General features: G+C 41.0%; 1 protein-coding gene across 3 annotated transcripts; it reads right to left on the bottom strand.

The window, feature by feature from the left end:
- Positions 1–22,773: 22,773 nt before the first annotated feature.
- Positions 22,774–133,181, bottom strand: LOC143156618 (cadherin-6). Of its 3 annotated transcripts, none has more exons than XM_076330391.1 (12): positions 133,038–133,181; positions 77,424–77,779; positions 52,912–53,206; positions 51,299–51,418; positions 49,086–49,253; positions 47,363–47,550; positions 45,650–45,903; positions 39,540–39,676; positions 34,835–34,956; positions 33,900–34,017; positions 33,561–33,812; positions 22,774–29,947 (listed from the first exon to the last, which is right to left on the bottom strand). In XM_076330391.1, exons 2-12 carry the CDS (start codon positions 77,649–77,651, stop codon positions 29,457–29,459), a joined length of 2,373 nt encoding a protein of 790 aa, XP_076186506.1. In that variant the 5' UTR covers positions 77,652–77,779; positions 133,038–133,181; the 3' UTR covers positions 22,774–29,456. The 3 variants fall into 3 exon arrangements, with proteins under 3 accessions (XP_076186506.1, XP_076186507.1, XP_076186509.1); XM_076330392.1 differs by lacking the exon at positions 133,038–133,181 and adding an exon at positions 105,414–105,438; XM_076330394.1 differs by lacking the exon at positions 22,774–29,947 and having other exon boundaries at positions 33,553–33,812.
- Between the last annotated feature and the right edge of the window lie 572 nt (positions 133,182–133,753).

Genomic DNA, 133,753 nt, shown 5'->3' with positions numbered 1-133,753 from the left:
GGTAGGTTCGTTGAAAACTGGTTGTATGCAAAGGAGGGTGGAATTTGTCCCCAAGGTGTAGTTCAAAGGTGGCGTACAGTTTTAAGTCACCCAGTTTCCTTGATTCTTGGTGTCTTGTGGCTTGTATTAGACAGACAGATGTTTCTTCTATAAAGGCTCTGAATGGTACCAGAAGTGGAACATCCATTGTGTCTGTTGGTGGTTTTACCCCACTGACTACCAGCTTCATTGTAGATGTTGGTGTGTTGTTCGTACTTTTAATTTGCTCGCTTCAAGCCATTCATTTTCGTTATGCTGATTTCTGAGTTAAAACAGTCCCTTAGTACATATTGTGTAGTCATTTCTCTATCTTTCTTTTCTGATAAGTGAAACAGATACAACTCTTATTTTCCTTAACTGCGCATTTTCTTCCTGCTTCAGATCCTTTTTGTGAGTTATTTATGCATCTTTTCTGATGCAAGTAACACAGATGTATGTGATAAGATACTAGCCAGCTTCGTGAGTGTGGATGCACGAGTCTGGCCCAAAGAATTCATAGAGATTCCTGAAAGAAAACTTTTGCCCTGTGGCCACACTACGCTGAGCAATTAATTCAGCGGTTGTCTGAAGCACCTTTCTGTAGGTGTGTGATGGGTATCCATGAAAGCACTTTATTGCAGGTGCCAAAGTAGACACAAGTGTAGCTGAAAAGTTCAGACTACCCAAATGCCTTCCCGAAGTTTCACTTCTGAGCTAATCAATATGTGTATTTTCATAAGCACATTTTTGTGCACGTGCAATGCGAGATGCACTTAAATGTCTTTTTTGTAAAACTTGACCCCACAGCACTACCTCACTTCTTCTAGCTTCTATGATTGCCTTTTCTTAATGGATTGATGCTTTAAATCCATTCCAGAGGATGAGAGAGAAGAAAACAACAAACACATTCTGTAATTTAGAGAGTGATAATAAACCATTAAAAAATAAAGGCGGGGATAAAAACAACAAGGCAAAGGCAAGGAGCTGCTCTCTGCTGGATGCTGCTGTTCTTTGACTTTTGAGAAGTGATTGTAACTCCTTATGGCTTCAGCCTGTAAATGAAAAGCTGAAATGCCTCTGAACAGCAGCAGGCTTGAAAAACAAGCAGGAACAACTCCCCTGCCCTCAAGTCTTTTGTATTTCAAATTCTTTTGTAGAATTGCCCATCTGCTTCTAGCAGTGAGTTGAAATGGTGCATTGGTAGAAGGTTAAGGGTAATTGTGTACACCATTATTTTATCTTTCCCTCTTAACTGTGACCACATTAATGTGTTTAACAAGTAGAAGGTGCAGTGGCTTCATTTTCAGTTGTATGGTTGCTTTGCAAATTTCTCTCATCGTATCTGATATCACCAGGGTACCCCGGTGGAATTGTTAGCTCATATACATCATATACAATTGTTAGCTCCTATACATCATTTCACTTTTCAGCTGTAAGAAGACTGTGAGCTTATTCATAAACATTTGCATAAAAATAGATTGAATTTATCAGATATACTGTTTGGGGGGAGGAACCCAGAACTGTTCTCTTTCCTTCTTTGACCCAGAAATTGCTTGAAAACAAACAAACTTTTAAAACGATTTCTGCATTCCATTACTACAGTAGATGATAACCATTTTTTCATGAGTGGGCTATTTTCCCTTTTTTCACTGTATAAGCACGGGCTAGGAAGATTGCCTGAAGAATTGTGTTTTTCTTGTCTTGAGGGCAGAAAACAAAAGGTAAAGAAATTCCCGTTTCCTTTCTCTATGTCAGAACCACAGTGTCTTTCTGTATACACACTGTCTAAAAACAGTGGCTGTGAATGTTTCTGATAATTTAAGGAGATGCACAGAATGTGTAATGTGGGCACAGTCCTTTATAACACACACTAAGGAGAGAAAGTTGTTTAAGTTGCCTTAAATTTGGGAAAAATTATTATTGAGCTCATGTTAATCAGTGGGACAGCTGTATACTATAACTAGGCAACTTTGGCTGCTTTTTTGGAAATGTGGAGGTGTCTCTTACTTATTGATAAAGTAAGGTCCTTTTTTTGATTGCTCCAGAGCCTGATCTGTTCTGATCTAGAGGTTCTCATGCAAGATCTGTTGACTTGATTTGGGTACAAGTAGATGAACAAAGAAGACAACAGATCTGTGTGGATCCAGCAGATCCTGTGAAAGCACATCTATCTTTCTTTCTTTTTTCTTTTTTTTTTTTTTTTTTTAATGTGCATCTGTACAGAGCATTGAATAGAATTGTAGCTCATTTGATTAGGAATTTTAATTGAATTTACATAAAATTCACCATTGTTATTTGCAGAGCCTAAGTTTGCTTTGTAAGATTCCAGTTTCTGTAAGATTATTTAACAGTGATACTGAGAGAACCTTGGTCTCTACGACTGTTGTAAACATTGTTACTAATAAAATTTTCCAGAAAAGACTTCAGGCATAGTTGTTACTTGCTAGAACAATTTGGAAAGATCAAAAGGTTAATCCTGATCATCTCTCTCTCTACTTCAAAGACTGTGATTATACAGGCTACGTGTTTAAATGAAGTAAGCGGTTCACTTTTAAAACGTTTGTGTTTGGTAGAAGCTTGTGATGCCCTATAAGAGTTTAGGGAGTTGATCATCTACATTGTACCATTGTGCATTGTCTCTGGTGGGGATGGTATTGTGATAGAAATTTCTGTGACCCATACATCCCACTCTGCTTCTCCCCTCTCCTCCCCCCCCCCCCCCCCCCCCCCCCCCCCGGTTATGTATTTGTCATTGAGCATTTGAAATAGTTTTGCCTGAACAGGGAAGAATAACCAGGAAGTGGTTCCTGTTTTGTTCCTTGAAGCGTAGTGAAAACTTGCAGTTGAAGAGTGCTCTGCTGTCTTCTGTTCCCTGCAGGTCTAAATGTTTATCTCTTGGAATAACTGGCATCTGACTGTGAACAGGCTCAGAAAGAGATGTGACATGTCCCATCGTTGGTTACTGGTAATTATTCTTCGCCAGTAAGCCGTGGTGTCCAGGGACAGATGTTCTGGATTCTGCTGTCTGTTCTTTCATTCATAGTTAAGCAAATATGGAGAATAACCTGGAAAGCAGCTGCAAAATAAACTGGTGGCTGCATAATGAACTTACGTTTACTTATTAAACTAACAAAAAAAATTTGCCATAACAATATGGTAGGTGGAGCAGGGAATCACATCTCTCATCTGTCATGGACACATCTCAATACCATTTATTCTTATTGCAGAGCTGCTCATTGGACCATCTACCACTGAAAAATAGGTTAACTCCTTGTATTTTGAGGACATAATTTATCTTTGTATGAAGACACTGATTAAAATGGATTGCAGATCTGGAGGTGTACTGGTCACTTCAAATTATAGGCAAGGTGGAGATTTTTATTTTGGTGAGAATGGCCTTTTAAAAATATTTCATTACTTTCTTTCCTCATATTCTGATGTATTTTGTGCTCCCAGCTTGAGTTACAGATGGTGTGTTTCTTAGCAAGTTGTTCATGTTTATGGACATACTATGTCTACCTAGCAATGAAATGCTAGGTAAGACCATCCATCGCATCTCCTTAGTGTTTCTCTGGATTCCTCTTTTAAAGCAATTCTCTGTAGAAGGAAATAAGGGTCAATGACTTTGCACTGGTCTTGTTTTGTTTTCTTTACTTTCTTCTCTTCATGGTAGCCTTCGTTGCTGTTGCAGTGAGTTGCTTGGCTAGAGCGAATCTCTGAAGCTCGCAGAAGAGAAGACCATCTTAGGCTCTTTTGTCTGTGCTTTCTGCTCGTAGGCACGTTCTTGACCTGGAAGGTAATGAGCTGAGGGAAAGGAGCATTGCTGACTGGAGTGCATTGGCTGGTATCAGCATGCTGGAAGATCTGCCAGGGAGTCACGAAAGCAGTGCAGTCAGAGAGGCTGACCCCACAGCTGCAGCCGAGTGCATTGGCCAGAACAGGTAGGCTGAGTCTGTGAAGAAAAATTAAAGGAAATATCTCCCTTCTTTTTAAAAAGTCAAAAGACAAGGGCTGCTCAAAGGCAAGAAAGAAAAGAGTGACTGTCTTCTCCAACTCTCCTGGATTTTTTGTTTCCATGCCTGTTTTTTCAGGTACCCTCAAATTTCACATATTCTTTCTGGGGTCCTAAGATGAGATAGGTTATGTGCTCCAGCCACTCAGATTTCCCTATCCATCAGGGAGCAGGTTTACCTCAGAGGCCCTTTTCTTCACCTGCTTGCTACAGATAACAAAAGGAGCACCAAATTACACTCAAAACCTTGCTAACTAGGTATATTTCCCTTTGTCTAAATCCTCACTGCATTCCTCAAAAAGATTTTGGAATCTTTCATGAATAGGGGTATAAATATATACCTGTGACTTACAATACAATCACACCTGCATGCCTCAAGCATGTGATTCTGCTGCTCTTCGCAGCACCTGTGTGGAGGGAATAAGGGACTATTTATTCTGTTGCTGAGACATCAAAACAAGGATGAAATTGTCACTTGGGTCCAGGACTCGGGAGGTTTGTGGTAGGGCAAAGACGCCTCATCCAGTGGATGACTCAGTCTGTGAATTAGGTATCTTCTTTTCTTTGAAAGCCTGCTACATTTCTCTTCCCATGCCTGAGAGTGTCTTTGAGGGAGAAAAAGGAAATTGGCTGTGCAGGCTGAGCACTGTCACTCTCATCCCTTTTTCCTGTGGAGTCTTGGGAAACAGTCTCTAGGTCTCAAGGTCTCTAAAATTGGGGACTCCAGTACAAGAAGCCAGAGCCCAAAGAGTGTGTTGCTTGTACACATTTTTAGAAAAAGTAAATAAATAAATAAAAACTTCCACTTACAGCAGACATTTCAAAAGTAATGCATTAGCAAAGGACAGACTCTTGAACTGACAAATCATTAACTTCTACTGGTGGCAGCAGCAGCTCATACATTGGTGGTGCAGAAGTGATGCAGCAGCGATGGGTGAGTGTTTGGCACTGGAGGTAGCTTGTTACTTTATTTAAAGATGGGGATGCTGGTCATGGGAACCCATGGGGCCCCACTGATGCAAGCTGAGCCAACATTTCTTAAAAAAAAAAAAAAAAAAATTACTTCCCTGCAGATTTCCTCCTGTCATTACTTCAGCCATTTAGTGTGTCAACAGTTCTGACATGGTGACCAGTTTTTGCTGCCAACTAGAATTACAATCCAAATGTTGCAGCTCTGTTTCCAGAGGGATACTTGAACTGGCAAACAAAAAGCAGCCATCTCCCAATCCAGCAGCACTTGAAAATGCTAATGTTTTTCAATATCCAATTATAAAGTCCTTTAAAAAAAAAAAAAATTAAAAATCTCTAAGATAAGAATTTTTAATGACCTCATTGGACAAGTCATCCAAAATTGCTGCTCTTACCTTCTGTTCTTGTGATGATAAACATTGTCAAATATATGAGAATCTTTTAGCTTTGTCATCATTAAGAGAAAATGAATATGCCATCCAAAGGAAAAAATAAGAAGAAAAAGTTTTAATCTTTGACGTTTAAAATTTGTCATTCAATACTGTTATCTACTTCCTTCTTCCAAAAACCAAGCCAAATACTTTAAATACATTTTCCACCCGTCAGAATGTGTCAGATTTTACAATCAATATCCTGGCTCAGTAGGTGTCTGTACACTAACAATTGAAAGCAATCTATGTGTTATTGCTTACTGTTTTTTGGATTGGGGCTTGATAAGACATCCAAAATGGTGGGACACTGCCAACTTTATAAGCTCTCAAAACTTTCAGAGACCTCAGTGGCTTTACCCAGCAACTGGTTTTCAAGACTTCACATTCCTTTTGCTCCCATTGCTACCAATGGGGTTTTTTCATTTTTCAATGTTTTCATTATTTGTTTACTTGGTTTTTAATGTGGTCCATAGCACTACTGTCTCCTGTTTCAAAGTTCCCTGATCCTTACTTTTGGTTAGCAGATTCAGCATCAATTCTTGCCCACTGTGAGAAAAGAAAATAAATGACCTTGAACTCTTCGCCCTTACAAGTCGTACCTCAACATCTATATCAGAAATTAAGTGCCAACAGCAAGAACAAAAGCCTCACTGCGCACCCACATGCAAATAAAATACTGAGTCTTTCCAGTATAATTTTGGGGGATTCTGTCGGACACTTTAAGAGAGATTGTGAAGTCTTCAGGCGTGTAGTGATGTACTTTTTGCAGCTTATGTTGCAAATTTATGCAATTGGATTGTTTGGCATCTATTTCAGCTGGCAGCTTATAAATGGACATTTATACATGTAAGCAAGGAGAGGTAAGAAAAGGCAGAACTGTTACCTGAAACACTAGAAAAAGGCCTATTTCAGCACTGACTGCTGAGGAGCAGATTGATTTGGATAGAAAAATATATTAACTACTTTCAAATATGTACTGAAAAATACGGGGTTTCATTTTAATGTAAGTACAATTCTGTGCCATGTGCTTGAGATAATGATGGCTTTAAAAAAAATGTAGAGTTGAGTTTTATGCAAAGCCAGAGTATAAATCTTAAAGATAAGATATAGCAAATCAATACTTTATTAGAAGTGGAAGTGAGGTGATAAAACTTCAATGTCTTAAGATACAGAGGTGGGAAATAATCTAGAAAAGCTGTAATAGTTATCTGGAGTTTAATTAGGAACATATTTGAATAAATGTGTTTGGGGTAAATGCAGAGATATACGTATATATTTATTTATTTATTAAACATCTGAAGTTTTCACTCATTGCAACATGATGTTTTTTTACCAAGGGGAAAAAAGTCTCCTCTGTGTTCATTGTTTGTTTAACAAGTACTTAAATATTTGTTTGTATTGTAGTAGTATCCAGAGATCTTCGCTAGCCACTATATGAACAGAACATGACAGGCAGTCCCTGACCCAGAAAGAAATGGAAAGAAAGCAATGACTTACTCAAAGTCACCAAACAGGTCAAGGGTAGAAATGAGAACAAAACCTGAATCTGTCAAGTCCCAGCTGAGATTCGTCCTCTCTTCATACTGTATAGCTACTTATTTACAGCATTTAGCTTTAGATACAGTAGTTGTTTTGTTTCTGCATTAGTGTGGGCATTTTAAATTTCATGCACAGCAGACTAGAATGCAGTTTTACGTAATCTCTTTCATACTGAAAGCTTGTAAAAGTAATTTGAAAAAGTGAAAGAAAATTCAAGTGGCTGGTGCTGTGTGGTAGGAGTCTCTCTCCCCAGCCAGTGCGTTCACGTTTACCTGCCTTTGCTGTTGAGCTCCTGCTGTGGCAGCTCAGGCTCGTGGCTCCAAGGTCCACCGCTCAGCATGTCGTGATGGTGTGTGTGACAAGTGTCACTCAGGTAGTAACAAGCAGTGTCATTGTGCTGCGGCGGAGCTGGCGTTGGCTCCATTATGCACACACAGGACAAGGCAGGTCTCTGCTCTGGATTCACGGCCAGGCGTTATGGCTGTTGTTTTTTTAAGTCTTGATCGTATCCTCACCAAACCCATTAGAGGTTAGTATGGCTCTAAGCACATATAATATACTTCCAGCAGGGCTACAAAAGAAAATAAGCATGCAAACGGCTGTGTTCTCATTTATGTAAAGTACTTGATTTCAAAGTGCCTAAGCAATTTCCTTGGTTCCTTGAAAAGAAATTGTTTGAGAACTGTTTGCCTTCTAGTAACATCCATAGATAGGTAGAGGGGGCCATGGGTTAACGTCGCTAAAAGAGAAGAGCGTCCCTTTTTCTTAGTCTTGTGCTGCCATGTGTATTTGCTCCTGCAGGAGGATTAGCAGCTGCCAACCCCCACGGCAGTGATGGGAGGTGGAGCAAGAGCACTCGCTGCATGCTTGAGCACGGTCCCTGGGCTGGGAGTGTTGGGCGCCGAGGCGGGCTAGTGGGAACGCATCCAGTGCATTTTCAGCTGGTAAGAAGGCAGGCAGAGGAATAAGCATGGGTTTTAGCCCAGCCTTGACTGGCAGAAATTGGTGAGATGGGAGTGAAAGCTGAAGGTAGAAGCAGGACCTCTCTCTTTACAAGCTGTGGTTAATCTCTAACCGAAATAGTATTTCCTGCGAGGCGGTGAGGAGGAAGACTAGAGGTCCAGAGGACAGTACATGTGCAGAAGAGCTTAGTTTGATCAGCTGTTGCTTCCATACTGTTTGGTAATGGCTTATCTCGCAGCTTCCCACATTTTGAGGGGATTTTTGCCTGGTCCCACATGCACACGCATTGTACAGCCATATGTATGCATACGTGTGCATGGAGTTAAACAGACGAGAGAGTGTGTGTGTATATATAAAGAAGTTTGAGACTGTGCAAGTGTGGGAGTGAAGGTGGCCCAGAGAGACAGCTGCATGACTCCTTCACCTCCTAGGCAGATCTGTCATTTCTGGCTATAGGATTGGTTTGTTTATTCTGTTTAATGATACTGACCTTTGTGTTGAATAGGTTGGCCTGTTGCAAAGCTAGGATTTGTGGCCTTTTGGGACTTCAGTTGTTTGGAAGACTGAGGATATTTTTTACTACATCGGGTCCAAAGAGAACGACTTCTGATGACCCAGCTGCCCTTATAACTCATTTGCCCTTTACCTTTTGACAGACAAAGTGACTTCAGATTTAGTCATATGTTAGAGACTGTCTAAACTTGAAGAACATTCTGGTAATAAATGATGTCTCATGGCAAAGGGAAATTGAAAGTGGTTTTGAAAATTCCTATTTTTATTATGTATTGCATGCACTTTCTTGGGGAAACTAATCCTGAATTTTTAGTGTGAGTTTTAGAAAGGATTTATCTTGAAAAGTAGAAAAAAAAAAAAAAATTTGATACATTGGAGGGAGTATTGCCTCAAACTGTATTGTCTTCCACAAGAGATTTTATGCCAATGTTTCTTCATCTGTCTCTGAAAGAGCAACCAGTTTCTCTCTTACAATGTAAAAAATTGTCCCCAAATCTTATTTGATTTTGGGACTCTCAATCTGATTCCACAATCTATTTTAGCTAAGCGAATCCCTCAGGATTGGCACAGAAGGGTTCACACCTGAGATGTTTTGCAGCAAAAAGCAAAACAAATAGCCTTGTTTGGTTTTTTAGTCCCTGGACTTGTAGTGGCCCTGATCCTGCAACGCTTATGCCTAAGATTAATTTTAAGCGCGTGACTGTCTCTGTTGAGTTGAGCACGTCAGCTAGGATTGGGAACTCACATTGTTTTGACTTGCATGTCATCAGTGGCAACAGCTTTGCAAGCTCGGCTTGTGCGTACAGCCCTCCGCTGTCTGCAGCGGGAGTGTAACAGTGGCCCTGCAGTTCAGTTAACAGTCCCATAAATACACGAGCCAAAAATCCTGTCCTGTTCGCTTCCTCTCAGCTGTATTGGTTCTGCCAGGTGGAAAGCAGGGAAGGGGGGGAAAAAAAGATTTTAGTACTTTTTATGGTAAGTTAAGCAGCCCTCTTTCTGACTTCACACAGGAAAGGGATCTGCTGAGTAAGAAAGTGCTAATTTCACATCGTTGTCTTTCGCAATAGCGCTACGCTGTAAGTACCAAGCCCGAGAGGAACGAGAGCATAGTCAAATTAATGAAAAATAGGTTATGATGATAAATTATTCAAGTGGATAAAATTACTTTGGATTCAGAAGACACTGAAACTTAAGGGCCAGATCCTTTTCTGGCATAAAAAGATTCAGCTTCATCACTTTCAGGGAAACAGCGGGAACTTGTATCATTCAGTTGAGAACCTGACTATGATTGGCAGCATAAGCAATCATTTAAAACTGAGTGGCACATATTTCATCTACTTTGGGTGACAGCCATAAGGTGAATGTTTTAAATTCTGACATGGCATAGCCTTTCTTTTGAGATCTGTGGTGTGATTTTAAAGGAGATGAGATAAAAGCTGTGCCTCTCCAAAGGCACCTTTTCTCTGATGTTAAAGGAAACAATGAAAAATATGCCCACTAAATAAATCATCAGGGACTTTCAGAATAGTTCACATCCTTCTGTCTTAAAACTTGTAATACAACTCAAGATGTTCACCTTAAGTCAGTTTCTTTTGTTCAGCAATTTTTCCGTACAAGGAGGCATATGTAAAGAAGGCAAGTCTGGAGGAGACACCCCATCAGAAGAGGTTCCAGTGAACAGAGATAAGAAGCTCCTCTTTTTACTTCTGGCATGGCACTTTCAGAAGTTTAATCCTCATTGATCCCTCTCACATTTCCAAGGAGGGGATAGTGGAGAAAAGACTGAGGGCTGTTATTTTGCTGAAGGTGAATACCAGAGACCTGTGAACATACCTGGCTCTACAGATAGCCTCTGTTAGGCACCTTAGCCAACATAGTGGAGGAAGTGTGCTGATTTGGCTTCTGCTGCTCTAGGATGAATTTTCAGTAATATTTGTCTTCAGCTTGCATGCACATAAGCACACAGAGCGGTGGAGGGAAGCATAGGCTGGCACAACAGGCTTTTAAGGACCATGTTTGAAGTTAGAACTTGCAACAAGTTGCATCTATAGAAAAAGAAAATGCCCCAAACTCAAGAACTCCTGGCAAGTTCATCTACTGTACTAAACTCTAAGGTTGAAATGCATTCTACCAAATAGTAGACATTGAAGTCATAGCTATGGCCCCTAGGCCCCTGCTGTGATAAGTGGAGAGAGAAAGCAACACCTCCAGAGACTAGTTCATGGCTTAGCCAGGATGATCACCCACTCTTGTCTGAGAACCAAAGGGTGACAGCTCTTTTGTCTTTCTGATTAGTCCAATGCCAATAGTTAGATGAGTTGAATCTAGGCTTTAAACGTTTGTGGCATGTAGCTGTAATAAGACACAAGTGCTCAAATTGAGCCAGCATGGCATAGCCTCCTTGACACTCTGCATAGCCATTGCTGTGAGGAGAACGCTTCTTTATCCCCAAATGACTCCTTCAACCATCCCCTTATGTGCAGATGTGAGGAGGAGTGACAGTTTCTCCAAAGTGAGAGTATTTTCAAATGTCAAGAAGCTTTATTTTTTAATGTGTTAAACCATATAAAATCCCCAGATAATATACCTCATAAATGAAATTAGACTAATTAGTAGGAAGGTAATGAGAGAGCATTTACAGAGGTTACATCCCAAGGTCCGGTCACTGCTATGGAAAACGCGGGAGAGGGGTAAAAACTGCAGTCTGCTTTGTTCCTCTAGCACTGGCATGCATACTTGTTAATTAACCCCAGCAAGGGCAACTTTAGAATGGCAAAATGAGGAGAAAAATGTCAAGGGACTGTGAACTTTGTCATTCCTTTCTCTCCCCTTTGCCTCCCGTCAGTGTCCCTGGGCTGGCATGAGCTCCTTACTGCCACACCAACCTGCCCTTGCATCCATAGCGGTGCTGGGGCTCCATCCAGCTTTCCCTGTGTTACGGCCACATGCTGGGGAACTCGGGTTCAAGTGCCTTTTCCAGGAAAAGCTGAAGGACTACTGGGACACCACAGAAGTCCTTTTGGCATAGGTCATCGAGGTTATGTAGGTGCCCAACTCTTTTTTAACTGTCAGTTGCCCATCTGCAAAAGCAGAAAATAGCACTTCTTGACCTTATAGTATTGGAAGTGTAAGTCTGTTATGGGGTTTTTGAGCACTTGCATACAAAGGTGTGGAGAGTTGTGTGAGGACTTAAAACAGACCGTTGAATTAGAATGCCATCTGTGATAGCAGAAGTAGAAGCTTTTGTACTGACTCCACGGTAAAGGACCCAAATGGCAAATTTATGTTCTGGGTTACTTAAGCTTGAATAGAAGTATAAGGTCTCATTCTAAACTCATCTGAATTGATAGGATCCTCCCCTTGACTTTAATAACCTTCTATATTGAGCTGAAAGTTGAGCCTTGAAATGAAACCTTGGCATGCAAGTAACAGACTTTAAAAGCATGAATTTACAGTTTGTCAAAATATCAAGGAGATACTGCTGATGAAACAACATCTATGCTGTGTACTAAATCATAATGTACTTAGCGAAACACAGACGTCTCTTGAAAGAAAAGATCTATTGAAAACCAGCTCCATGCTGAACAAGGGTCATCCATTTGCACAGCTTTTAACAGTCGCCACTTACACCTGAACAGCTACAGGCTCTCTTGGAACATAACAGAATTCAAAATGCTTGAGGCAAATGCAACTGAAGGAGCACAGAGTCAAATCAGTGCTCACTGCAAAAGAAGCATCTGTGTCTATATACTGATTGAAGGAGCTGGATGGAGAGGGAACAAAATGATGAGCTGAGGAGATGCAGTGACTGAAGTATAACTGATGAGAAGTCAAATAAGATAAAAAAAAAAGAAAAGAATAGCACTGATGTCAGCTGTCACAAAAGAAAAAAAAATTACGAACAAGCAGGTGTAATGAGAAAATAGGTATGTTGCAAGTAACAGAATTTGAACACTGTGCCAATCTGAAGTTGATCAGACCATTGTGGAGAAAAATCATAGACAGGGTGCCAAGGAAGATTTTCTTCTTTGTTTCTTCTCAAAACTTAAATTTTACAGATCTGCTCTCTTCATCACTTTATTCTTGGACCAGTGTTCTTAAGTATGTGCATTAATTGCACCTCAGCTACCTTTGAATTTTTCACTAGCCTAATTACTCTTAGTTTTTTGCTCATGTTTAACCTAAACTTTTCCTTCCTTTGCTTACGGCCATTACTTCTTTTTCTGTTTTCTTCTGAGACTTAGCGTAATTTCCTTCCTTCATTTACATTGTTACCTTGAAGATATTTACAGGCTATGTTCATTTTCCTCCTGAGGTTTCTCTTTTCCCCTGTGTTGCTCTTTTCAGTTCCTTTCTTTTTTCTTTCCCTAATTTGTATGCTCCCCATCTTTTTTTATCACCAGTACAGCTAAGTGTTTTGACTAATTTTACATGTGAACTTTTTCTCATATGTTTAAGACTAATAGTTAAGTAGCAGAACTGACCTTAAAATCCACGAAAATACTGCATAATATTCTCTCTTTTATCACACTGTTTTGTGCTTTTAATGTCCATCAGCAGCAAACTTGTATTGCTAAGCCAGCTGCCACATTTACACAAAAAAAGAAAAAGCCTTCATTTTTTTCAAGTAGGACTTTATATTCCCATTGCTTTAATTTCTCACTGGTGCATATCTTATTTGCAAGCTGCCCGGACTTGCATAGGTTCTGCATAACTTGTGGTACATACATGAATCTGGTGCATGCATCTGAACAAGCAGGCAGAGTCTGTCCTCCGCAATTAAAACACAAGAATGGCATTCAGTATGCATGTCCTGCTTTGGATGCTTTTCCATTTAAGAAAGGCCAGGCCAGGTTTACAGCTATATTTAAGCACATTGACCTACATGTAGATGTCTAACAGGATTTTCAGAAGTGACTAGGCAGGCTGAGTTCCTAATCCCTAATTTCCTGATTTTACCGGTTTACACCTGAATTCCTTTGGACATCTGCTACCTGTTCTTGGTAAGTTTGCTGGGGTGGGAACTGCAATTTTCTCCGTGCAGTGCTGAGAACAGGAGAGCCCTGCCCGTACCAGTTGCTCAGCAGTACCAACCTGAAAATGCCTAACAGCAGCAAAGCAAAACCAGAGCGATGCCAAGGGGCCGTGCAGTGGGAATTAATATGAAGTAGAAGGAGACAGGCAAAAAGGCACCATGCAATCAGTTCATCTGATGACGAGAGAGTGAAGAACTGACGATCAGAAACATCTTGCTTAGCGATTCAAGATAAGGCATTGTCTTTCCATTCTTTGCAAATAGACTCATTAAAAATAGACCCAAAAAAAGAAATAGGTTGGATGTATAAAAAGTGCAAGAATATACTTTTCCTTGCAGTCTCTGGCCTCAGGTGTGTTTATAAAGATTATCTAATAGAGGGACAGCTGCAATCTGAGAACGTGCCTGCGCTGGCAATACAGTGTCAGGGGAGGGGAATCTCGAGTCTGTCAGAAAAAGAAATGTGTATAGCAACCCACGAGCTCGAGAAGATACAGCCCCTTCGCCCTGAACCCCCTGTTGTCACTGGCTGCTGTCAACCAGAGAGTTTGGTTTCAATGCTGTGAGAAACCTTAGGCAATCTCACACGATGCAAGTGAGAAAATGACAGCCCTCTGATGATGCAGCCAGTTTTCCTGATCAGCATGATTGTATGAGCGCGCTGTGCTTAGTTATATTGATTTGTCTCTGAGAGCTCTTTCTGCCACATAAATCTCATCGAAAATCTTTAAAGATCTTGCCCCAGAAGGCCACTATGTTTTCTTTCTCAGTAAAAAGAAGCAGAGCCAGGAATTCATTTCTCAAAGTTTCAACTAGAATGGCCCATTTATGAGGCAGGTCTGAATGCATCTCTATTTTACATTTTGAAACATTTAAAACCAGCACTGCACTTTATGATTAACCTTCACATCTAAGCAGTACTACAAAGAGCTGCATCTATCTCCTCTCCCTTTCTTTCTTAGTTTGAGGGACTTGAATAAAGAAAATCACCTTTCTTTTAGATGGGGGATTTTGAAGGAGCATTGTGCTTATTGTAGCTCAAGCCTTAAGTGCAATAGGCACCACGTTATAAAGATACTATTTGCGCCACTCTAGTTAAACAGACTGATGGTGCTTCCCTGATGAAATTTTTCTTTTAGAGTAACTAAAATGATTTTAAAAATGAATAAATATTTTAAATTAAGAATCAAGTCTTTCAACTCAGCCAGAGCTAAGGAAGCACAAAATACAAATTCATACTAATTCTCCATAGAATTATCAACAAGTTTGAGTCATAAACTGTGTCTTTTTGCCTGGCAGACTCATTTCTTCTGGCATATATAGAAGTAAATACGAGAAAACACAAGTTTGACCTTTTTTTTTTCCCTGACAAAAATACTTTTTTGAAAAAAGTAATTAGCGAGTCTGAATTTTCTGTAACACAGGAAGAACCTCTTTGTGTAAACACACACGTGTGAGAGTTTTAGGCTGTTCAGGTACAGAATAGCTTGCATGATGGGGCTATAATGTTTCAGTAACACTAAATGTTTGGTAACATTATTATTTTTTCCTCTTTAATAGCCTGGTAAATTATTCCTTGGCTTACTCTGTCGCTCTGCACAGATGCAGTGGTCAGTCCACACACTGTAATAGGAGACTGGGGACTTCATTTCCTTCTCCTATTTTTTTTTTTTTTTTTCCTTCTGAACAAACTAACTCCAAGACCTTTTACAACCAATATATGCCAAAGTGTCATTTATTCATTTAAACTGTGCAGCCCAGTGCAACTTAAATATAATTACCACACAGCAAAACAAAGCTAACTTCATAAAATCAGGACATGACAAGCAACATCTGATTAGACAAGCATCCTCCTACAGGTGCAGAACCATTGGCAACAAAGGAGGGTATTGCGTTGATCCAGGATGTAATAAGAAATTAAACAGGCCAGCATTTTGTCATTTATTGCAGAGGGATACGCCAGTACATTTGTACAGAGCCAATTTCAAAGAAGTGAGCGCTGTAGCAGTCCCCCCAAATGGAGGAAGTTTGTGGATATGGCATTAATTGTGTTAATGAATCCTGGCCTAGAGTATATTCACGTGTTTGTGAGTTCTCTCCAAAGCTTCTTTGTCTAAGTATTCTTATTCTGACTTCATGGTAAATGACTTAAAGTTGCTACAGCAAATGGATGAGAAATCTAATGCAGTAAAGCAGCAGGGTTTTTGAGGACTGGAACCAACAGTGCCTAATGGTACATGTGATGATGTTGTCATGTGTATAAAAGTCTCATACCTGCAGCATATCAGCATGTCTTCACAAGTATGGAAGTGTTTTTTCAAATAACAGTCCAGACTGATTAGAGTTTGAATCCTTGTCCCAGAGTGGAAGAAAATAAGACACCAATCTTGCCCAGATTTATGCATATTTTTCATTTTATGCACCAGGACTAGTGCCTTTAGTTTCAGTGAACTGACAGACTGAATAATCATAAAATATAAAAAAATTCAAAGTCAGTTTCTGAGCCCCCATCAGCTTCTAGAGACCAACTCCATGGTTTTTGGAGCACTCTTTGGATTTCTGAGTGCCCCTTGATCAGCTCTTGTGTGCCTGCGATATTAATGGTTCAGGTTTATGGGAGAGATGTATATATGTCCTCTAACCCTTTATGACAGTCCAAGTTATATTTCTGTCAGGAACAGCATTTCTCCAGCCAACCCTCAGCACTCCTTTACATTTCCTGCCCTGTCAACCCCTTTTTGTCCTTAGGTGAGACGAACACAGACTCTTGTCTCCCGTTTCCATGGCTGGTAATAAGGGGATGGAGGGGGAGGAAGAGAGCACTAGCTGGCCACTATTTTCATAGGAAAAAGGGCTTCCTAAAGCTACTTTCTAAGCCTTCCTTTCAGTGTTGGAGGAATGACATTTGTGTCTCCCTTTCCTGTACTCAACACCCCTCACACGAAATAAAAAATGTGCCTTATTTGCTAAGGAGACTAGAAAGAGTTCCGGTGGCCTCTAACTCATTGCTGTCCCAAAGAGATTGGGCAGTGGGAAGGCAGTCTAAGTGGAAAGTGTTTTCCCTTGAGTAATCAAAATATCTTCTGGAGTTTGCACTTTCTCACTTCATCACAATACTAGCTCCAGTAATGACAGGAATAGCTCGTTTGCTGGCAGTACTGCGCATGCGGAAAAGGTCTTTTGGACTTTACCAATGATTAAAAGGTATCTAGGGAGTGCCCAGAACTGTGTGCATCAGTGAAATGTGAATAGTCCGTTCACACTTGTAGGGGTAAACCAGAGGGTGGGCTAAGTACCCGGCAGGGTTTCAAAAGACAAGATGGAGTAAGTTGGTAAGACTGAGTAATCATTTGTATAGCAGCTTTATATGTATAGAGTTAGTATGTAGTGTAAATGTTTATTAATGTGTGTAGGCTATCCAGAGGATAAAAGAAAGGTGATGCAAGAACAAGAGCTGAATGAAATAAAAGTTTGCAGTTCAGCTTTGGTCCAGTTGGTATGGGTATGCAGGAGGGGTGGCCAGAGCTGGCACAAAGCAGGCACTGCCTGCAGCAGGGACATGACCTTCCAGTGGAGAGGAATTGAGAGGGAGAAGGGAGACAGCTGACAGGATTTGATGATGTCTCAGCTGACATACGCTGAGGGGTTTTTTTTGTTTTGCAAGGTAATTGTTAACGGGCAATAAAATGAAATGCTGAAGTCTTGGCACAATGTTTTATATACGCTCCTGCCAGAGATCTTTGTTCACACGTGATTCTTTTATTTCATAGTCCTCAGGAGCAACATCTATAATCTCAGTCCCTTTGTCCTCTGCTGCACTTCATGCTGGTCAGCAAACAGTTAACCTGTATTGTCTTTCAGGAGTCCCATTTCACTCCTGCCAGAATAAATGATAAAATTCTGACTGCGCAAGTGAGTGAGCCCATGGGCCAGATGGATATTTGGTATCAAAACATTTGAAAGACTCTTTCTGCAATAAAGAGCTATATGAAGTATTTGCTCTAAAGAAAAGTACCAATCTCTTGTCTCCAGGGCATTTGTAATCAATATTATATTACGGGTTGATTAAATACCAAGATATTAGAACAGTGAATCTCAAAGTGTAGTTTTGACTTTTCTTTGTTACTCAAAAACAACTGTAAAAATTGTTTAGAGAAATGTTGACAGTACCAGAAAACAAAATCAGAATAGCATCATAGTTACTATTTCTGAACATGTGAACATGGCAAGAGGGAAACACTCATCATTGGATCAGTACCTGGCAGATGTTGTAGGTGGGCAGAATATTATAACCCTGTGGGCTAAATATTTTGCCCGTTTATCCTGTGCTCTGGGCAAGTAGATAGTAGAATGTGTGGAATAATTCCTATGCATAGCTTCTTAGACTAGTATCCAGCGTGTGCATAAAAGGTGGGTGCCTCTCAAAAAGCTGGTGCCATCCACGGGAAGCCAAATAGAAAGGCTGAAATCTCTTGTCTTCACAGATATGTAATAAGGGGTGTGTCTGGTACAGGAAACTCTAGATTTGATGCATTTGACACTGTGACAAAAAAATGGGTAAGCAAGAGAATGAAGGCCATGTGAAGAGGCATGGCTAACCCAGGCATAATTTAAAGGAGTAACAGGTGGCTTGGCCTTCTCATCACTGGATTCCTTTTATCCCTTTAGGCTTTCTGTCTTTGGCAATAGGCATTAAGTTCATGTCCATCTGAGCACGAGTGATAAAAGTCTGGGACCGGTGTGAGAAGGAAGAGGCAGAGAGAACCTGGCTCCGTACCCTAACTATAAAAAAATTGGGCCATCAAAATGCCCAACAGTGGCAAAACAAAGGTGCACCTAGCTCTGTTTTTTGGTTCTGACAGGGACACCTTGGTACGTGGGGGAGAAAAGTACATGAAACGAGTAACAGGGTGAAGAGTACACCCTCTGCAAGCCAACAGTAAGCAGACTTATAGGAATGCTGTGTCAGAGACTGAGCTAGTTGGAGCCCCACTTTCTCCTTCTGTCCCTACACTGGCTTCCTCACTCTTTCACTTACCAGAGCTCTTTTATTCAGTCCTTTTTTCAATGTCGTGTTACTAAAGTTTAGGTTTGTTCTTTGGGGGTGTTTTTGGTTTTGTTTTATTTTATTTTATTACAGGAGGTTTGAGAGTTTGTTTGTTCTAGTAAGCTGGAGCTGTAATTGGGAAATGGGTTAAGCTTGCTTCCAATTAAGATAATTGACATGAAATACCCAATCACATCCTGAGAGAGAGGGAGAAATAAGTTCTCTAGCTGAGCTGTAGAGGAGAACAGCTTTGTCTAACAATGTAGGTAGAAGCAGATGTTTAGAAAAACATGTAAAAGCAATCAGGAGGGGATTTATTCATTTGTTTATTAATTAAGGTGCATGCATGAGCAGACAGCCAGCAAAGTTCCAAGTTAAGAAAGGCAAAGTTCCAGCAGGGGGTACAAGGAAAGCTGTATACAGGTGATTCTTGGTTTTTGGGTTGGGTTTTTTTTGTTTTGTTTTTTGTTTTTGTTATATAAAGGAGGAACCACCCCAAAGCTTTTTGGAAGATTCAGGTCAGGATGTCCCCTTGCATACAGTCTTCCTGACTCTGTTCCCCTGATCTTAGTAAGTTTTTTCTCTTTTGCTTAAATAAAGTAAGATACATGATAAGGTCCTATCAGGCCATGAGTATCTCCACAGCTAGTAAAAATATACATGGTCTTGTGCGTTCTGTTGTTTGCTAAGGTTAAAACAATGCATAATGAGTACTAGAGTGATTCTGAAATAGTGAGTGACTGAGGACTTCTGATAATGCTCGTGTTTGTTTTCTAATTTGTGGGGAGTAAGGAAAGTGGAATCAGCTTTTCTGATTGGAGGGACAGAGATGCTTGGGGATCTGATGTGGGGACAGACAGCTGCTGAGAACCCGTTAGTTGGTGTGGTCAGTTTGGAGAAAAGAAAATGTAGAGGGTGGGTATTTGCTAGACAGCTGGCTCTGCTGAAAACAGGGAAAGATTCTTACTAGTAAGAAAGAGGAAAGGCTTCAAAGGCTTTGGATAAGAATATGAACTTTTTTTTAATGTCTGTACCTTATCCACCAAACTTGGATTTCATTTTCAACATCAAAAGTAACATTATCTGAGATTAAAATTGGAAGAACCAACACTGAATTCACTTGGCTGCTCATGTAAGTGATCGTTCCTGCAATTTTTATGCAAGTATTAAATCATCAGTTAAATGTATTGCTCTTTTCTTTGGTTTCCTTGTTTGAGCTGTCCTTGAAATTCAACAAGGACTGGTAAACTTTTTTAAAGTAAGAGACTGTAGGCTTTAATGGCTTGTCTAGCTAGCTTGTCTAGCTAACTTGTCTCTGTGATGACTTTGGTAGTCTTAGTGAAAGATGAATATTGGGGGGTTTGTGGTTTGTGTGTTGCTTGTTGAGGGGGGAGTTATTTTACATAGATAAACCTGGTAAATTAATGTCTAAGAATCAAATATGTTTTCTGGCTGAAATGCTATCCTTTAGTTGGCTTTTCTTTGTGATAAAATAAGAAGATAAGAAATATGGCAGATTCCTCTTTCATGTAAATAAAAGTGGTGGGGTCCTTCTGTTCTGCTTCTGGCACTCAGAGCCTCAGTACACATGGAAAGTTGCAGAGCCTGGGCCACCTCTCAGCAGGTGGACAACCAGGATTCCTGCTGCTGCTACTGTCTTAGTTTAGAAGATGAAAAGCTCAAGCTGATATTTTGTGAAAAGTTGTAGGGCTGCTCTAATGTAAAAAGTAACAGAGCCAAGAGGTGGGGTAACTGCAGCCTCTCTATGCTTGCACCTGCAAGTGTGTGTCCTTACTGGAGGATGTGGAGGGGAAGTAGATACATCCTCCATGCACAGTGCAGTACTTAGTTTCTGTGATTTGGTGTTCAGATAATAAGATAGTTAAAAATATAATTACTATGTCGACCTATGTATTTATAGCCTTATGATCTACTATTGAGTGTCTAAAAAAGCTGGTTTCTTGGGCTATTCATACAGAAGTTTTCTCCTGGAGGTCCACCAAAGATTGCAGGTGGATGTTTAGGCTAATTCCTCTCATAGGTTACAAAAGTTACTCAGTTCTTTCATAAACCACATATGGTTTCAGTGTTAAACTGGTTGCTTTTTGTGGTTCGTTCTAATGCTTTTAATGAAGTACTGCTTTGCTGTGACCCTTCCCACTCTCTTCTTTGTCCTTGTATTTAGGAAGAAATTGAAACATGATGGAATTTCTGGAGATGTAGACAGATCTTATATTAAGGAAATGTTAAAATGAATAATTTTCTCTGGAGGTTGTTCTCCTTATGTAAAAAGATATTGCAAATGACATTTGCACTCTCCATGTACTTGGAACAGATCCTCCTGGAAGCTATGCTAAGGCACATGGAGGACAGGGAGGTGATTCGAGACAGCCAGCATGACTTCACCAAGGACAAGTCCTGCCTGACTAACCTAGTGGCCTTCTATGATGAAGGGACTATATCAGCGGACAGAGGAAGAGCTACGGATGTCATCTATCTGGACTTCTGTAAGGCCTTTGACAACATCCTTCTTTCTAAATTGGAGAGATACGAATTTGATGGGTGGACTGTCACTGTGGGTGAGGAATTGGTTAGATCGTCACATCCAGAGGGTAATGGTCAACAGCTCAATGTCCAGATGGAAATCAGTGATGAGTGGTGTCCCACAAGGGTCCGTATTGGGACCAGTACTGTTTAATATCTTCATCAATGACATAGACAGTGGGATCGAGTGCACCCTCAGCAAATTTGCAGATGACACCAAGCTGAGTCGTGTGGTCAACGTGCTCAACATGAGTGGTCCCTCAACATGAGGGACGGGATACCATCCAGAGGGACCTGGACAAGCTTGAGAAGTGGGCCAGTGTGAACCTCATGAGGTTTAACACGGCCAAGTGCAAGGTCCTGCACCTGGGTCGGGGCAACCCCCCGTATCAATTCAGGCTGGGGGATGAAGGGATTGAGAGCAGCCCTGCTGAGAAGGACTTGGGGGTACTGGTGGATGAAAAGCTGGACGTGAGCCAGCAATGTGCGCTCGCAGCCCAGAAGGCCAGTCGTGTCCTGGGCTGCATCCAAAGAAGTGTGGCCAGCAGGTCGAGGGAGGTGATTCTGCCCCTCTACTCTGCTCTGGGGAGACCCCACCTGCAGTACTGCGTCCAGCTCCGGAGCCCTCAGCATAGGAAAGACACAGACCTGTTGGAGTGGGTCCAGTGGAGGGTCACGAAAATGATGAGGGGGATGGAACACCTCTCCTATGACGAAAGGTTGAGAGAGTTGGGGTTGTTCAGCCTAGAGAAGAGAAGGCTTCGGGGAGACCTTCTTGCAGCCTATCAGTACTTCAAGGGGGCTCTTATAAAAAAAGATGGTGGCAAACTTTTTAGCAGGGCCTGTTGCGACAGGACAAGGGGGAATGGCTTTAAGCTAAAGGGGTAGATTTAGACTAGATATAAGGCAGAAATTTTTTACGCTGAGGGTGGTGAAACACTGGCACAGGTTGCCCAGAGAGGTGGTGGATGCCCCATCCCTGGAAACATTCCAGGTCAGTTTGGCCGGGGCTCTGAGCAACCTGATCTAGTTGAAGATGTCCCTGCCCACGGCAGGGGGGTTGGACTAGATGACCTTTAAAGGTCTCTTCCAACCCAAACTATTCTGTAAGTGAACCGAGTCTTTTTTGGACCTCATACAATGAAAGGTAAATAACTGAACAGTGCTACTATAAATTCTATGATGTTTATATGTTTCAAGGAAGGTATTCCACATGCTTTACTTGGGCAAAGTTCCTGCTGACTTCCTGGGAAACCTTGGCTAGTCAATATTTGGTATGTGATCATAGACTAATATCCTCCTCATGGTAAGCATCACTAAATGTTGCCTTCTGAAATTATATCACTCTTTTGGGAGGCCTCACTGATCCCAGAATAGTGATCCTACTGCTCTTACAGCATGTTGCAGGCCAAACACTTAGAAATGGCATTTGAAAAACTGATCCAATTTACCCCTGTGTCTTAAAGTGATTGCAGAGTCTTTTCAAAGGCTTATCTTTATGATAGCTTTGTAAATACAAACCACAGATTGAGAGAATTAGGAAAAAAAAAAAAACAAGTTAGAAAAAACAATTTATTAAGTAGTAGCATATAAATAACTTGTTACAAAAATCAATTTGCAAAAAGGCAAATTCACTCTGTCTGTGAGAAATTGTTGTTTAAATTGGTTTCTCATTAAATCCTTAAATTTCATTTCCCCCTGCCCCCACCCCCCCAAAAAGAAGCCAGTACAGTGAACAGGAAATATAAGGGAGAGAGTGCACACTTGCCATCTGACCATAACAAATTGCCCATCCACGCTGCAGAAGAGATAATCATTCCAGCATGGGTCCCTTTGCAACACAGGAAAGTTTCTAGGTGTAAATCTCTTGGGTGACAAAAATCTTATCACCCGCAAATGTCCCTCTGTGCTGAGCAGTGACCAGATCCATCTGATGCTGAGGGTCCCTTGGCACAACCGGGGGATGACTTCGTGAGAGACTGTGTGGCTGGAGCATGCCAGCAAGTAAATCTTCCCAGGTGGTGGCATCAGTTTCAATTTATGCTTGGAAGTATTTTTAATTAAAAAAAAAAATCAATACCGAAAAGCATTTATTTTGAGGGTTTAAAAAATCACAAATCGCAATAGGAGTTTGCCAGATTGATTTCGCTCAGTAACACAGTTAAGATGCACATAGCATTTATTATAAGGCCTTTCTTTTAAGTTTAATTTTTCAAAGCAATGAAAGTAATCACAGAGTTAAAACAGTACAGTGATTCTGAAGTTTTTTATGTTTCAAAATCCAGAACAATTTTGTGTTTGCAGTGTTGTTTCTTTGTTATGTTCACCTGAATGCTTAATAATTCTATACATTTGTTTCTTTAATAAACACTAAAGTAATAGATCGTAGAAAACTAAAAGCTTATAGAAAGAGTCTCCAGGTATATTTACATAAATAGTGCAGTCACATAGGAAAGGTCAAAAGCCCATGGGAGTGGAAAGGATTTCTCTATATGCTGGACTTAGGCCTTGTTTGTCAAATCAACTTTGTGGAAGGAGAAATTTGAAGTTAGCAGCTCCTTTTTTTTTTTTTTTTTTTAATTCTTTTTTTGGTAAAGAAAGAAAAAGACACATGCAGAAAAAAAAGTAAGAGAAGGTTCTGTAAAAGCTCCTTTGAAATCCAGTAACTCTATGCATAATATGACAGCTTTGTGACTTTTAAGTGCCATGGACCTGCCTTGCATATGACTGATTACCTCCCCCAGTCCCCTATGCAGTTCACTCTCTGTTCTTCTTCCTGAAACTCCCAGTTCTCTGACTCTTGTCCTCCCTGTAACCCCAGTTATGGCTTTTGGACACCTACTGCTGAATTTTATGAACTGTTCAGGAAAGTATTTAGTGTATGACAAAGGCAGGTCTGGTCTGAAAAGTGTAATATTGCAAAATGATGGTCAGGATCAAGATTGTCTCAGCTGTGCCTAAGTAAACTACTGAGGGGAGAGACTGCCATTAAAACATTGCGTTGGCTGCTGTGTTTTTTCCCCTCCTTCTGGAGCAATGTATGAGGCTGTAGACATAAAATATGCTTTTGTTCCTCTTCTTTCCTAAGTACAGAAACAATCTCTAAGAAAACAAGCCTTTCTGAAGACTAAACTGAAAATGAAACAGTTGTGGCTTTGACATTTATTGGAAGAGGCTGCTGTTTCACAGGTCTAGAGGGGCTGGAAAAAAACCTGCCTTTCAGAACTTACGGCATAGTTCATACACATTGGAAGTAGCATAATGACTGTTAATTTGTCAGCTCTCATTTGATAAGGGGCCTCAGACTGCAGTGTTAATTGAAACACAAATGGGCAGCGGATGGCAGCATCCAGTTGGGACAGTGGTCCTCTGAAACACTTTAATACTACCTATAGCCGAAGGAAACACGGAGAGATTTAAAACAGATGGTGGCAGGAAGAGCGAACACGGTGGTGTCTGCAGTGAGTTACCTGCTCAGAATCACTGTCCGTAATTCACCCTGCAGAAGGCCATCAAGATAGATCTGCTGCAGAAATTTAACGTTTTCATAATAATCATGACAAAGGGACTTTCTTTCCTAGATATTTGCATGGAAATGGCCTGGATTTAATTTGCTTGGTCTGAAAAAGGTGATGTCTTTCTTCCTATCCATGCAAATGTCACTCTGGCTGCTGTAGGAAACCTGGGAGTGTTAGAAGTGACTATGCACTGTTGCCCCTGCTTAACGTGGATAAGTCTGGTTTTGAAACACGACTAGCTTCCAGTGGTCATTATTTCCCTTCTTTTTATTCATACTGTACATGTGCAGACATGCATTCCCAGAGCCATTTCTCCCTGCTCTACTTCTTTATGACTGTTCTGCTTTTTATGGTACTACAGATATTCAGTTAGTTGGTTTTTGTGGGATTTTTTTGTTTGTTTTGTGACAGAGAAATGGAAATGTTGTGCCTTGTAATGTAGCCTGCTACTTCCAAAACTGGATTATTTGAAGGTCGCCTCTCCCATTCACATTTCACAGCTAGGAAATACCTGTCCCTAGAATGAAGTAAGACCTGACAACTAATGAAATAAAAAAATATCAGTAAAATATATCTGTTTCTTAGGACAAATTTATAAAATATTGGTGTTGGTAAAGGTGGAGTGTTCTACTCGTAATCTTTCCCAGCAATTTTTTTACCAGCAGTAACTGAAACACACAGACAACTTGTTTTTCTCATGGTTAGACAGTGTGTCTGTCCACATCAGGTTTGGGAACACATCCCAGTCCTGTCGTACTGTCAGTAGAGCCCTGTGGAAACCCCCGAATTCCCTTGTTCAGAGCTTGCTGCAAGTTTCTGCCTCAGCTCGCTTCCAAATGCTTGTCTACACAGAGAGATGTCCTGGTACAACTGCGTTGGAGGCCTGTGCTGGTGCATCTCCCCTGCTGCATCTCCCCATACTGGTGCTGCTGTGGGGTAGAATAATTTTTAACCTGAAATAACCATTCTTCTGGAGTAAAAAATCATTTTTCTGGGATAAAGTGGCTGTTTTGGGAGCTGGGATGGAGTAGCTGTACTAGAAACCCTATTCCATTTCAAATGTAGAGTTGTTAATTGTTCTGCGGTAGCAAGGCTGGAAACGTCTCCCAAGTAAACATGCCCCTGTTCATAAGTCCACTGAATTCCTTGGTATCTTTTAATAGGTCCCCTGTCATTAGATCAGATGCTTTTCCAAATTGAAAGCCAACTGCATTGCTCATCTCTCTACCTGGTCTAGCTAAACTTCCTAATAATATTTCTTTTTCTCAAATAGGTGTGGTTGTAAGAAGAGCAGGCTTAAAACAGCCTTGAAACCCACTTCATAGCCCATAGTCAAACACTTGTTTATCTATAAATGACAATCCTAGTATTGTGTGAAAGCATTGTTAAATACTCATTTCTATCATCTAGCACACCGGCATGCAACAAGGTGCAAAGAAATACTACTGCAAAGTTTTGTATTCACTGCAATATGGCACTTTCAATATTTAATATGCAGTACTGATTTTATAAATTGCACTTTGTGGTACTGCCAAGCAAGAAGAAAAGACAGAATTGAGCTCTTCTTGCTGTGTGAGAGATGCTAAATCTGTGTAATTTGCAGGAAAAAATAGATCTCAAAACCTAGATGCTCAAATAATAATTTGGATGCAAGTTTGCCTTGAATTTTCTTAGAAGAATCCATTTGCTATTCAGGCACCATATTTGTGGTGACATAACATAATTTTTATATATAATATATTTACACAACAGGCACAAGTAGCCACTCTCTATTATTTACTGTGTCACTCAATGGACAAGATAAAACCAGCTTTCAATTCAAAGGAAAAAAAAAACAAACCCAAAACAAAAAACTTGAGCTTGGACTGCTAGTAACAATCACTAAATCAGACAAAATCACTGTACAAACATAGGAAAGTAGTTACAAGGAGATCAGTGATCCTCCTGTCTTGTTATTCCACCTCAAGGAGTGACTAATGCAAGCTGACCCGCGCGGTGGCCGAGCCCTTTCAGGGTGCAAGGTCTGTCTTCAGTCAAGTGATGGCGACTCCCTCTTCCCTGTGAGCTGGGGATGGCTCGCAGGGCTAAATATGTGTGCAGTTTCACATCCACCTCTGCCATTCCCTCCACACACAAAACTGTTTCCTCGGGGCCTGAGGAGGGGAAGGGACAGTTCGCTGGCTCGTTTTGGGCATCCAACTGGACTCTAAGCTTGAGGTGATTTGCCTGAGGCAACCCCACGCCATGAAGGGTGAGACAGAGGTGTGTGTTAGGGAGCCATTTGGAAGAGTCCCCTGAAGGGTACGCTGCCTCCACTGACCGTGTGAGGAGAGCAGCCCGAAGTGAGGGACCTGTGGCAGGTGGTGCTGAGCATCTGCTGCTCCTCCATGTATCTGAAATCCAGATGGTCCCTCCTGTGTGCTATAGCCAGGTTTCAGACAGGTTGCCTCCTGGATGCTCCGATTTCAAGGAAGCCATGAAGGGCTAGACTTTCAAAGGCTTTTATCATCTTAAATTACTGAGGGACCCTCAGGAGGACATAATAAGGGCCTAGTCATGCCATTTTCATTGTCACGGGTGTGGCAGGCTCAGCCCCCCTAAGCAATGGATTTGGGCACCTCGCTTTGCTGGACTGAAGCACCATGAGAGGTCTCCATCAGCAAGACCGGGGGCTCAGGACCCTTTGAAACTCTGGGTTCGTCCACTCTGAAAACCCATCTAATTTATCATGCTGGGCATCTGCAAGCCATTAGCTGCCTTAGCAGCATAGCTGGCTCATCCTCTTTGCTGCGAGTCAGTTCGCAAAACCTGAAATTATGTCGTCGTGCTTGTAAAAGTCTAATATTAGGGAATCTTACTGCTCTCTTTATTTAACTCTCTAGGAGTAATGAATTCCAGGGATTAATTTTTAATCCCTTTTAATTTTCTGTTTATTAACTTTTTTCTCTTCTCTCTTTATTTTTACAGTAAATTGGAGCTGTTGTTTAGTTTTCAAACCGATCCACTTAAGATTTGGGGGAGGGGGAAAATAGATCCATGCCTGTAATTCTGGTATTAAATACTGTTTCAAAATGAAATAAATGAGATTAGTTATGTATGAGGTATAGTAAAAAAAAAAAAATCCTTCTTTCCTTGGCACAGTGCCATGGGCTGGGTCCCTGCTTTGGGACACAAGGTGGCTTTTAGTTCCTGGAATTGGATATGTCCCATGGCAGCCCCTTAGGGTTTTCTCCAGATAGCCTCTCCTAGATGGCTGGATTTGAAAAGCAGCAACTGCATGTGTTTGACAAACCGACAGAAATACTGAGTGGTGCACAAGAAAAAGAAAATTGTTTTGGCCTGAGACTATGGCACCTTCCCCCACCCCACCCCTGGACAAAAATTACTTAGCTTGGCAAAGCAGATAAACACACACAGAGACTTGTGATTAAAATTTTACCTTTTGGTGAAGTCTTTAACAACCCTGGCTGAGTAGTTTATTTAAAAAAATGAGTTCTAGTTATAAACTCTACTTTTCAGGCCACTGGAATGACAATTGATTCTTGCTTACTTGTGCATTCAGGGCTTGAATCTGGAGTAAAAAAAAAAAAAGAAAACAACCACCCAAAAGCATGAGAAATTAATTCCTCTGGCAGAATACCAGCATTTTCCATCTCTAAAGCGTTTTCCAAATGACTTATATAATTCTTGCAACATCCTGATGAGGTAGGCATTATTTCCCCACTTTACAGATAGCAAAACTGGGCAGCGAGTCAGTCGGGAAGCCACCCTGGGCATCCAGGCAGGGAAGGTCAGGACAGAAAAAAGCACTCTTTCCTCCTTTGCAGTCGCTCCTTTTGCCCCAACAGGCGGCAGTCACCTTGAGGCTACTGCTCCCCTCTTGCACATGAGAACAGGCAGAAGTAGATGGATGTGTAAAGCCTGACTCCCACCTCCCCAGCGCAGTGGCCACCACTGAACTGATGTGCAGGTGGAGGCCAACCAAAGAAGTACGAGGAAAAGCACAGTTAGGATCTGCTCCTTCCTCCAAGTCATGATCTCATCTGGAGTTGGATTAGATGACTTTCCCCATATCAGAAGGCAAGTCTGGGTTAGAACTGGGAAACCATCTAAGAATTAGATATTGGGGCTACTGACCGCACACACATGCACGCACACACATCTCTCCAGCAATGCTAGGTCAGAAGAATATATACATAGCAGTCAATGAACTATATATATGTGTGTGTTAGTATGATTCAGTGCATTGGGGGCAATGGCGAGTTCTAGAAAAACACTTAGGTTTAAACGACCATTAGGCCTTTCTACCCTCCTCATGAGTAAAATGCATGTTTGATGTTTTTTCTCAGCTTACTCTACTTGTATAATAAACCTTCATTCCATCACCACTACTTTTGACTATAATACATAGGGTGAACTAGGGTACCTCATTACATTGGGATGTGCAATACACAATTGACAGAGCAGTCGTCTGAGCTGAATAGTCTGAATACAGGTAAAAAGAGCAAGTGATCTTAAACAGTAATATAGTCCAATTTACAATATAAGCAGAACAAGTGAAAATATTGCTCCCCATCTGATCCTTTTTTTCCCCTCCACTACTGCCGTGCCTGTAAGATTGGCTTGGTAAACTGGATGCAATAAAAAATAAGAATTTTGCCTCTTGGAAGCTCATAAAATGATACTAGAAAAAGTTTTCTGATGGCAGATCCACACAGACTGCAGTCATTAGACAATTTGAACGGGTAGAACAGAGAACCCTTTCACACAGCTGTGGAGAAATAGAAAGAAATAGCCAATTCACATATCTCAATGCTGTTTCTGAAAATGAGGAAGGGAAAAAAAAAAGAAAAAAAAAGGCAACATATTAAGAGTCTTTGTCACTGTCCATTGCGCCATACATATCTGCCAGCTTTTTAAACCGAGGTCCCCAGTCACTGAGGTAATCGTAGTCCTGATCTCCGTCTGTAGTCACCGACTCCAAGGAGCTGAGGGACTCGGCCACAGAACCATTACCTTCATACGCGTAGGTTGCTAACGAGTCATACGGGGGTGCTGTTGGATCTGTATCATTTTCCTTTAACCTTTGGTTAATGAAATCTCTGACATCCGTGTTATCTCGCGCTGTTGCAGTCCGCCGTGGCATAAAAAGTGTTTCTGGCACAATGTCTCTGCGTAACTTATTATCGTCTATGGCTTCAGGATTCCTCAGCGTGCCAATATCAAATGCCTGGGTGTCTTCCTCTCCACCACCTTCATCGTTATAACTGACAATGTTGTCTCTGATGTCTTCTTTGGAAATAATCAAAGGCTCTTTCTTCCGCTGCCGTCTCAGTGCTGCAAACAGCACCACTGTAACTGGAAGCAAAAATAACAGGGGAAGAGAAAGGGAAAGGTTAATCCCTAACTCCATTACAACCCAGAAGAAATGCTGTGCCTCTGCTCGAATTCAAAGTTTTAAAAGATGTTTTGCAAAACTGCAGATGCGCACGTCAGGTTTTCAAACTGTGCTTGCTCTGCCTGTGAGTACCTTGGGAGATGAAATGGCATGGATATGCACTAGAAGAAAGGAGATGTCAAGCTTGTAAGAAGCCAAGTGGAGTATCTTTTTGCCAGTAGGCACATTTTTACCCAGAGTCATATAGCAATTTTGTTGCCTTGAGAACAGAACTAGTTTTATGAGAGTTGGGAAGGGAGCAAAATAAGTAACGTCAAGTGTTACTCACCTTGACCCCCTGAGACGAGATGCAACTTGTGCTATGGACAAAGCTAGTACGTACTGGGCTATGACAATAGGTTAGCAAAGCTGCATTTCAAGATAAGTAAATCTACCCTCCTCTGGAAAAAAGCTTGGAATACGGAGTGGATTTTCAGCCAGCACAAAGTCCAAGTTTTATTAACTTCCCTGGCATGTTTTTACAATGTACATCACCTTAAAAAAGTGCATGGTTTAAATCTTAGACTGATGAGATATGGTAATGGTATTATTTAATCTGCCAAAGGCATGAGATTTCTCAAACAGATAATTTTTTGTGTGTGTGTATTTCATTTATTTGGAGGGCAGGAACCCTTTCCAAGGCCCTGATCAAAATCTAAATATTTTTACTCAGTAGTGATCGCCGGTACTGTTGGAGAAGTGGGCACAGAGGGTGGGAGGGGATATGTTCAACACGTTATTTCCTTTAGAAGCTAATTTCAGATTTCTTAGCTGGATTCTACCTTAAGATGGTAAATGGCTGAATATTTACAAATGAACAGCAGCAAGGAGCCGGGATGTATTACTACTGTCACTGTTGTTTTCGTAGTCTGAGGACCACAATGCCCAATATTTCAGCTCTGCTGCACGAACTCGGAAAAGACACATCTTGCTGGCTTTGTAGTTCTTTCACAATAAAGCAAAGCAAATCAGAAAATGCCTAAACTCATTGATATGAGATGATAAGGTGGTTCAAAATTATTTTTTATGTCAGCCGTGTTTCTAAAATGGTGTGTGAGTCAAAGCACGGTAACTGTTAAAAAGCTTTTTTTTTCTTTTTGCAGTCTCTTCCTCATTTGTAACCCTGTTAAGGGCAATGCCAAGGACTAAGGACATCCCCAAAACAAAATTTTAGCCCATTGAAACTTGTCTTTCTTAGCTTCCTTCAACAGACAAAAAGCTGATTTTTTTTTTTTTTCGAATGATGGGCTCCCCTGCAGGATTGCTTAGAGCAAGACGCTATCTGTAGATGTGCTCAAGCATGTTGTGGAATAGTCTCATACTCTTTCTCTCCATCGACTATAAAGGGATCCCAAGAAGATAGGATAAAGTAGGAAAATGCTCTAATTCCTGCTGTGTCTTTACCATAGGAATAGTGTGAGTAAGGGAGAACATCTGTTAATATGAGTTGAAAGGAAATAAGTGACGTGGTGAAACTGAAGGAATTAGGAGGGCTGGTTCAGATGGTGAAAGCTTCAGGCTCTCACCCTGATGATGAGGATTTACTTATGGTGTCACGTAAGGGTCCTAATCTGAGTGATGCTTCTTTGTGCTGCTGTGCAAAAATGCAGTAAGAGAGAATTCTCTTCCTTAAGAGCATAAAGCTGTGACACTACGTGGGAAGACTGGGGAAAGGTCTATGTGAGAGAACGGAGATAGCTGGAAAAAATTTTGGAGAACTTGAAAACACAGCGTCGATTTTGAATGGACTTCCGGAAGAGCGACCGGTAGAACGAGCTGAGAAAGAGTAGGAATGATAGTTTTTACATGGAAGGGTTGCTGAAGTACCTCATTAACAAAAAAGGCGTTACACAGAATATGCAAGGATGAGACTTTGATAATTATGTCACATCTCTGATACTTGGGTTTTCTTATTTTGTGCTGAACTTGCAGGCAAAAAAACCATTAGAAGTTATACATTAAAGTACATCATCTTTATTTGCATGCCAGTGTTTAGCAGTATCTGAGGCCTCCTGATAAGCTGCTAGACTTACTCAAACTGCAAATAAACCTAGCAATTTACAGGCACTTTTTGTTGCTGCCAAACTTTAAGTTGTAGTTCAGGTCTGCCCAGAGAATTGTTTTTCACTCAGCAGTGGTTGCACATGCAAACCCTGCAACCAGCCTGAAAATAGAAAATTATATAGCTGAGTTAATTGAAAATCTGCTTATGGTGCATGGTGGCGTGAGCAGTAATTGACATAAAGTGCTGCTTAGCACACAGAATCAATTATTTTCGATTGACATAAAACAGGAAATCGTTTAATGTCAGATTGATATTAATGAGCACAGTTGTACTAACGAGTGCAAGACTATCCGCAGCATTAGATTTCTTTTTCTGGTAAGGAACTTGATACGAAGGGAGCTCAGCCCTTAGAGGCAATGATACCATGTTTTGAAAAACGAATTTAATGGCAAATTCAGGATAACATTGTTATTGTGGGAATCTTTTCTGAAAATGGGATAGTGCTTATTTGGGCAAGCCATGACTACGTTGTTAAAGTCTGAGAATCACAACATGGTCTTTGACCCATCACTGGAGAGGGAAATTTTGTTAATGGTAAAGATCAGGATGGTTCTGCAGTGGTGATGAGCATGTCCAAGGAAGATACGAGTATCGTAGAAAGAAGTGGAATCACTGAGGAAACATTTTCTCCCCTGCTTGACCCTACTGCTATAAAATTGGTCTGACTCCCTTCTTTCCTGGACAGATACTAAAGGTGACTAATAACATCTCCCCGAGAACTGCCTGTGTTCTATTGTACAGTTCTCCCCAGATGAATGGACTATGGCTAATGGCTGAGGGACCAATCACCTCTGCTGTACAAGAGGGGTGGAAACTGAGAGAGAGGAATGTGAGAGATGTTGCAAACTGTCCTTATTTTTGTTAAAAAATAAATGTTGACCACCTGTAAGTGCTGTAGCCAGAGATCTGTACATCCTCCACACTCAGGATCCAACCTCTTCATATTCACAGGTGCCTGAAAGGGAGGACCCTGCAGCTTTTGAGAGAGTGCTTTAGTAGCGACCCTATTTCAGCATCCTTTTCCAGCAGAACAGAAGCACTGAGACATTTTTCTCCTCAGTTTAGACACAGGAATTTAATTGTTTAAAACTAAGTTATCTGGCCTCCCTCTATGGTCAATAGAAAGAGACGGACACCTGCAGAGGGTGATTAGTCTGGTCCACCTCAGATACCAATAAAGGGATGGGATGAATGTCTCTCTACAGGTGCCTGTCTCTTTCCACTGACCAGAGGGTGGAGCCCAGCTGTCTCTTCTTGCTTGGACATTGCTAACTTTTAGATAACTAAGATTAGATAGGATGTGTTCTATACACCATATCTGTAGCAGCCCTTAGAGGAGGAAATACAATAATACAAATGCAGGATAAGACAAGGATGTCTTTGCTTTGTTCTTGTCCTAGCCTTGGTATAATCACTTGTAGCAATGAAAAATAACCATGAAGGGAACAAAATGCCTCTGAGCTACTTACCGAGTAATATAATGATACAGAGAAGAATGGCAATAAGAGCCCCAGTGCTAAGACCAGTAGGATGAATCAAGGCTTCGGCATTACAGGACAGCATCTTTCCTCGATGGTCACAAGCACATACTCGAATAGTCACCGTTTCAGTGCTGCTCTGGATAGGGTAGTCATTGTCTGATATTACCACTGGCAAGAAGTAGGTACTCATTTCATGCCGGTTATATCTGGTTTTTCGGGTGAAAATCCCTGCTGTGTTGTCTGGAAACACAAAGCACACGTTAAATCTTCATCCGAAGACTGAAAGCAAGGATGAGATAATAAAGAAAACTCTTCCTAGAAATTCACCTCTGTTGTCCTGTAGTGTAAAGTTTGAGCTGCTGGCTGCCTCGGGAGCTAAGGAGAATGAAAACTGATGTCCACTGTAAGAGTCATCTTTATCAACAGCACTTAATGTTTGTATCAGCTGAAACAATAAGAACAAAATTATCTTCAGTCAATGGACCTTATGCTTATTTATGTACTCTAGAATTGTAAAGCAATCTTATTGTATTCATTATTTTCTTCTGCTTTAAGGCAGCTGATGCTGCTATGGCGAGTTTAAGAAAAGTGATCCATGTGCTGCTGATGCTGTTTAGGATCACCATGCTATTGTATCCCATACCATCAGCCAGTAACATAATGAATTTGAAAGTTGGCAGGAAAATCATGTTGAATTCAAGAGCAGGCTTGGGTTGATGCCACTCCAGATGGGTAGGAAACCTTTGCATGTGACAAGCAATAGAGGTGAAAGGTGAGACAGTCCAAGATGGCTGTATATTTATCTACCCAAATCTCATGTCACAGGAATTGTTTGGCTGAATCTTCCAAATTATCTGCTACTTTGAACCATTTAGTAATAGTCCTATTACTCTACTCCAGGTAGAGTGAGAGTTATCTGGCAGGAAACAGTTATATCACAGACAGGACCTGTAACAGTTACGGATCTAAAACTGTTTTTGAAGGAGACAGTGGAGGTGCCTGAATAAAGCAGAGAATCACAGAATGAAAATGAATCAGGGATAACAAGGTGCAGTACAGAAAACAACAGTGTAAAACACACTGTCACATTAGCTGCAAGAATACTAAGTGTAATCAGATACTGTGCAGCCACTGTTTAGTTTAATTTTGCAAAACTGACAGTTTGATGCAATGCAAAGTAAACCTCTTGATGAGGTGATGCAAAAGTAGTAGCAAAACTCAATTAATTTGGAATATTTTCTTGGTACAAACAGACAACACACCTGTTCTGCCTTTGCATTTTCACAGACGAAGGTCTCGTAAAACATGGCAAACTCTGGAGCATTGTCATTTACATCCAAAACCTTAATGAACACTGGGACACGGCTGCTTTGTTTTGGGTTGTCTGAAATGATAAAACCAGAAAGAATAGAGATTTTATTTAGCCCAGCCACTGACTCAGTGCAGGAGAAGAAAGGGACAGGCTTAGGGGCTCATTGCCTTAATTATTCTCACTCACAACATTCCACTTATATTCTGTTGATTCCTGGGGAATGCGTTATGGGGTGAATTCCACAAAATTGTGCTGTGCTATCGTTACTCTGATTCTGTGTAAGCTATACAGTTAAGATTGGGTAGGAGTCCAGGTTTTACAAATTCCTTTGAACACTCCAAGTACAATTATGAATGTATGTGTGATATATATATTAAAAAAATATACTACGGGAATTAAATGAAATCTATTTATTAACCTAACTGGTACAGTTTGGTGGCAACAAAGTTTCTAGAACATATTCCCTTCCTTAACTCGGAAACAGGAATACTGAAGAGTCATGAAGATGGGATTGAGTGTTTTTTTCCTCTCCACCTGTTATATATAATATCCTATCCCCTATGAATCTCATGACGCAGTTCCTTAAGCTACCATGATTACCATTATGCTATACAAATAGTAACTGCGGCTGTGATCACAGATATTTTCTAATCTGTTGTGGATTGATTTGGCTGATAGAGTTAACACTAAAATGTATCAGCTAAAGAACATAAGCACTATATAGAATCTGCAGATCCCCAGATGTAAACATGTTTTTTCCCCTATAAGGACTGTATAGTGCCAAGAGATTGAATTTGACAAGGATATTCCTGAGCATAAAATACTGATGAAAATATTGTCATCTTTCTAGATAAAAATGAAAACATTTGGAAATGCACCACATTGTATACACCATTCCTTTTCCTGTTGGACCATTCCTTTTCCTGTTGGGGGGAGACAGGCTTTAGTCATGAAGATGATGATACACAAAATAAGGAAGGAAGACAACAGGCAGCAACCTTGCCTAAGAGCCATGAATGGTGAAATAGGCAAGGTTCTGAGGCAGAAAGTCACATCATAACCACCATAGACTCCTAAAAGGTACAAGACCTGCCCCCAAACTAATTTGTCATCGCAAATCAAAAGGAAACCAAGAGACATTGCCAGGACTTGATCTGTGTCCTTTGTGCTCCATATAACACAAAAAATGATCTAGGCCAGGTCACCCAGACGCACCCACCTCAGTGCCTGGGAGTATGTGGGTGTAGGAATGTGAGAGTGAAATCTATGAGGGAATGAGTGTGACTGAAATTAGTTTTATTTAAAATAAATACCTTCCCCCTCCCTTTCATGACGGCTCACACTGAGTTTTGCTACGTTAATTTCCTACCCATGTTAATACAGTTTATTAATGCATTTTAAGCTATGATTCACGTGAAAAAAATAGTGCAATAAAATATAGCAGATCTAAGACTCTGTATGCTTCTACAAGCATTCATTATAGTAACTTGTTGAGTTAGGCTTTAATAAAAGTCCTATTACTGTGTTTATCATATTTTTATAAAATTGAAAATGCCTTCTCCAAAATTGGCACTGTGTATTTGTATTACAGATCTCAGTCATTTGGACAAAATATTGTGCTTTAAAGCCTCACAGTCCCACTGAAGTTAATATGATTCCATTAAGCATAAACCACTTTCTAATATGAACCATTGGGCTAAATTCATTCAATGTATAAAATAAGAGTTTATGTATAATATAGACTAGGCTGAATTCTATGCTAAAATACATCAATACAAATGTTGAATTTTTATAATAGGCAGGAATCAAAGGTACTCATTTGAAGTCGCAGGACTATTGGCAAGACTGTTTTATAAGGGCATACCTTTCTAACAAATACATTCAAATATATTGGCAAGCGTGTTTCTTCTCCTCTCAAGAATTACAATTATTTTCTTTCCTGCTTTTTGAACCATGAACTACATATTTTCATTTTACTTCTAGGTGCTTAAAGTTCTCACAATTTAAAATGATACTGTAATAAACAGAAGCTTCATAAAAACTCTATGCTCTATGGACATGGGCCTTTTTTCTGATTTAATGGAAATGTAAGTTGAAATATATATATATACACACATCTTTAAGACTTTTTTTGTCATCTTTCAAATTATTTTTGCAAATTAATTGATGTAGGTTAATTTGTTTGCATTATCCTTTAATTACTACTGGGCTCCATCTCAAAAAAAAGCTCCACAGACTCAACGAACTGCTTAAATCTATTCATCTCTATAGTGGTATGTTTCCTGTTGACCCAGCAACCAAACTGTTAAAAGTTCTTTTTCTGAATACAGCCTCAAAGTCCTGCCAATGTTTGATTTACCCTTAGGTGTTAAGTAAAGAATATTTAAAAATACTCTGGGAATTCTCTCCGGCAAACCAGCTGTAATTCTGCAGCTGTGAATCAGTAGCCCTGTGTGCTGAGTTTTAGTGCCAGTTTGCCTGCTGACTATGGCAGATGTACTGACCCAGTGTTTCACCAACTATTTGTTTGCAACAGAACATGATTCTCCGGGCTGCTGAGCAACTGCAGCTCATGCTGGTGAAAAAGAACATTAAAAAATTGAGCTATCTACACTTACTGACAATTCTAGACAATTAAAGGCAAAACAACTTCCATATTTTCATTTTTTTTCTACTGTAAAATGAAATCAAGAACAGTCATCACTAAAAGGTGTTTCTCTTTATGACTTATCTTTTTTCTTTTTTTTTTACTTTTTTTATATCAAAGGGAGCACCCATCCATCTGAATGTGCATCTTGCCTGTAACTTGACTGGATATTTCTCTTAGATTACTTCAGTGAAATATACCTGGGGTTTGGTGTGATGGTATGTCACTGAGAGCAATCACTGATTAGCTGGAATTTAGTGGAATGGGACTTTAGCTAGCCTTGCTAGAAACTACTGGTTTTAGCTAGGAGCATTAAGCAGTGTTCCTTTCCAGTCTAGTTTCTTGAGACTAAAATTAGTGAGGTAGCCTGGATCAGACCAAGGCTTGTTTAAACAGTAGCTGCATTTCAACCAAGAAAATTGCCTTTGGAAGGCATCTACCCCAGTTATGCCAAATTTGGTCTAGGCTCAGTGAAGCACAGCCTGGGAAGTAGCTTGTTGCAGCCTGGAAGGATTCAGACTAAAGAGGAATGGTAATTAAGACAGAAGCCTGTGTCAGACACCAAAGGTTTAGTTGAGAGGGTTTGGCCCAGTAGAAGTTCTGTCCGCGGAGGAGGCAAGGAACTAAATGAGTATTTCATATAGATGCTAAGCTGGTTTTCAGCCAGTATACAATTTTCTATACTGTATATTATTTCAGCTCTTCTGGGATCAATGCAAGTGTGCTTCCTAAATGTTCTTGCTATTCTTTCCTTTTTAGGTGTTTATTTTTCCTCTCCTCCCCTACCCAGGAGCACAGTCTGTAGTGTACAACTCTTGACTCTAGATTACTCCTTCAAAGACTTAATAGAAACACAAACACCTAACAGTCAGCCACAAGTCAGTGTTTGTTATGCTGAAACCATATACCTAGCATTAAAAGGTGCAAACTTTCAAGAGAGGGAGAAAACTATTAAGAAACATAATTTCTGTAGGCTCTAACCCACTACTTTTTTACATAACCCCATCTGCTTGCCTCAATAGTATTGTTTCACATCAGTTTTCAGTTTTAAAAAGACCTACAGAATAGAGTAAGGTGGAGTCAAGTACTCCTAAGTTACACTCTTCTCACCGTTCAGCAGGCGATTGAGCCATATGCACATACACACAATATCAGAAAGTAGAGCTTATATTGTCTCAGATTACGTTTAACGAAAAAGCCATTTAGCCTCTGAGTTGCACAAAGGCTTTGTGACAGTCGGAACTGGTGTTTATATTAGATCTATCTACCATTCTACCATGCTTCACAATCGTAGGCACTGTGACTCTCCAAAAGCAAATAGAATTGCATTTCCTAGTATTTGAGCATGTCACACGCTTATAGTTAATGTATTAAAATAAAGAGGATTGTTTATTAAGGCCACCTAGCATACACGTCCTTATCTAGATCCCTGGCACTTCCGCTCCTAAAATCAACAGGACTAGTATTATCACAAGTTTACTTCTTCTGAGCAATCCTAAACTAAGTGACAGACTGATTTGTTAACTATAGCTCGTAATTTCAAAGGATGCGAAAGAAGTTAAAAATGGAAATCCTTAAAACTGATTAAGATCTGTCCACCTAGCTCAGCCCAGCCACTTTAGTCTTACTTGCAAACATCCAGCCTGGGCTATATTCAGTCTGGATCAGACTGAATTCAGCCATGGAATGCAGTTTGGCTTTAAACCATCTTGCTTGCTGCATGCCAATTTCAGAATTCAACAGTCGTGTTCAAAATTTTAAAAAAAGGCTATTACTGATTAGAAAACACAGAATTGTTACCTTTCCTCCCTGCTCAGCTAAGTTACCTCTTCATGGTAACACGGTAACAAAACTGCAGACCACCTCTTGCAGAGTTTCCGCTTCTTCATTAGTATTGAGCGGACTATCCATATAACCTGACATCTGTCCAGCCGTGCTTTTCACACGCTCAGCTAGAAGGCTAAATTCATTACATCAGGGACAGCAGTGGTATTTAGGTTTGACTTACTGATCTCTGCTGCTATTACTGTAATGTTGTGCCATAGCAGTGTTTCCCGGTCAAGGGGTTTTGAAGTAAATATCGAACCATTTCCTGAATTGATGTTGAATACTCTGTCCATATCAGTGTGTCGATCTACAGAGTACCTGCAAATACAGAGACAGGGGTTAGGAGAATTCTTTCCTTTTTATTTCTATGTTCTTAAACCATTTTCTAAGACTAGACATCAAACAGCTAGTAAATGGGGTTGCCTTTTGTTTTCAGCGCAGGCTTCAGAGTCTTCATGTATTCTCACAAAGAGCTAGTTCTGAGCCACTGGATAATGACACACTGGAGGTTTGATTTAGAAGGCGGAGCATTGTCACTGAATAAATGAATTACTGCAGAATTTACATACCTCTGAGAATCATCAAAGCTTTGTTTTTAGTGAGAAATGTGAAGTCTGTGTCCTGAAAGATATGAAGTTTATTTTAAGGCTGAGTTGGCTTTCCTATTATAAAACCCTCTTTTTATGGTTTGATATATCAACTGTTCCAAATCATTTCTGATATAAAATTTGACAGCTGGGGTGCATTTCTTGCTTTCACTTCCCAGCGTTTAAAAAGACTGCCCCCCCCCAAACAAGGCAGCACGGAACAGAGATTCATTATTCCGTCGTACGTATCACATAAAGGTTTGCTATAATTCATTAAAACTAACATGCTCAGCCCTGCTTGATGGTACCTAGATGTGAAAATGAATGCTAACAAGCTCTGGAGGAGCTCAGAGTCTAAATACAGATTCAAATTTTCAATCTGATCTTTTGCTTTTTCTGCTGAACTGAGCTCAACTTTAGAAACAGAGCTCTGCAGTTCACGGGAGGGGGTGCTACCACCCTGATCCAAATGCTGTGACTTGGTTTCATCTCTCATGAAGAGAAAATTCTTGCATAAATTACGGAGGTTTTGACAGAAATACGTCTCTGATGTTGCTAAAGCAAGAATGCAATTGCATTATTCTGCTCTTGTTTCAAGCCCGAATGTGTGCTGGTGTACAATCCGGGACAGAGCCTTAGGAAGCCCAGTGTGCTCCCTTGGTCTCCTTGAAGGCCACGTCGATGGAGACAAGGCAGCTGCTGCTGTCCCTTGTGTCCAGACAAGGATTAAGATACGGCTGAGCTGGTATGCTGTCAGATGAAAACTGGGCCAGAAGAATGGCTGGCAGAGTTTACTGCCACTACAGAACGGAGGGGAATGCAGAGGCTGAAGAAAATTTCCGTTCCCTGCTCTGCCCTAGGAGCAGCTGCGTGACATATCCCTTATTCTGCACAGATTTCCCAGTGCCTGTGCAGTGTCTCTTAACTTCTGAGAAAGATCTTGCATGGAAGAAGAAGGAAATACAAGAGTCCAGTTGAAACACGTGATTCTGACAAAGGTTTAAAATGAACTAACTTGCTAATTATCTTGTAACTGCTTTTTTTTTTTCTTCTTTACAAGTAAAAAAATGGGATATAATATCCACAGCAAATTGGTGTTATTCTAAAATGAGAATTTTAGCGTAGCCTAGCTTCCTAAACAAAACAATAGCAAGTATTAATTATTTGCACTAAAATGTTTTTCTTTTTCCACATTAAATTCCTATGGAAACAACCAAATGAGATTCAAAGGTACTCACACAAAAGGCTGACCTTTTTTGTAGGACTTGCATAGGCACACCTTGCTAGATTTTCAGGAGTTGATTTAGGTTTTGTTCGTTGCTGTCACTTGACTAACAGTGCCGGAATTTCAGCTGCATGAAGTCAGCTGTGGTGCCACTAACCTAGTTCCTTTATGCAGCATTGTAACATTACCATCAGCTTGAAAAGAGTATGTGAGAAGGTATGTTATACGCAGCGCTGACTGATGGGACAGCCCCAGCAAGCTGTGTTGTTTTGTCCAAATCAAATAGTACATGTGAATTTGTTGACTTAACTGAAATGTTTGATGGAAACAAGTTTATACAAACCGGTCTGACTCTCTTATATTTTGACAAATTAAGTATTTGATATGGTAAACGTTTCATTTTAACTTTCATTCATTCAGGCTTTTATATGATATTATGTTGGTGTTTTGTGAATTCAATTATTTTTCAGATATTCTGTAGCTCATTTCCATATCTTTCAACTGAAACACTTTGGTATTTCCATTTTGCAGTAAATCTAGATTTTGCATTCCTATTTGAAATTAAATATCAGGATTTTCCATAGATTAGCTGTTCCAGCCAACTGTAGTAGTATGTTTCAGGCTCTTGCTCAGCAAGATATTTAAGTAAGCATCTAGCTTTAGGCATGAGTTGTCCATTCGTTGTTTTTCTTTCTTCAGTTATGCTTTCACTCATGCTTCATATTATGAATGGACTTAAAATACCTTACTGCCTTAGCACATTTTAATGCCTTGGCATATTGTAATCACTATCTTTACTTCGTAAGATTTCCCAAATTCAATCTGTGGTACAGTATCTGGAAGAAATGAAAAAAAAATTGTTCTGGACTTTTTCTAAGGTTACCAGAGCTGTAACATTGAGGACTTCTTCTTCAAGATATTAAGAATTTTAAAATATAAGTCCTTATAAAACTGTACGTATATTCAGTCATTTGTACAGTGGAAAGTTAAACTCACAAAAAAAAAAAACAAACCCACAAACCAAAAACAACCGGAGAACAGCTTCTTAATGAAATGTTAATTTTATTTCTTCATATCCAAAAGAAAATACATACAAGGTCAATGCAGTTTAAGTATATTCTAATTATACCATTAACCCTGGTCTAGAAGGATGATTTTAATAAGCTAGACTGTCACTTCTGTTTCTCAGTTTGTATAATCCAGTCTCTTTTGATCAAGGACTGTTAATTACGTCGAATTGGTGGCGATTCTGACTTATGGATCATAACCTAGTAAGAATTAAGCAGACAACATCAAACTCATTTTTGCATTTATTTAATGAAATTACTGGTGTTTATTTGTCAGATTTCAGGCCTTCTTCCCTTTCAAACCTTGAGGAATTGACAAGCTAGGAAGTTAAAAGGTATCTACGTAGATTCCAGTCTCTCCTCGTACATAACAGGAAGAAGGGGAGGGTGAAAGAGAGAATCTAACACATGCAAATATGTTGTCAGTAAAATACACAAACAAAATTAAGCCTTACATTTGTTTGCAGATCATTTTCATCTGGGATACTTTAGTAAATCAAATCACAGCAGGGAGACAGTTCCAGTGACTGATGAACTTCATTATGCCTCTGAGGAGTTACTATAGCAAAAAAACTCAGCTAGCAATTTAAAAAGATCTGATGTACAATACAGCAGTGCCAGTTGCAGCATTATTTTTTTTCAGTATGCAGTGGTTCATAATATTTCTGTTTACATCAAACACAAGCAGAATGCAAAACTTTTTTTTTATATCACAGCTGGACAGTGGAGTGTTACTCAGGAGTGTATTAATGTCGCTACGCATGGGTGCATATTCAAATATAGCCAAACATCTATTGGTGTATTTTTGTATTTTCTTAATGTCATGTCACAGCAAAGCTTATTTATAAGGGCTGGACTGATGAAATGGAGCTCTACAAATACATAGGTCATGAACGATTATGCACTCTGACAACCAGGGCAGATATCCGCTTCCTATTTTGTTATTGCTTCATTGTCTCCTGATGTTCAGCAGCTTGCTGTCTAATGTAACCGCAAGGCAGGAAGATTTGTGGGTCAGGAAGGGATGTGTGTGTGAATTTTTCATAACGCGTTTTCATAATGATATTGTGAAGGTTTCCTTTAATGGAAGATCAAAGGGGCTTTCATCTAACAGAGTTAGGGCTCGGTTTGTTTAAAAAGAGAAGTCTTCACTCAAGTAGAGGAGAAAATGGAAGGTTTTCATTGTAATATCAAGTGTCTAAAGATTTTATTTTTAGCTGTCAAGAAAAATTGACAAGCAAGTGACAAGTCTTATATATACAGTCTAATTGCATCTTCCCCGAAGCTTAAAGTGAAAATCAGATTTAGCATCTCTATTGCATGATGGAAAAAAAAATCACCCTGTCAAAAAGATGCAAACTCAACCCGTGCCCCTGAATTCTAGGAGATACCCAAGATATTAGCACCATAAAATTACATTTATTGCAAGCTAACATCTCTCAGGCTACTGCTTTCTGCTGATTTCCTTCTCCTCATGCTGATTTTCATGTTTCTTCTTGCTGTGTTTATTTCTATTACTCTATCCTCTTCCTCATTTTTCTTTTTCTTCTCCTTTCACCTTGATTGTTGCATGCTATTAGAGTATAAAGGAGACAAGTTTTCTGCTGCACTGCATCAATTTTGATACCTCTGCTAAATTTTGTTCAATAATTATCTGATACTTTAATACGCAAAGTACCTATGCTGTATTAAAGAACTGCCCTTTGAAAGACAGGTAAGTTTTAGCACACACATTCAATTAATAGAAAAGAGCCAGTAGGCAGTACTCGGCAATGAACAGCATAATCCCTATCCACTGTAAATCACTTATAATTAGGAGCTGGTGCTGGTGTGAAATGCAAATGGTTGTGGTTATCACCACAGGGAAGCAGAGGGAAGCAGGGAAGCGCTCCCCTCACTCTCCAGTGCCATTAGATATAAAAAAGCAGGTTCATATGAAGACTGCAAGGGGACTGGGTGTCACCTCAACCAATTTTCCATCTTCATGCTAGCATGCCCATGAAGACATGGTATAGAAGGTGTTCATTCTGCCCCTGGGCTTCACCAAAGTCAGCAAAACTTTACATTGCTCTTGAAGTTACTATGCTCTGCTAGTCCAGAACTCTATATAATTGTTGCGTGTCATGATATAAATGAAAGCAAACCTTAATTAAAATTAGAAGGCTTAGTCTTGAACAAGAATTCATGTGCAGGGCATTGCATGTAAACTGAAGACAGAGAGGGTTTCTGCCAGAAACGTTTTAGATTTAGTTTCTTCATCTAGGAAATTAAGATGATAATATTTACCCCTCTCACAAGATGAGCTGAGAGCTTAAAACTTACTCATACCTCATAAACATTGTAAGATATCTTGATGAAAGATAGTTGTTTGCAGAAGTGCTAAGTATTGATGGACTGGGTTTTTATTAAACCTGTATTGTTCTATTTTGATCTTAAGACTACTACTGCATTTCCAAGATGCCCAACCCAGAGACATGCTGAAAATTGACCTGGATTTAATATTGCTGTATTTTTCATTTCCTCCTCTTACTGCCTTGTCAGTAGCAATGAACTTTAATTAAAGCACACAACTATTTAAAAGTTCTTTTATGCTCTATCCAATATGACTTAAGTACTCCAGTATATTTTCAAATGTACTGAAACAATGTACCTGTTAATTTACAAAAGTGAAGGCTTAGATTTAGCTACTCCAACCTTAACATTTCCTCCACTTCCTCTAAGACTAGTTTATTGATTCATGGCAAGTGTAATTTATGAAGTCCATGAGACTGATTCTTATCTTACTAACTTTAGCAACAACTACAACATCGGTGCGTTATCAACGTCATTCTCACCCTAAATCCAAAACACAGCACTGTACCAGCTACTAGGAAGGAAATTAACTCTATCCCAGCGAAAACCAGGACACACTGATACAAATGAGATCAGAGTCTGTGTGTGCACAGGAGCTGCATTTAAGGCATTTCTACTTGCAGTTTAGAGAAGGTAAATGTGACCTCTGTTAAGCAGGTCTGGATGGATGGGAGAAGAAAGGTCTGCTGAATCACCCCCCTGTCATATATCCAAGAGGATGCACCGCACTGCACTGGAAAATGTTAAAGGTGGAAGGAGAACACTAACAGATTCTTAGTGCTTTTTTGGCAGTAAATTCTTCCATGGTAGAAATAACTACAAACATTAGTTACTGAAGAGGATAGGATGTAATTCAAGATGCAAGGGCCATGCAAACACAATCACACAGACCTAGATATGCCCAAGCGTGAGAGATCATTTACCATCTACAATACTCTTTATTTAAGCATACCTGAACAATTTCATTGTTAAAAGTGATTTTTTTGTGTGTGCTGACATGAAAAAAGCAAAATTAAAGCTGCAAAAAATTTACACACAAGCTGAAATAGTCTATGCTTACTTGACAGGGTTCTTGGCAGCGTCTGGATCCTGAGCAGTTACTGTTCCTATTACAGTGTTTATTGGAACACCTTCTTTCACTTCCATTATGTATGCTGGTCTGCTGAACACGGGGGGTTCATCTACATCCTCCACCTGAATTCTGACTGTAGCTGAGTCCTTGAATGGTCCCAGGTAGAGGAATCGAGGGTCCACGTGAGTATTGGTAGCTTCCACTTTCAGAATATACAGGTTTTTATTTTCGAAATCCAATGCCTGGGAAGAGAAAAAGAAAAGTTTAAAAGGTCTGTGGGGATTGCTGTGGCTTGCAGCCAGATGAGCCAAATGAATGGGGGGATGTCATGGAGAGGCCAGTGCCAGATAACAGGAGACTGAACTGGAATTAAAACGCCAGCAGAAAAGAGAAAGACAGGGCTCTATGCTACTGATGGTACGGTATAGAAAAAAACACTTTTTCAGGGAATTCTATGCCTGGAACTCCTAAGCATCAATTAATCTTTCCTTCTCAAATATTCTTAACTCTTCATGCCTTTTATTCTGTCATTTTTGGCATTTTGATGTTTTCTTGTCTATTCCTTGCCCCTAAGCACCACACACTAAAGGGGGGGAGATTTTCTAGGAGCTGCTTGTTTAAATATTGGCATTCCATCACTGAAACGAAACAATGTGACATCTAGTGTCTGGACATCCAGGACCACCCATCAAGGAAAACATGATTTTATGATAGGCTATGACTATATCACACTGTTAAAAGTATGAAGAAACAGCATTTAGTGACTCTTTGTAACAGCACTTAGAGAAATGTGGGGAGAGACTAGTCACCCCGTTTTTCCATTATGTCGTAGAAGATTCACAGCTTCTGTCAGCAACAGACAGAAATGCAAACAGAGTTAGACTGATACTATAATCAGCCCCTGGAAGGCATCTCCTAAAAAACAAGTAATGACAGGTGTCGTACTGATATCAACAAGCAAGTGCATGTTCGGAAAATCTACACAATGTCTATCTAGTGATGACTGAACTTGAACTGATGGAGGATGATATCTGTAACCTTATCAAGCTTGCCTGATAACCCACTGTAAACAATATTTCTCAAACCTTTTCTGACAGCCAATGTGCAACCTAGTAGATGATGTCCATTGTGATCCAGCAAGGCACTGTGGTTTTTTTTCTAAAGCAAAAGCATGCTGATGGATTTATTAATTACATTTTTACAAAATGTGAGTCAAAAGAAATTTGTCTATGTACTTTAATATATTATACCTATACAATTCAACACCTTCTGATAGTACAAAATAGGCAATGTGATACTGATTATTTCTGTGGTCTTAACACAGCACTTTCTAGTAAGTGAGCAAATCCTGTAAGCATCATAGGGAGAAAATCACAGTTGGATGGTGGTGCCTCCTTGAGTTATTCTGTGGATATGTTCAGACTGTAGAATTTTTTCTCAGTCCTATCCCACTCCATAGGTTATTTACTCTCTCAGGTCCTTCAAAGTATGTGCATTGGTTCAGTAAAGGAGGATATAAGAGGAAGGACCCCAATTGCTTGTATAAAAGAAATTTTACATAGGTAATGTAGAGATTCCTAATAGATAGCATTCAAATTAATAAACAACACATGTTACACTAAAAATGGAAAACAAGTATGTGCTCGATAAAGTTTTGACTGGTATTTCAGAGGCTGGGATTAAGTGTGTTAAGGTGTATACCTTTTTGACAGTTATAATTCCTTCCTGTGTGTCCTTGTCTGTGGTAATTCCAAACATGTCATATCCATCCCCCTCAGTGATGCTGTATTCAATCTCTGCATTTTCATCCACGTCAGCATCATTAGCTTTTATCCTGCCAACCGGTGAGTCAGGTGGCATAGACTCAGGAGCTCTGAATTGGTATGTGCCTACAGCAGACAGAGAAGGAAATTTTGTCAGTCAGTCTCATGGTACTTTGGACACCATCTCTCAGCCCACTGTCCATGCTGGGCATGCACAGATGAGTCAGTGAGTCGCTGTGTCTTCAGGCCTTCCTGGGGCAACAGCCTTCAGCTTCTGCCTTACTTTCATGTAGATAAAAGTAACTTATTTTTCTGTCTATTTTCTAGTTTGAAGGATGGGCATTTTGTTTTCCTACGTACATGTACCTTTAGCAACATACGTCCCTTTCTAGACATTATCAGGGTCTCTGTTGGCTATATAAAAATTGTATATGAAAAATGTCTTGAGGCCAAAAGACAAAAATTAAGAACTGCTAGAGGCCAACGCAGCTTAGTAACGCTAAAACCAAATCCAGCCAAATGCCTATTAATAATGTGCTACATTGAATTCTCCTCTGAGAAAACTCTACTTGGGGAATGTTGGCATTATGAAGCTGTATCTTTGGCTTTTATATTGAAGACACTTATGTCCAGAGATGTATAATTAACTCATTGGAGGCAGAGTGCTATATTTCCTCTTAAGTTGCTCTAATTTAAATGGAAACGCTTTGCCCATAGCTAGGAACAGACTTTGAACTTAAATGACAAGTTGCTTCCAATAACTTTCCCAATGACTTAACCGCCAAAGCTTGCTGATTTGTCTGATAGTATCTGCAATAATTTTCTCTAACAGCTGCTCTTGACTTTGACACACACTGACACTGTGATACACACACATCACACACACAGCAGTGGTTAGACAAAGCAAAAAAGAAGAAAAAGAGAGAGCGAAAGAAGGAAGAAAAGAAAGAAAGAGAGAAGGAAGGAAAGAGAGGGAAAGAGAAGTGGATGAAAGCTGAATCACTTTGAATCACTTATGGCCATGAGTGGTCATTAATAGAAACTACTTTCCAAGAGATCTGGCTCAAGTGATGCCCTTAAATATCACACAGATATCTACCAAATGATCTGAGACAGGGGAAGGAAAATAGAGAGAAATATCTGGTATGTTTATGTACGTGTTTTTGTTTCTGTATGCAAAGAATATAGGAAAATCCATTGAGGCAAATGCTTCCTGGGTGTAAGTATTCATTTTGATAGAATTGCTCTTGGGATCATTTTACGTACTTAAATATGTTTCAAAACTGAAATACGTTAGATTAGAACAGATATCTTAAAACGCAGTCAATGACAAGGTCTAATAGAAATAATATTGATCAAGAAATATAGATTATATCAGTCAAAGCTATTTAATGGGTAGCAAAATTAATGTTTCTGTACATTAATTCACCTCTCAGACTATTTACTGCAACTGGAGCAAAAATATTAAAGATATGTTTCCCAGTTATTGCAATTAACCTTAGCATGATCCTATTGCTTGCTTGTGTGTTGTCTTTTTCTTTCTTAAAGGAAGTCTGATACTCAGTAAGTTCATGACAGCAGAAACAATACCTGAGGTGAAAAAAAAAATACCAATTTTTGTCCATTTTGCTGTAAAGACATAGAATGTAATTATTCCATACTCTGGGGGAAGCGAGGCGGATTGTCGTTTACGTCAGTCAATGTGATGTTCACGGTGGTGGTTCCTGATAATCCACCCATCTGGCCTCCCATGTCCTTAGCCTGGATGACCACTTGGTATTGCTCCCTGTTTTCACGGTCCATGTTTAGCAAAGCAGTTTTAATAACACCTGAAAACATGAAAATTAAAGAGGGGGAATTCACAAGTAAGGTACTGATTGTGATGAAAATCCTTATTAAAAAAACCCCACAGCCTAAAGAACAAAACAATCCCTGTGTAATAGGTAAACTTTGCCCAGTACAAATATTTACTGTTATGAGATGGCACATTAAATTACAGACTTGTCATATCATATCTCAGTCTGCTGCCTATGTGACAGACACAATATTAGTGGCATCCCCAGAAAGATGTTCTACCTATTTGTGAGCAGTGTTATTTTACATAACTATTTACCCCCTTTCAGTTCCATGCTAAAGTCTCTCACTGAACTGGAAAAAGGCTTGTTGTTCATTATAATGTGCTCTATCTTTTCTCTCCTCTTCTGTCAATATTTTTATTTTGACAGATGTGGTAAAAAAAAAAAGCTAACTTCAGCAAGACATCATTAAAGAGGCAACACAACAACATAAAATGGGAGAGAGAAATTAATTAAGAAAATTGTGAGCATCCAAGCATGCCCAAGTATATATATTTCTATTTATACGTTGATTGAAATGATTTTGCCAGTCACTTCCTTCTTCAAAGGCACAAATATCAGTTATGAGGCCAACTCCTATTGAAATCCAATCATTCAGATTTACCATGAAGCAAAATGTTTGCATTCTCACTGTGTCTCTTAAGGCTAAGAACTGACTCCTTTGTAGGCAAAAGGAGTGAAATTCAAGTACTGAAATCCATGGCAAAATTCACAGCAGCTTCGATGGAGACTTATTTCACTCTAGGAGTTCTGCAATTGATTTCCATGGCAGGAAGATCAAGCCTGTGGTTTACCTTGCTTCCCCTGTGTGCCCCATACAAACCTCTTGCTAAAAGATTATTACTGGTGAACTCCCAGCTATGTTATCCTTATTATAGCTCTAGATAGAAGAGCACGTAGTGTACTGTCCAAGTCGGAACGAGTGCATCAGTGCAAAAATCCTTGCTTGTAGTATCTAATACCTTATGCTTGAAGGGAAGCTCTCTTTGATCTTGGCTCTCCCTCTTTTCAGAATTATGTACATTTTTTCACCTTGGGTTTTTCTTTGAGAAACATAATCTCTCCCTCCTTTTCCCTGCCTGAGTCTCCAAGATTTATTTAAGAAACAATGCTAAAACCTGATCAATTGTCTGGGATAAGCCGTTCCTTTCCTGTAAGGATGCTGAGGAGAACTGATTTCTCTAGCTCCCAGCAACCTATCACAATGGATGTTCTCATTTAAGGAGTTTCTGGAGATTCTTTGTTTCTTGTTGGACAAGTTTGTTACAAATCTTGGGAAGAGACTGTCTATGTAGTCAGATAGTCAATGGTTCAGCAGATGCAGTCAGCCAGAATTCATATGTTTTACATGCACAGGTTCCAAAGCTGACTGTTATTCAGCCCATAAAAAATTCCAGTCACTGCGTATAATTTAAACATCTTCCAAAAACAGAACTCAGAAGTTTCGGATTCTATTTATGATCTTCTAGTGTAGCGCAACAGCCAATTTTACCTCTTCTATCATTATTCTTAATTAAGATTTCTTTCATAAAATTACCATTAAAGTGATACGTTGCAGATGTACAGAAATTATAATTACTTTAAACAAGTTTTGAAGAAGCAGGAGGAGAAAAAAAAAAAACCACCTGAACAAACCCTCAGTCTTAATTTAGCCATTATGAAGATCTATGAGGATTAAGCACTTTTCTCCACACCCACCTGTTTCTCATTTTCTTCTAAAAGCCAACCTATTTGGTTTAATTTAAGCATCCACAGCAGTCTCTGTACCCACCGCTTGTTAAAAATGATTGAAAACTGGTTCACATCCAGTACTAATTGTATTTATTAGACTTTGCTGGTAACATTAAACTAATGTAGGTGTCATGTTTATAGATGTCTCGCTCTATTAAGTTTGTCAGATTTTGCACTGAGCAAGATGTAATCTCTTTGAAGTTTTTGTCTAGTATTTCCTAGCTTGGCTTAGTATGTCATTTTAAATTACAGACATTGTCATAGAATGACAGATAAGGTCCCCTGACCTGTCTCAGATTCAACGGAGAAATATGGTTGTCCCTGGAGAATGCTGTAGACAACTTTAGCACTGTTCCCATATGTAGGATCATCAGCATCAGTTGCGGTGACTTGCACAACAAAGGTACCTGCAATGATAAATTAAAGAAAATAAAAATCCACAGGTTTTTTTTATGGCCAAGACAGTTTTTGAGGTAGAAAAAGCATAGTTCAGGTTCAGGTCAAACTTGTGGCAAAAAGTTAGAGATATTGTTATTTTGTAGAAGTTTCTCTGTTCATAAAGGACATAGATACAAAACCAAAGTGATAGCTGGCTTATTCTCAGTTCATTAAAACACACAGTTATTGATCAGATATGTAGAGCCTTCATCATATTTATTATGAAGAAACCAGAAACGCACCCTTCCCCAGGTATTGAAGGCATTCAGAATTTGAATCTAGGTCAAGAATATACTTTTGTAAATTTACTCATGCTTGTAAGGTGTTTAACATAGGAACGTAAATCTGTTTTTTCATGTGTCTTCTAGAGAAAGAAATGGTGTTGAATCCTAGGCAAAGTGTTAACAAACATAAGAAATGATCTTAGGTTTTGGCATTTAAAACAGATTAGTGAATAAAGTATTCACTTCACATATTAAAATGTGAATATTAGGTTCTCTCTTCACCAGGTGAGTTTTCATCCGTGTGACAAGTCCCATGAATGAGAGGAGAGAGCATGCCCCAAAGTCTTTATTTTCATATTACTTGAGCTTTATTTTAATTCCATTCTTGATTACAATTAATTAATGTTTCTCTCCCTGGATATTATTTCAGATTAGAAATGTGCTTCTTGCAGTTTAACCATCCATCGCTCTCTGACAAAGAAATCAAAATGACCTCCCTAAGAATCAGAGACAAAGAATCAAAACCTGTCAACTTCTCAGGAAAAGATCCAATCTTAAAATCATATTTCAAGGAAGTTCTTTTATTGATCGATTCTTACAGCTTGATACATTTTAAATCAATAGAAAGATTTCAGTGGACTTCAGTGGACTTTGGAGCTTTTTTCTTTTGCATGAAGAGAGCAACAAAGGTCATCGGAAGTTAATGGCGTATCTCAGAATCAGTGATGAGTTGACTCGGGTGACAGTTTTTGCTCCTGAAGTGTGTACAACCACTTCTGCACCTGCCCTTTTCCATTTTTTTTACCCTTCTGAACTAAAGAAGGGTTGCTGAACAGATCTAGGGGTGGTATGGACACACTTAGGTGACCATGGATTACCGTATTATTACACTGCTACTAAATCATGTTAACAAAGCACATTAAACTCATTACAGGTGTCATGTAACACAGCTTAGCTCAGCTCACTTTCACTGTGAGCTAAACTAGATTGTATTAACTTGCATTTTTTGTGGTACAACAGAGGGAGAGGGTTTCACTCAGCTGACACCTCTGATTCCAGTAAACTGTTGTCACTATATTCCTGGAGTTAGATTTATTTTTTTAAATGGCTGAGGTGCTTTTACTCCAGACTCAAACAGCGGATGTCTGTATTCAGTGCCTGTAAACTTTGGGCTCTTCATTAAGTCCACAGAAAGAACCCAGACCAGACACTGAAATCAATTATTAGTTAGCACCTACCAACATCTGACATTTCGGGAATGCTGGCATTGTAAACGTCCTTTGTAAACATTGGCTCATTGTCGTTGATATCATGGATCTTAATGATGAACTCAGATTCTGGTTCCACTGGTCTTCCAGTTCTTCTGTTTACAGCCTGGGCACGGAGTATGTATACAGGCTTTTCTTCCCTGTCTAGTCTCCTTGTGGCCTGGATGTCACCAGTGTTTTCATTGATAATGAAGAGGTCTCCTGCTCCATCTCCAGAAAGGATGTACTTAAGTGATCCATCTCCTTTATCCTGGTCTGAATGCAGCTGGTGGTGAAATGGGAATAAAAAAAAGAAAGGAAAATAAATAATTGGGACACAATTCTAGATACTTTAACTGATACCATGATACATGCTTTACTATTATTAATACCCAGCCAAAAGGCTGTACAGTGCTTTTGGGAAATGAGATGATACCACATTAAAAGCAGTGAATTGATAGAGTTGTGTCTTGATGCTGGAATTGAAATGGTCTGCAATATTGTAAGAAATAGTCTGAGGAAAACCATGAACTGAAGCTGCAGATCACTTTCCCAAGCTAAGTATACATCAATCAGATCTAAATGCTAGCGGCTTAGGTGGAATCCTAGGAATATGTCGGACAGTGAGATCCTACAGTGGAAAAACATTGGATTCGGGAATTGCAGTAAGCAAAGAATTAAAAAGTGGCCAGGCCAGCCACTTCTTGAGTTTAAATTCTGGATGCTCTGCACTTACGCCCCGTGGACATTATGTAATATACCACACAGTGCACAACATAATAACATACTAAATACATACACGAATAGCAGATAAATACATGCATTCACAGATGTGGCAAACTAAGAGCAGAGGCAGGCAGGCATACTAGACCATTCCAGCACTGGCAATGAAGAGATCAGTTGCCTTATCCAAAGGGACATGGACCAAGCTGAAACATGGTGGGGGCAGGGGAAAGAAGAGAATGATGGTAATAATTAGCATACAAAGCATGAGCTGCCCAAACAATCATCTTTTTTTCCCAGGAGATTTCTGCGTCTCTTGAAATGCTGCTTAGCACACACACAAGGTATGACCGATTAAATCACACTCTCATGGCTGTTCCTTTGCTAAAGGCTTATTTATCCCTCCTGGCCTTAAAATCAAGGCTAATCAACTACAATTTATTTTGTTGTTACATTAGAGAAAATAAAAATTTAAAAAATGAAACATTAAAATGGCTTCTAAAGTCAGGGCATAGGTGGTGAAATTCATCACTTATTTTTCATGGGAAAAAATGAATCTACTAGGCAGCAGACTCCTGGCAGTTGTTGATTTCATAGAAAAGACATGTTTATGAGTCAGGAGAGCTGGACTTTCTCAACCAGCTCTCTGCTTCTCTTTTTCTGCATACAAGTTAGAAAAAAAATACCTAGTTGACTATGTGGCAAAATACTTAGCATTGCTGGATGGCATGCCCTGTAGAAGAGAAAGATTTGTGGGTTGAAAGAATATAGAAAATCTTCACATAGACTTTACCGATGGCTGGCTATGCCCCTACAGTGCTGGAAGGGCAGCCTCCAGCATGACCATATGGTCAATGTTTTGGGCTTCCTCCAACTTTCTGCCCAGATCAGTGCTATGCTGGCAGCCTACTGACAACCCACTTGGTGGCACAGTGCTCCACCATGTGCGCTTATGCCTATGGTCCCTACAGAAAGCATGCTCCACGCAACAAGTCTGCCTTTAAGGGCAAAACTCTTTGTCACCACACATTCCAAAAGTGTCCAATAATACAAAATATCAGAACTGTAGCATGTTTAAACGTTAGCAGATGTGCTGAGGCACTCTTCTTAATTTTCTCCTTCAGGGAGAAAATGTGCATTCCATGTGATTTTGCACGGAGCTCTTTCTCTTGATAGTAAGAATACCAATAAGTAGCTTGTATGCAGCATTTTTCATAAGCAGATTTCAAAACCCTTCATAAAAGCAGTCAATACCATTTGCTCTGGTTTTTTTGGATAACAAAGCATAGAAACTTGAAGTTTCTCAGAAGGCCAGTCTTGGAACCTGGAATAGAGTTCAGGTCTCTTGAGTCCCATTCAGTTGGCCAATGGGGCCTAGAGGAATTATATGATTTACTAGATATAACCTCAGCCTCTGACAAGTATCTGTTAGACCTGCTTGTTAAGAAATCAGACTAGAAGTCTACTGTGGGAAGTAATTTCAATAGGATATTTGAGTATAATTTTCCTCAAAGGCAACCTGCAACAGAAAAGGCATGAAAAGAATTTTGTCTTTAAAACTGTGTATTTTCTATGATTGTTTCACATAAAAAATGCAACTTTTGTTTGCCTTGAAAGCCTCTTTAACTTTGTCTGTATCATAATGGGACAAAAACAGCCCTCGGTTACAGACTATCATTAATTCCATGAATCATGGAACAGTTGCTGTTGTTACAGGCTGAACTCCCAAACTTATTTTTATCATGATTTTAATTAAACCTGGTTTCAACGAACAAGGTAGCAAAAAAAGGTCAAGCTAGAAAAGGTGTTGGAACCACTGAGAATTGTCTTCCATAATATTCTTTACCTAGCCCAGACCACCTAAAGAGCTAAAATGGAAACTTGTGTGATTTTTTCAAGTCCATAGTTTATGAAATTTCCATTCCTCCTGCACAATTAATCCACCTGTGTAAGATTGACCGTGACTTTGCATATCAAGACAAAGTATATCTCAGTGTAATGACTCATCAATATTGAGAATGAGGTGATCTTCATCAAAGGTTCAATCTCTAGACCTTCAGCAAAAGCACTAACTTTTGAAAATAAACATTCCCTCTGACAAGAACCTTTCCAACTTCAATACCTTTAGTTTTACAACTTTCCTAAGATATCACAGAACAAACTAAGTGTTCAGTTGGCCAGGCTGTATGTGGATTATTTACTGTGAGAGCGAGACCTGGGGGAAGTCATGTCCTATGTACCAGTGCATATTACGTAGAACTAAGGTTGGCTGAGTGCCTGCACTTCAAACCAACAGTGAACTTACAGTGTGTCACCATGTGTGGCCTCAAGAACCTCGTTCACAAAGGGTCTCAAAAGGTATGATTACAATCTGTTTGATTTCAGTAAACTAGGATAGTTCTCTAACTCCTTGTCATCAGGGTTTTTGTGGGATAGGCCTATATAACACCACCAGCATCAACTGCTTAATAGTTGGGCCAAAATTGTTTGGATTTTGTTCCCTTCTTTTCAGAAAAAAAATTGGTTTTATATATTAGAAAAAGCAAGCAGATCTCTAGAAAAGTTTCTCATAGATGATAAATTTGTAACATTCACTTGTGAGGAAAATATCTGAAAAAATGATTTATTATTTTAGATTACGTTATCTGTCCTTGACGGTTTGCTTTGTAGAAAAGTTTTATCCAGGCAAAAACAACCATCTGTTTTATTTTTTCTTAAGTGTCAGTTTATCTTGGAAGCAATATTTTTCTGTGTGACCTATATGAAGGGGGAAATTGCTACTGTAACCAGGTTAAAAAAAATAAATTGGGAATAAAATTAAAGGAGAAACAAATGGTGCAAGTTGAGTCCAAAAGAAGGGCCTGGAGGTGAGATGCACTTAAAATACAGTTGATGGTTTTGTATATGAAACTTAACACCATTGTTAGGTTAGGAGGATGAAATGAGTAGCAATAACAACTTTCCTTTTAAGTTGAAGATATTTTTCACTACCCAGACACCTCATTGCAAAGGAAGATTGCTGTGATAAAATATGCATATAAATTATACTGTAGATGCTTTTAGCCAATGCAAGATATTATAGCTTCACTCTGTGCTAACCCGTGTTGCAAAAGAGTGTCCATTATCCTCTGCATAAAGTCGGTCAGATAAACGGGCCATGGCAGGTAGTCATGGGATAGAATAAAACATCTTGGGACACAGTGCTCACGTCATCTGGGCTGTACCATATTACCATTCCTTAAGACAAAGTTACTTCAGCCAAAGGTTTTTAGGACTCCAAAGGTATATTTTTTTATCTCCATAGCAACTCAGTGTTACTCAATGGCATTCATTTCAATTAGTGACTGAACTGAGCAATACCCCAAAGGTAAGCAAAATTGTGAAGAAGTAAGTCTATGCAATAAAAAGTAAATGTATCAGCAATTGCACTGTATTAATATTACAGTAAATTGATTCATTCAGAATCTAATCTGGACACTTCTGTGAAATTGTCCATCAATCACTGGCTAAGGCTGAGGATGAATGACAAATTAAAGATTTTACTATGCCCTAGGCATACTTTTACTCATTTTACTTTAATACCACTGTTAAGTGAACCATCTGGTTTGCTTTTAATGACTTACAGTCAGATAAAAACTGTGCAGCCTCTGTCTTTCTTCTGCCCCCCCCCAGATGTCCTGGCCCAAAACATTCAAATACAGCTGCCTGAAAATGGAAGGCTTCATGCCTCCAGAAGAGGCGTTTAAAGCGCATGCAGGATTGCAGCATTAGCTGCCTGTATTTGATATTCTGCTTGTTGTCACATACACAATTACTTTAAAAGGAGAATTGTTGGTTTTATTTTCAAATTAGCCACAATCTGGAGTAGCCGCCTTCTCCACAGTGCCTCTGGCAGAGCCCTCTGAAAGCGCCAAGGGTGGTAGCCATGTGGTGTCTTCAGCATGATGAAAAGGAAAAGGCAAGTGAAAGCTGTGCTCAAAGTATTTGTACAGTGAGCATTTGGTTTTTTTTTTTATTTCCAGAGTGAATATATTTACAGCATTTATGTTCATCCCCAATAGATAGTATTGCTTCACTTTAAAACAACACTCCAGGAAAATTTTACCAGGGTTTTAAAAATTGAGTTGGACCCATGCTACACACACAGGAATTACTTCAGCAAAGCATGTGGGAAGAATTTAAGAGCGTCTTTCATGTGCTTTTGCAATAAGTATAAACTGATAAGGTATGAAAACAGCAGATCCAATTGGCATTAAGTTGTACAATTGGCATTAAGTTGTACAATTCATTATTGCCCGCCTCTGGTATTGTAAAGTCATGAGCTATACTCCAAAATGTCGGCAGCACTTCCAAAAGAAGCAGTGTTAGTGTGTTTGAACAGAGGTGAGGGACGGAGGCTCCCCAGGTGGGTCATGCCAAGGCCTGGCAGCCAGGGCCCGTCCCACCACCCCAGCCAGGAGCAGGGCAGCCGGGGGGCACTGGGGCAGCCCCAGCCCCGGGCAACAGGCACCTCCCTGGGGACGGGGACAGGCCAAGGCCAGGCCAGGACGTGGGCCTGCAGGTGGGCCCAGCTTGGCAGGGCCCATGGCCGGGCAGGGCAGGGCTGTGGGGAGCTGGAGATCGGCCCTGCTGTGGCGTCGCTGGGGCAGAGGGTGATGGCCCTGGGAGGCTGACATGGGGTCCTGGGCCGTGGGCAGGTGGGGGGAGCCCTGAGGGCTGGGCAGGGACAGTCAGGGCTGGTGGTGCCTCAGGGCCCTTTTCTAAAACTCATGCTAAATTCACCTTGATATGAAACTGTATGAAACAGCAGTACCAAAACTGTATAATGAAAGTGAGATCCCATATATTTTAATAGGTTAAGGCTAAGTGCTAACTTTTTTGTGTATTTAAATGGAATACATTAGAGAGAAGTGGCTTTCTAGCACGCGTATTTGTAACAAGGTTGTACTCAAAATGTACTTTTATAGCTCTGGTAATTAAATTCCAAAAAAACTGAAATTGCAGGCCATGGATATTCTCCAGAATGAAATAACATCCCTCCTCTACCTCACTCTATAACACTGATTTAAACAGCATAGTTAATCTCATTTATGAAGTAGCTTTAGGTTATGCAAGATGGCTGTGAATTGCAGTTTAGCTCCCACTAATGTCATATTGCTGGTTATGATACCTGGCAATTCTGTGCGTAAGATGGTTTTCCATCCATCCTACAGACCAAGTTCTGTTTCCTGTTGTGAATATAACACCCTACTCGCTGAATTTCAGAGCGGTTACTGAACCTCTGCAAGGATCAATGCCAATTGACCTTGGGATGTACACACTGAACCATCAACCTACAATTATCCAGAAATAAGCTGTCTGTTGCGTCTTATTATTTGTTTGTATTTCTAAGAGGAACTTGCTGTTCTGGGGTTGCTGTGGTCACATTTTTGTCTCCTAACACAATAATAAATAGAAACCAATTATTAAAATAGTAAGTAGGCAGTTGGTAGGTAGCTAACAAAGGGAATCACGGGTTTACTTTTGGCAGTATTCATAGCACATGATTTCGCTCCAAATTGAATAGATCCAAACATCAGCGTTCTGTCTAGTAATGACAAATTCAACCACATATATTGCTTGAGGTTACATAGTGCAATGCTGCAGCATTCAGAAAAACTAAAGCACTCAAAATGAAACTGTTAATACTATAATATTGTGCACAGTTTCTATTTCAGAATAATAACAACCTTGCACTCTTCCCTGTCTCTTCTGGTGCTCTGTATCCCTGTAGCATCAACCAACCTCCTCAATTAGTATCATAATCAACACCATTAATATCATCAGATAATTAGCACCAAAGTTTTTACTCCACTTGGTGACTCTCTGTTAAAAGGAAAATGGTATTGTTTTTGCACATTAGGTAATAAGTGTTTATGTATATTTTGCTGAAGTTTAAGTATAGACTTCTTCCTAATGCACAAAAAATACTGCCAAAACACTATATATGTGCTCCATATACCTACACATACGCACACTGTATCATGTATCATCAGGGCAAATGCCTACATAAATAATATATTTCAAGCCATAAAAGATCCTTTCTTCTAAAAAGATATTCCGCAAGATCCACAGCAAGATCCAGCATCACCAGAAATAGCAGATTTCCTATGGATGCGTGTGCCATGTTCTTATGGCCTCAATTATGCTAAGCTCTGGTTCCTTCCATGCTCCACATAACCTCTCTATCTGACTCACCCCTAAGGCAAAGCATCCTGCTCTCCCTCATATCACTTAGCCCACTGCATGGTATTTTATACTTCCTGCTCCAGCCCGTGTCCTCAAAACCTCTTGACTGCAAAATGCTGCTCCTTCTTGTGTTCCCTAAATACTGGCTGTGGAAGAGACAGCATAGGCTGTGGTTGGTGGCGGCTTGTACGTGTATTTATGGAACAGCCAGCTGACCAAACAGTCAAAGCACAATGTAGGTTTGTTTGCCTTATGCAGCTACTGTTCTTCCAAACTTTGTATGAAATTAATGGGTTTGACACCTTTATTCCTCTATAAAATTTAATTGAAAGCAGTTAATGGACTTAAAAATTATTTAGAGGAGGCCAATGGAGAGAGATAGAGGCTAGAGAGCTGAAGTTAGTTACCTTCTCAGGTCAGATATCTGGAAGGTTATGTCAAGACTTAGGCACCTACCCTTAGGGACCACTATTTCAAAAATGTAGTTTAAATTTCTATTAAAAATGGGAGGATAGCTGTTAAAAAAGAATTTGGAAGACAATGGGAGAAAGATGCTACAGTGCTTCCAACTTTTCTTGGTGTTTAGAGAAACTAGAAGAGGTGATTCCCTTCCATTCTTATATAAAGTATTTTGAAGATTATAGGAAGATTTATATTCTACATCCTCAAAAGAGCTGGAGAGCCGGAGTTTGAAGTAAGATTCAAGCACTGTCATTTTCAAAGAAAATAAAACAATAAAAACATATTTGACAAGATTAAAAAAGAAATGCAAAGAGACCCAGCCTTACCAGATGACAGCACCATGATTCCAGATGTACAGCTGTCGGAAACACCACTTCCACACAGGGGCTATTAGACTGCTACAACAGACACTTAAAGTAGATTCCCACTTTTTTGTATCTCCTCGCTAACCCAAGATCTGCTGTCCTAAGCAATCAGCAGTTTTCATTGTTCATCACTTTCTTGACCTTACAGATGTCACAGTTTATAGACTACTTAAATTAGTTAAATATAGTAAGTGATTAGTTTACTATAGTAAGTATAGTTACTATACTATAGTTAATACAGTTAACCTGAATATGGCTCAGTGTCACTGATTCCTGAGTGTTTCAGTTTGTTAATGCAGTTTTAACTTGCTTGCTTCCCGCTATGCCTAGTGAAGAAAAAGGTGCAACAGGTACACAGTTGCTATTTGAAGAAATCGCCCCTCTGGTGGTCAGAAAGAATCTTGTTTCCCAGATTAGATGTGCTGTTCTTGTGCCAGCATTGGTCTTGTGTTTTAAGAACCTCCTCCCACATATATACATTCTTCCTCATCCAGCATTTATAGATAATAATTCCATATGCTCTCATTACTTTTCTTTACTAGGCTACCAGCCTATATACAGTCTTCGCTTGCAAAATAGGCACTTCAGATTCCTCAGCTGGAATCCTGTTTACAACCCCAGTCTCTCATTTTCAAGTCAAGTGGATTCCGAAAAGAGCCAGTGAAGGGAAGGCCACATATGAAGGGCTGATGATCCTAGTTGTTCTTCTGTAATTGTTGCATTTCAATTGGCCTTCCTTCTATATGAATGGACACAGGTCTTTAACAATGATGTTAATATTTTCTTATCTCTATTAGAAATGAGTACAAACATTTGCCATTTTCTTTGCCATATCAGACTAGCTTCTTCCTGTCATCCCATGATTGACTAAAACACTCAAGTTTTCCTCCTTCTCTTGCTGTTTCTAATTTATGACTATTCATTGTGTATTGGATTTTTTTTTAATAACTCCTATTTCAAGAACATTGTGTTTTTATCCTGTTTCTATTCTTTCCATTTTGAATAGCATCCTTTTCTTCCTGTAGGATATTCTGGTCAGCAATAAAGGATAAGATTCAGTACTGAAATCAGGCATGTAAACATTAAATCAGTAGTAAATTAATGAAATAGAGCACTGAAGAATTACTGAGGTTATACGAGATTTCTGCATTTTGGGGTGTTGATTTCTTTGAGTGACTGGAAAATATACTATGTCCTATTTGCATTGTGCTTACTTTTTTGTGTTTTGTTTGTAAAAGGTTGTACTGCAGAACCAGAAATACTTTAAACCCTGGCTCATTCAGCTGCGGAATCCTATTAATATAATAATACATAACAGACTATGTTTTTATATAAAATTCATATATATGCTACTTTTTTAAGGAAACCATATCAGCCCTGATTGCATGGAATCAGATACATCAGAAGAAAAACTCAGTAAAAAATTAAAAAAAAAAAATTGGTAAAGGATACAGGGATCCAATACTTGGACTATTAAAATGCAAATGAAATGTTTTATTAAGATGACCACCTCAGGGAAAGGATAAAACAATAATGCCCTCTAAGGGCCCCCTTTAACCTAAGTACTGGTTCTTAGCTCTGTCCCTGAGGTTTTTACCAAAAAAATTCCATGAGATTCAAAAAAATGAAAAAAAATGTTAAAATTGCACCCACTGCGAATGGGGAAAAAAGCTAGATGTCAGCTAGAATGTTCAGTAACAGCAGAATCATCTGCAAAAAAGATTTTCCTGATATCAAGAACTATAGGAGGAATAAAAAAAACACCTAGGAAAAAAACCCACGAGGGTGATGCTATCTTTCTGTTTCTTGAGAGTATCAAAATGTCAGTGATCTTGATCTTTCTCATTCACTCTCAAAAGTAGGAGTGCCAATCTTTTCTCTGTAAATGAATGACACTAAGGGAAGCTAAAAACCAGTTTTGTGCTGCTGAACAACTTCAGGAAATGAATGGACTAAAAAGCACTAAGAACATTTCAAGATTCAGAAGCAAGCAGGTACTCAAAAGGCAAACTGAGATAAAAGATGGTGGCATCTGATTTCAAAACAAACAAACAAAACACAGAAAAGGCACTATAATAAGAGTATAGGGCACCGGAGTAAAAAGAAAAAAGGAGTAAGAAATAGGTATAAAGGGCACTGGAATAAGAATTTGTCATTAGACCAGGGACAAGAGGCTCTCACTTTGGAGCCTTCAGGCCCACACCCTCCAGGCAGGCTGGAAGGCTCCTTTTATTCTCTTTTTGTGAGGGCTATATGTGAAGCCCTATGGCCTGAGATAGACAGGGACAACAGTTTGGCTGATGTTGTGATCCTTAGTTTATGGAATAGGCTGCCCAAACAGTAGCTGGGAACCTGTTGTTCTATTTTAAATGTATGAAGCTAAGAATAAACATCCATACTCTGGTGGCTCACACCTTTATTACATACCCTTCAAAATCACAAATGGTTTTTCTAACCTGAAGTGCAAACATGCAGCTACAGCTAATCAGCTTTGCAAAAAATCAATTGGAAAGCGTCAATCCTTTCAACATTGCCTAGGGCCCATCAACTCTTTTCCTTCTTGGGTTCCCCAACTGCTGCTGCTCTTCATGGTCATTAAGCAGGGACAATGGCACAAGAGCTTTTGTCCTGCACTGCAGTACATCAAACTAGAAAGGTCCCTTATTCTGTTGGCCCTTCTCTCTAGGGGCAACTCGTTATCAGATCTTAATGAATATTTAGCAAAGCTGCAAACTAGGTAAAGGTGTCTCCATGTTCTCCTGAGCTGAGTGCTGCTCAGCTCTGCTGTGGTAATGCAGTTTTATTTGTTCATCTTCCTATTATCTCTAAGCACAACTATAGCAGGAATTTACAAAGTTTGCCGTTACAAAGACAAACAGGTCTTTAATTTATTACGCAGAAGAGACTGTGGTGTCAAGTCTGATTTCTCTATATATGGACCCTTGTATTTCATGTTCTTTTATCAAACTTCTTGCTTTTCTTTGAACTACTGTATAACAGTAAGAAAGATAGCCAATCTTCCTTTTAGACTCTAAGAAACTGAAAACAATTCTGCCTCTCAGTAATAACTGACCTCTCACTTAAAAAAAACCCAGAAAACATCCTTGGTTGTGAACTGAATTTTCCCAGTTTTACTTACAGCAGTTGGGTTTCATTATGCCTTTATCTGAAAGATTAAAGAGCCCTCTCCAGCTAAACAGTAGTGACGTTAACAAAAGAGCATTGTACAGACTTCTGCAATTATCCTCACAAAAGCGTGGAGATCTGGTTGTTCTCTTAAGGAAGGCCAAAGCAGTTTAAAAAAAACTGGTTTATGCTTTTTGGTCCATCTATTTCAGCATCTGGCATGTCTTTGTCATACTGACATCATCCCTTTTTGCCAGTGTTTTTAAACTGTGTGGTAGCAACAGTACCTGGTAGACATAAGGAATGGTTTTAGTTGAGGCATCAGCATTCACTTACTAAAAAGCATAAAGGATTTAGCCATGCCCAGACCTGTCATACCCTAGCTCAGGTACTAAGAAAACTCTCTTACATGAATATCTGAGCAGAAGATTAGGAGAGATTATAAGTTATTTTCTTACCTAGTGTATACACTTCAGTGATCAGGAATGAAAATTCAAGCCTTTGAATCCTTGAAAGCCATAAAGAGCTGTACAAGTCATTTTGTTTTAGGAGACAAACTTTCTCACCACTGCAAATTTACCACCATAACTAAATAGCCAGACATTGGATTCAAGCGTGAGTCTTAAAGACTAAATGGGAAAATCAGTTTGAGGCATCATTGATGATTTCCTTGGTATAAAAAAGAATACGAACAAGGAGTGAAGCACATTTAAGTGTGTCTCTTTGACAAAACACAAGATATGCAAGGGAAAGATAGGCTTGTAGCCACAAACACAGGACTGGCAAGTTTTAATATTGTCTCTGTCACAGTCTTCCTGTCTGATCTTACATCACTTTTTGATACTTCTACATTCTCCCTGCAGTAAAATCCAGGTTGTTAGCAATGTCCAGTTCTGTATGTAATGATTATAACATGATTTGAGAGCCTTGGGTGTAATTTGTTCTATGTTAGTTTGTGGAAAGACTGAGGATTGTTTAACTGGAGTAAAGATTAGCAATACTGTAGCTTTGCCACAGCCTACTGCATTTAGAGGGTGGGGGGATGGCCTATCGCTAATCCAGCTGTAATGCTAGAAAATCTAATTGCTCTCAGGCGTTTATTATCCACCAGCTGAGGGCTGCTGTCACCACAGGTTAGCTAAGGGATGGGGTAGGTAGGGTAGTTTCTGCACTCTGAGGCTGGCTACATTAGCCCAAATAACATTTTGAGGTATCTTAAGGCTTTGTGGTAAAGTGAAAAGGAATATATGCGCTTTCATTTCTACTGGGTGAGCTGTGGGGTTAAGGAAAACTAAGGGCCTAACTTGTAATGACTTTCAATGGGAAGACAATGAGTCCCTAAAGGGATGCATGCCTCCCTGGGAAATCTCTCCCCTAAACCCCCATTTTTCAATGAGAATTGTGCATACAATTCAAGAGCACTAACTTTCGTTATAGCTTTTTTCCAAGTCAAAGCAAAGTATCCTGATATACTGGTATATCTAAAAGACAGGTATGTGCACAGGAAAAGGTACTAGTTACCTTTACCAGCATAGTTAATGTACCTCCGCTGTTTAAGCTTACTTATTAATATATAAACTATGTCCCATTTTCCTTTTTTGCAAGAAAAGATACTCACTGAGCCAAAAGGCCCAGATATAGATCTCATCTTTTAAAAATTACACAGGGGGGAGAAAAAAAAAAAGTTTTTTTGTGTACCCAGCCATTTTATGGCAGAATACTTTTGTGGGTTTGATCTAAATATTTTTCAGTTAATTTGAAAGTCTTCAACTGACTATAATGGAACTTCTGTCCTGTACTGCATTACTCAATCAAAAAGGGAACTCACATAGTAGTAGATGACAGCAGGTATTCTACTGAGATTAGGAGAAAATATTTTTTTTCAGAAAAGAGTACATTCAACAAACATGCACTTCTGTAATTTATAATTTGGTTTAGTGTATGTCCCTTAATCTCTAAATTATGTGATGTGTATAGTTAGTGAAACCAGTCTGTATTATGTGCCCAGCTTTGATTGCCTTTGATTTCTCAGGGAATTTACCCAGGGACAGTTGCTTACTCTTTATCAGTGATCAGAATTATCCATTTCATCACTGAGAAAATGTTTTGTTTGGACTCATGAACTTTCAAAAATGCCTCAAAATTATATGGTAGGCAAGTACAGCTCCTTAATTAAGGCATATGAACAAGTACATTTCTAATTCAGTGAAAACCTCTATTCTTCTGTGGGGGTAGGGGAGAATATATCTTAAAGATGAACTAGGAAACAAAACAAAACAAAACAAAAAAACCCCTTGGCCTAATATCCAGAAATGTTTTTACTGGCATATAGTTGAATAAAACATCAGGCTTCTTCAGCAAGTAACATCTTCTGACTACTCCCTGATGGATGCACTTGAAAGCAAATGCTCATCCTTTGCTTACTGACAAAGGTGACCCTTTGATATTCTGAGCATTTGATGCTGACAATCAAATCCTGAAATATGTGTATGAATTTTAGATGCTATATAAAAGTGTGTGTGGCAGGGAGGAAAGTAGGGGGATGGAGAAGGGAGGATATAGACAAACACTAAAACAAATGAGAACCCACATTCAGATTTAAATGAAGACTTAAGAAGGAAATTAATTCATATCCACGGATTTAGTTGAGTCTTTAATCTATTTGCATGCCTGGATCATCTAGTTCTACAGTTCAGAAGCTGGAGAAAGGAAAAATATCTCCATGCTGTCATGTTCCCCACCTTTATTTCTAAACAAAAGTTTGTGTTGTGTAAACAGATAGTTAAGGATTTGTGTGAGGCAGCAGGTACAATCTAAAAGGCTGCACATTTAAATCTCAACAGGACCCTCTTGAGGAAGGCTGCTCAACTAGGAATATGTTTATGGGAAACCTTAGCCAAGGCTGCCATTGAGTAGATTCTTCTTTCAAATGAGTATTCCTCAAAGTGCATTAGTCAGGATGTGAAGGGATAACTCACATGACTTGAATGCTGCAACAGAAGGATGTAGGCCCTTCAGAAAGGCCAGGCCAGGAAGGCAAGGAGGTAGATTAGCAAAAGATCAGCTCAGGTAGATGGAGATTTGCTTTGGAACAAGTGACAAATCAGTCAAGAGCTTGTGGATAAAAGGACAGACCAACGCAAGACATCATGGTAGGCATCTGCTACAGACTGCCTGCTCAAAGAGATGAAGTAGATGAAGCCACCTTTAGACAGATGGAGGAAACCCTATGATTGCAGGCCATAGTACTCATGGGAAACTTTAATCATCCTGATGTTTGCTGGAAGGGCAATATGTCTGTGTGCAAGCAAGCCAGGTTTCTGCAGAATGTCATAAGACAATTTCTTGACCTAGGTGATTGATGAGTTGACCAGAGGATACATTGTGTTGGACCCATGACTCATGAATAAAGAAGAACTGCTCAGGGATGTGAAAGTGCAATTTGCCCACAGGCCCCAAAGATCCCTGACCCTAGCAGAAAATTCTGGTGGAGTGAAGCATTATCCACAGCAGACAAAAAACAATAAATTAGGAACCTTTTAAGTAAATTTGACAAACTCAGTTCTGCAGGACATTGGATGCATCTAAGGATGGTGATGAAATGTTTTCTTTCTATAATGTCTGAAAAGTCATAGTGATTGGGGAAGGTTCTTAAATTTTGAAAATAAATCTGGGAACTAGAGACTGGCCAGCTATACCTCAGTTCCAGGGAAGGTTATAAAGCAAATCCGCTTGGAAGCTAAATTCAGGTACACAAACAAAAAGAAGGTGATCTGGAACAACTAACATAGATTTAGTAGTGGAAAATCGTGCTTAACAAACCTGATTGCCTTCCATGATGACATGGATGGCACTGGACAAGTAGGGAGCAGTGGATGTTGCATGACTTTAGCAAGGCCTTTGACACAGTCTCCCATAGTATCCTGACAGACAAATCAGTGAGACGTGGACTGGAAAAATGTGCAATAGGATGGGTGGAAAATTGGCTTTATAGCCAAGCTCAAAGGGTTGTGATCTATGGTATGAAGTCCGACTGGTGGCTGATTACTAGTGATGTTCCTCAGGGGTTGATACTGGGGGTCAGTGCTGCTTAATGTCTTTATTAATGACTCAAATGATGGAATGCATCCTCAGCAGTTCTGCAAATCATAAAAAAATGGAGGTTGGTTGGGTGAAGTGCTCTCAATATTGAGAAGGTAGAGCTGCTATCTGGAAGGACCTCAACAGCCTGGAGAAATGGACTGATTGAAACCTCATGAAGGTTGCAGCACTGCAGGTTGCCTGCAGCACAGGCAAATGCCAAGTCCTGCATCTATGCTGGAATAATCCCTTGCAGCAGTACAGACTGGATAGAAAACAGTTTTGCAGTGAACTATCTGGGCATTCTGGTAGACAAGAAATTGAACATGAATCAGCAGTGTGTCCTTGCTGAGAAGAAAGCTAACTGGTTTATTTTAGCAAAAGTATAGCCTGTTGATTGAGGGCATTGATCATTCTCCTCCATTCAGAGTTTGTGAGAATACAACTGGAGCACTGCACCTAATTTTGCCCCTACTCTGTACAAGAAAGACATTAACATATTGCAGTGGATTTACAGGAGGGTCACCAAAAGGTTAGGGGGGCTGGAGCATATGATGTATGAGGAGAGAGAAATGGTTTAATTTAGAATTAAAAAGAGAAAGCTTATTGTTATTCACAGTTACCTACCGGGAGGGTGTAGAGAAGGCAGAGCTAGCGAAGGCAGTGATAGGATGAGGGGCAATAGACACAAGTTGCAAAGAGGGAGATTCTGATTCGATATTAGGAGGAAAAAAAAAAAAGAAAGGAGAGATGGTTAAGCACTGAGAGAAGTGCCCAGAGAAGTTGTGGAATCTCCATCCTTGGAAATACACAAAACTTGACCAGACACTGCCCTGAGCAACCTGCTCTAATTGGACCTGCTTTGAGGAGGGGGTTAGACCAGATAGCCTCTAGGGGTTTCTTTTAGCCTTAATTATTCTGTGATTCTATCTGGCAGGAGTGATGTTCAGTCCCAGGCTTCAGGTAATAGTTCAAGATCCAACATTGCCTGTCTAGAAATGCGGGTTCATTTTGACTGGAGAGCCTGGAATTCTTTTGGTGAGAATACTTGTGTATATGCTCTCCCAATGTTATCATATCTAGTATTCATGAAAGAAAATAATTCTCTCTGAAGCACATATAATTGGTGTGATCCTATCAGTCTAAATAATCTAAAAGGAATTTTTCATAAAATATTTTCTGTAGGTAAAATAATAGATATTTGCATGAGGTGGATTTATCAGATGAATGGTGTAGATCCTGACAGGCTTTGTTACCTAGAAGTAGCATGAGGCTCAAGCTCACACCAGTTTACAATTACCATGAATATACATGCAAGAGTTTTCATCCGCAGGGCGTTAACTCTTTGCCCGCAACCCCCTTGGCAGTTGTTATTCCCTATGTGTACAGGACATTCTGTGAGGAATTTTAGTAGTTGTAAGCAGCATTAACTCTGCTTTAAGCAACTGACCTGAAATGTGTAAAACCACAGAAAGAGCATAGAGTGGAAAGAAACTATGAATGCTCTGACACCTCTGTTTGCATGCCCTTTAAATCCTCTGCTGGTGCCCTGATCAGCTTGATTGCACGGGCTGGTAGGTAGGAGGAAGCATGTCCTCATAGAGCCAAAGGTACAGTTATACTGTTTGGTTCTGTCTTTTAGGGAGAACTTAACCTTCCATTAATGATAACATGATGCTAAAGACAGAAGTTATACAAATTACTTAACTTGATGTTGCCTTCCAACATGAAGATATAGTATGGGCAAAGCTGACAAACATGCTAAAGATGACTGAATGATCATTCTGTGAGCCTGTGTGGGACAGTGAACCCTTTTTTGTTCTAATAGACATCTAATGGTGAAATACCGCTTGATGTTTCACAAAGGGACAAAGTAAGAAATAGTGACAGATGGACGATAGTCCTATACAGAGAGGCCATTCCAGCTGAGCTCTTCTGGAGCCCTGCTCTGTACAACACGGCGTATGCAAGTTGGAGATAGAAGGACTGCAGACTTCTTTGGATGATATGACGCCAAAATAAACAACTCTGAAAAGAAAACAGTGGGAATGATAGTTCTAGCATAAACATTTGCTGATCTGTTTTCCCCCTTCTCCTTTAATGTACGTTTTTAACTTCCCGCTCACTCAGTGTTTTATTTCTTTACAACCTTTGTTGTTCTGGGATATTTTTTTGTGAAATTAGAAGAGAAGAGAGAAAGGATTGATATTTTTCCTTTCTCCTTTTCTTCCAGAGGGTGATTCTTCCCTTTCCTTCATCTGCCACCTCAGACTTTCATAACTACAAGCTTCACTGAATCCTGAAGTACTTGCAAGTGCATGCTGAGGTTTGTTTCACCCCATTAATGGTGAAAGCAAGCCACAGCCTGCATTAGCGCATACGGTTCAACAGTAGGTATTCACATCACAACACATTTTCAGTTTGTGTTTTGAAATGTTACACTGACTGGCCACAGCTCTCAATCTGCTGCTGCCCCACTGTGAACCTATGTTCACCAGTGAGGGAAACGGCAGCAAAAGAAAAGGGAGTGACAGACAATATGAGTTTCATTTAATAAAGAGATTTCTCTAAGCTTTATGATTTAATATTTTCGGTGAGCCAACTGTAAACAACAAATAGTGGAATAACAATGGTTCTTTGTCTTGAGCCTGAAAGAGGGATTTTTTTTTAGCTGTCGCTAGCCTGCAAGTTCTACATTCATGACGTTGCAGCTTTATAGTGAGGACTTTACAGTGCTGTACAAACAGATAAGAAAATGGTAATCACAGCTCCAAAGACCAGTGATCTAAGTAACCCAAAATAAAGCATGAACTTCACCTGCAGTCTCTCCTTGGGGAGGAAGATTAATGTGTTCATCTGTTTTTCTATAGCTAGAAGTCTAGGGGCACACAGTGCAGGAAGACATGCAGATGGCTGACAAGGGTAAGACAGGATGATCTGTGAAAAGATGTGGCGCAAAATGTAAGCACTGCTATGAGCGGGTCATTAGCATATGGAAAAGAGAATTGTTTAGTTCAGGGCACAAAAAATTAAAAACAAGGATTAAGAGAAATACTGGCTTGAGGGTCCCAGGATTTGCTTGCTTCTTTAGGTGGAATGGAAAGAAGGGGAGGAGGTTATGTACCGTTACACTGTAAGTACCATCATGTGCCATAACGTAGGAAACGTGGTATGTTTGAAACAGATGGTTGTAAGGCTCTTACATTGTGTAATACATTTGGATACAAGGATGATGCCAAGTAGATTCACAATTATGATGATCATAAACATTAACCATGCTATATTTCCTGCCTTTTCATTTTCTGAAAAACATTCTTGCCCATCCCACCCATTTCTCATTATCTCCTTTCTTAGCCCCCATATGACGGTTTAAAATCTGCAAGCTGTTTCTGGATTGTCGTCCTGGGCCTCTAACCTCTCAACTGTCCCTCATTTCAGAGTTATCTCTATTCCACAGAGACCGACAGTACAGAGAACTTCTATCAGCGCCAGTAAATCTTTCAAAGAGGAATATAAGACAAGTGTGTGAATGTGTGTGTGAGATTCAATATAGGAATGAAGGGCAGTTGGGAAAGTCAAGTGGTGGAACATAAAATATGAATGATGGATGAGGAATAAAGGAAGTGCAGATGCACCATGGCATTTGTTCTACCTTTTAAGAGAATGACAAGTTTTCAGCCTATTGAAGCAGGAGGCAGGTGACCTAATCATTTCAACAGGGGGGGAAAGGGGCTAAGAACTCTGAATTTTATTTTTTTTTTTTAAATCTCGATTTAGAAATTTCTGACTTTTAGCTGGGCATAAGGTCATTTAACCTCCCTGTACATCAGTTTCCTCATGTGTAAAAGGCTGGTCTTAATGCTTCTTTCACCACGGAGTTAAACATATCATTGCAATTAACTAATACTGGCACACGTAAAGGACCATGTGACTTTCTTGTCAGGAGCAAGGGCAGGAGTGCCATAAATGGCCCACAAAAGCACTATGCCCTGCTAAGAGAGAAGTTCCTCAGCGGAGAGTGGTGCAGACAGCCGTTAGTGCTCCCTGAGGACCACAGCACCCTCACACAGGTGGTGTGCTGGAAGGAGCCTAAATCTGGAAAGGTGCAAAACTTTAGTCCTCCTCCTTCTGCATGGTGAAAGGCGTGGAGGTCCTCTGAGAGGCACAGTGTAAAGTAAAATTTGATGTGCACATTTAGCTGTGAAAGAAGACCATTGAGGAATTGCCAGGGACAGGGGTCCAGCCCAGAGCCTTGTGTACACTCTGGGCAGTGCTGCAGCCCACAGAGCACCACAGGTTGACTGATGCAACCTAGGGATGACTGACAGCTGTCTTCAGTTTTGCTGTGAGCCGCTTCAAGCCCAGGAATTGTTCAGGACTGAGAGGTCATTCAGAGACTTAAAGCCTGGCTCTTGGGCTGCCAGTTCTCCTGCAAATGGAGTGCAGAATCCAGATCCGGAGAAAGGATATTCTGAGCATCAAAATAAATTGAAAACTGTTTTGAGTAGACTCCCTGAATAAATAGAAGTCACAAGTGGAACTTTTAATTTTAGGCCTTGTAACGATAATAAATAGTCACTGTGTTTGGAACAAGAAACTGAAAGCATCAGGTGTATATCATAGTGCAAGTTACAAGGTAAAGAAAACAAATACAGAGCAAGTGTTTGCCAATAGAACTGCATAAAGGATGTTAAAAGTGCAGATGGGAAGAGTCATTTTAGTTTGACTTTTCACATCTTGGTTTTTTGGGGGAACAAAAGTTTTGATGATAAGTACAGAATGCTAGCATGCTAAAGATCTGAGAGAAAGTGAAGGTTTCTCTTGCTAGTTATCACATCATCCAATTAAGATGATACCTTTTAACCACTGGAGTAATGTGACCCATTACTGCCTCAAATGCTGAAAATGCATGGACTGTATTACATGACAATAATTTTCCTTGTTTAAATAGCCCCCTGTGTGTGCTCACAGCCAGATACTTTTGTCTCAGCATGTGACTTAGTCCCACTACTTGCAATGGTTTGGAGAGATTCTACCTTTTGTTTGATTTGCTTCTGGTGAAATACACTGCAAGGAACGGTTCTGCTTGCCTTCAGAATAGTTGTAGCCAGAAGTAAAATCAGGGAAAAGAAAGAAAAACAGTACTGAAACTATATTGTGATACCATTTAGTTCATCCCCTCCTCCTCCAAAGCAGGATGAACCGTACCTTAAACCATTCCTGACAGAGGGGAACTTATCTTTCTCAGTGGTTCTTTCAACACCAAACAAAAGGATTCTGGTTTTGCCTAGAGTAATGCAGTATCCCTTCTGCTTTGCCAAGCCACATAGCAGCAGGACTTTGACTTTATCTTGCTTGAAAAATGGAGTTGTCAGCAAAGGATGATTGTTTATGATGGGTTGTACAGGTGGTAACATCAGATAGCTTCCAGGCGAGCATACTGCTTGAATTATATGAACATCAATAAGACACAGCAAAAATGAAAAGTATGTCTGGAAGTTTCCTTTTAGTGCCAGACAGACAGAATGTGACAAAACCATTCCAGAGTTGTGCCTGTTGTTATTAGGAAAGCAAGTTTCTCCTTTCCATTGCAGGCTGCCAGAAGTTGTTTCTGGGTTAATGAGTAAGATTTAAGACTTGTTCAGATCTTTCTTTAGTCTAAAAGAAAGAGGCATCCTATCCCTTTACGTAACTATGATTTGTAGGTTTGTGCTCTAACAAGACCACTCAGTGACAGATGCCAGTACATCGATTTTATGTAGCCAATGGGACAGCCATGCAAAGACATCAAGTGCATACATATGGTAACTATACTTTTGAGTATAATCTTGGAATGGGGCAGATTTTTTTCACTCTTTTGCCCAGGAATATCTGAAGACCTCTAGGGAATGTAGCATATATTTCTATATACAGCTGCACTACCACTTCATCGTTTACCTGTGATTTAGAGATGCATTCACCCCAGCCCTTTAAAATTGTACTAAGCAGCCACATGTACAACTAGATCTCTTTTAGAACCCAACTCAAATATTGCAGATTTTGGCTAGGTAGTAGTGCTGGGCACTTCTCTACTATGGTGCTCATGTAATCCTTTTATTTTATTTTGGGATTGAGTCCCTGCCAAGTGCTATAATTTCTGAACCAGAAGAAAAGATATCTCTAGGTTAAAATGTCACTGTGCCCATCAATCACACTTCAATGAATAGCTGTAGTTCACAAGTTATTCAGTAGTGCAATGAATAATCCCAGTCTAGAACTTTTCTGCAAGTTCCTTACCTTATTATGTCTGAGACTAACCAAGACTGGAGGTGTGAATTTCTACTCTTTTTAAAAGGGTTTATTTCATGAATATACAGGAATGAAATTCAGGAATACAAGAACTGGATAATAAAATGGTGGATCTGGTGTCAGAGCCACAGCATACAATCAACTTGTATTGATAACAGTGGGAGCTTCTTATTGGCAGCCGCATATTCTTGTCCAGTGTGATACAGCAGCATATTTGGGCTGACAGCAAAGTGTGTAGCTTACAAAACTGGGGAGCACTTTTTAATAGCTGACAGTACCCATGGGTACCAAAAAAGGGCTACTTTGTTTCGTATGTGCTTGGGCAATTATCTCCTAAAAGTTGGAAAGCATTTGGGTTCATCAGATATAGAGTATACGGGGTATGGAGCACAGTAGTGCTCTGGTCCATGACTCGGATGATGCTTCAGCATCATCTTCAGTATTGCCTTGAGCTCTATCTTCAGTGAGATTACCTTTCTTTTTTATTCTCTCAAACCTGAATGCATTCCCCTTCACTTTTCTTCCCCTTCTTTCTAAAACTATTATGATATAAATGTGGGTTTTGTAGTATAAACAGTTCCATGATTTTACAACTGTAATTTGGGCAGTTTATAGAAATAACACTGTTAGAATCTTTAACAACAGACTTCTTATATCTGAAATTTTGATGTAGATGCTTGAATTAAACAGAAGTTAACAAATGAAAACACAAAGTAAAACCAGCCCCAGTAAAAGATTTTTTTTTCCTTGTAGCTTATATGGAATAATTTTTTTTATAATCATGATGTTAATGCCCGCCAGTTTTAACCACTAAACACAAAAAACCCAGAAGATCCAGGTCTGACTGCTTATACAGTAAGACATAAGCACAATTCCCCTTTATGTACATATTTTGCTATTGTTTTAAAAGATTTTCCTGTTCACATTTCTTTATGATATAAGAGAATAAAAAGACTATAACCAAATATTCTTACCATTTTTGGTTCATATTTAAGGTTAACATTTAATCCTCTGAGAAAAAATATGCTTCATAAACATGTTCATTATCCTCATTTGTCCACACCAATCAAGTTTAATTGCTCAGTTAAATTGTCTGGTTACCTCAATTTGGAGATATTCAGCTGTTTCTATCATTTATCCTCACACCAATACTCAACTTTCTCTAATAATAAATGGCTGCTCTTCCATGCCTCTTGGCTAATTGTTCAATTACAAGGGTGTGAGCAGTTCTGGCATTTGAAAGAGGTGTGAAAGGCCACTTGAGAACAGCCCAGGGACACAGAATCAATGACATTTATACATTATGTGTCATTGTAATAGCAAGTGTATTAAAGTACCAATAGGCAGAAGAACAACTTTTTAAAATAACATCCACATTTTTTTCTCCCTCAATGACTCCAGTCCAAACTTTCTTGGTTTTCTGGTCCAAGCAGACCATTTTTTAACTGTCTTTCAGCAAACTCATCCTGCAGGAATATTTGCTCCCCCATCAGTCCCTCTGAAGCCAATAGCTTCTACTCTAATTCTGCAGTGGAGAGAATGGGGGACTTGGGGCTGAGCAGGTTTAATGTCAAAATTCACAGTGAAAATGACAGGCTGTAGAACTTGCCTCAGCATCATGTGCTTTATCTTTGGAGAAAGAGATACCCATTACCATGATGCCCCCGAGTAGACTGTGAAATAGGAGAGTGTGTGGAGGACTGCTGTCTTTCAGTTTGTTTTCTTTTCTTTTCCTTGACTTCATATTTCTTACCTGTTGTTTTTTTTTTTCCTTCACTGTCTCATCTTCTGTTTTTATTTGTGCTCTCTTTAGGTAATCTTTTTCTCCCAACTGCTATCCTCTACCCCCATTTGATGTCCCTTTCCTCTCCTCTATCTTGATTCCTCTTTGTAAAGTTTCCTCTCCTTCCACCTCTGTCTTTCTAGTTCTTCCCTCTTACTCTGTTCTGGCTTTTTTTCTTACCCTCTTATCTTCCTTCTCTACTTCTCCTCTCTGAGGACTCTCTGCCTTTGGCTTTTTTCTTGTAGATTGGGTTCAATGGTACCCTTCATGAATGCTGATTATCCTGGTCAGAGCTCTATGAGTATTACACCAGCTGAGTAGCTCTCCATTTGAATCATGCCTTGCAGCCATTTAGCAGGAAAGGAGCGTCGCATCCAGATTTGACTGACCGCTGATTGGCAGGCAAGAAAAGCAGCCACCATCTCTCACGGGAATGCTCAGAATCTTGCAGAGGGAGATAAAATGTCAAACCACTGTGATCTGCAGCCTTTGCTAAGAGGCTTGAGAGATCAAACTAGATCAGACACAATCCCATTTTAGTTTGGAAGAATAAGCTGTATTGTTTCTGCTTTGAATGTCATCATCAATAGCATAATTTCTTCATTCTGCAAGAGAGACTCCTATAGGCTATGGCACCTTGGGCAGTGTAGACTCTCTTTAGACTTACCACAGGTGCATTAGCTCTACAATTCACATAAAGGTTGTTACCTACACGGGGGTATGCTGCTCAGGGAGGTGGAAATTTTCAGAGTTAAGTTGTGATTATTTTTAATTATTATTTTTTACAGAAACTTTTTTAACTATCAGCATGTTTTGAGCTTAGAAATTTTCAGCTGCCTGCTGCTTCTAAGCACATAAGCACAGTGTACTTCAACTTTTTGTAATAGCATGGCTTGTGGTATTATGATCACATCACAGAATCCTCAGTGGCACTACAAAACCTCATGGCTGCAGCATTGTTGTGTGCAGTGGGGAATAAAAAGGGAAATGGTTGCCTTTTGCTGGGTAGAGAGAATCCTCACCAAAATATGGGTACTGTGAATCCTAAATATCTTGGACGAAAACCTCTTCTAGCTTATGTAGTTTGACTCTAGCAAAATTAATGAGCATGAGGGAAAAATGCATATTACATTTTAAAGCTAAAAATATGGCCTAGACAACCCTATAATTAAGCTTCATTATTTCCAGACAAAAATAAAAAGGAAAATCTTTAACATAATTCTGCATGATTGGCCATAGGACTTGCTGGTTAAATGAGGAACTTCCTGTTGTTGATTACAATTTGAAGCTGAAGTATCCTAACCTTTCCACTGAATTATTCCTCAGCAGAAGCTGGGCAGATAGGAAGGAGAACTAAAAGTTGTAGCAGGCATTGTTCTTACATACTTGCTATTGCTGGCTTTCCAGTGCTTCTAAAATCAAAACATAGATGTGTATGAGAGTCTTACCTTGCCAACATATTGGTAGTCAGTTCCTGTGTATTCCTCCAATAAAAAGAACTGATTCCACATCCAGCTCCTTTTGGAACGATGAAGGTCCCGCCTGCTGTTTCCAGACAATACCAAAACCTTTTCCTTTCCTGGAAAGCCACTAGTCCTTTTGGATAATGGAGTTAAGAAACTTTGGTGGGGCTGACCAGCCCAAAACAGCAGCCAGAAGCAATGGTAAGTTCTCATCACGGCAACGCAAGAAGGTCTAAATAATGACTTTTTTTCTTGTCCTCAAACTAACCTACTTTACTGCACTGAATCCAATCTCATGCCGTCTTCCTTCTTTAAATAGTCTTTGCAGTCTCAAAGGATCTCTGAAAAGAAAAATAAAAACTTTTTGAGCATTTTCAAAGGTACTTAACATTCATCACTACATAAATAAGTCCAAAAAGTAGAAGAGTAATAGCAACTGTTGAAAAGCTGGGTTGTTTCTGGTTCAAAATGTTGCAAGTGGTCCTTCAAATAATCTGAGTGAATCTATATTGAGTAGGACGAAGGAGTCCTGATGTTTGGGTTTGTGGGTTTTTTTTCCCCCTTTAACTCCATTGACTTCCATTCATTGACTAAGGCAAACCAGGCATGTCTCTTTTTACTGCCTGGACTTTGGGAGGTAACTGATTAGTTTCTGACTGGGTATCTTGATGAGGTTACCTTACTACATTGAAGAAGGGCTAGCAAGAGTGCAGACTGTCTTCCCAGGAGGCATTCTGTTGCTATAGTTATGGGCTGAAGAACCTGGACTTAGATAACTCCAGGATTTTTCCCTCACATTTAAGGAATTTTGCTTTTGACTTCATTTAGGAAGGGTCAGGTAAACAGGTTAGTGAAATAAACGTGCATATTTGTCAGTATCTCCCAGATACTAGACCTGTTTGATGCTGCATAGGAAGTTAAGTGGACATTTTGGTTTTCTCAGTTACCTACTGCCAGAGTTTTGTACTGAGTTTTAGATCTTTAAATACATAGTTATATATGTAAATGCTTTCATTAATAACTTCTAAAAATATTAAAAAAATCAGCTAGTTCATTTCTACCTGTGGGTTCTTACTAGCTTCTGCTTCCTGCTATTATTAATACTAAATATCTGTGCACCTACAAAATAATTATGAAAATGATCCCTATCGCTGAAGATTGCATGACTTTCATTATGAAAAAGAGCTATAGATACAGTATCACAGTGTAGTGCAGACGGTTCTTCTGTTTTTAAAAAAGTTGAAAGCTTCTGTTCAGGAAGAAGAAATGATACTATGCGTCTCAGGTAACCAGTCATGCAAAATGCCTAATGAACAGCTTTGGAACATTTTATAATCTGAAGAAATCAGAATTAGTTGACAGAAACATTCCACAACATATATTTTTCATAAAAACTTTGTTAATTTTTTAGTCCAAACAGATCCATACTCTTAGAGAAGGATCATTTGATTAATTTTCATCTCGTTTCGCAAGGATGCTCTTTGGAAAAGCTATTTTTTTTCAATATTCTGATCAAAAAACAATAAATCATTCTGAACCAGCTCAAAATTCAACACAGCAGCTCTCAATATTTGTAAATGAAGTTTGTAGAATGACAGTCTGACTATACCGAATTGAAAAGAGATTTATTTTTTTTTTTAATTTTGTAAGCATTTCACACAACACTACTTGGATCATATTCTATATCAAAGGCCAATTTTTTCCCTGTATTATGTGTGTTTGTTCTTTTAAAGGTGTAAATCAGGCAGAATTTAGCCTTTGAGCTACACTGATGCAGTTAAAACATTTACAATGCCTCGGGTTATCCACTCTTCTGGTTGGCATTGTTCTTAGTAATAAATTGTATAAAATAACTTCAAGTCTCTTACAGTTCCTCTTAGTAAATCATTTTCTATAGAGAAATACCACTTAGCTTTTACATGGATAGTAGGTAACGGAACAGGCTCGTTCAAACAATATTGTTTTACTGCTTCACAAGGTAAAATACTGTAAAAAGGTAACTTCTGGGTGAGAAAGAGTCAGTTTTTTAGCATTAAGAGGCAGAATGGAAAAAGTACAATGAATTCTGAAGCAGTGTAGTTTCTTCCGGAGAAGAGGGAAGGTGTCTAGTTAGCTCTCATTAATGCCAGTGAACTTTCTGTAGGCAAAACCAAATCTGTCCTGCAGGTCATGGGAGCTGTGTCCACGTAAGGCTTTGCGAGACAGACACAGACACATAGGTGTATACACACATACATGCATGCGCGCGCGCACACACACACACAGATATAACAGAAAGAACAGACCCGCTGCCCACCACAAGAAGACCTTCACAGAGGAGGAACAGAAAAAAACAGTGTGACTAAGCTTTACGATGTGTTCAACAATCGTCTTCAGTGCAATTCATGGAGCACCGGCAAATAATTGTGCAGGTCGCTAGAGGGGGACACGGGCAGGTTCAGGCACCAGGCTAGGGAAAGCTGAGGCGGCTTTAACTCTCTCCCAGTTTTTATAGTCTCTCTTCTCCTTCTCCTGTACCCTTCTGACCTGTGTAGGGTCTTCTTCTTTACGGCTCTGCCAACATCCACTCCTCTAATCCCCGGCTCTGAGTGGAGTCTGTTCTGGTGGGCATCTTCCCTGACGTGATATGAAAGAGGAGATTATGTCTCATGCAATATTTTTGACTTCCATTTTCTTGCCAGGTTGCTTTGCGGGGAGATTGGGGCCTGCCCAGGTGAGTTATTAGTGCCCCGGGCAGCGGCAGCCCTGGCGAGCTGCCATGTAACAGCATGCCCATCATGATCTGTGCTTGGAGTGCAGATGTGAAAAGACGGATGAGACCGTAGCTCTGGTTGTGTGCACGTGGCTTGCCTTATCGAGGAGGCAGGGTCTGAGGTAGGGAGAGCAGCATATGAGCAAACCTATTATTTTCTATTAATGAAGTCTGCATGGATTGCTGAGGCGTGAGGGAGTGAAAATCATCACTTGACAGGCTCCCCCAGTGCTCGTCTCATTACCCCTACGGTCAAATCCCACAGTGGGGCTCCATACCTCTGCTCCTGCACATAATGTTTCCTGAGCAGTGCTGCCTGGAGCATCATTACCTGGACAGGCTTTGTGCCAGCATTTTAAAGGCTCAGTCCTTCAAATGCCAATTGCCAGGAAACAATTATTCCTGCGGGAGAATTTTCTGCACTTGAAGTCAGCTATATTTCACAGCTCTGATGTCATGGGAGAGGTTTTATAGTGGATCATGCTGAAATATAGCTCACGAGAATGATATCATAGCTGTGAAATACAGCCTTTTACTCTTCTCTGCAGAGATGTGTCCAAAATGCTGAAATAAGGGCATGATCCCATAATGTCCTTCTTGACTGGGTAGTCTTCACAAAGCAGCAGAGCAGCTAAGCCCCAGCAGCTTCACTGTGAGTGGCAAGAAAGGAGACGTACCTTTACAGACCTCGGCTTAAGCGTGCAATTGGGGTAAGTACTAACTGAAGTCCAGAGTGTCTTTGTCCTATAGGTGCTGATAACTGTTTTACAGGTCACAGTGGTAAATTCAGTTGAGTGAATAAAAACGACAGGAGCACTATACTCTGAGCTGAGCCTTTAGTAAAGAGTGGGCTCCTGTGACTTTTAAATGCCATTTTGTGCTCCAGTCCCAATGTCTCATGCTCCAGAGAGGTCTCTGCAATGTAATAGTTTTTCTCTTGCATTCTCCTTTCTTTATTTTTAAAACAAGTCATTCACCAGGGATATTTTATTTTCTTTAAATGGAGATGTGCAAATATAACTGATGGGACCTTGGGATGGGGGCTAAAATTTCTTTGTTTTCTTCACATCGCACAGGCAATAAGACAAAAGGGGCGCTTTAAAAAGGGCATTTCTCTCAACCATCGGCTGGTCAGCTGGTTGGGGAACTTGCTGCATTAATCAACTGTCAAGAGTGAAAAATGATTTTACTGTACAACAGCCTCAGACAATTGGCTTAGCTCTGTCAGCTCAAATATATAGCAAATCTGGGCTTTTTACGGGAGAAGACAGAATCTGCATACCCAAGCTTAAAAAAAATCCCAGTCTAACTTTAGGTATGATGATTGTTAACATAAAAGCAATGTCACTTGCAGTTGCAGAACTGTCTTCGATGTGACGAGTTGCAGATCTAAAGTTTACGTTCATGCTTCTTTGAAGGATCAAAACCTCAGACAATTGCTTAATCACTATAAATATCAACTTACTTCAAAATTATTTCCCCTAGGTGATGACATTCGTAGTCAACCTTTCTATTCACCCTCTCCTCCAGTATCTCGTTAATGTAGGTAATGTCTTAATGCCACCAGTGTGAGAATTCAGTGCAAGTTTACACCCTTCCAGAGAAACAATTATTTCAACGATAAATCAAAGAGGAAATGCATCCATTGGAGTCACTCCTATGAATCAGGAACCTCTGCCCTAGAGATGCCTTTCTGGCACAGTGAGAGGCATCAGGTGCAGGTTCTTGACATGAGGAACCCCAAAGAGGTTCCACCTCCGCTCCCACTCAGCACTGTGGTTTGTGCTGCTCTTCCCAGTTCGTGGTTAAATAAACCAGACTAGCAAACAGCATTCCCATGAGAGGCATCAGCAAGAAGAGGGAAAATATTTTTTCTTCATTCCTTTCTGTTCAGCCCCATAGTACTGCCCCCTCAATAGGCTCTCAAAGGAATATGCTTTATAAAGTGTCCTAGACTCTGGACTTGAGCATAATTTCTTTTCAGATTCCATGCATTCAATTACATTTCTGTATGTGTTTATACATCTCAGACGTTATGGGCTGGCGATTATTAGATTTTAAACAGCCTCTAAATATGCCAACAACCATCAGTGTCTCTAAAGTTTCTGACATAACTTTTACTCAAACAGAAGTGCCAGTATAATAGATCTTTTATTCCTTAGTCAACTAGGTACAGTTTCATTGTTTGAGGGTTGGGTACAAAGCTTCACACATTAGGATTAAGGTCCATTAGTACACTGGAATGAACATTAATTGTATTTTCAAGAATTGATAATGTACTGTTATTCTCACACTGAGACTGAATGAGGAGGTGAAAGTTAACAGATGACGTGACATAATAATTCAGGAGACCGAGCATGGGAAATGATACTGATATACCCTGGGTGAGTGTAATATGGATCTGAAAATTCAGCTAACAAGAATAGTTAGTTTTAGGTTTTGGTTTTTGGTTTGTTTGGTTTTTTTTTTTTTTTTTTTAATTTATTTATGTGACACAATAAACTGTATCCATCTTCATGGAGATTGCTTAGGTTCTTGGGGAAAAATGCATAAAGGCAGAGAGTAGACCCTGCTCTTCTAACAGATTACACTATGAATGCACCAGTGTATGTGCCTTTACTGCCCCCAAATCAGGTCTGATTGATGGTGGTGGAAGGATGCAGACTAGTCCCTGGCTTCATCAACAGCCATATTATATGAAGTGACTACCACCACCTTTGGAAGAAAAGGAGGGTTCTGCCCTGGAAGATTTAATTTGTATTTAATTTTGTAGAAGATGTGGGGATACACTAAAATTATTCTGATATCGTATCTTCTAGATGCTTACCCAGCCAGCACCAATTGAGTTTGCCAGGCAAACTGACCCTGCTTAAATCCCAAATAATTCTACAGAGCAAACTGCCAGCCACAGTAACTGGACCGCAGGCTTCAGCTTCACAGTTTCCCTGTGCGGGAAAGTCAGTTGCTAGTCCCCTGGCAAGACCATGCAGTGAGAGATACTCTCCATACTCTCATGGTCCTGCTGGAAGGACCTTCCCCTGGCTCAAACATCACATGCAAGTGTTTAACACATCAAGCCTGAGAGAGAGGAAGACATCAACAATTCATTGTCAAAGCCTGAGGAATGAAAGGTGGGGAAAGCATTAATGGGGGAGGAGAATAATGGCCAGATAGTGAGTCCTGTGTTTGCTGTGTAAGGTGTGACAGTCTGTGGTATAGAATGAGGTATGCTAGGTAAGGATTTGGTGATTACTCGCTTGGATTTTACCTTGTTGCAAAGCCATGCCAAAGAAGCAATGTCCAAGTCCCTAAGAGAACTTGAATGACCCAGAGGAGCCAGGACCCTAGGCTGTCCTTGCAAATGTGAAGTATGTGGTTCTGCTACCCCACAGGCAAGACTGTAAGGAAAGTATTAAGGTTGTAAGGAAAATCTGCAGAAAAATTACTTTCTCATCACGGGGGAGAAGGTTAAAGTAGCAATAGCTGCACAAAGAAGAGAAAGTATTCCAGCTAACCTCAAAAAATAGACACTTCCAAATTTATCATATTCACTTCTTTTCAGTGTCATATTAATATATTTTAATATATCATACTGATACATTTTCATATATAGCAAAGAATTCCTTGCTAGATATTTTCAGTAACAGCTAAGTTTCATGTGCTCAGAAGCTGTAGCACTGCAGACTTGTCCATAATTGACTTGGACTTAAAAAGCAGTAGTTGAGTTTGAGCTTACTTTACGATTATGTCTCTCTTATGGCCAGTCAGATCTGAAAGTCTCCATCTAATAATTTTCTCAAGTGTGAATTAGCTTTTACAGCTCTGAAATCCAAATGCCCTTTTTCCTTCATTGTCCATGAGGCATTCCTTTGTAAATATCAGTCATAAACAGAAAAAAAATGTCAGTTTTTCAGTGTAAAGATAGCTGATGAAATTTTAATCTGATGTTCACTCTTTCTGATATCTTTGTTATATAAACCCATATACTCTAGCAATCATTCCTGTAAATACACCTCTGAAATAACAAAACAGAACAGAACCAAGAGAGAATTCAAACTGAAAGATTTGTGGTTTTAAACTAGAGGTACTTTCTGAAGACATCAAGTACACAATGTAATTGCAGCCAGCAGTGGTTGATTATAGTGTCTTTCACAGTCATTTTTTAGTTCAGTTCTCTCAGCAGGAAAAAAGGTCCAGAACTATAAAAATAACTAAACGCAGCAGAAATGTTAAGATAACTACTACCTCCATCCTGCATTGGGATCTATTAACATGGCCCTTTTGAACAATGCAACTGCTTTAACCCTAGTGGACCTGAATGCACACAAACACCCTCCTTCACAAAAGCACACGCTGACAAAAGAGGGAAAGTGAGAACTATATCTCCTTCTTTAGTTCATGAATGGCGGTGGCAAAAGATGACTGTATGACTTTATTCAGTAGCTGGTGAGTGAACTGATGATGTTGTTTGTCCGCTCTCAGATATTTTTTTTTTTTCACCTGGCATTTGAAAAGAGCCTTAGTGTCATCTTGTTTCAGAGATGCCCACTCTAAGTCTCTGTATTTAGCCACACTGGGGGCGTATCTTTTATCCACTGTGCATAAACAGTCTCAACACACAAGATAGAGGAATGGCACAGAAAAGGAAATCTTGTTTCCATTGTTTGGTTGCATTAAGTGACTTTTCTGTGGTCGTTCAAGAATATCTGTGCTGGGGCTGGAACCTGGACTTAGACTTCCTAAGTCATACAGTAGCATTTTAATTACAAGGTTATTCTTCTTCCTTTCTGATGGTGTGCCAGTCCAAGACATAGTATCTGTGCTTTAACCACCATGTGCACCTCTGCTGCCCATACTGGCTGGACGTTGGCGTATGCTGGAGGGTGTGCAGACACTGGAGCTGGAGCACCTGGAAAAGGATCTGACGTTCCCTGAGTTGTGTAGGCAAGAGCAGTAACTGCTGCAAGAGCAGCAACCTTATGTGGGTGTCACCTCTGCAAGCAGCTATATGGAGGAGGAAGGATGGACCCAGATCTAGCTGATCCTGTCCTCTTTGTGCGCTACCTCTGCGTGGCATTAACAGGAAGCAGGAGGTGGTCTTGCGAAAGGCTTCTAGCTTCTTCTGCCTTTCGCAGGTGACATGGGGACAGGCCTCCACGTATTTCATTGTCCCCCTGCAGAGGACATGCAGCGTTATAATCTAAAACAGGGGCTAGGTATGTGACTAACAGGTAATACAGAATAATACTGTAAATTATATTAAGTTGTTCCTTGACAGAGAGAAGACTAAAACAGTTAAGCAATCAACTACATTTAGTAGGAGAACAAATCGGTAGCACTCCTACTGCTGTGTGTATCCGGTACGTGGGTCTTTTATTCCTGATCAATACCTTAATGGCAGAGAGTAGCAGATGGAATCATAGCCAAAGGGTTTTCAGCAGTACCAAAAGTATCCTTGAAGCCATGAAAATGCTGTAGGAAAACCTTATTCCTTGTTGCAGTACTTGATGGAAGTCTGCAGTGTTGTCATCCTGTTGTGAAAGTTACCGTTGTTTTCAGACATGCAATAAGCTACTACCAAACTTGCAGTTGCTTTTATAAAGTTGGGGTTTTCCCTAACCCTTTTTATTTATTTATTTTAGGATAGGGAACTAGCAGGTTCTTCAAAGCAGGAGTGTCATCAAAAAGAAGTTCAGTCTACCTTATGCATTGAAATTTGATGTCTGAAAAGGAGCCTAGCCTCCCTACCCAGTTAATAGAAAGTGAAAGGCTCTTGGGTGACTTGAAGTGCCTAAGTTAAAGCATTTTGTGTCTTCACTGAAAAAGCTACATGGTTTGAATACCTCTTATTCTGTTTCTTTTTAGACTCTGGTACTTGAAAGTCTCCTAGACAGGCTCTTAGAAGTGATCAGTGACTTTTTAGGCTTTTCATTGTAAAGCAAAAATAAAGCTATTTTAAACAAGACTCCATTCTGAGAAAGGTATGAGATGTCACCACCCAAAAATCTCTAGTAAGGGAACTATTCTAAATCTTTAGACACATTAAAAAAAAACAACTGGTCAGCTTCTCCCTGATTTTTTTTTTTTTTCTTAATGTAGGTGAGATACCCTGTTTTGCTTTTTCCATGCACACTCAACCTACCATTTATTAGGCACCTACCTCCACGCCATCAGAGGAAAATTATGCACAAGCTCCCATAAATGGGATAGAACCATAGACAACAGATCCTTTCTGTGCTGATCAGCAATTACTCAAAGCCAAGGAGTCAGTGATACTCTCCAAACACAAGAGAAAAATCTGGGCTTGCAGCTGTTTTAGTGTCATTGCAGTTCTCCCCCAAGTATTGCAGTGTGGTAATGAAGGCAGAGGCTATACTGCCACATGCATAGGCAGGAATAAAAGAAAGGAGGCGGTAAGGTTTCCTTTTCAACAGGCACCAGCATATCTTCCTATCAAAGCCTGCCTATTTTTGACAGTAGCAATTAGGCAGTTCAATAACAGACACAAGTAAAAGAAAATTATTTGACAGGAATGTTTTGGTTGTGCTTTGGGCAGTGTATATTGTTGTCAAACATGATATTAATTGCTGAAATCCTGATTTATTTCCTACAGAAGAAACCCCCAGACTGAGATAACAGAATTGTTATAGCAAGTGGTACAACTGAGGGCAAACAAGTAAGCAGAGTTCACCTGATTCTAATGTAGGCATATTAGAGCTTATGCACTTTTCATATGTACAAAATAGATTGTTCTTTTCTATTTTTTATTTACAACTGACTGTAACTTCACATTTCTAGGATAACCACAATCCTACATGAGATTGCTACTGTCTTTTTCCCCCCCCCCCCTAGCTTTTTTTAGCAACCCTAATCTCTTCTGCCTGCCTTTTGCAGTTCCCCCTTACAGGAACTCTCCTCACTACTCCCATTCCCAGTGTGCCCCATTTCATCTGTGGTAGAGCAAAGCAGTTTTCTTTCTTATGCAGTTTTCCATGCACCAGCTGCTGTTTGCTTCTTTCTCTCTGCTAGAGGCTCAGTGCTCACTATATTTTTCTTTACTTCTTGACAGAAACATATGCTAATTTCCCACTCTGAAGTTAGGCGAAAACAATCGCTAGGTGGGACATGAAGTACTGGACCTGGGGAGGATAGAAACAGCTAAATTTTGGCTTTGTATTTGATTGTCAAGGGCTTCCTTATTTCTCATAGACTTTCATGGTCATTTACCACTGTGAAATGGATGCAGACTGCTACCAAATCAGAAATGCCTGCAATGCTCGGCTTATTGTGGGCAAGTGAACTCCATTTGTGCAAATACGCTCCAACAGGAGCAATCAACTGGAAAATAGAGGGATGCCCATTAAGGCTCATTTCATTACTAATGTGCTATTAAAAGAACTGTAGATTAGTAGGTCATTTCTCTTTTTTAATGAAAGAGTATTATTTCTTTGATCGTAATAGTAACTGGCTATACTAAAATGCTATAGATTCTTTAAAAGCCTCTTAATATTACCCGTTAACTGCACGGCTTAAGAAGCTGTAGCAAAAGGCAGGAGAGCTAATGCAAATCTGCTGGCCTCCCTTCCCAGATCTCTTGATCCTACTTCGGATCCTATTAAGGATCTAGATCTTCTCAAGCAGGGCTAGACCGGATGGCAGAGGGTGGAAATACCTGTGGCAAGTCCTCCTGAGCTCTCCTCATGGCTAGTATTAAAAAAAGCTGCAGCAGTGAGAAGGACTGCCCATTTCTGAGTGACTTCAGAGTTACTAGGGCTGGATAATGACTATTAAAATGGGAATAAGGCATGCCTGCGGTTCATCCAGGGTGAATAAATACCACACCATGATGGCAGGGATGTTCTAGCAGTCTGACTAGTAGGACATTCTTGTCCAGGCAGGATGATATTTATTCATCGTACAACTGCATGCCAGAAGCATCTGCACTCTGCCTGTGACTTCAGGTGAGGCAAAAAACCTTACCACTTCAATGTGTATTTCCAGCCACGATGACTCATTACTTAACTGAGGTTTTGTGAACAGTGAGTGATGTTTCTGAAACTCTTGAAGTTTCTTGAATAGGAAACATGCATACTTGCTTTTCAAATCACTAATCTGAGAGGTGGCTTTCTTCTTTGAAAAGGACCTTTTAATATGTTTTTGCTAGTAATTTTGTGTTTCTCGGAATATGAAAATGTATAAAAGAATAATGTTACTTGTGACTGAATAGCTTCTGAAGTATTTAATAATGCCACTTATGTCACTAGTTCTTTGAAAAACCTTAATGAGTTGTTTAATTAGGAATATTGAGGAAATCTGAATCACGCGATTTGGTTTTTTTGCTCTCTTGGTTCACACAGCTCTCCATACATACACTGTGAACATCAAATACTATACAGGTGACTAAATCCTTTGCTTGTATTATTAAAGCATAGCCCTCTGAGCCTTGAAACCAGTAAGAAAGTTCCTTTCAGTGGTATGTGATCAGACCCCTGTAAACATGTTACTTCTTAGGAGTAAAAAAAAAAAATGCAAGAGATTCCAATCTAACTTAAAACAATTGGTGTTCATAGTATTGTTAAATTCTTTGCAATTATGTGTGGAATCTCTCTGGGATATAAACAGAGTTTATATTTTTTGGAAGTGGGGTTTCTAATGGAATTACTGAAACCTTCCTCTTGTGTAATGGAGACTTGAATATGGTGCTTTATTTTTTAAATCTGTTCCAGACAGACTCTTTGCTATCGTTTTCCATGGAAGGGAGCGGGAGTCATGCTGCAACTCTTAACTATACTGTTAATGCTAGGTAACTATGTGATCATCACATGCAGCAAACTGGGGATTAGAAGCTTCCAGGAGAGCTCTGCTATTATGTTTTAGACAACTGAAGGAGCTAATCCTAAAAATACAAAACATGTGATGCAAGTGGTTGTTCTCGGTCCAGGAATCAGTGGAACATTGCTCTGTGCAAGCCACTGAAGACGGCAAAATTGGCCTTCTTTGCTCAGTGGAGTTTTGGGTTTTATTCTGAATTAATTCCATGGAGTTGCCAGGATTGATAGCCAAGATCAAAAACACTGGGTAGGTGGTTTGGGAGGAGCAGAATGAAAAGAAACTATTTCTGCATAATTTGCGCTTTCATGCCTGTAAACAGATGTCTCTGTTTAAAAAAAAAAAAGGAGATACTAATCTGGACAAGAGAGACTTCATTCTTATTTCAGAAAATCCTTTTCATCTAAAAGATATTCCCCTGAGCAGTTAATGCTCAAGAAAAGTATTTCCAGTAAGAAATGAAACTTGATGAACTGAGGTGTCAGTATAATCTCTGACACTACTCTTCACATCAGAGAGGGGTAAATCTGCTATTCTTCCATTAGTGGAAAGACTACTCCATATGTCTTAAGTATTTTCTTGAGCTAAAACTAAACTTCTCTGATGCTCTTAGAGAAAGCGGTAAACAGAAACACCAGCCTCAGTCTTGTTGAAACTGATGAGGATTTCGTGTCATTAGAGCCAGCATGTCACTCCTGATTTTTTTTTTAATGTTTCTTACTTCTACTGTTGTTTCTTTCAATTGTTGCTATTCTTTTTATTGGCAAATTTTTTATTAGCCTGATTTTAATGACTACAGCTGAAGACGCTGGAGCTTAAATACCACATGAAGTGACCAAATGTTTACTGACTGTAAACATGGATCTAGAGAAATCCATGCTTTTGCAACAAAGGATGCATTTAATTAAATCTCAAACATTCCTAAAAATTGCACTTATTTGCACTCATAATATGTTCCCCCCCAGTATCTTAAATATTACATGCACTTCTAGTGCATTGTGACTGTCGTCAGCTTAGGCTGCTTCCTTCTGGAGAGATAAAAGTCTCCTTCCTGTCGAGGTCACTTAGCTTTGATCCTAAAGCCCTCCCACTTTCTGCTTTCCTGTTTCCTTCTCACCTCTAATTATGGGCAAACTGATGTAAGCTGAAAATTGTCAAATTGCCCTGAAGGCAAACATGAGTGTTTATTCACCTGTCTAAGGTACCTGCATAGTCTCAATTACCAAGGAGTTCGATCACTTAATGATCTTTATTGTTTTTATCCTCAGAGTAATTTTGTGAGAATTGCAAAGCTACCATTCCTGAAAATGGAAACAGAGTGAATGTAAAGACCAGACCTTCAAAGGCATTTAGAAACCTAACTCTTACTGCAATCAGGTCAATGGCATTTAAGCCTCTTATCCCGTGACGTTTTAGCACTAATTCAAAAACAGAAGACAATATGGACACCGAAAAGTCTGAGGAATCATTGTAAACTGAACATGGATAAACTCATAAATACATACACGTGTATCCTTCTCACTACTCTGTAAGATTTCATGAATTTCTACTCAAGTCTTGACAACTTTGTTTTTAATGATCTTTTCTTAAATAAGCTGTAAGACATTTACAGTTTTATGATATTTCTCAGCTGCTGGGTGAAGACAAGTTTCAAAACAAGATCAAAATTACACCAGCAGTTTATTAGCTCCATCTACACATTATCTGTTGAATTGATTGTCTTGTCATGAAATGTTGTTTCTTCAGTTACATAACCAATCCGTAATTTACTGGTTTTAAACCAGAAATTAGATTCTTTCTCCTATTTAAAGCCCTTGCAGCTTAGCAACAATGCAGGTGTTAGGTACACACAGGTAATATGAGGGGAAGTCTGCCCTGGAGTTATCCGCCTCTGCTCCCTCCCCATAATCTCTAACCAATATCCCTTTCTTCTGATTTACTGCAGGTTATTTTACACTGTAGGTTGTAAGAGGACTTATTTTCAAGTATGGGCACTTATAAAGCAGTAGGGATTATCCAAGATTCAGTCTGTCTATGAAAAAATATGGTATTTAATTAAATGGGCAATCTAAGATTTATGATTTTAGGTTTTCATTCCTTTCTGTTTATAAATGCCTGAAGTTTGTCGGAAGTGTGATATATTGTCACTTAGTACCATATTCCAAGTGTTGAGCTTACATGTGTATATATAAATATATATAAAAATATATATATATATTTATGCCTGCACCTGTGTGCTGTACACTACTACCTATACTAGTAATGGCTATAGTAATGCTACTATTGCCAGTGGGAACTGAACTTTGATTTCAGTGCTGAATGGCTAAAGCGCTTCCTTGACGTTAGTATCCAGAATAGGATGGAGGCTTAAAACCACAAGCTGCTGTTCCTTGAAATGAAAGTGTGACTCTATCAGATGTGAATAGAGCTGAGCGACTTCAGCTTGAAAGAAAACCTCAGGTGTTTGGGGGAATAACATCTAACACTTTGACTGCAGTTCATTTGACTGTAACTGGAAAAAGATCAGGTAAGCAGAGTTTTACTGACAAAAGCATTGACGTAATTGGTATGTACGAGAGCGTGTATGCATCGGCAGTACTGGTGTGAACACAGCTTTTGTAGCCCTGCACCTTAGGAAATAAGATGTTGCCATTGCTACCGAAAAATTGCAGATTTTGTTTTACCTTAACACAGGCCGCTTCAGGCCTTGTCTGGTCCCGAGCTTATGTTAGCTTGTTTTAGCTGAACCAGCAATTGCCCAACAGGTGACTAATGTCCAACTTATTTTTTGTGTTAACAGCTTAACTCTGTGAAATTGCATGGTTTTACCCTAAAGAAGTTATACCATGTATGTTGTTCCGACAACTCCTAAGTGAATATTCTGTAACTAAAGTTGGGCACCAATTAAAAAAGTGATAGCAACAGACTGTGTGAAAACCCCAAGCAGACCCAGGACCAAAGCAAGAAACTCTGACCATCAACAGCATACTCCTCCCAGGGAGGAACTTAGGGTGGTAATTACTTGCTGTTGCTGCTCATAAGGAAGGTGAGTGTGACATGATAAAAAGAGGTAGATACCAGGAAGTTGGTGACTAACAAATTGGATTGTACTATTAATGGGAATTAGCAATGATTAGGTAATATGGACTATAAATGTGAACGTCATCGCAACTGGACTTAGAATAACTGTTTCATTCATTTTGATTTTACTGTTGAAACATTAATTAGACTAACAATAAACTCTAATTGTTGGCTCTGCATATAAGGTGCATTCCCCTGTGCTCATAATGAGATTTTGACTGCAACACTCTTAGTCAGATGGGCAATTTTTATGCAGCAGAAGTGTGGAAAAAGGGAAAATAATGAGAAGTGGCAGCAAGGAGAAAGAGAAGGAGTGGCAGCAGAGAGGCTCCTAGCTTGGCAGTGTTTTAGAGCTGGGACACAGCTGGTTATCCAGCTGTGAGCCTGGGACGCAGCCAGACAAGGAAGACTAAGGGCACACCCCCCAGATGTACCTTTTCACTACATTTAAATCAAGCTCATGCTGGTGGCACTCTGACATATCGGCTGGCATCGCGGGGGTCAGGTATTTTCTTAGGCTCCAGCCCGGCAAGGAATTTGAGTCGGTGTCCCTCCCCTATGCTGTCCGCTTGGAGTGGCATCGAAGGTGGGAGACTGCATGCAGTCACGAGGTCTGTGATCACCCTCTTAGTCACAGCATCAGTTTTGCTCTTGAAGCAGCCCCCTATTCTCAGCAATTTTGCACTGCAGGGACAAGCCCCATGCCAAAACCGACAGCATCAATTCATTAGTCAAGGCTGACTGAAATTTGGAGCTGCATCTCAGAGGTGCAGCCCATAATTTGGAGGCCTGAGGGAAACGTGGATGAGGGTGACTTTAAGCAGCTTTGCTTTCCGGCATATTCTGCGGCCTGAAGCGGCCCCTGACAAAGCCTGAGCAGTCCTGGGGAGCTCTGTAGTCACTACAGCAGCCTGTGCTTTGCTGCTTAGTCTCTACCTCCCCAAATCTCTGCATCTAGAAGCTGCAGTCCAAGACCACCCTCGACATGCTCCCTGTGCTAATAATATACGTGAGCGGAGTAGCTGGAGTTCAGTTCCTGTGCAAATGATGAAGTCTGGGGGAACGTGTCCTTCCTGGTGGTGTCTGGCTTTTAAGGCTCCTTTAACAGCTGCTTAAACAGACCCTTTAGTAAACACAGGGAATCTGGGAGAATGATGGATGGCTCCCTATTCGTAGCCAATTACAACGTACGGTGCGACACACAAGTTGGTTTTTTCAATCATAAAAAAAGAAAAAAACCCAACATGCCTCACTGCTCTTGAAAGCTAAACAGGGAAAGAGAGCATTTCACTCCAGCAGAGTTGCATACCCATTGAACTGACATGGTGGGGAAAGGGCTGGGACGCGGTTCCTGTGGGGGCTCCCAGTTAAAAGGCACCTGAGCCATGCGTCCTGAACAAGCATATGAAGGAAAATGAGTTGTCTTCAAGTAAAAATGGCAATGTCTGGCCTGCCTTGCCATTCCTTCTCAAATGGGGGAGAACAATGTCTCATCCCTGCCTAAACTCTGCATATTGAGTTAAGCCTAACATTTGTATTTATTAATAGTACAACTTCCCTCCTCCATTCCCCCAGGATAAGAATTCTTTTTTTTTTTCCCAGGAGCTGCATTTTTATGCATACTTATGGGCAGGCAAGGTTTGTGGAAGGTGACTCCCTACAGAAAATGTGTGGCTTCTTAATGTCAATTTGTTTCTGCATTTGCTGGAGGACCCTGTAGTAATCTGGATGAATACTTGCTGTACATTGATAACAAAATATGATGTCCTAGAAAGTATACACTAGCATGAAACATGAGGGAAAAAGAATCCCCACTCCATTTAAAATTAGCAAAGTTTGAGAGAGATTTCCCTTTGTGTTCCGAAGTAATTTATAAGGCTTTTTTTTTTTATTACAGCTGTTTGGTGAGTGGGATGGGAAAGAGACAGATAATTGATGAATGTGCTTTTTCTGACGTGGGGGGATATAAGCACAGCTTGTGGCTGGGGGAGAAAAGAAGATTAATTGTCAGTTGGTCTATTGTGCAGAACTTTGACAAACTTCTACAGTGTGGAATCTACACTTTTTAAATGTCTGTCTTTTTCTTTCCCTGGATATATGTGAATGTAATAGTCATAGTTCTAGGTGTGGCAGAAAGAATGTTAAAATGCAAAACTGCAGGAAGAAAATCAGAAGTAGAATGAGTCACCATTTTACTTCTGAACAATTCAGAGCCTGGGAGGGACGGGAAAGGAGCAGCAGACAACTTTGGCTCAGTCAAACAGAATTTCCCTTTGGATTTAAAAGGGAGCGTGTGCTGCTGTTGCATCTCCTTCAGCTACTGTGAGGGGATAGTACCCCATGAGCACTCTGAGTATCTAACCCTATTCCTCATACTTTTGGCCGTGTAACATCAGCCTTGTGGCTGTGGGTCCTCTTCTGCCTTTTGCCTGCCGCTGCACTTGTTTTAGTCATGATTAGGAGTTTTTTTTCTGCATTACTTCTAATTGCACTTTAAGGCTGTTGTATCCTACTTTATTTTCATCCTCATAGTAGAAGGGCAAAATCTATAAATTCTATTTTAGACAAGGAAAAAAGCTCTTAACAGTTTTTGAAACTGTTTTTTCTTCCTTACTGTTATTTATAGGCTTGATCTCCAACCCCATGCCCCAGCTCACCTCTGTACCAAAGCACATTAAGTCTTAACGACAAAATCTTTAGGGTGAGATCATAACAAATAAATAGCTGTTTAGCCATGAGTCCTTTCTATTGTTTCTCTTTTTTTGTATGTGTTGTAGTATTTCTGTGGTTTGATAGGATCAAAGTAGTCTGGCTTTTGTATTCCCATAGCTGGTCACAGGCTATATGAACATTTTTCAAATTCAACCTTCCACCCAGGACATGTACTAGCTCTCAGGGAGGCATGGAGGAAATATCCCAACCCAATGACTGATGCAGATGTGTTCAATAAAAGAAGAGCTGTAACTACACAAATTACCTTCGCTGAGATGCAGGGTGCTGCAGAACTCCTGGAATGAGTTTCTCCCTGCCGCACTTCTCATTCTCTCTGCTGGTTGTGAATGAATACAAATTAAGAAGAAATCCCTGAAAGAGGTTATAGGCCTATACAAATATCTTACAAGAGAATTGGGCTGCTCATGCAGCTTATTTTTTACACTGCAGAAAGCTTTAGGAAGAAAGTGATGCTACCTCTTTAGAAGCCTACATGAGTAGGGCGGGAATGTGAGACCTTCAGCGCAGCCGACTGGCAATTTCATTACAAGTCTTGCAATAATTGATATTTGAATTAAAGCCCCAGCTCCTGGAGATGGGTGATTGTCGGAGAATCTCCATTTTCATTTAGGAAAGCATGTTTCTAGTCTGATGTTTGCCGCATAATATTTGGAAATATAACCCGTGTCCTAGCCACCCCAGAGCTGGAATGCAATGAAAGCCAATCTGTATTTACAATGCGTTTTCATTGTTTGAGACAAAATACCTCCTGAGTGGCAAGCCAAACTAATACATGTTGGGGCCAGGCCCCAGACTTTCAAATGTGGCATGGTTAATTCTGGATATTTAAATTCAAGATCTGAGACGTGCTGAGAATGGGAACAGCAGATGGATGGAAGGGACTGCCCCCATGGGGACGAGAGTAGAGGGGGGTGCGAAATACCTGTTGGGACCAGGAGGAACAGAATAGTTGCAGCAAACTCTACCTGCTAGCTGCATCCCCAGGAGGAGCAAAAGCATGCTCTCTGCCAGGGAATGAAGAACTAACAGAAAAAAATTGCTGTGTTACCTTCTACTGAGGAAAACAGTTTCTTACAGAGATTGATTTACTTCATCTTTTGGCTTCAAAATGCCATTAAACAGTGTATTCAATACTACATGGTAAAACCTGGGCCCTGGCTTCAGTCCATAGGCAACCCAGACTCTCTCCCAAACTCTATACCTGGCTAAGGCTCAGCTCAGTTCTTTCACCAGTGGCATCCTCAGCTCTGTAGTGTTTTAAGAAATCTTCCTGCTTCTCCTCCTCTGGCAGGGGCGCAGAGGAACTGGTTGTATTTTGGCTTTGTAGGTGTGTAAAGGCAGGATTTTAACTGTTCTTCCATACTTACAGATCTGTTTTATTTCTCCTAGCAACTACTTTGTAGAGTTCCTCCTGCTGCAGAACTCTGGGAAATGAGACCAGGAGTTCACCTACACAAGAGATATATGCTGCCATAGTTTTTTTGCCGTTTGCGAATTTGCTATGCACAATCAATTTCAAAATGCTATAAAAAGAGCCAACATGAAAGAAATTCAAAACCCTTAGTGGAGTGTTGCCTTTAAAAATAAAAACATTTTGGCTTCAGGCCAACCATGCTGAGAACAAATGGAAGAAAAATTCTCTTAAAATATTTAACATTACACAGTGGATTATACTGGATTACAAATAATCAAACATGTCTGTTTATTTTAAAAAAGACATTCATGTCAAGTGCAGTTCTGTAGCTTTCATGTTTGTTTGTTCCTACTCAATAATATTTTAGTAAAAGCCTCTTACTAGCCAGAAAATAATACTTTATTCTTTATCGGTTTTTGCCTTTTTCTTGTATCTACTTAAATTCAGAGGATTTCTTGCATGGACTTCGAGAAGAGTAGGGTGGACTCCATTTCCAATTAGCAAATGGTACTTTCTTCCTCCTTCCCTATCTCGTGAAACATGTGACGTTACACATACAAGGATGGCCATGGGGTGACCTAGTTTGTTGCACCATTGGTGTGAATATAACCAGTTTTACATATAATCTGCTGTGGCATTAGCTGACAGCATAGGTAATTTGACACCTTTTTTCTCCCAAACGTGGCTGATAACAGTCTCCACTTCCATAATTAGCAGAGTTTTGGGAACAAGCTTTATTAATTTGCCCTCCTTTAAAAGGATGAGTACATCAGGAAGGAAAAAAAAAATGGGAGAAAGGAATGGAGTAAGAGTGGTTATTATGTGGGATTTTTAATGGATTAGTGACATTTGAGGGACAAAGTGGGTTGAGAACTGTGAAAGCGACTTTCAAATTATGGAAGTGATATTTGTCCAACCATTGAAATAAAACAGTCAATAGGATCAACTCTCCTGTCCTGTCTCCTGGACAGAGAACTTGGGCCCTGAAGCTCTGTATTTAGAGCCTTTGAACCTTTTCTCAGCTGCTAGCTGACCCTGGCGGTGCCAGAATTCCCCAGGTGCTCATGCTTCTGCCGTCAAAGCCCTCCAGGTGTATGCACTTCTACTACTGAGAAAGGGCAAAATTATGCAAATCTGATGCAGGCAGGCAATGTGGCAGCTAACGCTTGGCACGATTCAGAAGCTAGACCCTCTTCTTCCTATTTCCCCTCAGGAGCCTCAGCTGGGACATCAAAATGTGTCCACCAAATTGGAACAGCATTCAAGCCCATTTCCTACCTCCAGCCACTGTGCTCTGTTGGGGCTCTCTGAGCTGGATCCTTTTCAATTTGTTATGCTAAGGCTGTGTAACATACCCTAACATTCATAGCACTCAGGCCATCCATCTGACTGCCCTAACCGCCACATCTAAGCCTCATCTCCAGCCTTTCTTTGGCCCAGTAGCAAAGGGAAAGTTTTGGCTCAAGTTCTTTCTCCTGTCTGTTTTCCTTTTCCCTGCTCCTGCTTAAATGGATAGAGCATAAACTGCAGCTCTACCTTACACAACCAAATGGGCTCAGACAGGGGAGCAAGGTCTTGTCCACGTGTTCTTTCTCAGCTGCAGCTGTGTTGGCTTAAAAGCCTTTTTGTCACCAGGTACTCATCTATGCACCCTGCCAGGAGAGGAGGTTGTTAGCTGTACTACACCTTAACCCATTTCAGTCGAAATAAGCTCATTGTAGCTTGCAGATCTCTAGTGACCCTAGACAATCTTGACACAAAGGAGGTGGGGAGGGCTCCCAGGAGCCAGTCTATGTGAACAACTCTGGGAAGGTGGCCTGCAGGTGAAGGAGTGGTGTCTCCTTCACCAGTACAGCGCAGCCAGAAAAGGATGTAGGAAGATGACCTCATCCACATTGTAAAACGGGGGCTGATGCAGCTTCTGTGCAGAATGGCTGAAGGGACTGAATTGCGTCTGAACCCCTGTGCTTGCTTGTATTTCCTGGCCTGGTCTGCAAGATGCCAATTTAGCTATTAAGGTCTAATAACAAAATGGAAAGCTCAATTATAAAAGACAAAATATTGCATTAGAAGTTAATGGAATGGTCTGATAAACAACTCAGTTGTTGTATTTCATTGAGGGAAACCTCAATCCATCCCACTCCTACCAGTTTGATGCCAGAGCCAGCAATAGATGCCCAGAGCCTGGAGAAGGATCACAGGTCAGCAGGAGAGTGCCTGAAGAGCAGCACAAAGGAACTCCAGCCAGTAAGACAGCTTCATCGGGGGCCCAACTTAAATGCCTCTGTGCAAACACATGTAGCATGGGGAATAAACAAGAGGAGTTAGAGACGTGTGCACGCCTGCAGGGCTACGACCCTATTGGCATCACGGAGACGTGGTGGGATGGCTCCTATGACTAGAATATTGGGATGGAGGGATACAGGCTCTTTAGGAAGGACAGGCAGGGGAGACGAGGAGGGGGTGTCGCCCTCTATGTCCACGACCAGCCGTAGTGCATGGAGCTCTGCCTGGGGATGGATGAGGAGCCAACCGAGAGCTTATGGGTCAGAATTAAAGGGAAGGCAGGACAGGTGACATTATGGTGGGGGTCTGCTACAGGCCACCTGACCAGGGAGACCGAGCGGATAAGGCCCTCGATAGACAGATAGGAACAGCCTCATGCTCACAAGCCCTGGTCCTCATGGGGAACTTCAACCACCCCGACATCTGTTGGAGGGACAACAAGGCAGGGCATAAGCAATCCGGGAGGTTCCTGGAATGTGTCGATGATAACTTCCTTCTCCAAGTGGTAGAGGAGCCAACGAGGAGAGGTGCTATGCTGGACCTTGTTCTCACCAACAAGGAGGGGCTGGTGGGGAATGTGAAGCTCAAGGGCAGCCTGGGCTGCAGTGGCCACGAAATGGTGGAGTTCAAGATCCTTAGGGCACCGAGGAGGACGCACAGCAGAGCGGACTTGGGCCTCTTCAGGGATGTGCTTGGTAGAGTGCCATGGGACAAAGCCCTGGAGGGAAGAGGGGCCCAAGAAAGCTGGGTAATATTCAAGGATCACCTCCTTCAAGCTCAGGAGCGATGCATCCCAATAAAGAGGAAGTCAGGCAAAAACGCCAGGAGGCCTGCATGGATGAACAAGGAGCTCCTGGACAAACTCAAACACAAAAAGGAAGCCTACAGAGTATGGAAGCAAGGACAGGCAGCCTGGGAGGAATACAGAGAAATTGTCCGAGCAGCCAGGGATCAGGTTAGGAAAGCTAAAGCCCTGATAGAATTAAATCTGGCCAGGGACGTCAAGGGCAACAAGAAAAGATTCTACAGGTATGTCGAGGATAAAAGGAAGATGAGGGAAAATGTGGGCCCTCTCTGGAATGAAATGGGAGACCTCGTTACCTGGGACATGGAGAAGATGGAGGTACTCAATGACTTTTTTGCCTTGGTCTTCACTGGCAAGTGCTCAAGTCTCACCGCCCAAGCCACAGAAGGCAAAGGCAGGGACTGGGAGAATGAAGAGCCACCCACTGTGGGAGAACGTCAGGTTCGAGACCATCTAAGGCACCTGAAGGTGCACAAGTCCATGGGACCCGACGAGATCCATCCAAGGGTCCTGAAGGAAATGGTGGATGAAGTTGCTAAGCCACTATCCATCGTATTTGAGAAGTCGTGGCAGTCCGGTGAAGTTCCCACTGACTGGAAAAGGGGAAACATAACCCCCGTTTTTAAAAAGGCAAAAAAGGAAGACCTGGGGAACTACAGGCCAGTCAGTCTCACCTCTGTGCCTGGGAAGATCACGGAACAGATCCTCCTGGAAGCTATGCTAAGGCACATGGAGGACTGGGAGGTGATTCGAGACAGCCAGCATGGCTTCACCAAGGGCAAGTCCTGCCTGACCAACCTAGTGGCCTTTTGTGATGGAGTGACTATATCAGTGGACACGGGAAGGGCTACAAATGTCATCTCTCTGGACCTCTGTAAGGCCTTTGACATGGTCCCCCACAACATCCTTCCCTCTAAACTGGAGAGGTATGGATTTGATGGGTGGACTGTCACTGTGGGTGAGGAATTGGTTAGATGGTCACATCCAGAGGGTAGTGGTCAATGACTCAGCGTCCAGATGGAGACTGGTGATGAGTGGCGTCCCGCAGGGGTCCGTATTGGGACCAGTACTGTTTAATATCTTCATCAGTGACAGAGACAGTGGGATCAAGTGCACCCTCAGCAAGTTTGCAGATGACACCAAGCTGAGTGGTGCGGTTGACACACCAGAGGGACAGGATGCCATCCAGAGGGACCTGGACAAGCTCGAGAAGTGGGCCAGTGTGAACCTCATGAGGTTTAACAAGGCCAAGTGCAAGGTCCTGCACCTGGGTCGGGGCAACCCCCCGTATCAATTCAAGCTGGGGGATGAAGGGATTGAGAGAAGCCCTGCCGAGAAGGACTTGGGGGTACTGGTGGATGAAAAGCTGGACATGAGCCAGCAATGTGCGCTCGCAGCCCAGAAGGCCAATCGTGTCCTGGGCTGCATCCAAAGAAGCGTGGCCAGCAGGTCGAGGGAGGGGATTCTGCCCCTCTGCTCTGCTCTGGTGAGACCCCACCTGCAGTACTGCGTCCAGCTCTGGAGCCCTCAGTACAAGAAAGACACGGACCTGTTGGAGCGGGTCCAGAGGAGGGCCACGAAAATGATGAGGGGGATGGAACACCTCTCCTATGAAGAAAGGCTGAGAGAGTTGGGGCTGTTCAGCCTAGAGAAGAGAAGGCTTTGGGGAGACCTTCTTGCAGCCTATCAGTACTTCAAGGGGGCTTATAAAAAAAGATGGCGGCAAACTTTTTAGCAGGGCCTGTTGCGACAGGACAAGGGAGAATGGCTTTAAGCTAAAGGGGTAGATTTAGACTAGATAGAAGGAAGACATTTTTTACGCTGAGGGTGGTGAAACACCAGAACAGGTTGCCCAGAGAGGTGGTGGATGCCCCATCCCTGGAAACATTCAAGGTCAGTTTGGCCGGGGCTCTGAGCAACCTGATCTAGTTGAAGATGTCCCTGCTCATTGCAGGGGGTTTGGACTAGGGGACCTTTGAAGGTCCCTTCCAACCCAAAGTATTCTATGATTCTATGATCTCCCTGTTACCAAATTACTGGTTTGTCAGTTGTATGCTTCCACCCTTCCCTACTGTCTTTCCACCTGTTTTTTGTTTGTAATGCAATTAATTTATATTTTATCTGTCTTCTCTTTGAAGATAACAAAGTATAACTACGACTTAACTATGTTGCTTTAGCTAAAATATCTCCTGTTCTTTTATCCCTCAAACCACATCTCTTGCTATAGTCATGCAGAAATGGATGAAATGGAAATCAGACTTGGGGGATTTAATTGCAGTGCCAAAGGGCGTGAAGAGCCCTCGGGATTCGGCACCCTCTTTTAGCCATATGATGTTGACACCAGGGAAATTTGAGATGAATGTATCTGATAGAACAGAGCTTACACATCATCTCCATAAAAGTCCCCACTGTTTCCAGTTTCACTGAATACTGTACACTCAGGCACTTCTGCCAGAGTTGAAAAGCACTTTATAGGCACTGAGTGGAGCCTTGCAACACATCTTTATGCTAAGTGCTATCTTTATTTAAAAGATTGAAGGGGGAAGGAGAAGAGGGAAGGGAAGCCAAGAGGGATTAGTGCCAAGAGGGACTTAGAAAAATACTTGCGCGAGTTAACTTAATGGGAATTAGGCACCTGGCTGACTTCTGTGCATCCTGTGAAGGCATCTAACTCCCATGGATGAACTCCCTCAGGGACTTTTGCAAGTCTCTTGAAGTAACATTAAATCTTTGTAAATCTCACACAGAAGAGTGTGTCAAGCCTGAGCTAACTGATTAGGGCTGAACGTTTCTACCTCTCATTGAAGTAAATGGGACTTGGGGCTATACAAGACGTCAGCCTATACAACTCTGAGGGTATGACAGTGAGCCTGAATAACCCAGGGTCCTGCCAGACTAGTGCACTAGCTGGTTAAGTGTGCTCGGACATGGCAGGCTTCACATGCTGTGGCTGTGCATCCAGGATCAGTATTTACCTGGTAACATCAAAAGTTAGATTGGATGGGGCTCTGAGCAACCTGATCTAGTTGAAGATGTCCCTGCTCATTGCAGGGGGGTTGGACTAGATGATCTTTGGAGGTCCCTCCCAACCCAAACCATTCTATGATTCTGTGGTATTGAGGGTGGCCCTCAGTAGCCCCCAAAAGACTAATACCTCTGTGGTGACTTACACATGCCACTCTGTAATGGAGCAGGAAATAAAATCTAGCTCATTTCACACCAGCCATGGAGATGGTGCTTCTTGGTGTAGTTAGTGGCAGGGTAGGGAAGGAGCCAAGGCAGTAAAGACTACAAGGAAGCAACCTGCTCCTCCTGAGGTATTGGGATATCTGGTGGCTCTTTTGTGGCAGAGTTCAGAAATGCTCAGTATTTGCAACATAAGTTTTTTTCTACTTCTGATCCTCTGATCTCTATGATTACACACAGGCTCTACAATCCTTTCGAATTAGGGGGTATGTTTTAAAATCTGTCTTTTCAAAAATCAAACAACAGCTCCCTCCCCGCAAAATCTCAGCAAGACAACAGACAAATCCACGCTAACAGGCAAAAAAAAAGTACAGAAACTCAAAAAGTGCATGGACAACACAAAATAAGGTAAGAATTCAATGATATGTAGTGTACTGCACCCCCTGAGCACAACTATAATGCTAGTTCAGTACAGATGAGACACTGACAGAGCTTTTGAAACCTCTTCATACATTTTACAGTGTGCTGCAAAATTAGCAGGCTTGGCCCCAGTGCTTCTCTGATCATGAAGCAAAGAGAAAAGCAATAGCAGAAATGAGAACTATGTCTGCTGATACAGCGAATGCTATATAACCTGCTGGAGCATTGCTGATACAGGGCTGCATGTAAAAGTGTGTGTGTTTGCTCAGGTGTGAATATATGCATTGCCTCCCTTTGTTTACATGGATACTTTTGTTTCCTGTGTTTATACAAGCTTGTTTTAAAGGCTGGCACATCCTCATCTTTGAAGCTGTAAATCCCTCAAATTCCATCCAAGCACACTGCCAGCAATCCACAGCTGTACACAGCAAGAGCAAGTGAATAAAACAAGTGTGACTGGAAGGAAAGCAATGCTGCTTTGCTCTTGTGTGAGCTTTCTCTTTAGTCCTGTGAAGGGCCCAATTTAGCAGAGCACTTTACTTTCAAACTGTCTGCTTTTACTGAAGGCTCCTAGCAGACCTAAAGATAAAGATGTACCTGAATGCTTTGCTGAATCGAGGCCTAAGAAGCAGAGTGTAACAGAGAAAATGTTGATCATTATCTAAGAAATGATGGGCTGGCATCATGCTGATAGAAGTACTTTTTCAGTGCACATAAAAACAGTAGGGATTACAGGTGAGGGATGGATTTCTGCATCTTATCTCTCACTCATTGAAATAAATGGTTTTATGTTTCCAGCAAATTTTTTTAACTTACGCCTTCCAAACAGGCATTTTGTGTTTGAGCCGGGTAGGGAAGAAGGTGAATGAACTCTTCTGATTGCTCTGCAAGTTCAGGGCAGCCTCAGTTTTTTTCCAGTGACACATCTGTAAGTGTGGTGGAAGGCTCCATGTGGGAGGAAGCTTTGTACTGAGACTTTCCCTTTGCCAAACAGCAAAGAACATTTTGTCTTGCAACAGGTTGGCAGACCAGGAGCGAGGCAACTCTGTTTATCATCTATGCTGGAGACCACCGCACCTTGCCATTCCCAAAGTACAATAGTGTTTCTGAAACTGGGAAAAGCAAACAATGGTCTGGTAACATAAATGTCTTCCCTGAGTTAACAATTTCCCTTGCAGGGAAAGAAAAGGGAGAGGAGAATTTGAATTTGAATGTGCCCCCCTCCACACACACACACACACATATATACCTCCTGCCAAAAGATGCATCTGGTTCTATAAAAATCCTGGATCCTCTTGCGTGAATGCAATCTGAAGTCATAGGTTTGCATAAGAACCAAATCCTCAGCCAGAGGGCTGTGAAGTATCTGTCAGCTCGTCAGCTGGATACATACAGAGCAAGCTATTTAGAGCTGATGTTGCTACTTGGAAGACAGGGACTTGGTTATCTTTTTACTTCTGTGCACCTGTGCTTATGTTGCTTATTTCATAATGCTTCTACTCGCTTTTACCTCACCTTGTTTGAGCTAAGGGCAACTTCAAAGTAAGCGGCTAACATCTGGGTGCTCTAACCCTCGCGCGTGGCAAACCTTTACCCAGGGACAGCGAGGCAGCGCAGTGCCGAGGCGCTGTCTTGTGAGCTGGGGAGGGAGAGACCTACGTGGGAGGAGAGCCCAATGAGTGTCAGGGAGAGAGGTAGTCAGCAAAGCCAAGGGGAGTGCATCTGACCCATCAGATCTGCAGGGAGGTAGCTTGGAAAAGGTCTGCTTTTATGAAGGAAACAACTGCAGCGCAACAAGAGTCATATGAAATAATATTAGGTCAGATACATCAGGACCTCCCACCCTTGTCTCAGGTGATATATGCTCTGCTTTAATTTCTGGTTCAAGCAAACTACAGGCTTTGAACAAAAATTCAGCCAAAACAGTGCAGGCTAAGCAAATAGGCTTTCAGAAAATCATAGTGCATCGTTGACCATATCATTCTGCAAATAACTGCCTTTGTAACAGAGGGCAATGATACCACTGACTCTCTCTCCTTTTAAAAAATAAAAGGAAGAAAATAAACTATGCTTTTGGTCCCACTGTCTCTAGATGAGCTACAGGTCTCTACAAACTATCAGGAAGTTACTCAGAGGAGATACTGCAATGCCTGTAATGCCGGTGCCATCAGAATCTCTTCCTAGATGCAGGTGCTGGCCAGCAAACCTGAAATTAAATCCCACTGTGATGTTCTTTTTCTTATTCCACTGAAACAAATGGGGTAGTGGTTCACCGCTGACTCCTTCTCAAAGTGTGGTCTGTGACAGTGATCTTGGAAACGGGTCTGTGAGGCGAGCTCTCCCGTTCCCGCTCTGAAGTGCTCTAGCAGATTAAAAACAGTGGGATGGAGAAGGAGAGGTTGCTGAGCAGTTAATGGCACTAGAATGGGGAGATTGCATGTTGTGATGAACATTGCCATAGTTTGTGACCTTGCCTGGTGCATGCGGTGCTGATTATACCGAAGGATCAAGCAGATGTGAAGGAAAATTGAGTTTCATCTCCTCCCAGCTATCACAGGCGCTCTTTGGTAAGTAGAGGATTATGATACTTTAGGAAAATAATGTATATATCTGTGTGTGGATGCAATAATGATGGATTTTTTTCCCCAACCAAAGGAGCTGTGATTGATTCAGCTGGTTGCAACCTATAACGAACACTAAGGTTAACTGGAGCCAAAGGCACAGCAGTCCTTAAGTAGCATTATTCTGTGGTGCACTCATATGCTGTCATTAATTTTCTTATTTGTTTGACTTTACAAAAACACATAGCAAAAAAAATCTGAAAAGAACAGAAAAAAGAGCTCAATTATACCTCTTACAAGGTAGTACCGAGGATGGGGAGGAGCTGAATCACCCAAGTGCTTGATGACGTTATGCTTTTGTACAGCATAACGCCTCCAGGTAACTGGAGAGCATACTGTGCAGTGGCATTTGCTACATCTGTGCTCTTCTGTCTCTTCTAGCTGTTGCATTAAAAGATTGGGCATCATAACACTTCCAGGCCACAGCTATTTTATTACAGCAGAGTTCAACCTGAGTTAGAATCTGAACTCCTGAAGCACTGAAAAAATATGTGGAACGTAGGATTAGAGCCATTGTGCTGTGTGAGAATGAACACATGGCAGATCTAGTCTGGTATCTCTTCTCTGAAGGTGGCCAGCATCTGGTGGATGGTCAGCATCTAGAGGAATGGTCAAAGATCCCAGCAATAGGCTGATGTGGGGATAATCTGCTTTCCATGTCGGGATCCTAATCTGGTAGAGTTAGAGACTGCTTTGAACTCTGAAAATCTGAGGTATTATGGACTTTCCAAAAGCAGTCGTGGGGACCCTGGGGCATGTATCCCATTCCCTTTTGGCACACGTGTCCCGTTCCCTTTTGGACATTAGTGAAGTTGGGTTTAGCAGGATTATGTGTTGCAGTGGTTCCTGCAGTACATATTCCTGTTACATGAAAAAAACATTTCCTCTCCTATGTATTTATACATTTAGGGATGGGGCCACAAAGCTTAGAGTTGTGGGGTGTACTGCAAAGCAGCCGTAAGAGTGGAAGGTACCAGGAATTACAACAGTGATGTGAATGAGAACCGATAAATCATAGACATCTGACAAATGATGTTTGTCTCTGCTGATCCCACAGTGTTGCATAAATATGCAAGACGAGTCAAGCCCATACAACATGTGAAACATTATATACCTGCCCAGATACTCCAAACAAAAACCTACCAGCCTACTCGCTCCCCTCCCAACAAACAATGCTCTATAAGATCTTCGGCTTTATTATAGAAGTCAACAAGTCAGAAATTATTCATATTCTCATATAAAATAGATTTTTACAAGGTTTTGTTTGAATGAATGGTGACTGTCAGTATATGGCTGTATTAGGATGTGTATAAGGAGAGCTTTCAGTGTAATGTAGTATCAAGGATATAAACTAAATTTAAATTACAGGGAAAATTAGGTCCCTGTGATCCACCTGAAGTGATACTCTAACTTCTAACACCTTACAAGATTTCAGAGCAAACAATAACATGCCAGGTGCAAAACCTACTTCCTAATTCATTCCATGATAATGGACAAATTGTGATGTTTAGCCATCAAAAATAAATACGCACACCAAGAAAAATGACAAGTGTCTCTGTACTGCCTACAAGTAACTCCGTATGTGTACTTTTTCACACTTGCACCCTTACAACATATTGCAAGTGCGTGAGGGAGAGGAGGAAATGGGAGCGGGGGCAGGATTCTTGCATGTTAGTTACTGCTAACAGCATTTTTTTAGTCTTTCCCTAAGACTTTCTGGTTGCTGTATTTCAAACACGAGAAAATTTCAAGATCCTTCCCTTGTTATTATTTATTCCAACAGCTACGTGTGTCCTGATAAGACTAGTTTCTCAGACATGTTCTTATTAGTGCTCTTAAACATGTATTTTGCTATGCCTCTTTTGGCTCAACTGCAGCACAAAACTGTAGACGTACTAGAAAATAAGGACATAATCTTTTCCAGACTTTTGCAAACAGCTAGACTTCTGAAGAAGAGGAATTATTATTGCTTTTGGACTGCTCCTTTCTGGGGAAACATGATGCCCTGCCACTGTGTCCAGTATTACAGAGAAGTCTATCGGGTGAGCAATAATGGCTCATTGTCAATCTAACTAATAAGCAATGGAAAAGCTGGCAAGTAAAATTCAAGCTCCTGAAAATAATTTCTGAACATCTTTCACATTCATATTTTTAATTATTCATTAAAAGAAACCAGAATGACTGACAGGATCACAATCCTTTTCAGTGGGCCCTTAAAATAATCAAGATATTAACTCTACCCATGGTGGGTTTTTTAGTGGAAATGTAGCAAGAAAGTAGGAAAAGCAGAGGTACAATTTGAGACAATGCATTCCTCCAAAATCAGTCGTGGTTTCCATGTATTATAAAGAGAGCAGAACAGTGTTCACGTGCCATACGAGCCTGTATTTTATACGGCGATATATTGACAGGGACATGACTTGGGGCAGTACGTTACCACAGTGAGCAAGATCTTGCTTCTGGCCAGTATCGAATGAAACTATTTTATCATGCGTTTTTCAGCTCATCAGTATGATGTTACATGATCCAGCAGAAACCATATGGTACAAACTCCTACACAGTTACAAAGCACTTGGGCTTTAAAATGAGTGCCACAAATCTTTTTGCCAATGCTTTGTACTTCTAAAAAGGATTACAAAGTTAGCATTGCACAAAAGCAGCACAGGGGAGCCTGACTCATTTCAAGCTGTGGCAGCTTGGGGACCAAAGGTAAGGTTAAAGGTGGCTTTAAGCCATCCTTATATACTTATATACTACTTATATACTACTAGTCCTCAGTCAGTTTCTGCCAGATCGTACCCTTGATCTCTTCCTTTCCTTTATTGCAATGTTTTGCCATTTTTAATGCATCTTCTACTTCAAGTCTCAGGTGGGTTACAGGACGTAGTGAAGGGTGAAGTGTGCTGTGCACTCCTGCAAACTAGATGTCTGTTATGTGGAGACTTGTGGTTATGGGAGCACTGGACTCAATGCCCCAAATGATTCCTCCTAGTGCTATGTTCCCAGGAAATTCAGCAATATTTAGAGTAACCTGAAGGCTATTTTAAGTTGTGCCAGCTGCTAAACACAGCAGGGGTTCAACAGGGTGATAAAGGACATTTTAGACCAAGTCCTGACTTATACTCTCTGCAGGAAGTGTAATACAAAAACTGCTAGGAAAGCTCTGCTCAGTCTGAGAATTCACCTATTTTGGGATAAGCCTTCCAGGGCTGAGGGAGGGCAGATTTATGCTAGAGGAATGGTGCCAAATCTGCACTAATGCAAACAGGGTCTGACTGTGGAAAGGGAATAACAATAGCAGAATTATTTAAGGCCAAAGATTGATATTTGAGACCTAGCTGGCTGGAGGCTGGGCTTTTTGGTATTTGATTTTTCATTCATTAAACCGATAACTTAACCCATTTTCAGTCCCCGTTAATGCAACTCAATTGCATGAGTGCTTTACCAAGCCATTAAAGGAACCACCTTGTGGAAATAGATGGGCAAAATTGTGTCCATATTATTGCACTGTGACTCTCATCACAGGCATAATGTACTGAGCACGATATAGTGCTCCTTCAGTATTCTCACTGGGGCTAGTAGAAAGTATAGGAAGGGTGGGATGTTCAAGGCAAAATCTCTAAGCTCTGCGCTTTCACATGTGATTCGAAGCCGGGATTTTGAAATGACACTAGCTGGGTATAAATTGAAGCCGCAAGAAGCAGCAGTGTGTCCAGATAAAAGCACGCTGCCTTGTTACGTATATCGAAAGAAGGATACTGAAAAACTTGAGGAAAGAGTCGATGCTATCAGCCCTTGTGACTTCTTGTGCTTGCTATCTTGGTGAATTTTTGTGCTTGCCAGAAAAAAATATTCATCCTCCGTGGCCTGCATGTTGCTAATATAACTGGTGGAGAGGGGCCAAAACCACCCTCTCGCTCTTCACGGCAGGCGCAGGCTGATCCAATACATAAGCTCTGGAGCTCACTGAGGCAACTGCGGAGATAAGAGCCGTAGTCAGATGATGCAGATACCTCTGCAGGGCTCAGACCAAAAGGTCAGTCGCAGCACCTCAGTTGGAAGTCTTTGTCTCCACACCTAAACACAGAGAGGTCTACACGGGTGCAGTCCTCAGCCACTCTGGTACAAAGTCTGCACACTTAATCTATACGTCAGTGGAGACTCGTTTGAGTAAGTCTAGGCGATTTTGCACTCAACTTAATATTGCACTCTACCAATACTAACCGTTGGTAGCGGCATGGCAACATACTGCTGGTGGCAAAAAACTTTTAAACCATTTCCACATCTGTCCACAGCGCCGTTCTGTCCCGCGGCCAAATGCCTCCACTGTGAATGCTCAGTGGAAAGATGCGGTATTTTTAGCCCCCACTCCCTGCCTTTGCTGTGTTTACCACGTCTGTCTGACAGAACAACACAGCCCTCCTTCATGGAGCTCCTCTCCTTCTGTCAAGGGCCGTGACCTGGCCTTACAATTGCCACGGCATCCATGGCCCCACTGGGTCACACCAAAGCTCTGCGGCACCCGCGGCGACTCCGGGCTGGAAATGAGCCACAACCCAAGGGGATGACTCAGGCCACCAAAGTCTTACTAAACCACCCTCTGGAGGAATTTGTTCCCCCTTCTTCGTTGCTCTAGGAGAAAACCTTGCAGCAAAACTAGACTCAGTAAAAACAGCGACAAAAGCTTGGGCTTTTTTAAAAATGATTAAAAGCGGTGCTGCAGCGTCAGTGTTAACGACGCATGTTTGTACCCGATGGCAGGGCAGAATTCTTGTGCCAAATTCCCAGGCGGGAGGTGCAGGGAAGCCCGACCCGGCGGCGGGAGCAGCCCCCGGCCCCGGCCCCGGCCCCGGCCCCGGCCCCGGCCCCCGGCCCCGGCCCCCGGCCCCGGCCCCCGGCCCCGGCCCCCGGCCGCCACGCGGGGGAGCTCCAGGCTTTGCAGCCGGCCGCCGGCCCGGGACTGAACTTGTCATCGGACTCGCTCCGCTGACGCTTTAAAAAAAAAAATTAAATGGGTGCTTTGATGGGATATGTAGCTCGGCAAATGATTTAAGGGTAGAAGGGAAAGAACTGCCAGCCTTTAAAAAAAAAAAAGTATCTCCTTCACTGATACACATTTTAAAACACAAACGGCTAATCCTTTCACTGTGTCCTAGTAAAGTGTTTAACTGTGACAAAAAAAGGGTTTTTTTGAGCACTTTAGACAGCTCAGCTAGAAGCACAGAAACTAACATGAAGTGAAATATTTATGGGAGCTCAATACAGTTTAAGAACATAATTTTCTCTGCCGTAAGACGCCAGGGCCAATTAACCATTTCCAATTAAGTAGCCTAAAACAAAATAGTGTGCAGCAAGAAATAGTGGCCAAATAGTTAGGACTGGACTGTGGAAAGAAGAGAGATTGACCCTGAATGTGAGCAAAATAATTTTCTGATACCAAAACATAAAACTACAATAGCACAAAAAGGCAACAACTGGATGAAAGAACGAGAAGGGAATATCATGTTCAGCGTTGACGTTATTAAATACTGTTCTTTTCAAATCCTATCCACTAAACGTGAAGCCTTTTGTTTGTCTAGATGTGCATCATATTGCATTGCATAATTCCGCTACACAAACATGTAGTGGAATGCATTCCTCTCTACTCATCTGCCAAATTCCAAACTTCAGCCATTTTTTGAGATTTCTATACAGAACAAAGTTAAACATATACCGTGAGAGAAACGCATTTAGTTTTGTCTTTGAATGACTCAAAAATTATCTAATCAGCATGTCACCAGGCTGCAGTTATGTGTGTTTTATTATTCCAGATTTTTTAAAATTACTTTTTATCATGTTTAGCGTTTTTGGCATCTAAACAGTTGACATTGGAGCTGGCAGTTTGTGTCTCATTGTATGAATGGGGAAGAGAGTTAAAATTTCTCTGAAATGGATGAGGTAATGTTTATAGATTCACAACCAGGCTGTTGCTTGTGCTGTTTTTTGCTCTTCAAGGTTGGGTTAACAGTCTAACTGCCATGGCGACTCTCTGGAAACCTAGAAATGCAGAACAGCACTTCAGCAACTGAGAAAGACAGAAACCTAGTGTTAGATTACAGGATACTTCGTAGCAAGGGGAAAATTTTGGAAGAAATCCTGCAATCTCAGAGGTTGCTTTTATTTTCACATTGATGATTTATGATGACAATTTTCTCACGCTTTGTAACGACACCTCAGGTAAACTGTCTTGCTCACAACACAGCTTGGCCACAATGGGGAGAAAAAGCGCACTGCAGCCTCGTGGGTAGAGCCTGACAAAAATCTTAAGATGTTCTGATACTTTTGGGTGCTAAAAAAGCAAGCTCAGAGTGGCTTTCCAAATAACAAATGTTTTCCTGGGAGCCCAGGATGAATATATACATCAGCGGTTATTTTTCAACTGCCGTTTTTCACAGTTCGGCTAACTTTGAGTTATTTGCGTTGGAATGGTATCTTAAAGAGACCTAAAGAGGTGTGGGTTTGCAAGCTACATTGTAATGATGATCTTCCTTAAGATCATTACATGTAACGATTGGATCTTCCTTAAACCTTTCTGAATGATAAGCAAAACTAGGCGAGTGACTACACATATAAGTGCTTGAGGCTATTTGTATCTCTAAAAATACATCTGTGCATAAGTATTTGCAAGATTGGGTTCATCTGGTCTAACCTGCGACCACCAGAGCTAATTTTCATTTTAGCTTAAATTAAGTTTTTTTGTGCTTGTAACTGTCCTTTGTCCAATACCCTGATAGCATTGTCTTGGTCTTACAAAAAGAAGCAGCTACTTTAATTGCAATTCGGTGTGAAAAAATTTCCAAACTCCAGAGATGAAAGAGATTTGCATCGACCTAGCATCCACGTTTCACACTGCTCGGGAGCTCTTTCTCACGCACTCCCATTCTGGTCCGAACCTGGGATAAAGCACTGCACAGCGCTTGCTGCCTGCGTTGTACAGAGTCATGCTCTTTGTCTGCGGACTTGTAAGGGTATGCCTACAGGGCTGCGCAGCGGAGTGCAATGCGGAGAGCCCCCTGCCCTCCCAGGCGCTGCCAGCAGCCCCACCGTACCAGCACCGCGCTGCACCTTGCCCCATCTGTCCTGCTGACGGGCAGAGTTAACCAGCCGGGACGCGGCACAGCGCTGGTACAGCTCGGCTGCTGTTGTGGGATCTCTGCCTGGCGCTGGACTCGACCCTTGCACGGGTACCAGCGAGCTCTGGGACCTGCAGCACAGCACCAAACCCCTCCATATAGATGTTCTTACCACCTCGGTATCGAAATCAACAGTACCGCTACCAAACACTGCCTGGGAGAGACATCTGCTATTTAAATGTGTTATAGCAGATGAAAGGAATTGAAACACAAAAATGAAACACTTCCCTTTTTCCTAATATAATTAGTATTTTTAAGCAGTTTATCTGCTTATTAATAGGAAGGTTTTAAAACATTTTGCTTGAGCTGACAGTCTTTAATTATAATACTCACACTGCTGAATATGCAGTCACACCAACAGAAGCTCCATTGCAAAAGAACGCACAGAGTCAATCTGTTTCATTCTCTGAATTTTTCTGACTTCCTCATATTTTTCCATTCATCATTATTTTTTTGTTTGCTTCTCACATTTCTTCTTAAATGTGTGGGTTTTTTCCTCTTACTCTGTTGTTCCACTTGAAAACACCAGGATTAGCATGCAGATGTTTTTTTGATCAGAGATTTTTTTTTTAATCATTCCCATTTTCCACAGCCTATTTGGGTAGCTGGGGATTTTTGTTTGTTTGTTTTCGACTCTGTCTTGTTGTTTGGTTTTTGTTTTTTTTTTCCTGATAAAGGCATTACCCTAGTCTTCTGAGTGTAAACACCTTCTGTTTGCTATTGTTTTCTTAAAACAGCATTTTAGAAAATTAACTATTTCTTCTAGTTAAATAAATCATGGGCTATGCTAACTATACCAATAATCTAATATCTTCCATGTTTTTAATGCTTTGCTAGCCATGAAAGCTTAGGTCAAAGAGATACTGTTTTAAGAAGGGTTGGGGGGGGGGGGATAAGTTTTCAGCTTGTCTGTTATCTGTTGTAAAATTGTGCTGTAATACCTTTAAAAATTGGTTTTATAATTTGCCCAAGTTATAGGATTTACTGAACTGAGTAGGTGGAGGAAAAAAGTAATCATACTTCTTGACAATAAGAAAGGACCAACTTTTTTATTTATTTAAAAAGAATAATGACGTCGTTAAATGAGCACCAGTTAGAATTTTGGCTATCTTGTAATCTGCAGGCTAACATTCACAGGTGTTGAATTACACTTAATTTTTAGAAAGCTGAGAGGAGAAAAAGATGTTCAGCAGCTTAGCCTAGGGAAACTGCCATCAAATGCCACTTAAGCAATGACCAGCAGAAAGACTACAACCTGAGTTGTTACCATCCATGAAACTGGCAACATCCACCTTCATTAAATCTATATTATAACCAGTGAAGAGGTTCAGAAATGCCTTCTCTCTTGCATTAGAACAAGTAATCAATGGATTTTACAGGGCTGGTATTTCCATATAAATTTTTAATGTCAAGAAAATAAAGTTGGGGGGGGTGTTCTTCCATAACCCTGAAAATTGCCAGTAACTAGGGTATCCACCGCTGTCATTTAGGGGCTGTATATTTTTTTAAGACCTTCTATGCCCAGAGCACCCGTGGAGAGGGAGGCTCACCTACACACCATCCCTTACAGGGAAAAGCAGAATTGCCTTCAAAAATATGTGCTGGGCAAGCTCAGAAATGCCATAACCTTCAGTTGTTTGGGAGCTTGGCCAAGTCAATAGAACATCCTGCTCGTTTCCAAAGTTCGTTTAATGCCCAAAACTTTGTTGGTTAATAGTTCCCTCTCTTCCAGAATGACTTCGTCTTTCCCTGGTGGGCAACCGCAGTTCTGTTTTAAAAAGAATTGCGACACCATGTCCTGGCACCCCCGAGGAGCAGCTCCGGGGCGGCCCAGCTGAGCCTGGAGAGTGGTCAGTTCAGCAGAGGGAAAGCACAACCCACACAATTTAGTTGCCTCTTAGAAAGCATCTGCCACCACCTCTTCCATGCAGTGGACTTAATTTCTGAAAAGGGTTATCGGCTGAAGTTAAAAAACAAGACAACATTGAAATGTGAATTATCCCTTGGAAGTTTTTCTACAAATAAGTAAATGCAAAAATCCATGGATGATGCTTTTTCCTTTTCTTTTTTGCTAGACACCTCATAAAAAATGGGAATTTTTTTTTAGTAAGTTTTTAAAACAAGCTGTCTTTTCTCCCACAAGAGAAAGCAGGAGATTATCTACTACCTGTAGCTATAATCACGATAATATTACAAATCTGTTTTTTCCCTGCAATCCTATTTCTTTTTGCTCAAGTAATTAATTTTTTTGTGACATCACATATTTCAAGGAGAAAACACAAGATGACTTTGCTGCAGCAGTACAAGCAGAACAGCAAAGAGGGAATTTTTTTTTCTCTCTTGCTCTGCAATATGTAACTGAAAATGCTTTGGGGGTTAGTCAGCTTTCTTTAAACCTATGGCAGTTAAGAAGTGTTTTCCCAACCCTTCTTCTGTGTCCTATCATGAACAAAGACAGAAGTTCCTGTAGCCCCACAGCCCCTTTGCATCGATACAGCTGAAACAAAAGCAATGCAGGCAAGGTATAAACCTCTCCCCCCAAAAAAAGAGTAGGTCTTTGTGCGGAAGTCTAGATCTGTGCCATCTCCAGTGAGGGACCTGGGTGCATGAGGTTACAGAGGGATTATCCTAAAGCTGCCTCCTTCTATCTTGTAATCTAGTGATTTCCTATCCCAGCACAGCAGTTTATTACAGTAAGGACACAATTTAGCATCTCTCTGAACATACCATTATTACTGAACATATCGTAATTAGTTCCTACTTGTGAAGCACTTGGACACGGAGGAACATGTAAGTGCTAAGTGTTACAGTCATTATCATTCACCTTTGCTTGATACATTTCCGTTTTATTTAGCCGCTTGTGACCAAGGCGTCTACATGTCTTTGGCCAGACTGTGCAGGGGTGAGCCAGTGAGACCACAGGAACTGGGAGGTGGAGTCCTGAAACCTGCCTTGCTCCAGAAAGCTGAGAGGTAAGTTTGCTGGTAATGTAATAAGCTGCTAGTTAGTACGGAAGTAATGAATTATTGCAATTAACTGTATCGCCAACCCCGAGGCTCCAAATAAATCATAAGTTGGACTGACTTAAAAATAACTTAAGATTGTTCTTTTGTCTTTTTCCCCCTTGGTAGACTTCATGTTCTCAAGGCTTGCTTTATATGCAAGAACTAGGAATTTTACTTTTTTAGTGAAAATTAAAATCCCTGTATAATAATATCTTTACCTTAACAGGTCAGAGCTTTAAGGAAAATGAATGCTAAGAGTGGACAACAAGGAATGACATATGCAGTGCATTTCGAGATGAAATAAACACCACCAAAAACCTAAAATATAAGGGCCTGATTCATTGTTACTAGTCACATAAGCTGAGAATAATTTCACCAAAATCTATGGGTAAAATCTCAACCTCCCAAACTCGTAGAAGTCCATTGAAAATGTTGCCAGGATCTCCAGTGGAGAGAGAAGACCAATAATCCAATGTAAATAAGAGCGAATGTAGGTCCTGTCATTTGAGCAGTCTAAATGACAGAAAACAGGATCATGTCCTCAGTCGTTACATAGCACGTTTTTGCTATGCTTTTCCCTTGGAAGAATACTGATTTGTCTGTCTGATAAACTGAGACTTAAGGCTGAGCTTTAGGTCTGACTTAGATTTAAGTGGAAGAAAAAGGTGTTTGCATGGGATGAACATCTATATGCATTTTAGATGCATATACAGCTATTTGTGCAAGGGCAAAATCTGCCCTATTTATGAACGCATGCCATATGGTTTCTTGTTGCCTGCCCATACTTCTGTTAAGGGGCATGTCTACAAAGCATGAACACACAGAGACTCTTCAAACACCAGTGTCCAGGTCTGCAAACTCCTATTCAAGTGAGCCACCACTGGCTTCATGAAATAATTTTTCCATTGTAAATTTGCAAATGATCTGCTCTGGGCTTTAAAGACCTTAAAAGATAATGATAAAATGCACTTTATAAACAAATTTGAACTCAGCATGAGTTACTCATCAAAGGAAGGGCACTGACACTTAAACCTTGAGTTATCCAATTCCTTTTTAAAAACTGGTCTCTAATGGGTGGTTGCAAAACTGTGAGTGTCTTTTGTCCCCTCTTTCCTGTTCCCCCTCCATCACAAGATATTGCAAGCCAGTTTTAAGATTTAAAAATGCAGCCTAAATGCAGCAGGTATATTCACTGCAGGTCTTTCACTGCATGACTAGAGTGTGAGAAAAGCGAATTCCACCCTGAGATAAGAGACTCCCCTGCCTGTAGTTCTCTGCAGATATGAGAAAACACAGGCTATGGGCTTTTTGAGTAACTCAGGGGCCCAAAAGTTCAGGAATCTTTCCTGTGCCTCTCCACGGCAAATCAGCTACCTTGGAATGAGCTTTTTTTTTTTTTTTCCCCCTTTTAAATCTCTCTACTGATGCAATGCTTCTGCAGTGTAGATGCTGGCTGCTGCGGAGGCTGAAGACCTTTATTTGTCCACAGAACAGATAATAGAAAAACAGCAGCAATGAGAGTTTCTTCAGCCCACCTCGCCAAAGAGCCTAGAGCTTGTTTTGCAGGGATGTACTCCACGCCACTTCTGTTACTGGTTCACGGGCCAGTGCCACTGAAGTTCTCAACAGATGATGCTATTAATACAACCCCCCACTATTTTTTTTCTTCTGTATGAAAGGGAATGGAAATAGTTGTTTTGCTTAGATAGTCCTCTGAAGAGCCATTAGGTGGTACTAATAGTGCTTTCGACTGCTGGCATCTGTTCTAGCTGGGGTTTGAGTACAGGCCTTGAAGGTAGAGGGCTTTCAAAACCCGTTTGCTTGCCAATCCCCTGAGGAATATCAGCTATGTTGGTATCAACAGACTGAAAGATGTGTGACACCAGCCAGCAAGCCAGGTGCTCTCAATGGCAGAGTAATAGTTTATTGAAAGAGACAGGCATGTGAGGGCGAGCCGTGAAGTAAAGATGCAAAATTTCTCTTGTGAGGCCTTTTAAACACTCTTACTGAATTACCTTGTCCAAGTAGTGTTAGTTAAAAGCTTTCGGAGAGTGTTCTGTTCTGTTCTCAGATATCCCTCCCTGAGGGGCATCTACCAGTCCACTGTCTTGGGGGGAAAAGATAAATGCCAAGAGTCTCTCTTTCTCTTTCTTTTTGAAAATAGAGAGAATTTTAGAAGGAAAATATAATCATATGCTTTATAAATCCATTTAAACAGCAGTTTAATCCACAAACACCATTCTACATTTCTTTCCTTGACAGTCCTGTATTTTTTTTCCAGTGCCAGTGGCCTGAATAGTAACGGCGTAGCACGAGCCTGGCTGTTACACGCTACTCGTCCTGAGCAGGGGTCGGGTCAAAATGCTCACTCTTGTGTCCAAAATAACTGGGTTTGTTATTTTAATCTTTTAAGGCTTTTTTTACCTGATAGAGGAAAAATCCCACAAACAACCAAAATGTCCTTCCTGGTGTGAGATGGTCCCATATCCTTTTCCCTCTTTGCTTACGGCTTTTAAAGAGATCATTTCTGCAGGACTAATGGTTCAGCTTCCTATTTTTGGCACGGTGTCCACGCCTCTGACTTTGCATGGGAAGGGTTAGAGCTGAGAAAGCAAAGCTGAGTATTTATATTACAAGGTATGCGAGTTGTGCCTAGAGCCAAGCAGTCAGAAGTGCAGAAGGCTTGCATTTCGTAGGTATACACCCTAGCGGACAACAACCAGAAGGCTGCCTCCGTGAAAATGTACTCCCTCCACTTGGCACCCCTTCAGTCAGGCAGAAACAACGCGTAGCCCAAATGCTTCAAGGCATCCTCTGCTTTGCAGTTGCAGAGGCCCGTTCATCAGCTGGTAAAGGTGATGACAGTTTCTTAAAGTTACTAGAGTTAAACATGGATTTACTCCAATTAAGGACTTGGCCCAGATTCTTTTTTTTTTTTTTTCTTTTTTTAATGCATTAGCAGATGGCAAATATGCACTGAGCACAGACAAACTACTGGTTTTTGAGGGCAATGGCTGCTTGCAATGCTAATTTGGGGTTTTATGTTTATGCAAACTAACCTGGAGGGACACATTTCAGAGCTGGGTTGAAGCAGCAGAAAGACTCAAGCCGCAAGTGCAGAGCTGGGTATTGGTAACCCATTTAAAGCCGGGGTGTGTGGATGCAGAGCTGGGTGTCTGCTCGTTCTGAAGAGATTCAGAAAAAAAGGCAGGAGCAGATGTTAAGAGATCACAACTTCATATATTTCCCTCATTCAGTCATGTCAAGATGAGGTTAGTCGCACAACATAGACCTCAGTTCAGTCTCCAAACACCTTCATCATGTGAAGGTATTTGACTTTATGGTTTGGATTCCGGCCAGCCGACACTCTACTGCAAGCTGATAGCCACATGTTCTCCTGGAAATGACGTCCACATGAGAAAATTTTAGTGCATTGGTGTGTGGTGGAACTCGATTAGCAATAAGCATCCAAAAGTAGAGGTTGAGAGATGTGTACAAACCAGGTGTTGACAGATCTTTTTCATCTAGCAGTTCTTTTGACGCATACACCGTGTCCGTGTCTGCAAACTGTGGCGTGCTGTTGCAGACTCATGTGGAACAAAGCCAACATTTCCCACAAAACTCTGTTATCCCGGGTTGCTTTCTGCAGCGAGGATAACGATAAAATACCTATTGACCGAGGCTGAACAGCTTATATGTAACTAGGCACTAGTTAGTGCCTAGTTCAGACTGTGCAGTCACAGAATAGGAATAAAATGAAAAAGCAAAGAAGAGGCCATTTTCCTAGCAACAGTCCTACCCACAAATACAGTGGAATACTGAGGGCAGAATTTATCCTGAAGACCACTAAAGGCACATATTATGGTCTCCATTGACCTCCAGGGGCTCCCAGCAACTGTTTTGTACCTCACTTTTTATTTCCTAGTTCTTTCTCTTCCTTTCATCAAAGAATTGTGATATCTTTACGTTAGGCCTGATACCATGTTGTTCCTCCACATAAGATATTCTTGTGCGTTATGGTCAGACCTACTTTTTTTTTTCATTTCTGATTCATTTAAGGGAACCAAGAAGCCATCATTGTGAGCGAAAATCACATTGACCTCACCTGAAAATTCTGTACACAGAAGACTTTAAAATCATTTCAGTGGTTACAGAATGAATCATAATATAGTAAGCATTTAGCTTTTTTTTTTTTTTAATAAGTGTGCTTTAATTGAACAAAAGCGTAGCTGACATGTTTAACTTGCACATCTATTATAGGGTAGAACTCACTTAAGTACTCTGTTCTAATAGGATTTGCTGTGAAGTTAGCCACATTTTGGTCAAATAATCCTGCAACCAAGACTGATTTCTCTGAACATATTTGCCTGCTGGGACTTTATTAGGTTAGAGCACTGCTTCACACAATTAGAACCTGTGGGCACTAACGTAATACAAATAACTAATAATATGTTGCTGTAGAATAGTTTGGATAAATAATTCATCACACAGATTAAGTATGAACTATTTGCTCACACTATTGTTTGCTGTGTCACCGGCCACAGAAGTCCCATGATATTGCTCCTGCTCTCTGACTACATGGCTGAGGATTTTTTAATGGGAGAGTGAGGAGAGAGTGGGGGGAGCTGACTGCTCTCAGTTCCTGGGCATGTCCACTGTTGATAATTTATTCATGTGTTTTCTTCTGCTTGCTTGGTCCAGTTTTTCAGCTCATGTTTATCATTACAGCCCCCTGGAAATCAATGGAATAATATTCATTTGTGCTCTTTTGACTGAGAACGTGACTAGATAAAATTTCAGTCAGAACTAAGAATAAGATAGAAACCCAGAGTGTTGCTAATCCCGAATCTAAGGGCCTTATTCCTCACAGGTACTGCTCAGTCCCTGAGTCAGCACAATCTTTTGCGCATTTGCTTAAATCCCGCTGACAGTAATGGCCCACAAGCACATGCTGAACGCAAGTGCCACAAGAAAATATTCTGATTGTGATTCTCAGAGTCCTTCTAACAGCAGATCCTCAAAATGTGAATGCAGCCCTAAAACTAAAATTCAGTTTATCACATCCTGAAAAGCCAGGAAAATGAGAAATCTTCCTCTGAATGTGTTAATGCTCATTTTTGCTTTGAAGAACCAGCAGTTTTCAGATTATGGCTCTAGTATTTTAGAACTTAAAGCCCTTGAGTCCAAGACAAAAACTAAGCTATTGATTAAAAGAAAAGCCATGGAGATGTTGAGATTTCAAATAAAGCAATGAAGTTGCTTAAATATCAGCATTTCTTTTGAGCCTTTTAGTGTCTTACTGACTAGGGAAGCTCAAGAGGACAAAAATAACGTCTCCCTTGCTGTGAGCCAGTGGAGCTCACAGCCCCTAGCTGACAATCTTTTCCCTTAGCTCTACAGCCTATGACCACCACATCCAGCTCTTGGTGAAATGAGTGTTAAATCCACTGAAAAGTATCAGAAATGGAAATGCACAGGGAAAAAAAAGAAAATATGCCATACAATTTTCTGAAGCAGCTGAACTTGGAGAAGACAAAGTCAAGGGGGAACACTAGGTCAATTTGAAAAGAGAGAGCAGAACAGACCATTGTTATTATTTTCTATTTGAACATTAAACACATTTTTTAAAATCAAAAATAGCTTTGCCAGAAGTAAAATAAATTCTACTCTGCTCCACTAAGCTGCATGTCTTTGGCCTGATTTTATACTCAGGAGAGTGCACAAAGTTTGGCTGGCAGATTTACTGGTATCTGCTCCCCACCCCCTTCCACCTGGTAGCACGCTCCTTCCTGGGCTGCCTCTGTAATAGCAAAAAGCGACAGCTCCTGCTCCATTGCTTCCCAGAATATAGCAGCAGGATCACCCCTTGCCTCCTCTCCTAGCGGAGGCTGCCCAGCAGTAACCTAATAAGCAGGGCTGGGTGGCTTATAGAAAAACATCACTGAGACAGAGATGCGACTAGTTGCACAAAGTAAATGTCAAAAAGGAAAATTCCTCTCTGGGAAAGTACATCCGGCAAACCTTGGTCGTGTACATCTGGATTTCATTCTCTAAAGTAGTGTTAGCTGGACAACATTCAGTTCCTGGGCTTGCAGATCTCAGCCTGACTCTGCCAAGTGCTGATCACCCTCCATCCCAATGGACTTCAGGGACAGTGAAAAGCAACTGAGCCCAGGAAGGGACAAAAGCCATCATTTTGCAGGATCGAGCCCATTGCATGACGCAAGAGGCCAGTTTTTCCTCTGACACATGTGAGGGGATTAGCTACTAAAAGATTAGTACAACAAACTGGTGCCTGCAATGTTCACTTAAGCAATGTTTCAGAGGCAGCAATAATAATAATGATAAAAATAATAAATAATGAAAATGTAAACCTGGGTATGGTTTCTCTTAGATGCAAATCAAGATTTAAATATAAAAATGATAGGTTTCTGCTAATCCTTCTTAGGAAGGCATAAATTGTTAATCAGACCTTAGGCGGTGTTGTTTAATACCAACTTTAATAAAATAGCTGCCTGAAGCAGAAAGACAGTTGGGATCCTGACTCTAAAACTTTGGTAGCCTCATCCACATTTTTGTAGCCTGAGGCTCTTACACTACCATTGATACCAACTCCTTTGAAAATATGCTCATTTTTTAGGCTGCTAAATTATTAAACACCTTATTAGTAGAAAGATTAGATGGAAGAAAAGTCATCTCTGTATGATGGAAAATGGATTGGAAGAGGAAGGAAAAGTTGAAGGAATATTTACATAAAAGATACAGCTCTGTTGTTGATATACAGAGATAATCCATAATCCATAACTCACTTAAGAAATGAACCCATCAAATTACATCACAATGCATGACAAATTGCTACTGTTGAGCTATCCTACAATAAATTACATAGAAACATTCCTGTCAAGAGTAAAACTTGTTTGAGACTAAAAAAGCAATGTCACTACAAGGTTATTTTCCCTGTTGTTCCATAGGATTTGTCTATGACACACAGTGTCTCACATTTCCATCATATACTTTGATGGGGGTAACAAAAGTTCCCTTGTATGGGGCAATCACAAAGTCTGCCAAATTAAAACTGCTTTGAAAATTGCAAGAAAGGGGAAAGGAAGAAGAAGGAGAAATGTTTCTTCCTCATTATTCCTCAATAATATTTGTCAGTTAGGTGAGCAGATCTTTAGACTAAAAAAAAAAAGTAGTCATTTCCTTAAGTGCATGCCTTTTCACTGTATGTCCAGAGCAGCTTGTTAGCATGCTAATTGTTTAGTTTAATATGCAATACAGAGCACACTTACTACTTTGAAGTGCTTATTCATGATGTCATGGATATTAGTGTATATTTCTTAATTACACAACAGGACAGTCTTTCCCTCCTTCAACCTACACTTTCTGTTGCTCTGATTGGTTTCTCTAACTAGCCAGAATAATCATTTTGCCACACAGAAGCAGATAAGAAAAAAAAATGTAAACAATTTTAAAAGCCGTTTTAATTTAATAACAAATTGGGAGCTGTACTTTGTGTTAAATTAGCACTGCAAGCCTCATATCAATTCAAGGCAAGGTTCCTTGTTCGTTACTGCTTAATTAATCAGTCCTGTTTCCATCTAAATGAAAAGTTTTCTCTCTCTCCCCTATCAACTCTAATATCTCATTTTAGGCAGCACATCAAGTTAATCTTGCTTACATTAGCAACTTATTTCTAATGGCTCAGCTCAGTTATTTACAATAATTCATCCTATCCCAGCTTGCAGCTGAATCCTGCTCGGTCTCTTTGCTCTGTTCAGACAGTCAGAGTCAATGGTAAAGGACAAAGACCTACTTCCAACACACTGATGTCTGCGGCACTTTTGGCTTCCTGGCATGTCTTGTCTTCCCAGCATGCACAGAGCTGGGCAAAGGATCGTTATCTTACAAAACAACAGATAAGGATGAAACAGTCCAACGGAAGAAGAGAAATATGTAAGGGAAGGAGAACATACAAGGTTGGGTAGCGCCTGAAAACATACCCACATTACCCTTTATATAGCATATCCCATAAATAAAGCTGGGATAACCATGAGTCCTGCGCTACCATCAGTGGTGTATATAAAAAATATCAAACCTTCCACCATGTCACCTTCGAAGGAAGTGAAGAATGGGACTTTAAGCAGCAGCTGGCTATCTCCTCCTTGCGCTCACCCCATTCCCAGAGCTGGAAACTGCTGCCACTGCCATAATCTGGTACTTTCTATCACCGTGGTAGCCAAGCACACTAAGTTTGGGACTTAACAAATGACCTCTGGTGTTTTGGATTGCACCAACCTGGCCCCAGTCAAACACTCAGTGAAGCTGTGGTCGCTGGTAGCCATCTAGTCTATGTGCTCGCCGTTGCTAACTTCTGCCTCCAGAAGTAAGTTTTCTGGCTGCCTCCTGGGGCTGGGATGCCTGCCCATGTCAGGATGCCTGCTGCTCACCCCCCTCCCTCTTCAGGCAGCACCACTACTCCAGCAGCTCCGTCCTGCGGTGACCCGCAGCCTCTCAGACGTAACAGATACTTGCTCGGGTCAGGGCTTGAAACTAAATCTGCACCTGAGGTGCCTGCATCACATGAAGGCTGGTTTTAATACCATTTTGACCAAACATAAATACCTCTGTAATAAACACAAAATACACTTCATATTAAATGAGCCATTCCAAGAGGACAAAAACTGTACACTGAGTAACCCCAGTGTTTACTTTTGCTCAGGATGGTATTGCAATAGGAAACAAGGATGTGCAGTGTATTTTAACCTCCTAGATTTGCAGCAACCAGCTTCTGACCTCACATTTACCAGCCTGGTTGAAATTACAACCTGTTGCTAAGGAAAGCTCTGCCATACCTTAAAGTAACTGTGATATCAAGTAGCTTTGAGATATCTGACAAATGAATTACGGTAGATTAACGAGGAGCCACTTCAGAAATCCTGCAAAAGACACCCTAACATATTACAATATGATAATACATTTAATTTAATAACAATATAAATTCTGTGCTGAGAAAAGTGGGAACCTGTTTTTGTGTTGTTTTGGGTTTTTTGTCCAAGAGGAAGAGAAATCCTTTCTACAAATCAGAGTGCACACTTCTGTTTCTGATGGGAAACGCTGCTCTGAAAAGCACTGAATTTTAAAGCTGCCTGAGATTAGATTGTCTGCAGAATTGTGCTGATGGCTGTAAATATTAATAAATAAGATACACTGGGCCAGCTTTTTTCCTTGGATGCTTATGCACTGCTTCCTCTTAAGTGCAGATGACCTGAAGACACAGGCACCAGAAGGAAGAATCCAAGCTAAGAATTGGCTTTAGAGATGTAACTCACAGCGACACTTGCACAAAGGAAAGATGCTCCTGCTGCGTTCCAGCAGACCCAGCCAGCAAGTGACAATCTCAGTCCAGTCCTCTGCATCCCTGCTGCAACTGCCCCCAGCTGCTGATGGGAGTAGAAGGACAGCAGAGAATCCATCTCCATGCTGTACAAATGAGCCAGGGCTATATTGCTGAAGGGGCTTCAATGGGAAATGATGACCATTCCTTACACAGTTTTTTTTTCCATCCCCACTTTTCCTAGTCTACTATTTAGGGACACCAAGTATACAAATTTTTGGAGGTCACGGTTTGGTCACCATGGAAATAATTGCAAAGTTGTAAACACTTCATTACAAGATCCTGATATCTTGATCCAGGAAGGCACTTAAGTATTCAAACAGTCTTGTGGATTTCAGTGCAGTTTATTGGTACGTTTAAAAGTAAAATGCTCTGGGACCAGGTATGATAAGGCAGAGAGAGAGAGAAGAACACTGCTTTGTTTATAGCAGAAATAACTTGATAATTATCAACAGTGAGAAGGGAAATACCATAGCAGGGCATTAATATTATTTAGACTTAAATGGAGTTTAGATGAAATACAGAGTTTTATAAAACTGGTTGGCACGGCATGGATTGCTTAAAGGGATGTGGCTGGTAGACTTAAAAGTTCCTTCTGCATCTTTTTCCCTTTCAGCAGTGACAGCTAAATTGAGCACCAATTTCACAAAAGGAATTTGCTCCCTGAAAGGGATTCTAACTCTATATATTCCTGCTCTGTGATCTCCCAGAGCACTCTTCGCGCTGTGAAAATGAGGAAATAGGCTCTCTTGAATTCTTGTAGTGGTCGATCAGTTTGCGAGGCCAGCTCCAAAAGCATTAGGGCATAGTAGGTGGGACACAGCTCAGAACCTGGCACTATTTGGATCTAACCCTGCCATATAACTTGTAAATTTAATGTGTCTTTTTTATGTGTCTTTTCCTACTTCTCCCTCTATTTATTTATACTAGGATCAATACCCATGCCAGAGGTATTGGTGTATGCCATGTCCTTATTCAAGTAACTTTTCCTTTGACTCACCTTCATATCTATGCACTAGGAATACTACTCCTTAGATGTTTACAAAGCAGGGGTACTTTAAAATGAATTCGTACAGGCATGGAGGTGAACAAGAGAGTGCAGTGTGACCTCTGGCTGCCCCAAACCACAGGCAGCAGCATGCAGAAAAGGCAGCCTTTTATGAGACCCTTTTTATCCCATTCTCTCCCACAGGCATAAGTAGGTGGGAATGGATGAGGCAGGGAATGATAAAAAAACTCCGTGGTCAGTCCAGCCAGGCCAATGCAGAGAGGAATGTCACGGCCACCTTGCTTGGGGACAGCTCAGATTACTTTCTACTGGGAATAAGATACTCAGTCTTGTCCTGGATGGCTCTGGAGCTACCCAGCCTCCCCCTTCCCTTCCACACAGAACACGGCTCAACAAACAAGCAAAAAACATCCAGAAAATCCTTTGGGGAGAAAGTGTCAAAGAGGCTGCAAGGAGTCCTTGAGAAAAATAATTGGCTTTCTTTTGGATGAAAAAAAGAGACCCAAATCCGATTTTTTTCCCCATCCATTCTTTGATCAGCTCCAACAACTGGAGTGAGCAGCAGAGAGGCAGGAGGGTTGACTGCAAGCTGTACTTGCTGTGTAGATCCTGGTTCACCATCCCTGCTGTGCTATGGCCTCCTCATGTGACCTTGGGCAAGTCACTCACCTCCATTGTGATTCGCTTCCCCCTGCTGTAAAACAAGGCCAATTATACAGGCTGGTCTCGCGGGGGGGGGCGAGTGGTAAAGACATATTTTTTTAGACATCGTGGAATACTTGAACAGCTTTTGAGTGAAGGCCCCATGTCGATCAACTATGCCTTGTCCCTCACTTGAAGCAAGACTCCCAAATGTCCACAGAGCATCTCACAATGATAGTGTTATTTTATTTGGCAGGATACTATAAGCTATTTCATTTTCTTTTTGTCCATGAAGATGCTTTTGTCAAATAATGATTGCCAGACTAATGACACCCTAAAGTTACAAACCACCAGGCACTCAAGGAGAATCAATTCAGCGAGGAAACAGCTTTCACCTGAATGCTTCGGGCAAAACTAAAAGCAACCATGCTTTTAATTATTTTTGTTAATGTATTGGAACTGGGGGGGATGAGGGAGGAGGATACATGGGTATCTTTCTAAGCGAGAGGGCTTTCCCTCGGGTGAGAGTGTCAGTACGGAGGTTGGTCCCCGTGCTGCATGGTGTCAGCAACCCAGCTGGGACCCACAGGCGTGTGTGGTTCTCCCACCACCTCACACGCAGGACAGGTCTGGGTCCCCATGACCTTCGAGAATGCAAAGCAGAGTTACTGTCAGAGGCAAGTCTTTTCTTTGAGTTTGGTCTTACCCTTCACACCAAAGCAGAGCTACATGCTAATGATCGTGTTGATTAAGCAGCCTTTGTGCTTATAGAAGCTATTAACTGACAATTGAAATGCAGCAGTTAGGGAGTAGGCGGCCCTGCCTTACACGCAGACAAGCACGCACCTGCAGTACCTGGGGAAACTCGACTAGTGTCTAATTTCTGTGCTAATTTTCAATTCCTGCTGACCCTTCTCCTAGGTCCTCCTGCTCTGGCTCTGCGATTAGATGCAGAAATGGGAATGCTGGAAAGATACACTACCTATTATCTCGCAGGCAGCTGTAAACATTACAGCAAGATAATGGAATTAGTTTAGCTGAGAGGAATTAAGGTACCCAGATAGTACAGGACCGATCTCATTCATAAAGTGCTCTCTTCTGTGCGTTGCGGTGTGTCACTAGGGAAGAGCTGAGGGGTTACGATGGGTATTTATGTTGCAAATCAAATCTAATAGTCACATTCTGGCTAGAACTAAGCACTTTCTGACAATATATAAATACATATGTATACCCCGACAAGATAGGCTAATTAATCCGTAAAATATTTGCCCACAATGCCAGAATAAAGCCATTATTGAACAGGTTACTTAAAACATAGCAAGGTTGGCACTGTTCCTGAATGCAACCAGATGGAAATGTATGTGCTCTTTTGTCTGTGTGCTTGGCGAAGAGGGGAGTATGGAGAGGGTGTCTTGTGGCTGGGTGTGAAGAAAGATAATGCAGTATCAGTGAAATCTTGGATGTTTCAGCACAGTGCTATCAAGTGCTCTGGCACCGTCACAGTTAAGCAATCACTTCTTTGCTTAAAGCTTCTTTTTGGAGGTCCAACACCATAACTCATGAGGACGCCATGCCAGACGTGCCTTTTCCATCCTGGCAGGGCTTGCAGGCTCCTTTCACCAGAAAGATGCAGTTTCCCTTCCCCATAAGCATTGCATCTCACCGCTGCTAAGGGGGTTGCAGCTGCAGGAAAAACTGTCCTCTCTGGTTTGTTTTGAAAGAGAAAAATACTCAAGGAGTGGGCAGTTCCACGAGACTGAATGTACCAACCAGTAACATTAATTCACACCACTCGAAACAGTCCTGAACTACAGTTATCCTAGTTTCTTCTGGGAATGCTCCTGTTAACAAACTAACAAAAGCATAAATATAAATATTCACAGTATTTGTTTGGGCCTTTCAGTGCCAAGTGCACAACCGGGAAAATAAATAAAGTGGAAGACAATGCTGGCAACCAGCCACACCTGGAGTAAGTACAGGAGATGTTCATGGGTGCAAGGAGGGATAACGCTGCCTGAAACAGGGAGGGGAAGCCACTGATGGGTGACCAGGATTAGGACACACAGCAGTGCCCTGAAGAAGCTTAGGAACCTGAGGCTGGATGGACTCCCAACAGGAATCAGCCAGTCATTGGGGAAGGATGAGAGAGAAACTCCTAGGTTGGGATTTACAGCAAGAAAAACCCAAATGGATGTGAAGAGAAGTACTCAAACTTGAAAAATGCTTTTATCCAGCACTTTCTCCACCTAGTTCCACTGCAGCATCACTCACAACACAACCCAGAGAGGATGACTTTTTCTGCTGATATTTTGCATTAATCATGCATTCTTCAAGGGTGTTTTTAAAACTCAGAAAAGGACTAATAATCTGCCCTGTACCTTTTGTTAAGCAATAAAGACAGATAACAGCTGGGTTGAATCGCACTAAACATTCCCTCTACATCTCATCTCTCCCCATCCCAAATGAAACAAGGCGAGATGTCATAACACCTCTCTCCTTGCAGCCCCCAGTTTCTCCAGACCCCTCGGAAAGGACTGCCATGACTAAGCAAGCAGCACGAGCAAACCAGCTGCTACTGGATTTTTATCTCAACCAGAACACATTTAAACTTGAGAACTGTGTTTATACTGCAAGTTGAATCCTGCATAGAGTAAGCAGAAGATCCTGGGTTCGGCAGCACACAGAGATGTTCACTTCATGTGCAGGATGGGGGACTCACTTTAAAAGGTTTATGTTGAAAAGGTCCTGAATTTGGCCCCACATGGCAGTCAGGGTAATCACAACTAAGTTTATCAGCCCTGTTTCTGAGAGTTGTGAACCTAAGTAATTATTTAGAAAAAAGAAAAGGAAAAAGAAGCAAACCCCAAATGACGCAAAGCCTTTGAAAAAATCAGAACAGTTACTGCAGCTAACTAGGTTTTTAAGGGGTTAATGAAGAAGTCTCCCTAACACCCAGCTTCCAAGGCACAGCCCCTCCATGGCATTTCCCGCATGCTTATGATAATCAAAAGATACTGAAAACCAATTCTACTTTATTCTGGTGTAATTGCAGCAGAGCCACTAGAGGAATTGCAACCATTATGCAAGATGAGGCACCATCACAGTGGGGCCTGCTGTTTCCAATGGATTCTACCCACTCATTTTTAAAGATTTCAGCTACCTTTCATTTTAGTAATTAGCCACCATTTCCAAGGAGATCCATAAGCAATTTCCTGCCCATCTTGAGCCATAATGCTACAAGATTGCACTAGAAAGGGAATATAGTTTAAAAGCAGTCAACAAAGGGCAGACAGCACACTAAAAAGTTCAGATAAGCAAGAGACGGAGACCAACATTTCATTTAACAACAGATAAATTCCGATGCCCTCTAGATCCGCCTGATCACTACACAGTGCACAGGCATCCACTGGAAAACCCAATAGCGATTCCTTCCAAACCCCAAAATACTGCAGGAGTCTATTAACAAGCAGCAGATCGGTGTGCTGAAATCTACAGTCAAAGCAAAAATGATGTAGGAGACCTGAGGGGATAGAGGACTGGGGGAGGATCCTGCCCTGAGGAACCCAGTGTGCCCTTGAGTAGAGGGTTGCTCGCAGAGAGAAGGTGCTCTGGCAGGATCTCAGCTGGTGAGGAGCACAGGCACCTTCGTAACTTCTATCAAGTTTGCATTAGTTTCGAGATCCTCAGCGGAAAGGAAGAAAAAAAAAACCCACAACATTTTTTAACGTGTGTGTTTTGCTTTCAAGGAAGTCTCTCAACTAAATATTATTGAAACAGCAGATGGCAAAATGCAAACTTTATGAAAGGGAAGGCTGCCTTGAGTGGCAGGTTACCGTTTGCATGGGAGAGCTATGCAAGGGAGGGAGGGAGGGAAGTGTCAGAAGTTAAGATGCATATTTCTAGCTGAACAACTTGGTTAGAAAACGATGACCGTGTCTATAAATGTAATCTTCAGAGTGCTGGCATGGAGATATGCAAGAGCTGTGAACTGGTGTGAAAGCTAAAATACCTACAGGGACTAGTAAGTCCCTATGGGGACCCGAGTTCCTTAAATGGCTGCAAAGGATAATTGCAGAGAACTACAACAGGACTGAATCAATGCCACTTTCCCTGAAAAAAAAAAAATGTATTGCTGCCTCTGATTACGTTATTCTGAAAAGACTGGTTGCTTTCCCCCTCCCTCCCCCAGCTCAAAGTCAACTGCAAACCACTAGAAATATGTCCAGAAAGATTATGGTGCAGCTGAAAGCCAGAAGCATATGAGATTATATATTTACCAGTGCTGTGTCAGATAACATCTGAGAGGAGAGGAAAAAGGGATTCAGCCCTGCAGTCTTTATTAGCATGTTTGGGCTGTTTAAAGGAGCTATCTAATTGTGTCATTGCTGCCAGGCCTTTAAAACTGTATATATCCATGATAAAGGAATCTACTTGATCTTGATCACAAGCCTCCAAGCCCTACCCGACTCTCCTGTGACATGCAAACTTACTGCCTTTAAACAGGAATTAGAAAAAAAGAAATGAATAGGGATGCACCATTACCCATAGCATTATATTGCTCAGGAACAGATGTTAATCAGTTTTATAGAATGCTTTAAGTAATATGCAAGCACTTTTGCACAGTACTGACTGCATAATAGAGATTTCAGCCCAGCAAATACATGAGATAAGCCTTTATCTTGACTGGGAGAGTTATGTCTATTTTGATTAAAACCAAAGAGGTCTGCACGTTCAAGCAATTTTATTTCCTTGGAATTATGTTATATCCAGGGTGCTATTACATATGGTCCTATGACAAAAGGGAATGCAAATAACCTTGCTCTTGATTGTAGTGTTCTCTTTGCACATATGTTCATGCACATAGCTCATGAACATACATACATGTAGGATGTATGTACCGTCCTCACAGATTCCTGAATAGATGGGAACAACTGTACTCTCTATTCTAGCTGTGCCAGAAGAACAGTAAATTTGGAGAAAGGACTGACCTTACGCTCTGTAAGTAATTTTCGCTACACAATCTCCCATGCAGTGCTAACAGAACTTTAAAAACCCACATCACACACAAGTACATGGAAAAAGGTGCCCATCTTCTCGCTTTGTATAAAAGTAGCAGCTGTGCCATCGTGCTGGGAGTAATTTTGGTCATTAAACTTCTTGATCCTTGAATGTCATCAGGAGTTACTTAGGTGACCATCCACTTGCACTTACAAAGTACTGCATGTAACTCTCCATAAAATATGGATTTTATTGCAGCAGTGACAAGACTTCTTTCCACAGCCACTGACCTCTACTGCTGTTGCTTATCTCTTGACTCAACCTTTTGCATAAGAATACATATATATAGTATACATACTGTATATTGGTTTCCCTGTGTGTGCAGGTAGGTGTTATATGCATGTGGATATATAAATAGTTCAATCTATCTGACACACAAAGTATGTTACCAGCTCCTTAGAAACATTTACAACATAACCAAATTCAGCACTTTCTTTCTGCAATTATCCAACTTCTCTCCTGTAAAATGCCTGTACGCCTACCCCCTTTCTTCCACCACCTCCATCACTCCCCAACCCGTTCCTTTATCAAATAAAAGATTTCACATTTGTCAATTCCTGTAGCGTCCCCGGATCTGCCCCCTCTGCCCCCTTCTTTTTTGCTGAGGGAGAGCCTCATTTCGACTGTGCTCTACATTCAGCTCTGCACTTTGCCTCGGATTTTGCTCGTGATCCGAAGGGTTTTGCCCTGTATCCATTTCACAGCAACTAGGCAAGAAACCGAGACCGTTTTTTTATTATTATTATTATTTTCTAGTTATTTGTCACGCTTCTCCTTTTAGTGTTGTTGTTGTTATTATCACTCCCTTCCAACCACACGCGACCCTCCTCCCGCTCTCACCACCTCCCCTCGACCGAAGTGTCTTGCTGCCGATAACAATTCCCGGGAAAACGCCGCATCCCTTCGCCTGACTTAAAATGACAGCAAACGTGGTCCCCGCACGCCCCTGAGCCGCCGGGCACGCCGCGGAGCCCCGGGGGGGGGGACAGCCCGGCGCGGCGGTGGGGCGCAGAGCCCTCCGCAAGACGGCTGCCAACTTTGCAAAATAAGTGCTTGGCCTGGCCCCCCCCCCCCCCCCCCCTTAATTAGCATTCCCAATAAGCACGGCAAAAAGAAAAAGGGAAGAAGGCAGCTGCCTGGTGACAGCTGAAACTTGCTCCTGAAGAAGTGCAAAGCCGCATCTCCTTACCGGCAAGCAGGGACGACGGGGCCGAGCCTCGCCCGGGTCGGCGGCGCGGCGGCGGCGCGGCTCCCCGGCCCCTGCTCCCCGCCGCTCAGCCTCCCCGCCTCTCACTGGGGCTCCCGCTCGGCCAGCAGCACTTTTTAACTCCAGCATGCAGGCAGCCCGAGCCGAGGGGGCTCTCTATCTGATTGGTTTCCATTCAGTGCTCCTGATTAAAAAAAAAAAAGGGGGGGGGGGGAGGGAAAGGGGAAAAAAAAAAAAAGCCAAACTCCTCCCTCCCTGTCTGCCTCCCTGGCAGGCGCGCACACACACACACACACACGCACGCACACACGCGAGCACACGCACACGCACAGGCACTCCCGGCGCTGGCGCTGCGGATGCCGGAGCCGCCGGAGCTGCCGCACTGGGGACGGGGAGGCGCGGAGCGGGCGCGGGCGCGGAGAGGGCTCCTCCGGGCGGGCAGGGATTTGCAAGTGAATGCGGTGGGAGGGCAGAAGGGGAGGGCTGTGCTACGGAGCCCCCTTTCCCCCGAGAGCCGCTCCGTGCTAGAGGTGGAGAGCAGCCAGCTTCTTCCTAATCGTTTAGTAGTGATAGTAAAAGCAGAAAAAAATCGGGGGCGGGGGGGAGGCTTAAAGAGAAGGGAGAGGCATGCTCCTCTGTTGTGAACTGTGTGTTTGTGCTGTGCGGTTTCTCATCCTCGGAGCCGTTTTTAAGTCCTT

The sequence above is a fragment of the Aptenodytes patagonicus genome, chromosome 2 (genome assembly GCF_965638725.1).
Source record: "Aptenodytes patagonicus chromosome 2, bAptPat1.pri.cur, whole genome shotgun sequence".
NCBI lineage: Eukaryota > Metazoa > Chordata > Aves > Sphenisciformes > Spheniscidae > Aptenodytes > Aptenodytes patagonicus.
This window is presented reverse-complemented; position numbering and strand designations above follow the sequence as displayed.

What these genes read in the sequence shown, in the direction of transcription:
- LOC143156618 (XM_076330391.1), bottom strand. Translation starts at nt 77,651, where the DNA reads ATGAGAACTTACCATTGCTTCTGGCTGCTGTTTTGGGCTGGTCAGCCC. An exon ending in GCTGCCAAGAACCCTGTCAA is followed by an intron (nt 39,677 to 45,649) that starts GTAAGCATAGAC and finishes CTGTATTTGCAG; the next exon opens with GTACTCTGTAGATCGACACA. An exon ending in AAAATGCAAAGGCAGAACAG is followed by an intron (nt 34,018 to 34,834) that starts GTGTGTTGTCTG and finishes TTATTGTTTCAG; the next exon opens with CTGATACAAACATTAAGTGC.